The following is a 144,179-nucleotide window of genomic DNA, read 5'->3' on the forward strand; positions in this document are numbered from 1 at the left end:
GGAGTCCGAGAGCGCCTGTATACATAATCTGTTCAGCAGAGAGGTTTAATTTGTGTCATGAGTGACAGCATCTGTTATAATGAACTGCGCCAAGACACAGAGTCACACAGGAAAGAGGAGGCACAAACGGAACATCAGGTGATCGGCCATCTCTACATCTAAACATTACCTCATTTAGTAGTAACATTGTGTTGAAGCTCACTGTGACTTAAATAAAAACAAATAACCTAAGTTTTCTCATAGACATTAAGGGCCCTAGTTTAACGATCTAAGTGCACGGCGTGAAGCACATGGCACAGGTGCGTTTAGGATGTGTCCAAATCCACCTTTGCTAGTTTGGCGGTGGTGTGCCGGGCGCATGGTTCAAAAGGGTTGTACTTCATTGTGTCTTCATTAATTCATAGGTGTGTTTTGGGCGTAACATGCAATAAACCAATCAGTGTCATCTCCCATTCCCTTTAAAAGCCAGGCGTGTTTGTACCTTGGCACATTGCTATTATGATGGTGGATTTGCACCATAATATTTGTATTTGTAATCTTTGCATGTTTGTGTGCTGCTGCCCTTCCCTGTGTGTGTGTGTAACAAGCATAGTGTGTGCGCGCTGTGCATACGCCTAGGCACATTTGACTAGTTTGCTGTTAAAATAACAATGAAATGCTGCGTTATTGACTTTAGACCATGTTTTTGTTGGTCAATGGCGCGATCACTTCCCGCTGCCTCAAGATGGCAATACGCCAAGAATTCACCTGAACACACCTCCCTGTAAGACCAGCACGCCCATGGGGCGCAAAGATGGGCACAGGTGCATTTGCTATTTAAACGACGTGGGCGCTGGACAGGAAATTGACAACTGTGTCGGTCTTAAACTAGCAAAGACACTTGCGTCGGGCTTTACGCTGCGCTGCGCCGGGTGCAAGATAGGGCCCTAAGTGTTTTGTGTGGCTGAATTTAAAGTATCTGAATGGTTCAAATCCTAAAATTAATTGATGAGGAAACAATATTGCTTTGCACTTATAATTGTTTTTAAACATCATGAAGAGATGATTACAGTGCTCAGCACCATGTGTTGCATTTGTTCACAGTACAGCAAATTACATTTTAAAATCTTATTAAATCAACATGCAATAGGTAATTCCATGGCAATGTTTTTTTCACAAAAGGGATTCCTGTTTGTGGCACTTCATAAAACAAGTTGTGTTGTTTTCTGCATAGGTGTTGAGTGTGTTTTTATTACTTCTAATTGCTGGTGTTGGTGAAGAGGCGATATAGCCAGAATCTTCTATCCTGATATCGGTCATTTCATATCTCGATAATGATATATATCAAGATATAGCATGTTTTCAGGAAATTCAATAAATAAAGTCTATATAAAATAAGTCTATATAAATAATACTAATTTTGTATTCTCTGTGTGAATCAAATATTTTTCTTGTTTTATTAAGAACTTGCAAAATGAACATAATGAACAATGATCATCGCGTTAGAAATGATGTAGAAAAATATATAGGAGAAGACATTTTTATATCGTTTTGACGTATATCCTCATATTGCCAAGCCCTAGTAAAGGGGAGAGGTGAACATATTCAGATTGGTTAATTAAATGCAGCATTTCCACAATGTAAAAATACTCCATTACAAGTAAAGGTTCTGCATTCAGTATTGGCAGCTGAATGTACCTGGAGTATCAAAAGTTGCACAAGTAACCCTTTTGCAGAATGGCCCCTTATGGAGTGTTATATTATTTTACAGTAATAATACTGTTTACATACTATATAATACCGTACTCATTACAAGTTTTATTACTGATGCATTATTGTTTAAGGAGCATAACAACGTTATAGCTGGTTGAGCCAATTTGAACTACTTAATGTACTGTTATATATAAGCTATCATGATGTTTTCTATATAAAATCTTAAATATGCAGAGTATGTAGCTCTCAGATAAATGTAGAGGAGTAAAATGTAAAATATTTGCATCTGAAATGATGTGGCATACAAGTAGAACATGTTCTAAAAAGGAAATTCTTCAGTATAGTATAGTGCCTCAAAACTGTAATGAAGTAGAGGACTCGACTAAATGTACTTCCTCAAATGCTGAAGGGAGACGAGAGCGTTTGATCACTACAGGGATGCGCTGTCGTTTGGACAGAGGTCAGGGTTAGTGGAGGGAGATGTGGCTGTAAGGACACTGGATCCTGAGCCGATTAATTTTCTCACCCCCAGGGTATCAGTGGAAAGGCAGACAGGATCTTTTCTCAGTATGCTGTCAAGGTGAGGACACGGTAAACCATAGCCACCCAACTGCCGCCCCCAGCATTGCACCGCACAGCACATTAGGTAATGAAACTCTTGTGAAAAGCTAGGATGCAGGTTTGGAGCGAGGTAAAAAGTATATAATTGGTTTCGGTCTGTATGGAAATATTTTTTCTATCTGACATTCATCAGGTAATTTAAAAACCTAAATGATTCAGAAAGCGAAGACAATGTCTTACACTGACTCAATTTCAATAATAACCCATAACCATAACTACACACTCTCAAATAAAAGTTTGAGTGTGCTTATGTTGCTGTCACACACACCCTTGTGTCACTCGCCACCACAAATCAGCATCATTGGCGCATGAATGCTCAGATTTATCCTTTTTATTAAATTGTAGCCAGTCGGACAGTGAAAACTTCATTGATCTAAACAACTACAGCGGTTATTGTATAATGAGGCATAAACGCTTATACAACGGTGGCTAACAAGAGGTTACATTTATGCCTCAGTGAACGATACATTCTTTAAAATTCACATGCCAGCACTTGTCTGACAGTCACCATAATAGATGCAAAGACAGTGCTCAAAACTTTGTCACATGACAGTTTTCTATAAATTACTTTTTGCTAAGTTTATTGAAATTCATTATTTTCACAAGTGAGTTAAGAATTATTGCTCTGGTTCCAGCAGCTTACAGTGATTTGTAATATGCTGTATGTTGAAAGTGTCCTGATATACTATTTTAATGAACACCTGCAAGCCAATCAAAGACATTGCCTGTTATTCCGTGGTTATCCTATTATCTAAGTCAAAGCACAATGGAGGATACATCGCATGAGTGTAGGATAAGATATGAGTGATGTTATAAGGTGCAGTTGAGATGGCCATCAGATCAAACCGCCATCATTGTCCATTTCCTGAGCTCAAAGTAGCACCAGCCACCCTGAGTGAGTCGGAGAGAAAGAGAGATATTAAGTGCAGCTGTACGAGTCATTATGTAAAAGCATTAACGGTCTCTGTCCTCACATGCCATGGCTCCTGTAATAGTGTAGTCGGTGTTGTGGAATGTCTTACTATGGTGTTGTTTTCTTGAAAAAATCCATCTTCACAGTATCAAACCTGGCTGGTAATCAACTGTGGATCTGGCAAACAAACTTGACGAGGGTTTATTTTTCTATTTCCTAATGCTTCCTTAAGGTGTCAGGGGATAAGCAGTGGACAGAACATTCAGTGGTTTTGCATTGGCCCTAATGTCTAGCAGCCACATGCTGGCGATAGTGTCTGTGACAAGTCTATTTTGTTTATTTTTGTGCAACTCTAACTGATCTCAGCCCCACAAACTGCTTTATATACCCAATTAGTCCTGACTTTATGATCAGGCTGAGCAGTGAAGTTTATAAAACTACAATAGCAGACCATGAACCTGCATCACACTGATGCACAACAAAAGGTTTGTATGTGAACATAAACAATATGTGTACTTTATTATATATGTTTCTGCAAAATTGGAACTTGCTGTGGGCATCACTACTAGTAAGAAGCCACTCAGCATCATAGTCTATGTAAAACCACTTTATGTGGCATTGCAACAATGATATGAAAACAATCAGCTCTAAATGAAAGAACACAGACACTTTTATAAAACCCTCCTGGGCAGTTTTTAACTTTGAGTAAGATGTTATTTTCCACCGTCCAACCCCCCAACACACTCCAAAACATACTACACGCTAAACAACAGCCAGCTAGGCCAAAGAACAAGAAGTCCTTTTTACAACTATTTAAGCCAGTGTGTATACAGTAATATCACATTCCTAATCCCTGCTGACAAGAAATGAAGTTGCTAAATGAAATGAACAGGAATGGCTCCAAAGCCTGAAATAGCTGCATCAGACAGAAGTCTCAGAGAATAATGTAATTGGAGTGCTTAGTGACAAGCCGAGCAGGGAGGGAGGGAGGGGGAAAGATCAGAGCTCGTCTGAGCTTCCACACAATAAAAAGACACATTAGTGTGGGACAAAATGACTTGTTAAGATGAGAGGTAAAGAGGCAAAGCAAGGTTCGGTGACAGTGCGTAGCTGTGGTTTTAAAGAATCAAAATGACAGAGGGTAGTTTTTATTTATCAAATACTTCAATATAAATGTATTAACTATCATTAATAAGGTACAATAAATGAGCGTGAGCAAAGTCACATCCAATCTTTTATGCTAATCTATCACTTTCAAATACCTCCCCAAATTAATCTTTACCTAGATTAAGAAAATACACATGCTGATTTCATTAACTTTACATATTACTAACACAGCACATATTTCATATGCATTTCCCTTTGTGTGTCAAAACCCTTTAGATGCCATTTCTTGATTATAATGGAGAGAGATTGAGCTGTCAGCAGCAATGAGTCAACAGAACTCCTGTGCAGTGTCTGCCTTAGGCGAGCGTCATTGAAAAGATTAAAGGCCACAATCCTTATCACCAGAAAGATTGTGAAAAGTTTATTCTTAGAGCTCTTCTGATTAATGCAAATTACACCTTTCTGCATAACTGGCAGGAGCGGAGAGATCACACTATCTCCAACTCTCATTTTACATCACTTTCTCTTCTCAGCTGCGTTCATGACCTCAGTGTGAAACTCCTTTCTCCCATTTCCACATTAAGTCTGTATTTCAAACATCCCATATACATATGTTTTGGGGATTTTCTTTCAGTTAAACTATGGCTAAGGGTTGCATAATTTCATGCATCAATCAATAAATAAATTATTTATTTTTTGATTTTTTTTAGTTAATAATTTGAATTATTCTCCTGAAAAGACAGATTAGAAGGATTTTTTAAATGAGCCAATCGAGCACAGCTCCACATGTAGTGTTAGTTTAAAACTAATTTATTAGCATACAATAATTTACAATGTTCCCATTCAAGCAAGATCAAATTTGGATTTCAAGATTAAAGATTTAATTCCTACATTAACTCTTTAACTGCTTCTCATCTCCATTTTTCATTTTTACAACACACTGTTTCTCTGATGAGTCATGTTTACAATGGCTTTAGTATTGCCAAAGCCTTTGGTTGACCAGCAGCCGCTCTTGCTCTTCTTGTCTCTCTCTCTCTCTTTGCTTCATTTCTACCAGTTCTTATTGGTCTGAAAATAGTGAAAATACGTTATACCTGTAGCCATGGAAGCGGCATCAAATCCCACTTAGCCATCTCCCTGGGAGGCAAAACCTCTCTCATTTAGACACACACATGCAAAGGATATGTGAGCTGCCACCTGTGATTATGGTGCCGTTACATAACAAGGTTTACAGTCTGGATGTGTGAACCTTGTGATCTACTGTTCTACAGGCTTGCAGCGCCACGGTGTCAAAGCCTTACATTGTGCAGGAACGGGTACGGTACCTGTTGCCGACACAGACCGAGAGGCGTTTGAAAAGGACGCTTTGAGCTCCATTAGTTGATGTCCTCTGCCAAACACAATAGCCTGGTGATGATCACACACAGGCTATTGCAAATCACCCTCAGAAGTCTGAAATCAGAGGCTGCGAGGGAGAAAGAATAGGAGTGCAGAGAGAGAAAAAGGAAAAAAAGGAGAGAGGGTTCCTGCACTGATGAATCACTAGTGATAAAGCTGGGGCTGAGCCAGTATGGCTGTATTTAGAAACTTCTCACTCTTTTCTCCCCCCCCCCCCCTTTACTAATTGTCAACTCTTTTAGCATTTGACTGATGACTGGCTCTCTGAAAAGACATGAGAAAAGGGAAGCAGGCACTCAGCTCTTAGGATAATGTCACACTTTGAAGCTGTCAAGGGTAACGATAATATACTTCACAGTGGTGGCAATGGAGAAAAAGCTACAGCTTCCTCGCAACAAAAGCTGAAGGCAAAAACCAGAGACACTGAAGAATCTTTTAGAGATACAAGCATGGTGACACATCAAGACAATAATTCTCTGTAAACGCTGAAAACAACTCTTCCATGCGAGTTAACAGTGTTTTCGTAGAAGACTTTATATGTAGAACAGCGTTACAGAATATAATGAAATAAGAGAGCTGACTAAAAGAGTGATTGGCATACTTCAGTTTCAATTCCTCTGACACTGGAGTCCTGGTGTGGCGAGACTGCCAGATTGTCAAACACACATGCACACAAGCACAGACATACATCCTCAGGTGAAATGTTGTTGATTAGTCTTTGGTGACAAGTGTGAAAGGCATCAGTCTGCACTGAGATACAGCATCCAGCGGTATGGTATATTGATACACTCTGCCCTGCACAGCACACATAGAATCTTTCATTATGGCAGTCAACTGTTGCAAGTCAAAAAGATACATGAAGATTTGCCCCGGTCATGTCACGGCTGTGCAACAATCAATATTTTCACCTGATGCTGCAAAGGCTCTGTGAATTTGCTTTATTCTAAATGAATAACCTCACATTAACTAGCTCTTTTCTATGAAGGTAAATGATAGGATAACATGACTTATCTTACAGTAAAAGCAGAGCAGATGGACTAAAAAGGCAGCAAAGTCTGGGCTGTTAATTTTATGTGGGAAGTAATTGTGAAAGCCTTTCATCTGCATAATGTTGCTTCCATTTACTTCTTATTAACATCTGATCAAATACAATGGTGGATTGTCAGCTTGTGTTCTGAATGATACATCTGTGCATCAAGTTGCTGTCAACTGGTAGTGCCATGATGTGGGAGGGAGGAAGAGAGACAACAAGAGAGAGTGGAGGAGAAAAGAGAGAGGGAGGGAGGCTGCAAATGGCAGCTTCTGTGACACCACTGGAGGGAGGGAGAGACAGAGAGGAGAGAGGGCGGGAGAGAGAGAGAGGACGAAGAAATAGACAGAGGGAGAGAGAGTGTGAGAGTGAGAGAGAGAGAGAGAGAGAGAGCAGCAGTCCAACTAGATCAGATTGCAAAAGATTGATAGAGAGAGCTTTTCAGTTAATAAGGAGTGAGTGAATATTGTACAGTTTTATGGCAAATGTGAAGGAAAGACTTCATAAAGATGAAGGATGAGCAGAAGACCAGCTGAAGAAATTGCCGCAGAAAATGGAGATACAAAAACCTTAATTTTCACTGGGATAATCCTCTTTAAACGTTTCGTACCTGTTTTGCACGTCTGGCACTGACTGAGCAAAAGTGATTTGGCACAAGGTTCTGGTGTGATTCAGCCTGGTGCGTTTCATCTGCGCTCGCAACAGCACCTGAAAAAGAGAGAGACAAGAGTTCAAGCAAGGATGAAGAAATTCAAAGGGGGTCTGTGCCTTGTGCTGAAGATGGTGGAGTGGTTTTCTCCAGTATTAGAGTAACACACAAGAAAGGAGCAGCTGCGGTGGCAGATGCAAAGAATGCCTCAGTTTGGTTAATACTGACACTGGGAGAGAAGAAACCACCTTTTACTTCTGCAGCCTGGGGGAGGACAGGTAGAAATAAAGGTAAGAGAAGGACAGAAAACTTCACCTCAAACTTTCAGCCTGATTGTCACATCAATATTTGTTCAGATGTCACTGGTCTGTAGTGCTATAATGTATACTCTCAAGCATTCCCTTTGGAGCACATCCACAGTCATGTTGAAATTACACATCTAATACTATCGATTCATAAATCGTTTTTTTTCAGAACCAGTAAAACTGGAAGAAAATGTATGAAAAGTGCTTAAATTCCATGACAATTCATCTGATGTAAACAAAAGCAACACAAATTAAAGCTGAAAGTCATTGCTGTAGTCTTGTTGTTTCATTTCAATTCCACCGTGCTGTAGTACAGAGCTAAAACAGCAAATAATGTGTTACTGATCACATACTTACAAGTGCACAGTATATAGCTTTACTACAGCAGAAGCCGTTCTGTAGAATACAGATACACACATATTTTAAATGATGTTGATTTCCCCACCCTAAGACTCATGCAGGGTTAATCCCCTTTAGTCTTTATCTTAGATTTTCAAATGGCCAAGAAGGCCATGCTAGTTACATTTCAGTTGTTTCTTTGTTTGTTGGTTTTAACCCTTTATGAGCTGGGAGCCTCCCAGGGTTAGAACAAAGAAAAAGAAATGTAACTAGAAGGCAGACAAAAACAAACCTTAGAAAGTATTCAGTTAAAACAAAGATTAACTCCTGAAGTCAACAGTCAATGATGTTTGAGTCTGAAGTAACGTGGGATTTATCTATCTCTACATTGTCTCGATCCATATCAGAGCTTGTTCACTAAGACACATATAAATGCATTATATTGCGGGACAATAGAACTGCTGAAATTATCAAATAATCAACTGTTGAGTCAACAGAAAATTAATTGGTGAAAATTAACTAAAAATTCATTAAAAAGCCACAAAACATTCTGGAGAATTGCTGCTTTCCTATATGTTGCTTATCCTTGTAAACTGAATAATATCTGTAAAGACAACGAATCAGATAAATATAAGCAATTTTAAATCTGGTACACTGTAATGGGAATTTGTCATTACTTTTTAGATATGATAATCTAATTAATGACGGAAATGAAATTAATTTGGTTTAAAAGGCATTCAATAAACTATAATAATAGACTAATATAATTATTTTAGGCCTGGACGCAACCAGTAGAATCACAAATTCAGTCAATGTAAACAAACACTAATTTCTGCATTACATCTCCACAATTCAACTTCAACAAACATCTTAATAATAAATGCCCTGATACCTAACCACAGCATGTCAGATAGCATAATATTACTGGTGGACAGACATGAGCAGGTATTAATGGATAAATGTGTTGCTTCAGGTATTGTATTCTATCAGTGCATGAAGAAATCACTGATGTGAGGGTACAAAAGAGACAGAGAGTGAAGAGAACGAAGATTATGCAGCATAGCCTGACAGTTCAATGACCTCATCCTGCTTTTCATCTCAGCTTCGCTCAGATTGATTCACTTTTATTATCCAAAAAGGGATATTTAGCATGCAGTAGTACACACTGAAAGCCTCCACAAAAAAACTACAGTAATAGCAATCTTCTTGTATGACTTAATAACATATAACAGTACTGTATTAAAAGTAATGTATCTAAGCTCGTGAGCTCTAACCAACAGGTGTCACTTAAAATTGGAAATTATAGAGTTCAGTTTTAATATGGGTGATTCAGCCTTTGTGAATGGGTACAAGTAATTAAAAAACTGCACAAATAAAGATCAAAAAAGCCCAGTGAGAAGCTCACATGTGGGAATGATCAATCAATGGGAACCAGGTGTTTGAAAGGTGGAAAAGCTACAGGTGCAGCTAGCAAAAATCTACATATTTAGTTCTACTTGCATATAATATACCAGCTGTTATAACAATGTGAGAAGGTGATTCATTTTTTTTTATCAACATCTCTCTCTACAACCACCTGAGATTACATCTCAGCACAGGGGATGGCCTACATACTGGATCCTACAGCCTCCAGGGTTGGTTACTGTCTGGTTCTAACTAATAGGTCTCTTTACTAGTAGTTGAAACATGAACAGCCTTTGAAATGACTTCGAAAGTGTCAGTTATTGCATTATATTTCAAAATAAAACTGTGAGCTAGTTTGTATAACACACTGTCAATCAGACAGCATTGCTGCATGGTAAAGTGGTGTTACTTTCTATAGGAAAATACCTGAAGGTTACTTGAGACGAGATGAGTTCCGCGTGGTGAGCTATAGGAAAATACAATGACATCTGAGCCTCGGCTCTTCCTTCACAATGGCCTTGGGAGGTGGGCCGGGATCGTAGTGGTTGAGCTCAGTTTCCTGCATGCTTGTCTTGAGATGAAGTACCCTCTCCCACTACACCTCATTGTTCCCCCCAATCCCTTCTATTATTTTGCACATCCAATTATTCATTCTATTCATCTTGATCAGCAGTATCATCTCCCCTAGTCACTCCTCAAAAACACACACAGCAGACAAAGTCACAAAAGGTTATTCATGAAAATATTGGCTGTGGTGGAAATCATTTTCCTTGTCCAGCCTTATGAATCAAAGAGTCATGTATACTAAACTCAGTGTTTTAACGGCAAGACAAGATAATAATATAAATTCAACAATACACTACTAATGGCCTCTCTCTGAGCTCTCATTTCATGCAGCTTCTCGTATAAGATTTGATGATCCCAATATAAACAAAAAGGTCAGGACTGGAACCTGCTATAATTTCCACACTGATTGATATGTCTCTCAATACAGAAACTAACACTAGGCAGCAACTATATCTACACAGCTTTAACAGCAGCAGTAAGCTTATGTTTAGTTGTTGCTTAGTTGTTCCAGTGTTTGAAAAAAACTTAATTTGTGGGTAATAGCATAATAATTTGGTAGTAATTTAAGTGTGGGGCTACCCTTTACAGGTCCATTACAGGTTCACTTACATTGGTAAAACAGCACTAAAGCAGTTGTGTATATACCAAATTTGTTTTTTTATTTTTCATCTATACAACCAGGTTTTCAATTACATGTTAGTATGCTCTACATATAATTACTGTATTATGGCTAAATAACTACCAATTGCCCCTTTAACTTCTGATTAATTTGAAATAAGGCAATTAGGAATTATAGCTATTCAGCTGTCACTAGCAGTTGCTTAATCTAATGTCAAATCTTTTGGCACAGTGAAGACTAGTAAAGGCACCATGTACAATCAAACCTTACATGCACAACCTCTCTGAGGGACAAACTGATTTAAAGAGCTTCCAGTGTAGCAACAGCAAAGGCTTTCTGCATGAGTTGAGACTCTAAGGCACTTATCGAATGACTCCACGGACGCAGGGAGGGGTTTTACTTTCATTTGACCAATTCACTGGACACCTGACACTGTACAACTGCAGTATGATATGGAGACTGTGCACCGTGTAGGGCTGCTCAGGTCATGCGTGTAGTGTAGAGACCAAGATGTATAATGCGAAATGCTGAGATGACTTTCAGGCTTAAGATTCATCTCAACTATATAAGACAGTCAGTGTGGTTACTATGCCATTACAGCCAAGCCCACCTGCCACTACAGAGGTGAGCCACTGAGCAAATATAGCATACCTAATACTTAATTAAACTGTCAAGTGAAATACAATTAGAAAGGACGAGACAATCCAGTTTGGTTGACACATTTACAGATTTACATGTTTGAAATGAGTGGTAGGATTAACAGCTGTGCTTTTGGGAATGTAGTGTGATATTGTCAAAAAGCAAAACATATTAAAATAGAACACAACACTTAGCTACAGTATGTTTTTCTGATACAGGTATGTGTTTGACCTCTAAGGGAACATTTTAAGATTGTGCATGAGGTAATCTTGCTCCGATCTGGAGAACCCTTCACCTGAAAGAGTGTGAGAGAAAATGGAATTAGTGTGAGTGTGGGGCAGACGGCAGGTCATCCGGGATTTGGGAATGCACATGAGTGAACTGTCAAGTCTTCAGGGCCCAAATCAGGCCAGCATACACAAAACGGATGTGGCCAGGCGATAAAAGCTGTCTGCACCCAGAGGGGCCTCAGTCCAGCCCCAATGGGCATAACTCCTTGAGCCTGAGGCTCAACATCCAGCACAGTGGCCAGGTTATCTGCTGCCTGACCGTGACAATCATTTCACAGCCGTACTGACATATTGCAGATTCATTATATTCAAAACTAACACATATATTAGCAAGTGTATGATTGTATGTGTGAGTCTTGTAATATTATTGTAAGCTGAAGTTCCAGAACGTAATGACAATAAATATGTAACACAGGGCATTGCACAGGGGATACACGTACTACCTACTTGTATGGAGCACCATGGTAAGGTGCTATAAATTTACTGCATCCTCAAAACATGATTAATAATCCTGAAAATTGTACAGAATGGGGTCATCCCTGTTTCGCTCTCCATCCCTGTACGCAGCATCTGGAATTGGATGTCCATGGAATCAGTGGCACACATAGATATCCCCAAGGAGTATGTTTAAATACACACACACACAACCCCCTATCCCCTAGCAAAGGTATTGTAGTGAAAGGACAATGGCAAACTTAGACCACAAAAGAAATAGAAGAGCGCAGATTGTTGCATGTGTGATGACTGCATGGCATGCTGCTGATAAACTATAAATACAACTAAGACGTGATAAAACCTAACGTGATAGCCTTCCTATTGCTGGTAGGCCTAAAAAATTACAGCCCTCCTCATTTTATAAAACACCTAACCAGATATGAGTAGTGACTCACATGATTGTCAATTTTTGCATTATAGAATAATAAACATCTGGTAGGTGATGACTTAGTTTGTCTCCACTGCCAACCTTCTTCATAATTTGAAAGGGAAAAGCACAGGAAATGTCATGTGACAGAAGTGGATTGGCTGGGAGGCCAGCTCTTCACTTACCGAGCTGACATCAAAAGACATGAGGACCCTTCAGTGAGGGCCAATTGGATACTGAGTCGTGATGTTTAAAGAGAGCAAGATGGCGAGGAGAAAGAGTGTGAATAACTGACGTAACCGGTACTATGATACTAACACTATAAACCTTGTACTGGAAAGTAGGACAGGGGGAAAAGTGTTCTTACAAATCATAACAATGTTGAACATACTGTAAAACTTTACTGTTAACACAATTATTATAATCCCTATAGTTTCCTATTACATTCATTATCAAAGTTTGCGAGAGGACACACTTATTAGAAGCTGGTCTTCTGTTGTCTCCTGACTGTTACTGCATTAATTAATGGGAAACCTTATACTAAACAAGCAACCACATTACATGGTCAAATAGTCAGTCATACAAAATCAAGTTAATCCAATGCAGGTTTATCTAGAATATCAAACAAAAAAGCATATTTTTATTAAAATAGAACATATAGAAAACTTTAAGTGATGATGGTGACTTTGTCAATTGGGCTCTAACAGACAGAAACCTCATTCAGTACAATTATCTATTAATATCAGTGGTCGTCTTTTTGGGCCAGTAGCAAAACTATTTGAATATTATGTATGTTTTATACTGTTTTGTCATTCAGTCTCCTAAAGCTTTCATGGTTGTTCTTTGGTGATGTTACATACACAGGTATGGTGTGATTTGACCATTATGTCACAGAAAGACACTCACATTGTTCTCCTCTCCTGACATTCCATACAGGGATTGGATTAAAGCGCAAGGCTCCCACCCATCTCTCTGTCTATGACGCCCTAAAATGCAGCTTAGCCAGTGATCAAGCTGTGAGGGCCTCAATCACTCCAGGCCTGCCTTTCTGCTCTGACTCTGCACCTGGAAGCGCCGCCAGGAGCATGAGTGTGGGGAGGCTTAACCGCTACAGCATTGTGTCATCTGAGGAAGAGGGCCTTCGCCTCACTACCATGCATGGCATGAACGGCTTTGGCAATGGCAAGATCCACACACGCCGCAAGTGCCGCAACCGCTTCGTCAAAAAGAATGGCCAGTGCAATGTGCAGTTTGCCAATATGGAAGATAAGTCGCAGCGCTACTTGGCTGACATCTTCACCACATGTGTCGATATTCGCTGGCGATGGATGCTGGTAGTCTTTACTCTTGTGTTTGTTGTCTCCTGGCTGGCCTTTGGCTTAGCCTTTTGGGTCATTGCTTTGCTACATGGAGATCTGGATAATCCCGCCGGAGATGATAACTTCACTCCATGTGTCCTACAGGTTAATGGATTTGTGGCTGCCTTTCTATTCTCCATTGAAACACAATCTACCATAGGTTATGGCTATCGCTGTGTGACTGAAGAGTGCCCAGTGGCTGTCTTCATGGTGGTCTTCCAGTCCATAGTGGGCTGCATCATTGACTGCTTTATGATTGGCGCCATCATGGCAAAGATGGCGAGGCCGAAGAAGCGAGCACAAACACTGTTGTTTAGCCACAATGCTGTCATTGCCATGCGGGATGGAAAGCTGTGCCTCATGTGGAGGGTTGGGAACCTTCGCAAGAGCCACATTGTAGAGGCCCATGTCAGGGCACAGCTCATCAAACCTCGGATCACTGATGAGGGGGAATATATTCCTCTAGACCAGATAGACATTAATGTGGGCTTTGATAAAGGCCTGGACAGGATTTTCTTGGTTTCACCCATCACTATTTTCCATGAGATAGATGAGGAGAGCCCCCTATTTGGGATCAGCAAACAGGACTTGGAGACAGCAGACTTTGAGATTGTTGTCATCTTGGAGGGGATGGTTGAAGCCACCGCTATGACCACACAGGCTCGCAGCTCCTACTTGGCCTCGGAGGTCCTTTGGGGTCACCGTTTCGAACCAGTCTTGTTTGAAGAGAAGAATGTGTACAAGGTGGATTACTCTCACTTTCACAAAACCTACGAGGTGCCGTCCACCCCCCGCTGCAGTGCCAAGGACATGGTGGAGAACAAATTTTTAGTCCCCAGCTCTAACTCCTTCTGCTATGAAAATGAGCTGGCCTTCCTGAGCCGCGATGATGAGGAGGAGGATGTAGGTGGTGGGAACAGGGCACTGGCCAACCTCAGTCCAGACCGAAACAGCCGACATGAGTTTGAACGCTTACAGACCACCAGGGTGCTGGATCAAAGGTCATATCGTAGAGAGTCGGAAATATGACCTCTACCCATTGACCCTGGGTCAACTTTCAATAACTTTATCCAAGGGTAAAAATGCAGAACAATGCAAAGTGCCATAGGAAAAGCTGACTACTGTGAAAGATTGGAAAATAAATAAGACAACAGTAAAAGGGACTTAACTGGAAGAAATGGGGAAAACAAGAGTAGGCCTACACAGCTTAGAAAATGGTGGTAAGGAATGTCTACAATCAAGGAAAAGGCTAGGGAAAGACCTTCTTCCTTAATTGAAACTTGAATCTGAATGGTCATTTTGAGTTGAGTGTTCAATGATGCATCAAAAACTATTATGACAGAACCTTATAATCAAGTCTTAGGTGTAAATACATTACTTAGTTAAGTTATGTTTCGTGTGTTGTATCAGTTTCCAAAAACACTTCAAAAAAATAGAAGTTGCTATTTAAACTTGCTACAAGGCTACTCTTAAGCTCTCCTTGCATTGTTGTAATTTGCTGGACCTGCGTTCAGTGACACATTGAAAATCCGTGCACTGCAGCGTTCAGATGCAACGAGCCGTGAAAAAACATCTGACCGTGAGCCACTGAGAACAACACAATTCAACACCTTCATTCTAGTATTGGTGTGATCCCAAAATTTACCAATGTAGGGAGAGTAGGCAAAATTGATTGCACTATAAAGAACATAAAGGAATATGTTGAACAGAAATTAAATTGTTTAGAGGAACAGTCTATTTATAATCTCTTAATTCCTCATATTTTAACCTTATCTTAAAAACAAACATATTACAAGCCACCAACATCATGATTTGGCTGCACTGGCCTACACATATCGTGTGTCATGTACACACATTGATGCGTAGTCAGGTAAACAAAACACAAGCACAAATGGTAGGCAACTGTCTTAAATTAACATTTTGTATTTCCATAAAACATCTTTTGTTGCAGGATACAGGCTGCAATATCCAAGTAAGTATTGCTAAAAATGAATAACTTAATAGCAGCAATTTGTAACTCCACAAAGGAATGCATCTTAAAATGTACCTTTACTTTCACAACTTGAAAAATTATCTAATAAACTAAGTTAAACTAAAACTTGTATGTTTACTTATAATAATAAATACATTTATAATAATAAATTTATATTTATAAATAAGTTATAAATTGACCACACTAATGTTTGTGTCCTTAAAAATTAATCTATGCATATTGTTAACAGTATCAGGGGCCAGAAATCCTATTCAGTTCTGTGTGAGATTAAATTGTTATGACATTGCTTTAATCAATACCTAATGCTTAACATGAAATAATAAAAGAAAATGCATAAACTTAAATAGTAGCTGTTATGTTTATCAAAGAAATTGATAGTCAACATTTCACATATCGCTAAAACCTTTAAAATGTACACAGGAAGAATGCAAGAATGAGAATTATTTCTAACCACCCAACATGCATCCATTCAAAATGCTAAATGAGCATGCATTATAAGGGCAAATGGGTCTAGAACACTTTGCATTATGCTAGTAGGGTTAGAATACTCCAAGGGCCCTATTTTAACAATCTGAAACGCAAGTATGAAACGCAAAACGCAAGTAGCTTTGTGGGCGGATCTCGGGCGCTGTTGCTATTATAACGGCGGGATAAATGAGTCTTGCGCCCGACGCAAATCTAAAATGGTCTGAAGTAGCTAGGTGTGGTTTGGGCGTAACGTGAAAATAACCAATCAGAGCGTCATCTCACATTCCCTTTAAGAGCAGGCGTGCTTGTTTCATGGCAGATTGCTATTATGACGGCGGATTTGCCTGGCGCACGCCAGCGGGAGCTGTCCGGGATGTGGCAAAGTAATAAATGCCTGTCTTGGCTGGGTGGCGATGTTGCTGCGGCCTCTCGGGCGCATCTCCTCAAGTGGATAGGATTGCTGCAGCCATGGCACCTGTTGTGCCCCTTCCTCATCCCGCCACTCCATCTCCGTCCACCCGCTCCACTAGGAGCGCATCGCGCATTACTCCCGGACCAGATCCTGCCGGAGTGTCCAATCCCACCGTAGTTCAACATCACGTCTCCTTAATTCCTCTAATATTTCCTCATTTATGTCATCAACACATCCATGATTCATGGAAATGTTGTGTAAAACACAAGTCACAAAGAATGCTGCGACTTATTGAGGACCGTACTGTAAAGTGCCTCCTGATTCAAACACCTGAAGAGCATTTTCAGTAATATTTTTCTTTGTAATTATGTATGGTTTGCAAAAATGGGAACTACTGTGTCCGTTTAGATGGCCAAGCATGCGCCCCTAAAATAGCATCTGAATAACGCGCTACTGACTTTAGACTAGCGCCACTAACTTTAGACCAGGTTTTTCCTGGTCAGTGGCGGAATTGTTTTCTGAAACCGCAAAATAGCACCAGGTAACATTTGCGCCGGAACACGTCTCCTGGGAGCACAAATACATTCCCTAATTTACCGACGTGCGTCTGTGGAGGGAAAGGTCCGCTGTGCGTCGGGTGCAAAATAGGAGTGATACACGCGTCGGTGTACAAAGGCAATTGTGCTGAGTGCAAGATAGGACCCCAAATGTGTTAGTCAACTTTAGCTGGCCCTACATTTCTATCCATTTTACATCCAAAGTGAGTAGATTTAACTGCTCTTTACATTGTTAATACGTTGTCAATCTCTGTTTCAAATTTTACCCAGGTAATAGACTAATGACAACATATTATTTAATTATTATATGACAAATGTATCCTAAGTGAATGTGTGCAAGACTAAATTTGGCTACAAACCTGTTATCCCTTCATTGCTGTCCAAACAGATAGACATAAGACAAAATAAGGAAGAAAATAGCTTCCTCCTTCACTCCTTATATTGATTCCTCTGGCATTTACAAATATCACATACTGTAGACAGCTAAATGCATTTTAGCAATATGCTAATACGATGAGACACTGGACCAAGGTCTGAATGGAAGCAATAAAAACTGAAGCACACCTTTCTGAATTCATTTTAGTAAGCATCATTTTAATGATTCGCTTGTAATTTACTGAACATGCATATTTATATTATTGATTCAAAGATAACAAGTGAAAGAAATAGTGTGAGGAGAATGACCCTGCATTATTTAGTTTGTATTGTACTTGTATGAATATGAGTTCTCAGATTTGATACCAAAGTAATGAGTGCAGCTCAGACTTAAGTTATGAAGTGATTGTTTCCAAGGTAATGTTCCAAAAACCGTGTAGACTGATCTTAAAAAATGGATGATCATATTCCAAAAAGGTGTTTGAGTCTCCAGTTTGCAAATGTTATTGATAAAAGCAAATACCTGTTCAATAACAAGTTCAAACCAAATCAACTAAACATGTAAGTTGTAGTTATAGATTCAATCATTTACCATTACTATATAGTACTTTAAGAGACACAATTATAATGCATGAATACCTGTTTTTCTTTGGCATGGATAATAGCATTTAAAAATGATCCCTTATTCTAGATGCCTAGTCAGAATTTATCATTTAAAGTACCTCAACATGTTTATGTTGTGTCACAAAAAAAACAGTTTATCTATTACCTCACTAAATCATAGATGTCATGTCCCTGTGGAACAATTTTAGTTGACTTTTAAACATAGAAGCTTACATATGTATTAAGAAGGAAACAGGATATGGTGAAAAACTCCAACATGAAAACGCAGAGGAGAACCATGAAGTGGTCGTTATGTTGGTCACAGTGACTAATATTTTACTAATAGTCATTAACTCAGTATTCGTGGTTATAGGTTGCTTTTTTTGGAAAATTGTGGGATGTAGTAAAATATAAAGAGCATTTTTTTTGGGCTAATAAGTGAAGTGTACCCAACCCTTAACATTTATTATGCTCATTGCCTTCTGGGAAGGTTCTATCCACTGATGTGTGAAGCCTCTGCACCTTCTCAGTGGTCAAAATAAAAAAAAAGGTGAAGCATTTCTACTGAATAATTATTTCGGAGATTGTTTTAGCTTTGATGTTGACCTGAGCCCTTAAAAAAAGTAACACACACTTATTTTAGCTCTATATAAAAGTTTATAGTGTAAAAAGCATAGAAACATAAAAAGTATAATAGGGAGCAGCCAGGCTGAACAAACCTGCTTATTTTTATACAAAGTTCTTTTTGATAGAATACAGCAATCAATATTTATCTGTTTTTATCAGAATACTACAATGAAATCACTATTGAGAGGCAAAGATATGCCTCTTGTCTCACTTTTCAATGATTTAATTTCTGTTGTTTCATTTCAGCACAGATCATGATTAAACAGGTATTTCTCTTAAAGGGATGATTGGAAAAACCTTTGACCTCTGTAGAAGTCTTCCTATGTCCAGCACAATGTCTACTGGGCTTTTGATTTAAATTCAGTCATTTAAATTATTCAATTAAAAACTAACTGTGAAAAAAGTTGTTTTCATCTCTTTTATTGAAAGTGGTCCACCAGTTACAGGCTTTATTGAAATGTAAAATTTATTTTATTGAAAAACCCTGGGCATCCTCAAGCTTGAGTAATGAATGGATGAAGTGGTAGTAATACATCACCATGAGGGGTGGTTTAAGCTGAGAGATCAAGAATGAAGTTGCCACAGTCAGATAACTTCCTGGTCTTGGGCCACTTATTCAAGAAGGCTCTTCAATTATTCACTGCGACACACAAACAACCAGCGGCCAGAGGCCTTTTGGCCCCGCTGAACTGGGCAAGAGGCCTGCAGCTGACTATGTCAGATCAATGGTGTAACAACACATGATAGATCATTATTCCTCTACTACCTCAGAACTAAGCAAAGCTTAATGTTTTTAAGCATTACATTTCACCGTGGGCCTGTTTCACTAATGTCATAGTAGGAAAAACGCAGGTGTAAAGAATAAAATGAATGATAGCTGAACTCCACTAAGCTGCTTTCAGGGTCCTGGTATTGTGCATTCTGGCGCTCATTGTCACAGCATACTTTATTACTGAGCCATCGTTAATGTTATTAGTAACATCTGTGTATTTCCTACTATGACAAGTAAAAATGTATTCTTTGAAAAAGGCCTATTGCACAGTAACTGCACATTTAGGTTTTCTTGTAAGTTAAAATTCTTACACTATTCAGCAGAGCCTAACCAATACTGGATATTTAGAAGTAAAGAAATCAGATTTACAAAATCTGACTGATATATCAGCCAATTTCTAACATAAACACTTTATTATGATACAAGTTACTTATATATAGTTATTAAAGAATTGTGACCAAGAAATGTACTAAGTGGGAATTCTTTTTACATTTGAAAATCAACTTGTCAATTCTCTCTGGTCGACAAACTACATAATGGTGACACTGTTTCCAAATTACCACAAGCATATCTGTACTGTAATTTTCTTGTTACTCATAGGCTATTAAGGATCAACGAAAGTACATTTCCAGGATAATTACCTGACATCCCGCATGTGGCTCACTAGGGGATGTCCCTCACTTTCCACTCTGTGTGTGTTGCTGTTCTCAAACTCTGTTCCCTTCGAGAAACAACAAACTTGGAGCTAGCAAGCAACGCGCTGAAAACGGCAAGTTTCAAAGAACATTTGGATCGTGCAACAAGGCAGGTTGCACGATCTGCTTGGTTCTTTCGGGGAATGATTGTAAAGATTTACAAAGAATATGTTTACGCCATTTACTCTCTAATTGGGACGTTTATGGGACAGATTGGAGAGGATTGGTATGGACAAAGTAAACACAGCGATACACTGGTAAGAGCAAATTACATTTAACCATGTATCCAACTAATTTAAATAGCTCACCTTACTGTATTGTGTGAACAGTTAACTTCATTTACTATTGTATGTGCTGTTTTCTTTTGCTGGGTGCAAATGTTGCACCAAAACAAGTTCCTTCCCAAGACCATTTTGCAGAGCCACGGTCGCTGCGTCTGGAGCTAAGCGCAGCCCAAGACAGTTGTGATTGGTTTAAAGAAATGCAAACAACCCAGAGCATCTTTTCTCCTATCCCAGAATGTATGTGTGGTGTAGTCAGACCTTACTCTGCAACGCTGTGAAGCAAGGTTATAATCGTTAATGAAAACGAATGAAATAACGAAAACTAGGTGGGGAAAAAACATTGTTGTAAACTGAAATAAAAATAAAAACGAGGCATTACAAAAAAACGATAACTAACTAAACTGTAATGTCTGTTTGCAAAACTAAACAAAATAAAATAATCAAATAAATGTCCTTAGTTTTCGTCTTTGTCAATGTCTTTCATAGACCTGTTTTATTTATGCCGTAGACATAGTTTCCGACTGGGAACCCAGAAATTTGAACAAATTGAACACAACATAGTTCACTATGCCCCTCGCCTGGCATCATGGCAGTAGGCTACCGAAAGTCGGAAGAAAGCGGCAGAGACCTATTTGATTATGACTGTCAGACAAAAGCAAGTGCCTTGCAGTTGAAGGTGGTAAAATATGTGGACAATTTATTAAAGGGAAAAATCCCACGAATTTGAAAGTACATTTGAGAAATGTGCACAAGGAGGCTAACCTAGTAAGTAAGTAAGTAAGTAAAATTTATTTGTATTGCACCTTTCACAGATAAAAATCACAAAGTGCTTCACAATGAAATGCAATTCAACACAAGAAGTCACAATACGAGCACATTGAAATACAAATAGAAAATATAACAAACAACCATAAAAAACCCATCGACTACGTAAAAGCCTGCTTGAACAGCAGAGTCTTCAGCTGCTTTTTAAAAGATTCGACAGAATCCACACAACGTAGCGAGAGAGGCAAGTCATTCCACAGCCTAGGAGCCACTGCTTGGAATGACCGATCCCCTCTAGTTTTAAAATTAGTGCGGGGAACCACTAATAGCATCTGACCTAATGATCTCAGACTACGGGTGGGGGTATGTAGCTGTATCAAATCAGAGATGTAGAAAGGAACTTGACCGTGCAAGGCTCTGAAAGTAATGACAAGAATTTTAAATTGAATTCTATACTGGACTGGTAACCAGTGAAGTGCTGCTAAAACAGGCGTGATGTGTGCTCTTTTGTTAATGTGCATTAAAAGCCTTGCAGCAGAGTTCTGAACAGTCTGGAGACGATAAAGCTGATTCTTACTCAGAGTAAAAAGACTGTTACAGTAATCTAAGCGTGAAGAAATGAAAGCATGAATGATCATCTCTAATTCATCCTTAGTGACAAGTGGTCTTAACTTAGAGATATTTCTCAGGTGGAAGAAACAGTTCCTAACTAATAATTTAGAGTGGTGATCCAACGACATAGCTGAGTCAAAAACCACACCTAAGCTCCTGAGACTCGGCTGGACAGACAAGCCTAAGTCCTTAGCTTACCTTAACAAAGTAAAAGGGGAAAGCAAAGCCCCCTTTACCCGAAACAGAAGCTACCCCCGGTACAGGGCATGGATTTATGGGTACAGGGCCAGGCAGCATGACGGAGACAACAGCAGGACAGAGAACACTACAGGAGGGCTTTCACCGGCGACCCGATAGCTGCTGGTTAGTAAATACACAGGAACACCAAAAGGGGGAGGAAGTGTGGGACTGTGTGAGTCGATTGACTTCAAAAAGTTCGCCACTTTACTCGACCAAAACACCTGTTCATGTAGGTCTTCTTTAGTTGTCGACTGTTTACATATTTGTGCTCATCATATGTACATTGTATGTACTGGTGTTATTGTTGAATACATTGTGAATACATATTTCTAAAATTGTATGTTTTTGTTGAGTTATTATTACACAATACTTTTTCTGACCTTTTTGAATCTTGCCCCTGACAAATAACCCATATTACAAAAAAAGACAAAAACTAACACTAAAAATAATAAAAACTAAGCATTTTCAAAAAATAAAAATTAAACTAAACTAGCAAACCCGCTTTAAAAACTAATTAAAACTAAACTGGGCTACTGTATAATATTGGCCCAACTAAAACAAATCTCTACAGTGCAGTAATTTGTTTTAAGTATAATATAATATGGGATTAAAACAATGTTCTGAACATTGCTTTGCTAATATACAGTAAACTGTACAGTACTTGGTTAACAACACTCTCATTATAATGAAAAAAATGGAAGAATTTCATTGATAATTTTGTGATGATGACACATTAATTGCAACATGGAATGCAATAACAACAAACAATTAATTAAAGTAAAAGTTTGACATGAAACACATACATGACCTACATGATACAGTATATCTATGATCAAATGTATGGTATTTCTGTAACAGGGCCCCTTAAAGTGAAGAGTTGAAAGAGTTACGCAAGTACCTAAGCTTGCTAGTACAATGTCGTTATCAGTAGCACAGAACAAGTTTTTGACTGGTGTTGAATAATCCTAAACTCTTTGCATGAGATCTGTTGCCATCAGTTCTTTCTAAATAAATCTGGTTGGGGTGATTAAATCACCCACAGTGAGCAACAGATGTGGGATTAACATGCTGGCCACTGGTCGCACTGAGCTCGGGCATTGGGTCTCAGAACTAACTGACACTGGGATCACAGAGGCTATGGTGGAAGCATTTGCCAAGTTTGATTATGTAACATGGCCTGGGAAGTATATGTTCAGCTTTGTGTGGCTTGGTGTCACACGCATAAAGTAGAAGTGAAGCTTTCAGGATTAGTGGTGGACAGTGTTAATGAGCGCCTAATGCATGAAAGCATTACTATAGATTTTTCATCAGTGCCGCACAGGTTGTGGAACTCAGAATTTGAATATACTCTGAATGTTGATAGCTTGGATGTCAAACTGGCATTCTGTCATAGAATTAGACCCCAAGAGGTCCTGGATAATTAAGTGCATGTCAGGAAAAACTGCCCCGTAATAGCATGGTGGCTTTGTAATCCCAAGGACATGGCATTCAACTGGGATGGGTAGACTATAACTTCAGTTATTTAAATCATTCTCTGCAGTAGCGGTGGACAGATCAATCCAAATATCGATAATATCGATACCAACGTTGGTATTGATATTGATCAATACCAGTGTAATGAGATTGATTTTAGTTTCAGTTTCTCTCCAGTAATCACTGCTGCGGTTTCATCAAAAAGGCAAACTGGCTGTCTGTGTTTTATGGTTCTGCGGAGGCTCCACGCAGAGCTTTCGCCGTAGCCTACGTAACTGGCCGGATGTTTATACTTGTGCGCTGGTGTGTGCGTCGAGCCGGCATGTGTGTGTGTGTGTGTGTGGTGTGTGTGTGTGTGTGTGTGTGTGTGTGTGTGTGGGGAGTGGTTGTTAGAGCCAGGGAGAAGTGAGAGAGTGACGACGATTAGCTTCGGAGCGAGTACCGACTGTAGAGTCATAGTGAGAGAAACAAAGTGTCTCCCCTGTGTTTTCTGACCACGGTGGGAAATCTTTAGCAGGGAAAGTGAACCCTCTCCTTGATTTCATGTTATTTATGGAGAAGGAGAACCAGGAAATGAGTCGGGGGAAATGCAACGCTACCCAGCCACGGCCCGAGCAACGTGTGCCGCTGCGACGTGTAGTTACATTTTTCGAGAGGTGCACGTCAGGCTACGGCGTAGGGTCCGGCGTAGCGCAGAGGGGTCTGTGGGGGTACGCCGCGGATTTGACGCAGAAGCATAAAACAGCCTTAAGTGGGCAGGCACACTTTGCTCCTCCTCCCCCCTCTTGTGATATGATGTTGTATCGTCATGTGACTCGGCGCCAGGCAAACAAGCAAGCAAGCAAGCAGCCAGGCCTGGCGGTGGCCAGCAGCATCACACACACAAGCAGCACAGAGACGGAGCAGAAGAATGGCAGAGAGGAAGAGGAGCGCCGTGTGGCTATATTTTCAGGCCAAAACTGAATGAAAATTCTTTCCTGGGCTTTAAGTAATTAAAGGGGTGGTTCAGAATTTTGGACATAGGACCTCATTTCCAAGTTAGCCAGTGTGTTATTTATCAGTGGAGACCGTCTTCAACACGTTTCATCCAGTCCTTCTAGTTGCAGAGTTCGCTGGTGCTAGGCTAGTGCAAGTCAACAGTATCTGCTAGCCTGCCACTAAAAACAGTCTTACCCACTCCACAGTACACCCGAGGCAAATAAATTATAACGCCAGACTATCAATGTAAATGTTGGTTGATAGAATAATGTTAGAAATAAAACTACCCTTGCATCACATTGCAATAGTTATACTTTGTTCCTTGTAGTTGGTAGCATAGGCTACAGCAGCGGCGGAGTGATATTACTTAGGCTACGGAGAAAGCCGGTTTCCATGACAATTACACACGTTTATTTACCTGCCGCTGCAATTTGCATGTAAACTGTCCGAGCTTACATGACTTTTCTGTCAGCAATTACCTAAAGTTAGCGGTTAGCCCAGCCAGGTATCTACCAAGAGTGTAGCTATACCGGTAGCTAACGTTGTCACTCTCCACAATGCATTGAACTGTAACGTTATCTCCACTAACGTTGTCAGTCTCAATCTAACAGTAGCAGCTAGGCTAACGTTATGAAAGGGGCTAGCTTTATTAGCTAGAGTAGCCTACCAAAAGTTATTACCTGTTCATCCGTAGCTGTTGGTGCATCTGGAAAGACAGATGGAACTGCATTCGTTGTCAGTGACTTGTGGTCCTTTAGATTGCAGGGTTTTTCAAGAAACTAGTCCCTCAAAATGTAATGACATTATTCTATCAACAGACATTTACATCGATAGTCTGGCATTATAATTTATTTGCCTCTGGTGTACTGTGGAGTGGGTAAGTTTTTAGTGGCAGGCTAGCAGATACTGTTGACTTGCGCTAGCCTAGCACCAGCGAACTCTGCAACTAGAAGGACTGGATGAAACATGTTGAAAACGGTCTCCACTGATAAATAACACACTGGCTAACTTGGAAATGAGGTCCTATGTCCAAACCACCCCTTTAATAATCCAAAGGTAAAATCACAAAAACACTTAAGGTCATAAAAATTAATTCAGATTTAGCAATTTGATGATGCATCCACCTTAATTATTAAAACGCATTGGTATCGTATCTGTATCGGCGATACTGGCCCTGTATTTACTTGGTTTCGATACCAAATATTGCAGTATTGCACACCACTACTCAGCAGGTAGAATCCCATGGTATTCTTGTATTTTTGTGCATCCGTGTATCCATGTCCACTGTACGTCACAATTCAACTTTACCAACTTGGGTCAGGGCTCTAAGATGCAAAGCTACTATAGGTTCTTTTTATAGCTAGATTGTGCCAACAAGATAAGCAAATTACCCTTTTTACCCCTTTACTATTTTATGTCTCTTTCTACCTCCCTAGAAAATGCTACAGTACAATTCTATAATGGTTTGTTAGCAGTTGTCTGTATCCCAGAGATATGAGTGCCACTGGTGCACCAGCGTCTCCCGTCACACTCACGGCTCCAGCTAATAAAACATGAATTACCATATGGAGGTTGTTGCCACGTAACCTGCTAGCTGGAGAGAAAAAACATGAAGCTAAGGAACCAACCAGACACAACCTTGATAGATAGATAGATAGATAGATAGATAGATAGATAGATAGATAGATAGATAGATAGATAGATAGATGGATAGATGGATAGATAGAAGGTTGAAATTATTTTTTTCCTACGTCATCATGAGATTTGATTTTATCTAAATTACGCAACAGCAAGTTGACACCCAGGATCCCTTGGGATTGTCCCTTCTGTGACACCCAGGGAACAGCTGACTTAGCCAGCTGGGGCCTGGACTCACAATTTGCTCACATGATATAAAACAAAAAGCTTTACACCTACAGAAGACTTCTGGAGTCAGTTAAAGGATGTGAAAGGATGCAAGGAAGTGGCTTCAACAGGCTCTCTGCCAGCCAGCCAGTCCATATAGACTAGTTATAATTAATGCTGAAACAAACTCCCTGTAGCCTGGACTCTTGATGACAGTAAAATGAGAAGAAATCGGGTTGAAGGGGCTATATAAATCTCTTCAGTGTCAAGCCGCATGTGGCTCTGTGGCCAACACTTTCACTGCTGAATGTACTCCCTGTTAGCTCCTGTGATAGTATCACTAAATTAAAGGTATACTGGAGGTCTGAGGTCTATAGGTGTGTTTTGACCACGGGAACTTTCCCCCAGAACTAGGAACGTTCTGCGGCCCCAAGGTCTAAATTAAGTTCTGGGGGCTTTATTTCTACGCCCAAGAAGTCCCTTATCGGAGGGTAGTACTTTGTGAAAGTACAGGAACCTTCGGGGTGGGGTTTGTCGGGATGACAGTCGCTGATTGGTCAAACACACACTGCACGGCTGCTTCAACTCTCTGATCACTTCATTCATAACAAGGAAGTACTCTCTTATCGATTTATGACCATTTTATGACTAGGGGAGAACATTACTCTTTGTTTGATAACATTTAAAGTAAATTAAGGCTTTGCTGTCAGCTTCCCGACTTATTTTAAAAAAGAGAGAGAAAAAGAGAGAGAGATCCAGCGAGCCAGTGCCCACACTTAACTGATGAAGATTATTATCTACTACAAAGGTATTCATATACATGAATATATAAACTCATCCCATTGTGTTCCAACTGGGCAATATAGTCCAAACCTAAATCCAATTAAATTGCAATCAAATATAATCTCATTCTATCTTACACACTGTAAGTTCAAAGTGAAATATCTTTTATAGGTCACTAGATGTAAATAAAGTACAGTAATTGGAAGAATAACTCCATTGTTATATGTACTAGAGGTGGTCTGATACCAATACCAGTATCGGTATCGCCTCCGATACTCCCTAAAGAAAATCTGCGTTAAAGTTTTTCCGTTATAACTGACTGTCAAACTGGATAATAAAAGAAAGTTCTGTAGCATTCATTGTTTGTATTTGTTCATGTTTCACAAAGAGTTTAACCTGAGCCAGACCGACAACAAAGATAGAAATCATATCACATCCATACAGGGAAAGTAGTATACAGCGGTTAAAACATAATAAAATATATGACACACTGGTATCGGATCAGTACTCGGTATCGGCCGATACGCAAGTTCAGGTATCGGGAAGAAAAAAATGGTATCGGACCATCTCTAATATGTACTGTTTATGTGTGTTACTATATCAGGTTTTAAAAGAAAGTCAAAAGTGGTGCTAATATTTTATGTATGATGGTATTACTGGAATCCAAAATTAACTTATGACGTGAGTAATATATAGTACTAATAGGAGATCAATTATTGGTACATACATGTATAAATTAAGTTATTCTATAAAGAGGTATGTGTTTTCTAAACACTTCACAAGTGTCTCAAGTGTGACGGGAATGTATCCAATGACATGTTTTGTAGTCTGCTGCCCAAATGGAAGAGACACAACAGCCCTGTCCCACTACCCACGCTTGTCTTCTTGTGCTATAAGCCAAGAGCCCACTGGTGTTATCCATTAACTGTCAGCAGTGCCCAAGTACCCATCAAAAGACTGAAAATGTACACCGGATTTTTAAAGACACAGAGGGGTACCCTTGGTTGATTACATCATCCTATCACTCAGTTAAGTAAATACACTGGGCTTTTTAAAAGAACACATTTCGACATGTCACCATAGGAAAATCACAGGTGTAAATAATGACAGTTCTAAAACCACATCAGACGGGCTGACAACGCAATTTAGAGAGAAGCTCTACTGAGCTAATGTTTGCCAAATTACTAGTTAAGTACCCAGCTAAGCCATCCAGAAAAATACTCGATAAAAACTGTTAAAGGCCCAACACAGCACATCCACACAGGTGTTTTCACGCTAATTAGACCTCTGTATACTATCAAAGAAAAGTGAGAAAAGCATGGCTGAACACGCTCAAACACCTGAGGAGATATCTAATTAGGCAAAGAAAATTAAAAAACACCTGTGTGGGTGAAGACGTGTTTTATATGTCCAACGTGTGATGTACGTCCAACGTGTGACGTATGACAAAGTTGTCCCTTCAAAAGGCTGCTATTTGTAGCTCTGAGAAAAAGGTCATGGGCAGAATTAAACATTGTGACACATATGCGCCTTATCTTCTTTCAGTTACAGTAGGTGCCTCTAGTCTATCCTGATTCATGAAGCAACATGAATGGACAACCTGAGGGGACATAAGGGGGCCACTCTCATTTCCTGGCTCTCAACCCTTGGTAATTACCTAGGTGTGCCCAAAGGGCCACAATGTGTTTTAGATGAGAAGAAGAATGAGCAACATAGTGAATTTATGTACTGTGGAAAGAGTATATTAGGTCTACTGTAACAACATACTGATTGGTAACATACAGTTCTACAACAGCTCAGAGGCAATAAGTCATGAAATATTAGTTATATTTACATTTATTATATCATTAAGATTATCCTCTTCTGCCTGTGTGTGCAAACCCTAAAGGTGGATGTTTAATGGGTTCGCTACCAATTTCCCCTGATGGATTCAATAAATAGTTTACACAAAAACACAATAAATAAAATCCACATAGTTTCAGTGTATTGTACTGTTGATCAGCCCAGTACAATGGAGCTCAGAGGCATTTTGTGGTGCACAAAGCACCTATATAATAACATTTGAGAAACTGATAAACATCTCATTGAAAAGAATACTCGTAAAAATCAACGGAGCATGTTGTAAACAGTGGATCTTCCTTCTGTAAAAATAAGTCCTAAATGAAAGTATTCACCGTTAGGTGATTTTGGGGGGCATAAACTACATGCCAGTGAGCTCCATTGTATTGGGATAAGCTACAGTATTACATTCCTACCACAGGCAATTAAACTTTTTAACACTTCATCACTGAGTGTGAGATAAGACTCATATACATCACAACTGCACTGAATGCACCTTGCACAACCTTGCACAATAGGTTTATCTACATCCTATCATTACTAGTGAAACAGTTGTACATTTTTGATCCCCAACTTGCACATTAAGTTTATCTATCTATTTAAACAGTTGTACATTTTATTTCCAAATTGTATATATTGTAAATATTGCTCGTGTAGTAATCAATTATTATTTCATGTATATTGTTTCCTATTATTTAATGTATACTAATGGATATTTTGCTGCTGCAACAACGTTATTTCCCATTTTTGGGGATCTATAAAAATCTATCTATCTATCTATCTATCTATCTACAGCTAATAGCTTCAAACTTAAGCAAACCACACAGTAACTGAGAAGAAAAGTAAGAGTCAGCTAAACTGAGTAGCCCATGTCCCAACAGTGAAGTCATGAGAACAGACACAGTGCTGTGACTACTGTCTCTCAGGTCTCCCCAGGGGTAGACTCAAATCTGCCAGCACCCTTCTCTAATGCAGCTCTCAGTGGAAGGCAACAGGGATAAGATACTTCTCTGCAAGTACCCCTCCACACACACATACACCTCGCCCCTCCATCCTTAGCCTACCTAGACTATGCTAGGACGCATGGATCATCTCTTACTGGCTGGCATCACTCTCCGTCCCAGGACACAGACCTCGCTTTAGCCAGGACAACGTCTCCAGTGTCAGGCAGAATGAGGGTCTTTGTTGCCGCAGACTCAATACAGGACCTTCACTCGCAGAAGTGGTTTGGGGTGGTTTGATATGGAGAACAATATCCCTTTTAACATAATGAAGAACTGACTGCAAAAGTGGAAAGGGGACAATTAGAAAAACTCTGCAGACCATTCTTGAGTAGATTATTTTATATTAAAAACACTTTCCGTACTATTTTCAGCTAAATGTGGTTTGTGGGGGGCTTCAGTTGTGAATAACTAGATTAGTTTTAACAGTAACACTATTTTAACCTCTCAATAAGGGTACCAATCCCAAACTTTGAATTGGACTTATACATTCAATTCCATTTCTAACATGCTGTCTGTCTAGGATCTCTTGAATGTTTCAAAGACAAATATGTTTTTGCTTTTCTATTCACCTCTAAGGTGTGACACAATAGATTCAAAACCCTGTTGAAAAGCAGTGAACTGACACACAAAAAACATGAAACTGCAGTGAATCACACAACTGAATGGGGTGGTTACATAAGACAACAAAGAATTTCTGCTATGGAGTAGCTAGATAAGTGGTCAAATGAAGGAGTTATTTAAATATTTAAATACCTCACGTAAATAACCCTACCTAACAGTAAGACTCAATATAACAAGTTTTGTCTGAAGTCAGCTAACTTTAAGTTAGCTAAATTGGCATACTATGTTTGTTTGTTTTTTTAGCTAAATTAACTAAGTAACGTAGCTAGCTAGCTAGCTAATTAGCTAAGGCTAACGGTAGTTAGCTAGCTAAATGTCAGTTGAGCTAGCTACACAAGTGCCAGGCTTGATAATACGTAGCTAAGTATTTCTTCAGTTGGTTAGTTTTACCTTTCTCCCTGACTTTGTGCCGAGCTTTGACTTTTTACTTTGTAGAGTGCGACATCTTGTGATAATGTTAGGTCATTACTCTGCCGTTGAACGTTCAGCACTGTCTAACCAATCCGCGGAAAGAATAGTGAGACGTCAAGAGACAAGCCAATGAACGTTTAGCTACGTCTTTTACAACAAAAATGGCGTTCTTTGTGTTGTGAACTGTGAAGCAAAGGAGCTCCAAACAAATATATTTTATGTTTTGAAAAACTGAAAAAGTCAGGTAAGCATGTAATTTAGTGATAACATAGTGCGACTGGGTTGTGTCTTATTTGCCGTGGAATACGTGTGTTTTTGCACCCAGCAAGACAACTTTATCTTAATTTATGATTTAATAAATTACATCAGCAGCTAACGGCTAACGTCAACCAGCCAAATGAATGAAAAACGTAGCTAGTAAACTAGCTAAAGTAAGCTAGTGCGTATCGCATATAGGTGTTTACTGCGAAATAGCTTTAACATGAATGGCTGTCTCTTCGAAATGTTGAATCATTTTACGAGTGCGTGGTCGTTTTTTTACCAGGATGAAGGTGGTCAATCTGAAGCAAGCCATTCTACAGGCATGGAAGGAACGATGGAGTGACTACCAGTGGGCCATTAACATCAAGAAAAACTTTCCAAAGGGAGCAACATGGGACTACCTTAACCTTGCAGGTCAATGAAGTTCCCAAGACATCATGCTAATAATTACTCTTTACACCAGTTATCTTTTTGTCAATTCTAATTGTGGCTTTAAATGCTGTTTGTGTATTTCAGAGGCCCTGATGGAGCAGGCGATGATTGGTCCCTCTCCTAACCCTCTTATTTTGTCTTACCTAAAATATGCTATAAGTTCCCAGGTGAGACAAAAAGCAGTGTTATTGAAAAATATGGTAACTGGGCAGTGAGTAAAACCGTAATGAATGTCACTTTCTCTCTCCTTAGATGGTGTCTTATTCCAGTGTGCTTACAGCCCTCAGCAAGGTCATTTATACTTTTATATTTTTTACACAAAATTATGGTATCATGCAGTTTACTGTAATATATGAGAGGTTTTCATGAATATGTCTCTTTTCTGATAGTTTGATGACTTTTCTCGGGAGCTGTGTGTCACATCACTGTTGGAGATAATGGACATGTTTTGCCATCGTCTCAGGTATGTGAAATTATCCATGACAGTGTTGTCCTTCTCCATCAGTAACTTTATATTACATTTTCCATCCTTAGTGTTACCTGTGTAACACGTCTTAACACATAACTGCATCAATGTTAATGCTAGATTCTTATGCCTTGTATGAATTTAGAATTTCTTATGAAATCATAATAGATTTAGTAAGCAGATATGTACATTTATGTCTCAGAATATCATCTGCAGTGAATTGGGGTAGTATTGGTGTTCACTAATTGCATAGTAACTATTAACAAACGTGTTTAATGGGATATGTAGATAACGTTTAATGAAGCTGAGAATTTGTCAAAATAAAAAGGTTATTGCTTATTTAAATCTTGCTTAGACTATTGCCAACTTCACTCAGATAACCTGTAACTCATCCAGAATGCTGCTACTAAGGCGATAAAATCATTGTATAATACCAAGATCAGCCTTGTCTCACAAGTTAACATTTAGTTATCAAATCTTACTTGTTTCCTTTTAATAACAGCATCAGCTACAGCTGCATACCACTAACTCTTAAGTAAATGAGCAGCCCATATTCCTTGGACATGCAATAGTTTGATGTATTTATAATGTTTTATTCTTTACTGCTTGCCTGCACATTTGCTTAGTTAAAAACTGTTAGTTTAGTTTTGGAAATTACATAAGTTTCTTCTAATTTAAACGATCTCTGCCTCACTGCCTCTTATCTCTAACTCTGAAGCTGTCACGGGAAAGCAGAGGAATGCATTGGGCTGTGTCGGGCTCTGCTGGGAGTGGTAGTGTGGCTGCTGCAGGGCTGTGCCTGGTACTGTGAGAAGCTGAGAGAACTGGGTCCATCAGCCAGCACAGAGGCCAGTCTGAGAGCCTGCCAGGAGAGGCTTTACAATCTGATGAATAGCACCAAGAACAGAGCCCTGGTCCACATCGCTCGGCTGGAGGAACAAGGTGTTAAGATTGTGTGTGTGTAGTTGTGTTTACATAGGATTGTGCAAAATGCTTTTGGGCACAAATATATATTAATATTTCAATATGATTATGGTTCTCCCCTGTCAAAGCTACATGAAAACAATTTGCAAACTTGAAGGTACATTTGATGGAGTTTCCCTGGGTGATAGATCTCTCTGAGTTTAAGAGACAGTTTTAGTTACCAGTGATTGTCTGGGAAACATTAAGATTAAACATTACCATTTATATTAGATGTCTGCAAATCTTATTATGCATAATTGTTGTGCCAGACATCTTACTGTGTTTCTGCTGCTACTCCTCCAAAGGTTCCTGGAGCAGCGTGGAGCAATCAGTGTTGAGAGTGACGGATGGCCTCGGCTGTGTCCCTAACCAGACATTGAGAACTAAATTGGAGGAGAGCTTGTCACTAGTAAAAGGGTGAAGATTCCCACCTTATTCCTGCATATTGAATACACAGATCAATTTAACTTTGGCATGACGCTGCTTAGCCTAGACGTGGCAATATATTACTGTAAAGAACATCACAATCAATCTTTGTCATGCTAACTCTTCACTCTTTCCTCAGTATTCCCCTGATGCTGTCTGAGCAGAGTGACCCTAGGTTCCATGCCTCCTTCCCATCAGTGCACGCCTTCGTCATGCTGGAAGGGACTATGAATCTGACAGGCGAGACCCAGCCACTGGTGGAGCAGCTGATGATGATCAAGAGAATGCAGGTGATTATTTAGTGGCGTAGAAATGTTAAATCTGCATTAAACTGCCAGGGAAAGTAAAGTGCTTGTCTTTTGGTAGCTGGAGAGGTGCCAGTTCACCTCCTGGACACTGCTGGGGTGCCTTTGAGCAAGGCACTCAAGCCCCCAAAGGCACGGGGCGCTTGTTTATTGGCAGCCCTCTCGCTCTGACATCATTCCAATAATGCATGTGTATAGTAGGGGTGGGAATCACCAGAGGTCTCACGATACGATATCATCACGATACTTATGTCACGATACGATATTATTGCGATTTTAAAAATATTGCAATATTCTGCGATATATTGCAATGTACTACCTTATTTCCAACTTCAAATGTTTCCCAATTTCAAATGATGTCCTCAAAGGACAATTTTATCAATTTATCTGTTTTATCTAAAAATATATATTTCTCTGTCTGTTGATCTCACTTCCATTTTATTGCTGCAAAATGGGATTGTCAAGCAGACAGGCTGACTAACACATATATCATAAAAGATCGATACTTGACATCTGTGTATCGATATAGTATTGCCACGAAAAATATCGCGATACTATGCTGTATCGATTTTTTCCCCCACCCCTAGTGTATAGGTCCTGTTTGTGCATGTGTGTGTATTTCGGGTCTGTGTGTAATGTGTTAAATTCCTCTTGGGAATCAATAAAGCCTTCTTAAATATCTTGACATTAATATAGCATGATGGCAGTAAATTGTATACTGTAAGGTACTTTTTTTTTTTTTTTTTTATCAGTGGCCAATGTTGTATGTCATGCCGAGAATTAAAAAAAGGAATATAAGAAGTTAAAGATCAAACTAAATCTGAAGAGTCCAACATTCTCTGGAAGGCCATTTGTCTTTCATTATTGGACCATTTCTCATTTTGCCTCTGTCCTTGTAGTTATCAGTTTCTTCATGCAAGAATTAATGCACAAGCATATAAGATTGCTCTATTGTATGTATGTATTTTATTATTTTTGGCAGCAGTCTTTTCAAATTGTCTGTCCTCCACAGCGAATCCCTGCTCCTCTTTTTGTCCTGGAGATCTGGAAGGCCTGCTTCACCGGCCTTATTGAGTCACCAGAGGGCACAGAGGAGCTCAAATGGACTGCCTTCACATTCCTCAAGGTAAGATCTATTTCAAAGATGAGGACTGTTCCCTCTATCTACTTGTGATCTGCCTCTGTCTGCCTTTCTTTTTTTGCTTAGTCTGGAGTGTTTATTGTCCTTTTCACTTTAAAGGGGTGATAGAATGATTATATAGGGTATTTTACACTGTTCCTTAAGGTCTCCTAATGGGGTATGTAACATTGGTTGGGCTGAAAACTGCCCGAATGCCATTTTATTAGGCCCTTAACTACCCTGTGAATATGGCTCTATTTGGAACAAGAGCTTTTCTTCCAAATATGGTATGCTCATGAATATTCAGAATGAGCTACGTGCTGATTGGTTTGAACAAACTACATAGAAACACATGGGAGACTCGACAGCAGGTCTCACTGCAAAGTTATACATTGTTTGTCGGGCTATTACGTTATTAAAATTCACTTCTGAGACTTTTTTAGGCGAGAAATCAACTATATAAAGCTCAAATATGGGACGTTTTACGAAAAATTGATGGCTTATTGCAAATTTGGTAAGACTGTGTGTCGGAGTTCAGCTGCCGGTGCTGCCTGTGTTGCTGCCTCACTGCCTCACCTGCCTTCCTCCACAGACCCCGGCCTGCAGCTCCCCTCTTCCTGCTAGCTAGCTAAATGGCCCGTGTGTGAGAGTGATAGCGCGGTCAGCGAGCTTGTTACACCAGCAATCTCTTACAACAGTTCCAGTTAATCTAGGCTGGCTGTCAGCTGTCGGCATAACTAGAGTAGCTATATTTACAGTTTGAATTTTTTCACGCCACTTATACAACATATCTCTAAAGGTCTTAAAGCTAACAACGGTGTCCGATTTCAAGTTAATGAATTTTTGTGAAGATTAGGGGTTTCGTTATCTATGACTGTCCCTTCATGCTAGCTATGTGTAGCTACAAATAATGGATAGTTAGCTTCATTTTTGGCATAAAGTATATTTACAGTTTGAATTTCGTCACGCCACTTATACAACATCTGCCCTAAATGTCTTATAAAGCTAACAACGGTGTCCGATTTCAAGTTAATGAATTTTTGTGAACAGTGGGGGTTTCGTTAGCTATCACTGTCCCTTCAATCCTAGCTATGTGTAGCTAGCTAGCTACAAATCACGGATAGTTAGCTTCATTTTCCGCAAAATTTGTGTATATTTACAGTTTGAATTTTGTCACACCACTTATACATCTCCCTAAATGTCTTTATAAAGCTAACAACGGTGTCCGATTTCAAGTTAATGAATTTTTGTGAACAGTGGGGATTTCGTTAGCTATGACTGTCCCTTCAATCCTAGCTATGTGTAGCTAGCTAGCTACAAATCACGGATAGTTAGCTTCATTTTCCGCAAAATTTGTGTATATTTACAGTTTGAATTTCGTCACGCCACTTATACAACATCTCCCTAAAGGTCTTATAAAGCTAACAACGGTGTCCGATTTCAAGTTAATGAATATTTGTGAATTTCAGAGGAATTCTAAGAGGAGCTAGCTCTCATTGATAGAGCTACATCCAGCCGCAGGCTCTATCAATGAGACTCAGGGACAAGCGGCGTTTATTTCCCCAATCGTTTGTTTAAATAACTCAACACATTATAATTACACACATTAAAAGATTAACTGGAACCTGTGGTAACAGATTGCTGGCGTAACAAGCTCGCTGACCGTGCTTTCACTCACACACAGCGGGCATTTAGCTAGCAGGAAGAGGGGAGCTGCAGGTCCTGGAGCTCTGTCAGAGCACCGGCGTTTAGTAGTCCATTATCCAAAAACCAGTGACTTTGCGCGGGTATGGAGTGCTGTGGGCTGCCAGTCGTGACGGAGCTCCAAGTACCTCATAGCAGGCCAGGGTGTGTGAAGGAAGGCAGGTCTGGCGGCGAGGCAACAACACAGGCAGCACCGGCGCTGAATTCCGACACACAGTCGGACAAAATTTGCAATAGTTGATTTCTCGCATAAAAAAGTTTCAGAAGTGAATTTTGTAATGGAATAGCAGAGATCTGCGCCACCTAGATTCGGAAGACTACCTGATCTCAGGTCAGTTGTGTAGCCTATTTAAATGTTGGGGCGTGACCGTTCTCTTAATACACCCATGGGCTGACAAAGGTTCCGGTTTTTGGGAGGTTGACGTCAACTTCCAGCTTTGTTGGGATTCGCCCGTTTTCAGCGGCAGTTTCAAAATATGAGATTTTCATAGTAAAGGGGTGTCAATGGGACTTTGAGCTTCTATGTATGTCCTATTTACCCCCCCGAACTGTTGTTATTCAACTATGACAAGGTAAAATCGGTTTTGCATTCTATCACCCCTTTAAATTGATATCGAAAGTGTGGCCAATTTGAGCGAAATTTGAACTTCATTAGTTTGTTTATTTCCATATTTGTATTTTCAGTATTATTTCCACCTTATAGTCTTAAGTGGACTGCCTAGATTGACTTTAGGTTTTTGTTGCATGCAGTAATCAATTTAGTGAAGGGTGAAATAAAGTCAACGGATCTACATCTGGCACCAGTGACAGAATGACAGAAACATTGTTACTGTGCGCATGCAACTTGACCACACTTAAAGAAATTAATTTCCTGTTTCTTTATACTAGATTCCACAAGTTCTGCTCCGCCTAAAGAAGTATCCTCAGGGTGACAAAGGACAGGTACAACAATTGACTCACTGATGTCTTTCCAACAAATGAACACTTGACACAATCATGAGCTTTTAGTATTGCCAAGCAGTCACAGGCTTAAAAAAAAGCAATAACTGTGTGGTGTGAAATGTAATGTGATGAAACCTTCACTATCACTTTTAATAACACGGCAAATTGTATTTTCCAGGACTTCATGGAGGATGTGAATATTGCATTTCAGTACTTACTTAAACTCACACCCTTGCTGGACAAAGCTGATCAGAGATGCAAGTAAGTGCTCCAAAATATTGCCACGAACATCTTCACTGCCTGTAATGTCATAGTAAAGGCTCTGACACACCAACCTGACGACCGACCTTTGGCAGAAAAGGCAGTCGTAGTGACTGCCTCCCCGAGTTGGTCAAAAAAAGTGCCTCGGAACACACCGAAGCGAAGCCGACTTGAGCATACATTCTGCGCGTGGACGAGACGTAATACGTCTCCATAACAGCAGGTGGCGCTAATCTGTATTGTCGCCCAAAAAATTTAAACCGGCAACTGATTGGACGAACGCGTCACGTGGGTCTGGCTTCTCCGAAATTTCAAAGCCAGTCCATCGTGGCGGCTTGTTCGGAATACGATCTCATATTTTACGAAAATAGTTCACCAAAACGTGTTTCTGAAAACATTTTAAGCGAGAAATAGGCCATGCAGTTGCTGAATCTGTCTTCATTTCAGATCGACAAATCCGATTTTGAGAGACTCTAGTCACGCTCATCCCGCTCGTCATTTCCGGGTTAGCACTCCACCAATCAGACTGCCCGCCTTCCGATTCAACATGTCAAATCAGCCCAAATGAAGGCCAACGGCTCCTCCGACTGACGACGGCACGGAACACACCGAACAGACTCGAGTCACTGACCTTGCCAGACTGTCCAACGGCCGATAATCGGGTTGGTGTGTCAGGGCCTTAAGACGTTCTAGATAAGAAAAGCCAGTTAAATGCCTGGTAAGCCGACAACATGACACATTTTTCTTGTGCTTCTTTACATAGTTGTGACTGCCTCAGCATGCTCCTGCAGGAGTGTAACAAGCTTGGTCTGCTGTCAGATTCAAATACAGCCTGCCTCACTTCAAAACGGTACGGGTTCCCATGTCACAATGAACACACGCGACGGCTCTTTTCTTCATTGTCTGAACTCTTTTAGTTAACGTGATCGTGGAGGAAGTATTGTTCACCATATTCACACAATACACCGTATCCCCCAACCCTTCCACCCCGCCTCTGTCTCTCGTCTACCCCTACCTTCCCGTCCCTCTCCCCTTGCACGTTTGATTCAGGACCGAGGACAGGGAGTTCGCCCCAAGGTTAAAGACAGCAGAAAATGCTAACATCCAGCCTAACCCTGGTCTCATCCTGCGAGCTGAGCCCACTGTCACCAATATTCTTAAGGTAGAGCACCATTACCCGTTCTAAACTGTACAGGGCATTCTCAGTTTATTCTATGAACTGTATAATATCAAGGACATGTATGAAAGTGTCTGATCTCAGTGTAAACGACAAGAAGATAATCAAAGTTACATGCCTAGAAAAAAACTAAATGTCATGTGTCAATAAATACAAGTGGAAGAACTATAATGAACACACCTTTAGTAAAAAAGAACAAATTTCTCCTTGCGGCAATAATAAAGTATACATTATTATTATAAATTATTATTATTATTATCACTCTTCCTTTCTCGTTCATTAGACAGTAGATGCAGATCACTCCAAGTCGCCTGAGGGCCTTTTGGGGGTCCTGGGACACATGTTGTCTGGAAAGAGCCTAGATCTGCTCTTGGCAGCGGCAGCAGCCACTGGGAAACTCAAATCCTTTGCCCGGAAGTTCATTAAGTGAGTAAATGCAAAATAGATTTGCAAGGGAAGACAAATAGTCCCCGAAATCATGACTCCTATATTGACTTACGTACCAGTGAAATGGTGAAAACTCCAGTTGGCCTAAGAAGTGGATTTTTAACAAGATGTTTCATAGCTTGTAATGTGTTTCCTCTTTGTTCTAGGCTTAATGAGTTTCCCAAGCACATCAGCGGCGAAGGATGTGAGTTCAAATGCAAGAGTGACATGTTCCAATGTGGGGATTGCTCTCCTCATTGACATATTTTGTATTAAATGAGATCCTAACGTTGAGGATTTTCCCTGCTCTCCTTCAGCCAAGTCTGCGTCAGTACGGGCCCTGCTCTTCGACATCTCCTTCCTAATGCTCTGCCATGTGGTGCAGACATATGGTTCTGAGGTTAGTTTGTGTCAATTCAAGCTTGTCAGAAAAGAGTATATTGATGTTAATGGGTACAGTAGTATTCAATGTGAATTTCAGAGCAAATCAGCCTGCTCTTTCAGTGTAAGGCCACACAATGTGCAGACAGGGCTTTGTAGAAGTGACCTAAGGTATTCTGCAGCATCTCTGCTCGCTGAACAGAATATTGATTAGATCTATTTCATGTGTCCATTTTAATTGATTAAACCTAAAGCGATTCATAGAGCACACGGCTGCCCTGTGTCTCTCCTTTCCAGGTGATCCTGTCAGACCCCAGCCCTTCAGGGGAGACACCCTTCTTTGAAACATGGCTGCAGACATGTATGCCTGAAGAGGGCAAGACTCTAAACCCAGACCACCCCTGCTTCAGACCAGAGCCTGGCAAAGTGGAGAGCCTGGTCACCCTGCTGAACAACTCCTCAGAGATGAAACTAGTGTAAGTTGCAGACTAATCTTAATTTAAAGAACAGTTTTTTTGTGCATGCTTAATCCTTTTTACTCTCAATCACTTATCCTACTTTACCCCAATGATGACAATTTCTTTGGAATACCTGTTTGATAGGTTTTTTTTTTAAAGAGTGTTTACCTCCCTTACAAACCATTGGTATCCATTCATTTCAGCTCTGTAGCAATTTGCACATTCTTCAAACGGTACACTTTTTTTAAAGATTATTTTTTGGGCTTTTCCGCCTTTTAATTTTTAACAGGACAGCTAGGTGAGACAGGGGAGAGAGAGGGGGAAGACTTGCAGGACCTCTGCGTTGTGGCATGAAGCTCTCAGTATATGTGCACCTGCTCTATCACTGAACCAAGCCGTCCACCAAACAGTACACTTTAAGCACCGTTATTTAGCATTTGTATTTATAGAATATAAACATTTAATTAATGGTTTAGAACTCAATATAATGTACAGTGGTTGCCAGCAGACATTAGTGTATATACTGTAAATGTATTTGTCGAATATAATTCCTCCCTAAAACTTCATTACCATGCAATAATAGTGATTGTGATAGGAATAAAAGGGCACATGACTTTTACAGTAGTGACTCCATTTCATTTGGGTTTTTTATTTTTAGACTTCTGCTTTTGATACTTTTTGATCTTTGTTTTGAACATTTGGTGGGCACTGCTTCACACTGGTGTCTTATAAACTAGGACTTTAAAAGTTTCCACATCAGATTCTAGACGAAGCATCGAGTGCGGTAACGACCTGCGGAGTACGTTAGCGTTTCATTTTATTATTTTCATTTTCATTTCAGTTATGTAATGAATTCTCTAAATATGGAACTTTGTCTGACGGTTATCTGTTGTTGTGACAGTCAGGTGAAATGGCATGAAATCTGCCTCAGCACGCCGGCAGCCATCTTGGAAGTTTTGAATGCGTGGGAGAACGGTGTTCTCTCTGTGGAGGCAGTACAGGTCTGTTCAACTTTAATGCTCCTTCCTGTGACTGGAAAATATTTTGGGAGATTTCCTGAAAGCTCACATGATGCTTAGGCAGTACGAGTAACATCCCTAGCCACTGCATAGCTACGAACTTTTGCAGTTTGACTCATTTCTCAAGTAAGCATGAAATATTCTCTGGAAATTGGCAAATAACCATGTGTAAGAACTTGCAACAGCAGTGACGCTCTGAAGGCTGATATTTGAAGCGGACTTCTCATTTTTTTCGCCAATCCATTCAAGTTTTCGTATCACTAAATGTGGAAGGATGCCGTTTTAGTCAGAATCCGCTCTCTCTTTTAACCACATCCTTTCTTCCTTTTTTTTTTTTCTTTGTCATTTCTCTCTGAGTGTAGAAGATCACTGACAACATCAAGGGGAAGGTGTGCAGTATGGCAATCTGTGCGGTGGCCTGGCTGGTGGCCCACGTCAGGATGCTGGGGAGGGATGAGAGGGAGAAGCCGCAGACTATGATTCGGCAGCTCGTGACCCCCTTTTATGGGGAGAACACTCTGCAGTTTTACAATGAACGGTACAAACAACTGAAACACACACTTATACTTACTTATACTACTTTAGCCCATGATCAGATGCGTTCTCCTTCACAGACCATTAATACGTGAATTAACAATGATGTCCTCTCTCACCAGGGTGATTATTATGAGCTCCATCATGGAGCACATGTGTGCCGACGTCTTCCAACAAACGGCTGCGACCCTGCGCCCCCCAGTGGAGGGCCAGGAGCCGATCCCCTACCGCAACCTGCTGCCGGCCAAAGACCCCATCCATGTGGCCCTCAGCAAGCAGTTCCAGACGGTGCTGCGCAAAGGCTGGGTGGACAGCCGGGCCCTGCATCTGTTTGAGAGCCTTCTCAACATGGGCGGGGTCTTCTGGTTCACAAACAATTTGGTCAAGGTAGGGGACCAAGAAAAGGGTGCAGATAGCTTGAGGATCAACAACAGCCACACTAGCTGTGTTTAAAGGCTGCAACTAACCAGTCATTATCATTTTGTCTGCTGTTTATTTTCTTGATTAATCGCGGGGGGGAAAAAATGGCCATCACTATTTAATACAGCCTCAGGTGATCTTCTGTAATTGTCTTGCTTTGTCTGACCAACAGTTTAAAACCCAGATGTATTCAGTTTGCTATGATATAAGACAAGGAAATACTACCTAACTGATTAACCAATTATCAAAATCAAGTCGTTGAATAATTTTCTATTTATCAATTAATTGACTATCTAAAATTAATTAAGATCAAACCAAGGATCCACAAAAAAAAAAACGTTGCTCAATCACACCGCTAGTGGTCCTAAACTCCACACAGTACCTTTTTAAGATGATGAAAACATAATCTTATGGTATCAAAGGCGCACACAAAGAGACCTTAACTAGAGCGTGACCGTCAAATTACTCATGTGTCTAATCGGAGCACTGCGTCTTATTTCAGGAGCTGCTGAAGGAGACTCGACAGGAGTGGGCCGACCGGGTGGTGGAGTTACTCTACAGCATCTTCTGCCTGGACACTCAGCAGATCACCCTCACCCTGCTGGGTACCATACTGCCCGACCTGCTCACAGACTCAGCCCACTGGCACAGCCTGGCGGACCCCCCTGGAAAGGCATTGGCCAAGTGAGTGAAGCTTAATACTTGTGATGTGACGATGGCGTTGCTATTTTGGGATCTGGTGTTAACTTTACTCTCACGATGGCTCCTCAGGTTGTCTGTGTGGTGCGCACTCAGCTCTTACTCGTCTCACCACAAAGGCTCGTTCTCTGCTCGTCAGCGCAAAAGGCAACGAGAAGATATTGAGGTAACAGTCACTCAAGCAAAAAAAAAATTTTACTAATGGAAATACTATTTTCAGTGTGAGAAAATGACACAAAGTGTGTGAATACTCAGATTTAATTCCTTTTTAATTGCATATATAATTGCTCTCTAACCCAACGTATTCTAACATGTTCCTTATTGGCTGCAGGACTACAACAGCCTCTTTCCCTTGGATGACACTCAACCCTCTAAACTCATGCGTCTGCTCAGCTCCAATGAGGATGAGCCTGCTGCCCTTTCCAGTCCAGGTCAGTCTATTAATGTGAAGCCTGTGGCTGTGTCAGTCTGCCAAAGCATTAAGAGTTGTTGTAGCAACAAACGTAATAACTTAGATTAATATAGTGCATTTCATAAAACCCAAGGACGCTGTACACAGGTACAGGGGGACAAGGGAACAGAAAATAGTAGGCCAACACAACACTAACAAAACGTCTGCGCTAAATGAAAGGGGGACGTAATTAAATGACGGCTACTGATGTACAACCACTTTGCGCATTATAAAGTTATTTTATGAAGGAAATAGTCATATTACATACCTAAAGGCCAATTTGGGGTCGGTTTTGAATCATTTACAATCCCATAATTGTCTCCATCTGTTGAAAGCCCGACCCGATGTGTTTGATGGGGGGGGGGTTTTTTTTTTTTTTTTTTTTTTTTTTTCCTTTTTTTTTCTGTGATGGCCCTGCCCCAGTATCAGCCATAACTACAGTAGATAGCTTCTAAAATAAAATTTAAATACAATTAGGCCTATATAAAGAAAACTCCTGCTACCTTTTACCTGGCTGGATAGGCTAAAACAGGCTTTTCCGGTGTTCAGCCGGAATCTGTGACCCGTCAGAATGTGTGACTGTAGAGCCGGTCTACCTGCCGAAAGTCATTTTGTGACGTGGCGGGAAAAATCTGACCCGGGCAAAGGCATTAATAAAAACTATATAAAACTAGCGTTCTTTTCACTGTAAGTCTCGTTTGCTGTTACAGGTCATTCATGATCATCAGTTGGAACATTACACAGTTTCAGAAACGTGTAAAAGTTACATATAGTCCCTTTACCAACAGGAGGAAGATTGATTTTGAGAACCATAGAGGCATTGTGGTTCCAAACTACTCTCATCATTCTGCTATCAACCTGACTAATGTAATGAGCATTCAGTTTTGGGAATTTTACCCAAAGTCAAATGAGTTCCACCCATTCCATTGTAAAAAAACAAAAAACTAAAAAAAAAACATGTCTTTAGTCAAGACGGCCTTTTTGTTAACCACCAACAAAATACTTCACGGTTAACTTTAACTTCCCTGTTGACATTCTTTTGTTTTGTGTATGTGTATTTTAACTTTTTTTTTTTTTACTCAAATAACAAAAAATTAAATGAAAACGACACTTGTCAGTTCTTCCGCTGTTTTCTAACGTCACATGTTCTCTCATAGGAGACCGATCAATGAGCAGTTCCCTCTCTGCCTCCCAGCTCCACACTGTCAACATGAGGGACCCTCTCAACCGAGTCCTGGGTGAGTCTGTGCTACATGTCCACATACAGTCCTTTTTTGCCTGCCCCTTGCACAGAGAAATGAACCAACCGTCTGATATAATAACAGCTCATCACTATAGGGAAATGCCATGAACACAGACATGCGATTACTTCAACCATGACAATTCATACCACCTGTTCTCTACTCCTCAGCCAACCTTTTCCTCCTCATTTCCTCCATCCTGGGCTCTAAGATGGCGGGCCCTCACACCCAGTTTGTACAGAGTTTTATGGAGGAGTGTGTTGAGTGCCTGGAGCAGGGAAGTCGAGGAAGCATCCTGCAGTTCATGCCCTTTACAATGGTGAGTTATGAGCTGGGAGGAGAAACTGGGAGCGAGAAGGATAAAGATAAGGAGGGAGATGAGTGGCTGTTACGTCAGACATTGGGAAAGGGTTTGGAATTTCTTCATAAACTTTGTTTGTTCTGCTTGGTTGCAAAGACATTTTTGAGGATTGAGTGCTTTGGTAAAGAGAAAATCTCAGCGTGCGAGAGAATCCAAGGGTCGGTCACGCTCAGAATTTGATCCATGTGTGAATTTGCACCAAGTTAAGAAAACCTGGTGAGAGGGAGAGCCTGGTGTTTTGAGTGGTTAAAAGTCACTTTGGTGGAGCTGTTGTGTATGAGCCTAATGGTTTTGTGGGAGCCTGTAACCATGAGACTATTCACAGATCAAGAGTTAAAACCTGCCTTGAGCAACATGATGCATGTTTCTTAAAAAAAAAAGAATGCTTATTTGTCTTTTTTTGTGCATCTAGGTTTCTGAGCTGGTGAAGCTGCCTGCTCTGGCCAAACCTAGAGTTGTCCTGGCCATCACTGACCTGACTCTGCCACTGGGGAGAAGAGTAGCTGCCAAGGCCATCTCTGCCTTGTAAACCCCCTCCCAGTGGGTGAAGTACAAAAAAAGAAAGGATAAAAAAAAAAGTTAATATTTTATTTTCTGTTACGAGTAGCTCTGAACCTGGGTGAATCATCCATTTAAAGGGATTCTTTGTTGGAAAATACAATGTTTATAACCATGTCTCTGTAAACATTGTTTTGCTATTGTTTTTTTATGATAGTTTTCCCACTAAAATGTGTAAATAAGTTTTTAAATAAAAAGAAAACATAATGACAATCCTCTGGTTCTACTCACCAGTGTTTACTTAACTCAAAGTGAGTTTCCATTATCATATTTTTAAGATCATATTATGGTTACATGATGTAACCATAATATGATGTGATGTAACTTACATCACATTTGGAAGTTACAGCCGCTGTGATTGCAAACCCTGGTGATGATGATCACATGCCAGCGAGGCCATCACATGACACTACATGAGGTGGTGGTTGTGCCACCCACTTAAGTGACATAAGCTCGTGGTCATCATCCACTTCTTGCAACACTTCCTCAAGGAAATCTGTCTGGCAGCGTAGTGGAAATAATGACACAGAAGCTTCTACTTCACTTTTAGTTGCACTTCTTTATTACAGTATTAGCTCAACTGAAAATTAAGATGAATTTCAGTGAGAGCATGCTTCAGCATGACCCACTGCTAGTGCTTGATGTGTCATTATGCATGGTCATTGACAAAAAGGAACTATTCCCTTTTCCGGAAAATGCAAACAGTGTTTTCAGAATCATACAAAAATAATTAGTTTCATTTTAACATTTAACAGGATGTATAAATAGTTCTTAACGTGCCCCCAACCCCCTAAAATGAGTGTTAACAGTTGATAAAGTTTATAGATGTCTCTGACAGCAAGGAGATATTGAAAAGTATGGCTTTGCTATACATTATTGTTTTACTATAAAATTATAGCTCTAGCTTTTGAACTATTTTATATTTACTATTGATATATGTACAGTATATATTATATATATTTAATTTTCATTTATTGTTATAAATAAATACACTAAATAAATATTACATAAATAAATAAAAAAATAGAAATTGATAAAAAAAAATTATAAATATTAATGTAACATAAATACATAAATACTATGGTAAAAAAAAATGGCAGAATAAGGCATGTTTTGGACATGAACCAAAGTCAGTGGTCAGCTCTCTGTGTCCTCATTGCTGTGGTCCAGACTCCTGAGGAAGCGGGCCGTGTCCTGCCCGAAGGACTGGAGCTGCACCAGGGTCAGGTGTGCTGCCACCTGAACCTCGTATTCCCCTGGCAGACGCAAGGCTACGGGGGTTGGTGAGGGCTGCACTACTGCCTCTGCTTGGATCATTTTAAGCATCTGCAAGACACACAAAACAACATCATGACAGTGCCTAAAAGGAAAGGATCGTTTACCAAGAATCACAGTGATTTAGAAGTAGTATTCTACCTTATTGATCTGAATGACGAGGTCTCTGATGTCTGCCTGTAGCACAGTCACCTTGTCTTTGTTTTCTAGCCGAGGAGAGACGGAGCTCAGTAAGGCCCTGTGCAGCTGAAGACCCTCGGACATTCGTGTCAAACTGGTCTCCTAATTGAAAAGAATAACCGCAAACTGGTCACATTATCTGTTCTGTAACACTCATTTCATTTCACAGAATAATTCCCCTGGTAGATGCTTACCAAAGTGAGATTTTCTGACACAACTGTGACTACAGGAGCAGAGGGGATGCCAATGGTGGATGCCATCATCACAAGCTTTGCGTTTTCGGAGGAATTAAGTTGTAGAGTCTGTGGTGGAGAGATAACATGGATGTTATGGATAGATTGTAGCTCGGTACGCAACAGGACGCACACATTGCCTTGATATGTGTTGGAAGGCCTATGTACTTCATGAAAAATAAAAACAGTGGTTCTCAGATCCTTTACTTTAGTAAAAGAAGTAATACCACAACAATGTAAAGATACCCCATTACAAGTAAAAGTTGTGCATTAAAACTACTTTTACTACGAGTATCAAAAGTTGAGTTAATTTTTTTCTCTTATTTACTTTTGGGTAGTTTAATCTGGATGATGCATCATATAATTATATAATAACAATATAGACATAAGATCATTATGGCCTTTGTCTGATCTGTAAAGTAACTAGTATATATGTTAAATGGATATAATGTAGTACAAGTTTCTAGGTTGCATAAAATAGAAATACTCAAGTACCTCAAAATTACACCCAAGTACTTAGTGCAAAAGAGTAAAAACTAAATGTGGGCATCACTGTGAAGGTTTTAGCAGGATTCAGGCAATAGATCCTGACAATTTAGAGATTGATGCTGGTCCCTTTTAGCAGCAGTTCGATAATAACTCATCACATACTGGCACAAATGTATACTAGTTACAACTTCTGAGAAATATAAAGCACAGTGCTGCATAGACATTAACTTATTCAACAGCCTGTCAGACTAGTAACATGTGCCCAGTTCTACCATGCCGTGGGCTCATAGACAGACCTGCACTGATTGATTATCACCAACACACAGCAGCCTATAGAGCTCTGCCTAAAACATATTCAAATCAAAGCGAAACTGTGCGAAAAACCAGCACGTATCTACTGTATCCCACCTCTGTGTGAATGCAGGATTTGTGTGTGTCGGGAATGGAGAGCAGGATCTTTTGTAACAAGGTGCGGCTCCTCTGCACGATCTCTTGAAACTGCGCACCCTCAACAAGTATGTTCCCCTCCGGCAGAGGTGCGCTGCGGGCAAACGTGGCCATGTAGCAGGGAATGAAGAAAACTGCAGGGAAAGAAAAATCAATACGTCACCGTCGAGAAATCAAAACAATCTCCTTTATACATCCAGCACAACGTGTGTGTGTGTGTGTGTGTGGCAGAGGAGGATAAAGGGCAGAACAAAGCCTGGCTCTCTCTCCTCAGCAGCTCCTCTGCCTGCAACACTGGGCATGCCCTGACCCCCCCACCCCCCCAGGCTAAAATAGCTGCATGAGTTGAGAATAGTACACTGTAATGTGAAATCTAAGCCAAAAGTGCCTACAACAGTTAAACATAGGGACTGTTTGAGCAGATGTAACATTAAAATAAAGAAACTATTTACTCATTAAAACAGGTCCAGATGCTTTAAAATGAACTGTGTAATAATACCAGTAAACAGATAATCCAAACACACTAGTGTCTTACTTCCTTCAGAGTCTCTGCTGTGTTTGGAGAGGGTCCGCAGAGGAAGAGAAAGCAACATTTTACAGGCATTGCCTCACCACTACTCACCAATCAGAATGTTCATGGCCTGTGTTGAGGAACGTCTTTACGTATTGACCCTAAGTGAACACTATCCATGATTGATAGTACAAATAGTCTTATATAGAGCCGGCCCATAGTGGGGTTTCCCGTCATTTGGTCATTTCAAGGAATCTCACTATGGGAGGTTTTTATCAAAGCCTTGTCTTTTTTTTCTATGTAAAAGGCCAATTTACTTGGATTCAAATGATGGTAATTGATAATTGATAAAATCCCATTTGTTGACCTTTCAATTCAATTCAATTTTATTTATAGTATCAAATCATAACAAGAGTTATCTCAGCACACTTTACAGATAGAGTAAAGGTCTAGACCACACTCTATAATTTACAAAGACCCAACAACTCCAGTAATTCCCCCAGGAGCAAGCATTTAGTGCGACAGTGGCGAGGAAAAACCTTTAGGGAGAAACCTCGGGTGGTGAGGAAAACTTCCTTTTAGGGAGAAACCTCAGACAGACCCAGGCTCAAGGTAGGCGGTGTCTGACGGTGCCGGTTGGGGGTGTGATGAACAATGGCAATAATAGTCACAATAAATATAATGGAACTATGACCAGAAATAATAGTTGTAGTAGTTCCTGGCAGGGCGTTACAGGGCGTAGCAGGGCACAGCAGAGCACTGCAGGGCATAGCAGGACATAGCAGGGCACTGCAGGGTGTTACAGGACGTAGCAGGGCACTGCAGAGCGTAGCGTTTGTTTTTTATGACTGGTTGACTGCAAAATTGAATATTTGATCTGTTTCTGTTCTGTTTAATTAATTTATGAATCAAAAAGTATCGTAAACTTTATTTTTTATAGCAATTTACAAACACAATCCACCACAAATGTATGGTCAGTATGGTCAGGTTGATGTTAAAACAATTTCCCCCTGGGATTATTAAAGTATTTCTGATTCTGATTCTGATTCTGAAATGTAACCTTTATTTAGCAGAGGAAGACCCACTGAGTTACATATCATACATACAATCATTGTATAATCACAAAGAAATACAAATAAAACAACTTAACATAAAAACTGATATGTTATTTATTTTATCTAAAAATAGTAAGTCAAAGATGAACTATTAAAATGAATTTCAAAAATATGTTAAACAGGTTAAAACAAAGATATACCAGAAGGATAATATAACAAAATAAATAAATAAAAGGGTAAAAGTAGTTTTTTAGTTCTATTATGCAATTACATTTTCAGCGTAAACCTCCAAAATAACACAATTTAAGAGTTTCATTTTGGGAACTGGCATTCCTTCATTACTGATTTTTTTTTTTTTTTGTCTATTGATGTCACAGCTTGTAGTTTGAGTCCAAAAAAAATATCTCAGGGTCATTCATAAAGAGAGAGGAAACTGGCATTTCCTCTGACAGCAGTTAAGAGGGAAATGGAAACTGAAAGTGTTTAAATACTAAAATCATAGTTGTTTCTGAAATCTAGGTTTTTTTGGGGAGGAATCTTTTCTTTCCATTATGATGTCTGTGGTCAATGTGCGTGTTTTGGGCAATCGTGATTCTTTGGCAAATGACTTGTAGCGTTTGACTCGCTATAAATAGACTGGGAAATTTAACAACCTAGATGTACGCTCTACACACCGCTGTATTTCCCTGGTTGTCATGACACAACAGCCAACCTCAAACAAAACTTCAAAAAAAGAGCATTATGACATTCTGATTTTCAAGATTTGACAGATACAACTGTGCCATCTGGTGGAATTATGTTTATTGTTGAGCTTTCAGTTTATTAGTTCCACATTATGAGAAACACTCTTATTTGCTTTCTTGCTGAGAGGTAGATGAAAAGAATCGATTCCGGTGTCATGTCTGTATCTTAGCATTAAGACTGAAAGTGACAGAGGGAAACAGATAGCCTGGCACTTTCCAAAGGTTAAAAAGTCACTAATTAGCATGTTTTACTTTGCTTGTTTAATCCATACAAAAACAGACAGGTTTCCAGGCAAAAGGTTCGAGGTGATGCTCGAATTACAAACATTTAGACAGTGCCATCCTAGCTGTTTCCACCTGTTTCCAGTCTTAATGCTAAGCTAAGCTAACCTGCTGCAGCTAAGGATTTACCGCACATGCATGAGAGTGGTATCGATCTTCTTATCTCTCTGCAAGAAAGTGAATAAGTGTATTTTACAAATTGTCGAACCGCCTATTATTTAACCACCTCAAGTTATCCATTAAATCCTCATTTCCAAATTGTAAAATCCCGACATCATACTATTGTGGTGAGAGATATGTAATTACCTCGTGGGTCAATTCTGTGCCTCTATTGTAACAGATTGGTTTGCTTATTGCTCTGACACGAGGCCCCTTGATCAGTCAGTGTAGCTATGTTACATCTGGCCATGCTTGAACGGCTGTAGTATAAGTGAAGCTGTCAAATCTGATCCCTGAAATCCACACTGGTCTGATCTCCAATCAATCCTGCACATGAAAGGAGGGCATTATTCACTCCTGAGGCCTCGCTCTATGGCCCCGTCAATGACCCAGTTGGAAACACTATTTGGTTGTAGCGGTGGAACAATGGGCTAGCTCGCCTTTAGCTTGCTGGACAGGGAAAAGCTGCATAACCAAGTATGTCCGACCTGTCAATGACCCAGTTGGAAACACTGTTTGGTTGTAGCGGTGGAACAATGGGCTAGCTCGCCTTTAACTTGCTGGACAGGGAAAAGCTGCATAAACGAGTATGTCCGACCTTTGTAACCATTGAAGCCATGCACTCTGATGCTTCATTTAATCCATAACACAGTGTCACCTTTTTATGTCAACATTACAACAAGTTTATTTCCATTAGATTTAGTATGCCGTGTTTGTACTAATAGGAATTTAAACTAAGGTTATGAAGCGATGAACAATGCTCGGCTCTTTAACAGGCATTTAGAAGATGGACCCACAGGTCAATCTAAAGGGACTGAAGAGGTTAGAGGTGTTAGGCAAGGAGATTATCCACAATAAAAAAAAGAAAGGGGTTTTGCATTCAGCCCTCACTTCCTAAATCACTCATTTTTGTGATATACAGATTCTTTTTTTTCGTGTTAGATTACCCAGGAAGCCATTAAAGGACATGGGTTTAGAGAGCCCAAAGATGTCTGTAAAATTACTCAGTGTTGAAAAAAAGGGTTTAGGGTTAATCCTGGGCCCTGGGACTTTTCACAAAAGATGTTGATATTAAATGTTTTCTGCATAAAAAAAATGCTTTTTGTTCATCTGCAGTGGTCTCTTAGCAGATAAGTAAATGTCTTCTAACATTTTTACAGTACTAAAAGCATTTGGCCTGAAGGAACTGGCACTAATTCAAGTTAACATTAGTACTAGTGTTCATGCAGAACATCAATCCTGTGAGCAGAAACATTTGCACTCTGGTGCTGAAATACCATATGTCTTTCCCACTCGACAACACTGACTGCTAAAGGCCATTTTACAGTTGCTGCAGCCGAGCTGGCGTGTGCCAATGTGACGTTAAAACGACACAGATCTCGCTGGCGCACCAGGATTTAAAGTGCGCGAGCAGAGGGCGCTCACCACTCTATTTTTTCCAGCAACGCGCGACAAAGCGGAAACAGGAAGGCCGAGTGCAAGGAGGAGTTCGAGTGCAAGCTTTCCGAGCAAGTGGGCCTCTAAAGGCATCTCTACGATCCTTCCATGAAGGAGCACAGAGATGCCCAGAGGTGCCAGAATTCATGGCGAGAAATCACGCACCACTCTATTTTTTTCAGCGGCGCACGACAAAGCGGAAACAGGAAGCATGCACGAGTTTGAGTGCAAGGGGTTTTTCCCCACTCAAGTGTTAATGTTGTTTTTCCCATTAGTGCAAAATCAGGAAAGTTTGAAATAACATCAGAGCATCAGCTCCAAAGACAACTCTACATGGTACGACTGATACCACTGATCTACTCGGACGTCCAGGTTAGATCTCTTTTGAAACCAGCTTTTTGTGACCGATTGTGTCCTCTGATTTCACATGGAGTAACAGTAATGCTGAGCTGTTCAGTCTCTCGTAAAATGATGCAACCGAGAAATTGCAAAATGGTTTTTACCTCAACTGTAGACCCGATTGGAAGGATATGTGTTGACCAAAGTCTCTGTTCTTCCACAGAGGAAAGAGGAAAGAAGACAGAAATGGACGTTGCTCAGGAAATGATTTCACAACAAACACGATGATGACGTGATTTGTAATTCCACAACAATTCTCACACAGATACAAGACACCTTCATCAGCTGAATTTGACATATTAGTGACATGTCTCAGGTGTAATCTTACGATAGCGATATAAACAGGTTAAAACCTTTAATGAGAAATCAGTCGAGCATTCTTTATGTTTGCTTTTACAGATTTCACAAAAGATAATCAATGCCTAAGGGTATATCCACACCGAGAATCTGGACCTACATTAAATTCAATGTCATACTAGCTAGTAGGTCACATGTCTGAATCTAGAATAAGATTTATTGTCCACATAGCAATTTTTAGCATACAAATCCACATACTGTGCAATAGCCATCTTGTATATAATGTTCATTAAACCAGTCAATACTCACATTTCAGCCATTTCACCTTGCGTGCTTTAGTTAAGCATAGTATTACAGTAATCACTCATCAATATGTCTATGTTGCAATTGTAACATCCATTTACTGTCTAATAGCTGTATGAGTAACCACTTGTACATTACTGTATGGCATTTCAACATTACATTTTGAGATGTTGTGGTATGATACGTACTTTAATACCCATAAATGGGGATTAATAATGAAATCCTGCACTTCTACTCTTTCTTTACCCACTGAAAATGCTGTTATGTGGATTAGTATGCTCAATTTGTAGACAGGCCAAATGTCAATTCTAGTATAATACCTTTAATATTTCAGTTGATATACTGTACGTGGTACATATTCTTAAACACATTTGAGTTTGAGGAACTAACTTACAGCACACCTGGGGCAGGTAGTATTTCAGTTGGTTTCTGGGACTGGGTTGGGGGCCTAAATAGGGTCCCACATCTTATTTTGTCCCTGGACCCCACTACTGGCTTAATCCGGCCCCGTTGGAACAGATGCCCTTATTATGAAGCACTGCTGTTTGCTGCTACGACTGTGTGTTTTTGGTTCTCGATGCTTTGACTAATAAATGTTAATCATAATGTGAAAACAGACATAAAGGCATTTATTTACCTCGTACACCTATTCCACAACAGGGGGCGCTGAGTTGCACAAAATGAAGTTAGGACCATTAGACAGCGTTTTCTCCTTCAGCTCTAATATGTGCGTTTCCTCCTCGAATCCACCCCCCAGGAGGACACCAAAAAAAGGACACCATCGCAGATTATTGACAGTGATGTTTTGTCACTTCACTGACCTCATTGGGAAATCCATGAAATCACGGAGTCCCCAGGAACAGCATTTTCACCTGCAACCCAACACCAAACAGGGCCGCGCTCTGTGGGATTGGATGCGTCACCTTATCCCCCACTTTGTGTCCCATTACCCAGCAGTTGTAATGCTCACACCAGTGTAACGTGTCTAAGGTAACAGGCAGGGCAAGCTGAGCTGGCCTGAAATTTAAATTAACCTCAGTGACATTTATGTGTGCTGGAGAACAGGAGTGTTACATTACAGGTACCCTCAGTCCCGCCATGCACACACACCTGTCGTACATACAGGTGAACAAAAGAATGTGCACACTCACGTATACAGCTGAACGAAATACAGAGTCGGACATGTCTGTTACTAGTTTTATGTTAAGCTCCTCTTGTGAGCTTCCCTTAACAGTGGCTGGTTTCAAAGCAAAGCCACCGTGAGAGTCTGTTATAAGAGGGAAGTGCGAAGGAGGGAGCTGTGTGTCTGTGTGTGTGGCAGGAAATGTCAGAGAGAGAGGCTTACCATCTATTTTTCAGTACTGTTGAACCTCCTGCTCGTCACGGGAGGCAGTACCTGGGCTTCCTTAAGATTAACTCTGTCAAGATCAATATCATTGTTTTCTGTAAAACAAACTCAGCCTGTTAATAGAAACTATGAAGCATGGACGCTGTTAAAGACGTAGGGATGACACATACAAAAAAGTAACACAAAAAGAACATGTATAGCAAACACAAAAGAAAAACAGAGGAAATAAATCAATAAGTGGTTTACTGAAAGATAAAGGTTTCCTTTCTTACACTTTTATTTTCTGGTAAAAAATTGTTCAACATTTTGAGAGTTTTTGATGCCACTCTAATGTCTGTACGCTAAATAAGAAGCTACAGCTAGCAGCTGGTTAGCTTAGCTTAGCTTAGTGTAAAGACTGGAAACAGCTAGGTAGGTATCAAAATCTGCCTTTCAGCGTCTTAAGCTCACTTATTAACATGTCTTTATGCTAAGCTAAGCTTACCAACCGGCAGGCTGTAGCTACATGTTTATTTACCGAACATACCTGAGAGTTGTGATCATTTTATCTTAACTCTCTGCAAGACAGCTAATATTTTCCAAGATGCCAAACTATTCCTTTAAAGACTTTGAGGATGACTTTGGCTGCCACTGTGAACACTCAACCCTCACCAAGCAGCCCCAGGGCATTTGGAAAGTGCTTTACCCAAGCAAGGGTAACAGAGAAGGGGGGCAGCTGATCCCCTGTGGCATTCTCACAGAATTTCTCCTCAAGAACTGGGTCACACAAGATGATGGGTGCATTCCCTGACTTTTTTTTTATGACCATCATAAATCCTTTATTGCTCTTGCTCTGCTCTAGAGGCATGTGCGTCTGACACAGGGAAATCCTTGTTGACAAACCATTTCCCACATCTCTAACATCAAATTTCATTATTCAGAACTGCGCTGGGTTATTCTTACCTTGTTCTATGGAACAGACAAGAGCATTTCTCGGAGCGCAGCCCGATGTGGATTAAATTACGCCTCCGCTTAAATACATTTCCCTTTTTGTGGTCTCAGTTTTGTATTGACAGTTTCATCAGATGAGACACAAATGCATATTTCTCTTTGCCACAGTCTTGTGAAATAGGAGATTCACATCCCTGGCAGCTCTTTTAAATGGACCAGCAGGCCATGGCCCCCATAAATGTTATTTGGAAAACCCATGGGAGTGACCGCATCAGACAATATGGCTCCCAGAGGCACCCTGGGTGCTTATTAAATGCATGAGAGAGAATGAAAAACAGCACAGGACTAGAGGCTCTGTCTGTAACCAGGTATGACCACGGAGGATTCCTCTGTGTTCCCTTAATTACTCTGGGTGTAGGGGTGAAAGTGTTTGCTGAAAGGGCTTTTCCTACTCAGAATATGAAAAACGTGTCTATGTTTCGATGATAAGTCTCTCTCCCTCTCTCTTTCTATTTCATGACAGCTGAACTGCAGTAACCCAATTCTCTGCTTCTCACATCAACCTTTTCTGACAATCACATGATATTTTGCATATTACAGGGCTAGGCTTGTGACTAAAGATTAGCATATTATGCTGAGGAGTAATTCCTGAGCTGAAGGGTGTTTCCGGTATAAGCTAACAGGACTCAAATCTTCTGGGTGACAAGTGATTGGTTTGTTCCCTCCTACCAGACATCCTACGTCCCTGCATCTGATAAATGGAGTGGAACTTTCAATTGGCTGACATGGTCTCTTTATGTGTAGCGTAGAGCACTGCTGTGTGTGTATAGCTCATTTAGGGATCCCATTGTTATGGTAGTCAGCTAGCAGGGGTTTGGCAGCTCTTATCAGTATGGAGCTCTGGTAAAGTCGCTACTATCAAAAAAATTCACAGAATAACTGATGAGTCCTTCATCACACAGCGATCTGATTCATCAGCATAACGAGCTGAATATGCTAAAGAGTGATTTGGATTCTATATACTCTGTGGTTTTTTCCTTCATTGTTTTTTAGTGAGACAGTTGACTAAGTTTAGTAAGAAAAACCCCCAAAACAACAATTTAATTGGAAAACATCATTTACTTAATACTGGTGACTACTGTAAGGGCTTTAATGGAAAAACAGTTGTACATGGAGTTCCTCATTCTAGTGTCGCCTTTTCCAATTGTTCATATTGCTGGTCTGTAATTGTCTGTTTGTGAGCGAGGTGCATCTAGGGGCATGCACCACTGGATAAATCCCATTTGTATCCCATATTTGGAGTTCGCCAAAAACATGCCACTGCTTTTACTCCCTCAGCGCACAGACTAGACCATCAACTCATCCAAAAAAGCCTCCTAATGGGTCGCTGAAAGATGAATTATTCATCTGGGCTAGGTTGCATCGGCCTGGTTTTCTTGTGCTGATGCACATGTCTTGTTGCTCACCTTGGCTCCGTGACAACAGCTGAGCAAAACCATCTGAGACTGATGCTGACCGTGTGGTTGGTGCTTGTAGCTCCATCCTATTTGGTGTGGGCTACCACTTCAGGTCCCACATTTAGCTCCCTCAGCCCTATACCACAGTACTAATGGTGGAGGACTCCTCTGACCTGCCCTGTTTGCCGGGCAACGACTTAAGATACTCCAGGTGCCTGCGGGCGTCCTCCTGATTAGCCCTGACATAGTAGACCAGGTAGGAGATGACCATGGTGAACCAGCCGAACATGACGACCAGCATGGCCACATCTGTAGTCCTCTTCATCACCACACATAGGTCTATGTCTGGAGCCAACAGGAAGGCAAGTCCTTGAACTCCTATTTCCTTTGGATCTGAAGTCTGGCACACGATGCCCGTCAGTGACGCAGGCTCCAGGTCCACACGGGGCATGGCCATCTGCAAGTTGCAGTCACAATGCCAGGGATTGTTTGTTAGGTTGGCGCGAGACCGCAGGCCCTCGAAGGCCTCAGGGGTAAAGTTGACTAACTTGTTAGAAGAAAGGTCTAGGAACTGTAGTGTGGAGCCCAGGCCTCTGAATGCACCTGGTTCTAACTGGCTTAGTTCATTGTGGGATAGATCCAGTTCAACCAGGTAGGGCAAACCTGTAAAAGCATTTGTTGGGACTGTAGTGAAGAGGTTGAAGTCCAGGTAGATGCGTTGTGTGTCATTGGGGATATCCTGGGGGATCTCTGTGAGCTGCAGGTTGCTGCAGCGCACTGTCTTGCCGCCGCTATCGCTCTCAGAGCAGTAGCAGCTCTTGGAGCAACTGGTGGCAGCATGGTGGAAGCAGAAGGTCATTAGCACCAGGCTGTGCAGCAGCAAACACATGACCACTGAGTGGCGCAGTAACCAGTCTGCAAGTAGGGACATCGTTGGATATGGGCATGCTCCAGGAAGGACCACCTGGGCGCAGGAGGTGAAGTCCACATCAACCTCCCCAGTAGCTGTTGAGCCTATGACATCAAAAAAGCAACAGAAAGTCACATTAGCAGTGGTGGGAGGCTACCCTTTGAAAAAAGACAAATGCAGATGTACTGTGAAATTTTTTCTCACGCAAAACACGGTTGATTAACAATGTTCTTCATAGTCCACAGTGTTATCTAACGTAGAAATCGGGGGGTGCAATGAGGAGGAGGCAACGGGGGTACTGCATGTCAGCATGTTGTGGGCCAGAAACAACATGCATTTCTGTTTTATTTCTAGGAAAGTCTGAGGATCAAACATTCCCTTCATACCAACTAAATAAACAAGCTACGAAAATCCTTTGGTGTCACTGTGCCTCCTTTATAATTGACATCCCCGCTATGCAGGGCTATTTCAGTACACAGAGAGTGGCATTAACATAGTGATGTGACACCATGAGGAACAAAATGTTCCAAAGAAAACATAAAACTAGATTTTTCATGCTCATGAGTTATACTTATATATACTGTATATCATGTTTCCAGTTATTTATAAAACTATTGCTGCAATTCTGATGCAACAATTGTATTAAAAATGTCCAAGCTTGGTGTCTAGTCCATAAGGTTATTCATTTAGTCAGAAGTGCAAGTAACACAGAGGTAAACGCTTGTCTGTGTCCTGTAAATTACACTTTATATTTTGTATGAAAGCCTTTGAAAATTGCAAGTGTACCCACCCTAACACACTTCATTAATAGCTGATCAGGGCTACCTCCTATCCTGTTACTAATCCTCTTAAGGAAAAACTCCTTAAGTCAGTGTAGCATCAGTGTTGGCCACCCAATCCTTTTGTTGGGGGTAGATGCTAATGTTATAACCAGCACCTAGGCCAACAAAACAGACAATGTGATGGCCTGTCTTCTTTGAGACAAAACAAATCAACCACAGAGTTCAACCAGACTTCTTAATTTCTTCAAAATGGCTAGAGACTGGGCAAGATCCACTTACCAAGATTAAAAAATGAAATCGATCTCTAAGTACCTCGAAGTATCAGATGGCGTTTGGGGCGTAGAGGACCGAGTATAGTGGCAGTGTCTGTGTTTGTGTGTGTTAAAGGGGACAGATGACTTGTCTACGAGGCACAGCTAATAGCACTCATTGTGGTACACCGGTTTTAGAAATGCCTGCCAGACAATCCCAATAATGAGGGAGAGATGGAAGCTGATGCACCAGAGCAAGCACTCTGCTATTAAGAAGCTCTGACTGCTGTAGTTTGCCTCCCTTTAGACATAAGATGTTTATCCATACATCTTTATTAAGGCAAAGCAACTTCCAAAGGATTTCCCTCTGTACTTCGTGTAAGCAGGATGCATGAGAAAGTAACATAGTATGACAGGTGGAGTTTAACACCCAAAGAAAATGAAAGTCTTGCCGAAACTTAATGGGTAACGTGAGGATCCTCCTGTAAAGGCTGTACTTTTCTCGTCACAGAGCATGCCAGCCTGGTATTTAGCTGAGAGATAATGGGGGAGCAGGAGCAGAAGGCTGGTGACGGAGGAGGAGAAAGCATGTGGGCATGCCAGCACAGGGTGAAAGAGAGAATGATATCAAGAGGATTTTAGGGGGTAACGTTACAATAACACAGAGAACAGTGCATGACACTAATGAGATATCGAGGAAAGTGGCAAATGTTAGTCAGTCACAGGGACAGCTGATGAAGACAGCTGGAGGGCAGAGGAAGGATATGAACAGAAAAAAAACAGTGTAAACCATAATGAGTGACAGGTTGGGGCACCAGAGATGTTCCAACCAAAATATGCTTATCCAAGACATATCTAGCATAAAGTCATGAGCATGAGTCCTTTTACTAATGGCCTTTATAACAAATATAACCCATCTTACAGCCATATATACAGTAAATGCAATAAATCAGTTTGCCTCTAAATCTGGTGAGGTCTTCATCAATGTTCCTAAAGTCATTGCTGTGATAAATAACCCTCCTGCTTTTAATTTAAACAATAAATACGGTGCTCTGGCTGCCAAAGGTCAGTCTTTCACTTCATAAATCCACTGCTGCCACTGCTGCACTGATAAATCTCTGGCACCAATTATATGAGGAGCAAACATGAGGGGCATTAAGATGCAACACGAAGATATGATGATAAAAGTGTTTTTCATGTATAAATCTGACCTCATATGGCAGCACAGCTGTAAGTATCGCAAATAAGCTGCTGGTTTCTAATTATCAATGGGGGATGACAGAAAAGGAAACAGGAAAATAAAGCATTCTTGACAGAGGCTATTTATCTTGAAATTCAGGCTTTTAATGCAACTGTAATCATATTTAAATGCTTTTAGCTCTTTCCACTCCAAATCCCTCACACAATGATTACTAGAGATGCTCGTTTTGTTCCTTGGAGCACAACAATGCATTTGGTAGATTTCCACTGTACCTGAAGAACCCATTCAGTCAAATCGCCGGTTTACTCACCATTATATGTTCATACACAAAGGCATTTTAGGCAGGCTCCCATGTTACATATCTTCATTTCTTTCTTTTACACATAGTACTTATGGTTTACGGTCCCAGAACACTATTTCATTGAATGTACCTCAAGCCCGGACAGAGTTGTTTAAAAAGGCTTTCATGTTTGCTGCACCTTCTACTTGGAATGACCTAACAGAAAACACTCAAACTACAGTGTCTAATTTCCTTAAATGATTTTAAAGGTTATGTTAAAACCATAGAACATGAGTCCATCCACACATGCAAATGTTTGAACTAATGGCACTTTTATTTAATTGAAATGCACTTGAGTTGCCTTTGCCTCTTTTGTGTTTGTTTTGTGATTGTAAATTGTTTTTATATGTAACTAACTTATCTCTAACTGCTATCTTGGCCAGGTCTCTCTTGAAAACGAGATTTCATATCTCAATGAGACTAGCCTGGTTAAATAAAGGTTAAATAAAAAAAATAAAAATTCCCCCGTAGAACAATCTTTTGAAGTTAACTAGAGAGCAATAAGCATACGCACACTGTTACAGGAGGGCAGTTATGTGTAATGGCATGTAATGTACAGCATGTTAGAGATTAATAAGGGATTGATCTCATAGCCATTGTAATCAGTTTAAATAGCTTTTCAGGATCAATATCCTCAACATAACTATATAACTACACTGATGTAATTACTTTACTTTATATTAATCTCAACACAAGCTGAGGACATTTAATGCGCAAAATGAAAGCGCAACAGTGGGTTAAGTATCAGTTCCTGCTCAAATTTAAAGGCTATAAGCAACAAGCATCTGTTGGAAAATGAACTCAAAGCACATGAGATAAGGCGATGCCGCTTGGGAACTGAGACCCGTGTTAAGTTTGTCTTTCATCCTGTTTTAGTCAGCACCATGCAGTGGCTGTTTCCAGGGCACATTTAGAAACCTCGCATTAAAACTCGAAAACAGCTGTTATTTCATGGATTGAGAAATGTGTAGACGCATGCAACATCACAAATAAAACATATGCGTTTGGATCAGTAACACGGTCGGACACTCACGTTTTTGCCGCTTTCCCTCTCCTTTTCATGGTGCGTTTCTCAGCAATTGCCCAGCAATGAAATGGTCCAGCAGATCAGAGCGCCGCGCGAAAGGCGGTTCGGTCAATATCTTGGTTCGCTTCCATCAGGTCCTCTTGCAGCTCGTTAAACTTGTGCTGAGAGCCGCTCTGGCAAACACCACCCGCCACTGGAAATGCTTCGACAGTGCAGTCTTTTAGTTTCCACGCAACCAGAACACTAGTCACAATTGCTGGAGCCAGCGCGAATGGACAAGGATGCAGCGCGTGGGCAAGGCATGTCATTGATGGCGGTATCGCACTCACTCTGATCCTGGATGTGGCAAAAAATAGTCCCATTGATGTAAAGTTTAAAATGGCAGACACATGGCGCGCAATGCATTTACGCACAGATGGAAAAGGTTAATGACTGGATAGATTTGGTCGCATCTGGAAGGATTGTTGGAAATGCATGTATATAACATGTAATGAAGGGACTGATTGCATCCATATGCATCTGTTGATTGTAGTGAGTGGATCTGATGTGCATGCATCAAGTGCCAGTAAAATAGGGGGTACCCCTCCCTCACACACACACACACACACACACACACACACACACACACACACACACACACACACACACACACACACACACACACACACACACACACACACACACACAGTGATCTTATACGCAGTGCTCATACATAGACCGGTTAGGTTGACAGCCGATACTAATCATGTTTGATCTGAACTTGTCGTTTCAAACATGCATGCCAGGGCGGTGGGTCTTCGGCCGTCTCCGTCTCCGGGCACTTTTCCTGCCTGCTGCCAGCCGATAAGGAAGCCCAATCAAATCCACTATAAAAACAGACGTGTATGGGCACTGGCCTGAGAGAGTCTGCCAAGCACATCATAAGGTATTAATGGAATTAAAATCAATAAAGTGGGATACTCCACCCAAACTCCCTCCCTGGTGCTATGGAATGACAAACAGTGTATGATTAACTGCAGCTATAGGGTCTTTCTTTCTTTCTTTCTTTCTTTCTTTCTTTCTTTCTTTCTTTCTTTCTTTCTTTCTTTCTTTCTTTCTTTATCCTGTCTGTCCAGTTATTGAAATATTACCATTCTCTTTCTCTCTCTTTAATGCTCTTTAAAAGTAAGTACGTTTTACATACCCACTAGTGGCTTTATCCAGCCTTGACTGCATGAATGGTAAATAATCTGTTTTCAGTGCTTTTTTATTTGTATCATAGACTGTTCATTACCAGTCAGAGTTAAAAATTGCTGTTCTGTAATATGTTTCTTCATGTCCCTGTCCTCATCCCTGTCTCATTTGGACTATATATATATATATATATATATATATATATATATATATATATATATATATAAACCAAAGATTGTACCATTATTTTAGGGATTTCATGGATGCCCTGCTGGTGCAAGTTCTTCTAGACATCATAAAGTATTTTTGTTTGTCACTTTGATAACATCACTTGTCATTCTGTTATCTTCTCAGTTTGTGCTACTCAGGCAACATCTCTTGTTTCCCTGTAAACTATCAGCGATGAGCATCCAGACTAACCTGCAGGAGATAGATGCACAATGCAAAAGGCATTCTATTGGGTTATTGGGCTGCTAAGTTTTATGGTTGCATTTGTTTAGCCCTCCAAATAATTGCTTTGCTTATTAAGTTTAGGTTGAACTGTTTACACATCTGCTGAGGCTTGTATTTATTTGGCCTCATTGGATTCCAGCAGAGAAATATAACCACGATAATACATTTGTGCATCTCAGTTCCCCATGAGAAACACATATAAGTTTTTATAATGTTCATTGTTGCTGCTCTAGTCACTCATTTTACAGCCAGGAGGTTAAGAGGACGCTCTTGTCAATTAGAAGGCGATCAGATATAGGTGGAGGAAAAGCATATGACAGTGAAACACCAGAAAATAGGATTACTTTCCACAGAGGAGAGTGCACTGTCTTTCCCAGCTTTATCAGATTACTTCAAATGCTCTGCTGTGGTTGGCAGATAGACAGGCGCTGTATGCATTATCAACCAAGCATTAGTCCTGAAAGACTACACTTCCAAATGGATCAAAGTTCCTTTTTTTCCCCCCTCCTTACTTTTTACTCTCCAGCCTGTCAAGCAACTCAAAGCAGGCCTAGGTGTCCTCTCTGACCTGTGCAGGTGGTATAACTGCAAGCTGCAAGTGCTGAGGGGGAATTTGGCTGAGAAAATATTAGCACCAAAGCTTCTACAATGCCATCTCAACAGGGTGGGAATGTTTCGCCAGTCTGTGTGCTCTGAGCTGCAGCGGAACAACAGGAGTCATATTAATGAGATCTCTCCCTTTCATTCTCATTTTCTATCCCACTTTGTCTCGCCTGCTCACACAAACACGCATACGTATACTGAAGCACACAGAAACACACTCTGTCTCTGGCTCCCAGCTACAGTAGCTCCTCGTCCCTGAGCAAGATCAAAGTCCTGCCATGTCTTTATGAATACATTACTCTGTTTTTTTTTATTTCCTTACCTGTCTTGAACCTTTTAATCAAACACTGTGGGAGAGGTGTATTAAAGGATTTCACCGCTACTGCCTGTAACCGAGGGGTTCGCCTCACCTCATCTTTCCTGTGAAGGTCCTGGTCTTTGAAGTCTGGTATCATTGACATTACGGAAACAATGGACTTGTGATATGAAAGTGTTGTGGATATTCATTGATCCTTGTTGAATTCCCCACTGACAGAGCTATGGTCGGCTGAGTCTTCTCTTGTGGTTGGAAGCTGAGCTTCCAACCACAAGAGTCTTCAGTGAAAGCAAATGTATTTGCAAAAAGAATAATGCTAGACTACATTTTAAATATGTTTTAGGTCAGTGGTACCCAACCTTGGGCTTGGGACCACCACAAGGGGTTGTGAGATTAACCCAAGGGGTCACAAAACGATTACTAAAAAACAAAAATCTCTTTTTTTAAGTTATTTTTTAAGTTTTTTTTTTTTTTTTTACTTTTTTCTCTATTTCTGTACACGTTTTTTTTTTCTCTTCAAGGATCTAACAATATTACTTTCCTACAGCCATGCTAGCGTCTCTGTTAGTGTTTACTTAGGCACAGTGCTGCTTCGAGCTAAATGTTAGCGTCAGCATGCTAACATGCATCTTAGAGGCCATCCACACGGAAACGCTTTTTGGTCATTTCGTCCTAACGAAGTCTGTAAACGCACTGCCTGAAGAAAGAAAATTCAAAAACGCCGCCCTCGCGGCTTCGTTTGGACGGCGAAGCTGCATGCTTGCGTATCGATGATGTTATCGCCACACCCCTTGACCTCTAGCCTTCGACCTCTTACCCCGCAACGACGTCTCATAACAACAACAACACCTACATAAACATGCATCCGTCCTAATGCCCACAACCACACTGAACGGTAGCATCGAAGGTAGCATATAGCTAGCTAGCTTAAGTTGTGTTTGGTTTCTTCTTCTACTGTCTGTTTGTATACAGCGCGCAAGCATGCTCCGCCTCTTCTTCGCCGCCTCTTCTTCTCCGTTTTTGGTGAATTTCTGTAGCAGAAAAAAAAGATTGTTTTGGTACGTGTGAAAGTGGCCTTAGTTTAGCAAGTTAGCATGCTACCATTTGTAAATAAATAAGAAACACAAAGTACAGCTAAGGCTGATGGGAATTTTATTAGTTTTGCAGCAATTTGTCATGAACCAAAGACATTCACCCGACATTCATAGCTAGATAAAAAGTTAAGGGATCACCAAAGTTATTAATTAATCCTGTTGGGACCATCAATGTCTGTACAATTGTTTTGTATGGACTTGAGTCAGTACTATTTGCTCAGAGCTGAACAAGGAAGCTAATGGTGTATTGAGGTCCTCTATGTTTCACTCTGCCAGCTGATGATGCTGGTTAATCCAATCTGCTTCCTTCGTTGTATCCATATTTGGTGTGACCCTGCTGAGGAGAAACAGTTTAAAGAAAAAAGAAGGTGAAAATACAGTACTTTCTGTGCATACTGTGAATATACTGTAGGGTGCTCCATTTGTGCAGATGTATAGCTGTTGTGTTTGCAAAACACCGGTAACATTTCTCACAAGTGTACAATCAACAAAGTGGCGTCAGTGATTGTTATGTATGGCATCTTAAATGTTAAGTTGTTGTAGTTGCCTGCACTTGCCTGCCAACACAGGATAGAGGTGGTTAAAGCTGTTTTCCACTGCCCTTTTAAAGTAATTAATAATTCTTAGCCCTTCATTGTGTCCAACATATTCACAATGACAGCCAGGGAGGGGTGTTCACCTTAAAGGTCATGTTATGCACCTCCAAGGACACTACTGGAAATGTGACCCAAAGTCTTCCAGTGCTGTAAATGTTAGAGTTTTTTTGTAGATGTTATTTGTTCCCTTAAGTCTGTGATATGTTAAAGGTTTAAATACTCATAAGTCACATCTTAAAGAATATTACCAGTACTTTTTATTTTTCATCTAGTTTGCTGTTATTCCTGTGAGCATATGCACAAACTCATTTTTATAACAGTTTGCTGCCAGTTGTTTCATCTGTCACACACATGTAAATTGTCTGAGCCAAATACTCCCAGTAAACAGAAAGCTGTAATTTCAATTTTCCATTTTCCATCATTATTTCATTGTAGTTAAATGTTTTCATATCAGCATGCACATTACGCTGTACATGCTCCACTTCCTGTTGATCATCTAACACCCACAGGGAGAAATGCGACTAGTCTTTGCCAGGAAATATAAACTCAGATGATGACGAAATTAATTCACTTACGCAAACTCATGATGGAGTGACCTCCGGGGGGGAAAGCACACATCTCCATCTACAACACAATAAAGGCTCAAATTAAAATATTTAACCAATGAATTGTTGGAAGAGGTATTATTTGACTCATGTATGCACTTTGGCCTAACAATATTTTCTAAAGATATTGTTTTATGTTTTGGGAAATATGCTTACTGCCTTGCTGAGAGTTAGATGAGAAGATCGATAGCATCTCATAGTGGTATCAATCTTCTCATGTAACTTATATGAATAAGTGTATTTCCTAAAATGTCAAACTATTCCTTTAAGATCAAGTAGTGGCGATTCAGTCTAAAAGTAGCAATCAATATCTCAAATAGCTCTTTTTTTTGCTGCCCCACATTTCAACATAAGACCTGTATTTTCAAATCCACTTTTGAGAGCTCTGAGGGTCCACTTATACATCTTATCTTTGGTGGTCTTTGGGGGCTGAGGAGCCAACATGAATAAAAAAGATGCATGTTGAAAGCATCCTTATCACTGTAGACTGCCAACTGATAACTTTTTCACAACCCTACTTCCTTCTGGCTCTCACATACCTGTCAAGTGCTCAGCTGGAATCAGCAGTTGTTTACCTGTCACCCTAATATCTGTAAAGCAGCTCTATTCTTGTATGACACGGGGCATCAAGCAGCACCAAGCAGCCCCTTTAGACAGCTATCAACAGATCTGACACATCAAGTTTATTTCTTCCTCAACAGTCAAGCTGTATCAGGCCTCAGAAAACACAGGGCCATCAATAAATAAACAGGAAAGCAGGTGGTACTGAGAGCGCGGGTGTCCATCTACTTTGCTAACGTCTCTCAGCAACTTCAGATGGGCGACTATTTTTGGATGCCAAGTACTTAGCATTCCCTGTTTCAGACTGCCCACTAGTACTAGATAAGATAAAGTCTGTGTGTGAGTGTGCTACAAGGTTAGAATAGTAATGGCATAGTTGCAAACAAAATATATATATATATATATATATATATATATATATATATATATATATGTATTATCTTAAATTACCTTACAATGATGCACTCTGAAGATAGATACATTAAAAACTACTTCTAGAAAAAACTTATCAAAAGCCAATAGAAGGCAAATATGCTTTTTTGCTCTCTTGCCGAGAGTTAAAAAAGCTTGCTACCACTCACATATGTTAAACCCGTTCAATATAAAGCTATAGGCAGGATACATTTAGCTTAGCATACAGACTGAAAGCAGGTGGAAACAGCTAGCCCAGTCTGTCCAATGGTACCAGCACCTCTAAAACTCACAAATTAACATTAACGTTATATCTCATTTGATTTGTTGCTATTGTTTTGTTCCTTTTAGATTATGCTTCTGATTACAGTTTTCATTAGGTGATGGAATGTTATTTGATGGTAACATCTATCTATAAATTGCAGGAACGTCTGTCTGTCAGTGTGTGTGTGTGTGTGTGTGTGTGTGTGTGTGTGTGTGTGTGTGTATGTTATGCGCATATCTCTCGAACTGTTAGTCCGATGGATTTCAAACTTGACAGTTGTCTTGCTACGGGCACGAGTAAGTGTAATGTGAAGTTTGACATTGCTTAAGATGAAAATTAAATATATATATATATATATAATAAATATTAAATATATATATATATATATATATATAATAAATATTAAATATATATCGGTAAAAGAAGCACACATTGGCACACACACACACACACACACACACACACACACACACAAACAGTCCGGTTCTGGTGATGATTAACGCAGATATGTGCTGATTATAACGGGCCAGTTAGGTAGTGCACTGCCATGAGTCCATGACGCTAATGATTAATCCACATTTTCATTGTGATATTTTGTGATTACATTCTGAATCTGCAACGTTCTCTTTTAGGTAAATCAATATGTTAGTAGTAGGGTATACAGGGGAGTTGCATTTGAAGTGGTTTGGGGTCCTTCTGTAAGTAATTTGGGGGTAGGCTACAATTTGGTTTTTATGAATTCTAAAAGCAGCAAATACCACAGGCCAAGCAATCGTCCGTTCCAAACAGGCACATTTTCAACGGGCACTGCACTAGTCTTCCAAAAGACTCAACACTGCTCTTGTTCCAAAAGAACATTTTGACCCTAAATCGTCTCTTTTTGAGGTACAGAAGAATACAAAACCATTCTATTTTGAAGGTCCCATGTGTTGCACATTTGGGAAAAAAGAATGAGGGCTGCTGGCACTTTCTTTATTTTTTTAAAGGAGATCAATCATTCTTTCCGGTTGAACATACCGAGTGCAAGATCAACTTGCAACGTGTGTTTGCACCTCCATTCATGTGTGCAGCTGTGGGTGTATTTGTGTACATACACTCCACTACATCCGCTGGACTACAGCTCTTCAGCCCTATTATTATCATCATGCCAAGGTCAGATGAGTGGGCAACTTAGCAGAGGAAGACAGATAAGTATGATCGAACTGTTAGGTAAATCAGGGTACTGCATTTCCGTTCACTGATAGCAACATCCAGACCAGAAATATATAAAATCCTGTCTTTTCTCTGTAATGCTTTCTTAAATCTTGCACTTCTGTATCACTTTACATCAGCTAACACAACGGAAAGCTCTGCATGATGATACTAGCTGTGAACACATCAGTTGAGGGCTATCGTGAAACTGCAACAGCACACTTCTGGGGAGATAAGCTTGTTAAATTACTAAATAGCTCTTAGGCAGCTATCATGTACAGTGTGTGTCTCTTTATTTCTGACTTAACTGGTATGAATATACGTTTGTACGTACATCTTGAACTTTCTGATGAAACAAAAGGGATGCATTTTGGGGACTACTATTTTCTTGTTATTGTACGTGTATAAAAGATTTACACCTGCAGGACTAAACGGCACTCTTGTTTGTGTGTGAGAAGCAGCTGTCACCTGCTGTACTTTGGCCGTACCTCTGGTGCTGATGAAAACTAGACTTTTCAGAGAGGTGTTAAATTATGTGATGCAGGTATATAGCTTCAAGACGAGATGTGAATACGATGGGATGTGCATAGATGTTGAATATTGCAGCTTCTCTTAGCTCCGTGAATCCTGATTGCCATTATGGAGCTGTGAAAATCACAGTTTCTCTGATCTCTATAAATCCTCCAGGGTTATACAGCAAGCATTTTAGGCTTCAAAGAATTTAGTAAAGGTTTAAAGGTGCCATACTGTAGCTTGTGTGATATGCCATCAATAAAGACAGGCCGTTGAGAACCAATTAATTTAGACATTTTTATTATGGGACAGAATACAATTGACCTGATTATTAGAAGCACATTTAAGTCAATAGTTTGATGAGGAGTGACCTGAATATGTTTCACCAAGAATATGGTCAAAAGCTTGAGTATCTCTTTAATGAAAGTATGTATTAGATAATATACTCAATTGAAACCTCTGACAAAAAATATCTATTTTTCCACTGAATTTAGATTTTTAGGATATGTGGCTACACACTGTGTATGTACAGTGCAGTGCAAGCAAATCAAACAATGTGCAAAAAGCTATAATGCTGACTTTCAGGTTCAATGGTGTTGCCATCAATATCCAGTGAACTGTGTGAAAAATGCAGTCCTTTTACACCCCAAGGGTAAATGGGCTATGACTCTGACACTACTCACCCAATAATCATCTCCAAACACCTTTAAAGCTCGAAGTCAGCACTCTAATCTCATGATCTTTACTTCCAGTGTGCTGCAGTATGGCCAAAACAATAGAAAAAAACTGCTCATATACTAAATGACCACTCTAAAAATGAAATAGGTGCTATAAGCTGTGCATGTAAATAGACATGTGTGTGTAGGCTGTAGAGTTTCTACGTGTTTCAGAATCTCTGAAGAAGGAGAGGCTGGGGTCCAAATGAAGGGTTAACACAAAGATTTATTAATAAAAATGATAAGTCAAAATACAGAGAATTACGCTGCAGCGGGCCTTGAAAATAGTTGCTTATACCCTAAAGTTCCCACATCTATTTTGCCCCAAATCACGGTTGCCCCCCTGCTTTATTCCTCCAATCCCAGGGGCGGTTACTTTTCTCCTTCGTGAGTAAGAGCCTTCCTCATAGGCTCTTTGTTGGCATGGTGACAGGTTGGACGCGTTTTGTTGGTTTCTTCACTGTCCAATTAGGAAGGGCATGCTCTAAACTCTGCCCCCTAGGGGTCATTTGCACCCACAGATCAATAGGTTCTATCATGCAGATGTCGAGTCTTTACAAGTTTACAAGAATTAACATTCTATAGTCCTAACCCAGACTAAAGTACCAGGGGGTTGGAGACTGATAGAAGCAGAAGATTATTTCCTGCTGTGTGGCAGAAGGTTTCTCTTTATATGATAATAGTTGGTTTTAATCTAATCAATTTAACCAAAGACAGGAAGAGAGGGTGAGAGAAAGGGTCTGTCTTTACCTATTGTTTACAGAGACAAAAGGTGGTGATTGTGATAACCAGATCAGTCTGGACCTATTCTTTACAGTCATATACATTCATTCCTATTTTCATAACCCGGTTGCAGCATACAATTTATTACTTAAAACATAAAACATACATGGTTATTAAAATCAGCACTGTTACAACTTTATTTTACTCAACAAGGCCCAACAATGTACATCTTGATTATTTTTTGTTGTTTCCTATTGGTAGACCAGAAATATTGTTTTCAGCTCACATTTGTCAGTGTTGGTTTATTTTTTGTAGTTTAATCATTGGATGTAGGCTATAGTGGGTGGTAAGCCCAAATATGTGGGACCTCTATGAATAATGACACATAGCTCAATCAATCAATCATTCAATTATGCTTAATCATTAATCACAGGTTCACAAAATGTAATGTTTATTTCCACATTGGCCAGTTATTGCCAAAGCCGAATTAAATGGACAGATTGTTGTATGATGAACAATATAACAATGATAACTGATAGGTTGGATATTTCAGCCTACATGTTTCAAATGTATTTTATATCTTGTATGTAGTTTACCACACAAGAAGGTTAGTCTGGGGACAACCTTCACACACAAGAATGTGTAGAATCTATTATGAGTTTGGGTACAACTTTCACACAGAGGAATCCGAGCCAGGAATGTGGGAATCTATTAGGAGCATCGGCCATAAAAGGTGTAGTTTAAGAGTAAACTTGTGGGCTGAAATAGATGTCTCATGCTGTGTAAGCACAAAAAGAGTTTAAAAGGTATTCACTATGATGTACATGTGGTTCATCCTTGGGCAGACGTGTCTGTATGCTCATGGTTGTCCCAGTGTCATGAAAGTTTGTTCACTGTTTAAATAAAGCTGCACTTGATTTGTACTCTTCGGACTGGTCGTCATCTCTGAGGTCTCCCTACATCATTTCTGAGTCATCACCCGATATCAATAACAATACTCAGTTTTCACCTCTTTTCCCGGTTAAAGATAACAATGTGTCCGTGTTATAGCTACACACAGAGCCATAGAGATATGGCTACACATATTCCATAATGTATTTTCAAGCACGATTCTATTCTTTTTTTTTTCTATCTTGGGAAGCTTATTGGTCATGAGACACAACGTGGGCGGACTCATGCCTCTTTAGCTGTCGGTGATTGGTTATTTATTTGAAAAAAGGGGGGTTGCGTTTCTCATTGGAGGGAAACGTCAGAAGGCCATTCGTTTGATTGGTCAATGTAGCTGGCGGGATATATCATCCATGGTTCGAATTTTCAAACTGTGTTTGATTCATTCAGCGACGATACGTTTTTAGTGCAGCTAGACAGAAGTTAGTTTTAGGACTTAGGTGGGAGTTGATTAGTTAACGTTAGTTATAAACGGAGTCAAAAGTTATTGCGAGACCAAGGGTTTACCAGTAAATATAAGAAAAATGGCTCAACCACTGAAGGTAACTTTATTAACTTCGATATTTAGCTACTGCTAACGTTAGCTAACTTAACGTTACTATAAAACTAGCTAGCTATCAGGTAGCTTGTCAACGTTAACGTAGCTAACTGTTAGCTGCAGTGAAACTTCTTAGCAACGGTTAAAGTTAGCTAGGTAACATTGTTTAGTACACTTTAACCTAGTTGTCATTTACACACTGGTCTAGAAAAGAACAATGTTTGATGTACCCCAATACCTCCCCTCCCAGACACATGGCACGACATAAAATGTGATGTAACGTTAGCCTAAGTTAGGCCAATACATTTTTAGAAGCCACGATGTGGTCCATAACAGCAACGTTAACCATCTGGCTACCGTTAACGTTAATTAGCTAACGTGAATGTTGACGATAACGTTACGTTGCGTCTCTTCCTATGCCATTTAAGCAATAACGTTAACGTTACTTGTCTCACAGTATGCCTTGCACACGCAATACTAATGTTATTCATTTAGGATTCATGTTAATTTGAATTTAATAGTTAGCTAAGCTTATGTTGTAGTCAACGCTAATCTGTCCGAAAGACAAGGGGGAACTGCACTCAAATGTCATTTTTAATTATAATTATCGAAAAATAAAAAAAGCAGTACTGTTTACATTTCAAAACTGGTGGTATTGTGACCTCACTTTGGAGAGGCATTTTTGAAAAAAGAAAAATGGCTGCAACCAGTAAACTCCGGTTCAAACATCCGCTCGTTTAAAGTGTCCTTAAGCAACACATTGTAATCAGATCCCAACAACTTCAATGAGATTTAATTTGTAAACAGCACTGATTTTACTTTATTTTTTTTCCAGTAGACATGCGTTTTTGTGTTAACCAAATTGTCTGAGGTTTTGTCTACATTAAAAGTCAAGATTCAAGTAATTACAACAACGTAGAGCTGTTTGAGCAGGTTTCATTGCGATGTTATTGGTCATTGTATGGAGGTTACTTGTAACACAAATAGAACCCCTGCTCCATTATGCAAGATAAAATGAAAATAAATAAAAAGATAAATTCATCTTTATTATAAAAGATAACCATGTGTCATTCGCTTCAGACCTTCTTTGAAAACAAGCCGGTGGAAAAGACGAAGAAAGATCCGAAGCGGCTGTCAGTGGAGAGGATCTATCAGAAGAAGACTCAGTTAGAGCACATTTTGCTCCGACCTGACTCCTACATTGGCTCTGTAGAGCCTGCCACCCAAGTAAGAGGTTACACAGAAATGACTGTCTTTGAAATTGATAGCTTCTCTAATACACCTTTTATTGATTTAAGACGGGGGTCTTAAACATTTGTCAAGCCAAGGACCCCTTAACCCTTGTGTGGTGTTAATTTTTTTTGTTACACAGCCAATGTTCCCGGGTCTGGTGGACCCACCACATTATTAGGCTTTTAAATTGATACAGCCATAACAATTTATGTAAAAATACTTAACAGACTTTAGCTCAATTACCAATGAGACATACATACATACATACATACATAGTTTATGGTTCATGTTTGCCTTTTACCCCTGTGAGATCAAATGTATGATCTTTTTTTGTGAGAAAACAAGGAAATTCTATTTAAAAAAAAAAAAAATAGAAACCAGATTTTTGATCATTATTGTTTATTTCTTAGGACTTAATCAGAACAGGTGAAAGTGCTTGAAATGTAACAATTTTACAGACAGACACTCATCTAAGACCATCAGACCATCTCTTCACCTCAGCCTACCCATAGTCCACCTGCCCCCCTCCCTTTTTCATCTGTATCTTGTTTTGTTTGCTCGTTTTGTTTTGTTATGTTTTTATAATCTACCCTGCCCTGTAAAGCGACTTTGAGTCCATGAAAAGCGCTATATAAATTCAATTTATTATTATATTATTATTAGACACACGCACACACACACACACACAAAGCAGGCCCAGTTAGGAGGAGGACACCGTTAAGTTTCATAGCACCTACAATTATTACACTCAGGTCCAGTAGACCCGAACACCTCATATGTAATAGTTATGTGTAGGGGGGGTGTACCGTGTGCAGTCTTTGAAAATAAGTTATTTTTTATGTTTTTCACAAAAAATGAGCCAAGGCCAATAAGTTTGAGTTAGAAGAAATAATAAATAGCATACTTTTCTTTTAGCAAACATTGAAAACGGGTCCCACAGACCCGAACACCATACAAGGGTTAAGAGAGACGAAGCAGGGACCCCCTACTACATATATTGTATAAAATTAAGTTGCATATTAAACTGGGTGTACAATAAGATGTAGGTGACCTGAAGCCTTTATATATAATCTTTTTTTGCATAGAATACCAAGCTTTTAAAACAATAATTGTTGGCATGATTTTATAAATCATCTTTTAATGTTTAACATACATGTAGCACAATAATCTTAGGATTAACTATCTGTAGATGACTATTTTAGTGACTATCTTGCCTGTGAGCCTATTATCAGTGGTGATTTATATTTGCTAATAATATGTTAGAATTATGTTAAAACATCTTAATTTATGGAAAATCCTTTTTGACAATAATTTGGAGGCCCCCCTGCAGTGATTCTGAGGACCCCCTCTGATTTAAGACATTGGGTAAATCTCCCTGGAGCTGATTTGAGGGTGGACTATTTTAGATATTTCCTGAAGAATTTTGCTCTCACTGCAAATTTATGCGTGATCTTTGTAGTCACCAGTTGACTTCTTTCCTTAGCAAATGTGGGTGTATGATGAGGATGTTGGACTGAACTGCCGTGATGTGACGTTTGTGCCTGGGCTTTACAAGATTTTTGATGAGATCCTTGGTGAGTAAATAGCTCTCATAATTCTAGATGGTGTACATTCTAAATGGACAAAATGTTGTGCTGGCTTACTATACTGAAGCAATTATTATTATTATTATTATTTTATTTTATTTTATTTATTTTTTTATTCTTTCTACAGTAAATGCAGCTGACAATAAGCAGAGGGATAACGGCATGTCCTGCATCAAGATCAACATTGATGTGTGAGTAATATATATTAGTGTTTATAATAAAATATTGTATAATCCTGCCTCAGTGTCCATTTGCTTGTAAGCTGTAGAATAGCCCCAGCTCATATCCAGCTTAACTGCTTTCTTTGGTAGCACAGAAGCACATTAGGAAATGTGTCTTTTTTTATTTTTAGTGAAAACAACACCATCAGTGTGTGGAATAATGGGAAGGGTATTCCTGTGGTGGAGCACAAGGTGGAGAAGGTCTATGTGCCCGCTCTCATCTTCGGACAGCTCCTCACCTCCAGTAACTATGACGATGATGAGAAGAAAGTCACTGGTAAGACTGAATGTGGAATTTTATAGTGTATTTATATGTAAATGCTATGTTTTAACAACCTGGGTTTTATTTATTTTTTAGTTTAGGCCATCTTGGCTTTTGGTTATGATAACATTTTTCTTACCAATGAAATTGCAGAGATTTTAGCATGTGAAGACAATGTTAGACGCAACTTTACAATAGTCTAACAGGGTTAGCCTTGTGTGCAGTTAAACGATCAGCCATGATCACAGATTTGAACAAAACCCATGGTTAAATGTGATATTTAAACTATTTGGAAGCAAATATGTTATCAGAACAGTGGATTGGCAAACTATGAGCATATGACCCAGGTAGTCGTAATCTTTAAAGCTGTTTTTGGTGTTTAATCAGTAGAATGTTAATTTTCTAGTATCCTAACCCACATCTTCATACCAAAACTTGTTCTTTAGGTGGACGCAATGGATATGGGGCTAAGCTTTGCAACATCTTTAGCAAAAAGTTCACTGTAGAGACTGCCTGTAAAGAGTCAAAGAAGATCTTTAAGCAGGTAGGAAAGAGGCTGAGGAACATTTGCTCTTTTGTAATCATTGTAACTTGTAAGGGGAAAATGTAATTTCACAATATGTCCATGTTTTTTACAGACTTGGTACGACAACATGGGCAGGGCAGGGGATTATAATCTCAAACCCTTTGACGGAGAGGAATACACTTGCATCACCTTCAGGCCAGATCTTGCCAAGTTTAAAATGAGCATCTTGGACAAAGACACAGTGGCTCTGATGACCAGGAGGGCCTACGACATTGCCGGATCCTCCAAGGGTGTCCGTGTGTTCTTCAATGGCAAGAAGCTGCCAGTAAGTTACCATGCTGTTTCACTTTTCTGTCTCCCACTTTTCCGCCTGTTGCTTTGTGTCAACCACCTACATATCAGCTATCTTTTACTGAATTAGAAATGGCTTTTATTTGTCCTTTTTCAAATATCAATAATTAGATTGAAAATTAACTTTGTAAACATTGTCATTTGTCACAAACTTAATTCTAAATTTTGAAGCAGATTTTTAAGTTTCCGGCTTATCTCCAGCTGAGAAAACGTTTTGAAAATGTAACCATTTCTTTTCTTGGAATTTAGACTTCTACATATTAAGGCATTTCTCATCTTAAACTTGTACTAGCTTTGATGCATGAGTTAGGGTTTTTAATGGTACATACGGGAATAACCATACCACTCATTTTCAACCATTTGAATTGCCTATTGAGTTTTAACTGTTTATGATTTTACTGATCATTGCATAAGCCTGTAGGGGTAAATCTTGTGATCAAGACTAAGGCCACTCTTGTACTCCAGCTTACAGGTTTCCGTAGCTACGTGGACATGTATTTGAAGGACAAGGTGGACGAGCTTGGTGGTGCCCTCAGCGTGGTCCACGAGGTCGTCAACCAGCGCTGGGAGGTCTGCCTCACCATGAGTGAGAAAGGTTTCCAGCAAGTCAGCTTTGTCAACAGTATTGCCACGACCAAGGTAACGTCACAGTGTATTAGATTACTTTTGTAGTGCATTTTATTGTATATGTAACAGTGTGGTTGGGTTATGACCTCAATGCCACACCAGTAATTACATGTCTTAAGTAGTCTGTTGGAATACTGAGTGCCAATTTTATCTTAATTCGTCAGCCCTGTTACATCAGAGTGCAGCTATTGAGCATTTTAAGGCTGACTGAACTAGTAGACCAGGTTTTTTGGCAGCTGAGTATATGTTTGGCTGCTCTCCCAGCCACTTTGTGTCACTATGATGAAGACTTATGTCCTTTTTATTCTGTAAATGGGATCTTGTTTGTCCTCTGGACCTCAGGGAGGGAGGCATGTCGACTACGTGGCTGACCAGGTGGTTGCCAAGCTCATTGAAGTGGTGAAGAAGAAGAATAAAGCTGGGGTTGCCGTCAAGCCTTTCCAGGTGCAGTCATCGTACTGTGAACTCAGATCCAAGTATAATATTCTAAATATTCCTTGGTAGCAGAATGCGTAACTGAGTATGCTCCACTCCTGCTCCATCCAGGTCAAGAACCACCTGTGGCTGTTTGTCAATTGTCTGGTTGAGAACCCCACCTTTGACTCTCAGACCAAAGAGAACATGACACTGCAGCAGAAGAGCTTTGGGTCCACTTGTCCTCTCAGCGCCAAGTTCATTAAAGAGGTGCCAATGAAGAACCACTGGCATTGCATGATCACCCAGAGAAGTGTAATCATTCCGACCTCACAAATTTGTCTTTATTTTCTGTTCTCCATAGGCCACATCCTGTGGGATTGTGGAAAGTATCATGAACTGGGTGAAGTTCAAGGCTCAAACCCAGCTCAACAAGAAATGCTCAAGTGTTAAACACACAAAAATCAAAGGGGTGCCTAAACTGGACGATGCCAACGATGCAGGTATTGTATACCATGCCATTTTTCTCTTTTGTACAATATATCCCCATGAGTAAGCAAATGAGCTGCAATCATCCTGCAGTAACCTTGTTCTCTGGCAGGTGGGAAGAACTCCAGTGGCTGCACACTGATCCTTACTGAGGGAGACTCGGCCAAGACGCTTGCTGTGTCTGGGCTGGGAGTGGTCGGCAGGGACCGCTATGGCGTATTCCCTCTCAGAGGAAAAATGCTCAACGTCCGGGAGGCCTCACTCAAACAGGTTAGACCAACAGCACTTTCCCTCAGTCATTATATGGCAGCTGCATGGTTTTGCAGATGTATATGTCATATAGATAGATCAGTGTTATCTTTACCTTGGATGGACACCGATACATTAACAATATATCATATTAATAGTGTCTTAAGGGCTTTTCACACAGGGGGGGGAGGGGATTGTTGTGCTTTGTAATTAATTTTCAATGAGAAGCGAGCGGGCAGGTAGGGAGACGCAGGCAGTTTGACAGGCGACGTGACAAGCAGGCGCTATCCCGTGAAACTATCTCGTTCGTGCTCGTCACGCATACACGTCCGCCCGCCACAAGAGTTGAATTGTGTTGAACTTTTCCCTACGCGAGCGACGCACCGCGCAAAGCAATGAACAAGTGACAGATTCTTGCTGTTTGTGAGTTCACTCAAATATAAAACTGTTTTATAAACAGTTATCAGGACATAGACATCGGGGCTTTTGCTTGTCAGAGCATTGGCACAAGACTGAATTTATCGTCCGCAATTATGACCATGCTAATTTAGCTAACTTAAGCTATCAACAATAACAGTCCGTGGTAAGGAAAGACTAGTGTTGCTACTGTTTGTTATAAATCAATCTGTAATTGGGCATATATGATACCACAGTCAACTAAACTCATTCCGTTGTATGGCAGTGATACAGTGGTGCACAGAATCCCCATGGTTACCACACATTCCTGGTGTTTAATTGTGGAGCGTTGTCCTTCATGTAAGAAGCGTAGTAGACCCAGCAGATCTACGCGACTACGCAGGCGAAGTGTCACTCCCTGTGTGAGAAGCCCTTTTAGAATGCAGAACAATAGCTTCATAACAATGGGTTCAATCAGAGAACCATATTGGGCATCATCTGTTTGTGATGTGTTGTAGCAAACAGCTGAGAGTAAAAAATGTTCAATCTTCCTCAACAGATCATGGAGAACGCTGAAATCAACAGCATCATTAAGATCGTTGGCCTTCAGTACAAGAAGAACTACAGCGACCCAGAATCCCTCAAGACTCTGCGTTACGGCAAGATCATGATCATGACCGATCAGGTGTGCCAGGGGTTTTCATTTGATCTGCATTATCATCTCAGACATCTATTCTATTTGTTTAAGTGGTATTAATCTTTAGCTTTACCGATTACATTTGACTAGACTACTGTATTCCTGTGATTGTGACAGGATCAAGATGGCTCCCACATTAAGGGCCTTCTAATCAACTTCATCCACCATAACTGGCCATCATTGCTGCGCCACAACTTCCTGGAAGAGTTCATCACCCCCATCATCAAGGTACATAATCTCCCTAAAAGTCTCACACTGAAACCACTGGATGTTTGGGCTGTTGTTGTCAAGTTATTTTATTTGATTATTTAAGGAAACTAGTAAAATTGTGGATATAGCATGTTATCTGAAACAAAGGTGATGTCTAGCCCTGATAGAGGTCCAAACTTTGAGTAGTCTCCCTGAATTTGCAACCACACTGCCATCTGGTGTGAAAACCACAGAACACTTGCTTTTACAATTCTACCATTAATAAAACATCAGACTTTTCATGAATCCTTTTTTTGATGGTGGTCATATCCTATCTTTATTTTACCATTTTGTTGCCAACCATGTAAGCCCGTTAAATCACTAGGTGAGAAGATGAGAAGTGATTGCAGATTGCTGTTATTTCCCTCTCTTTAGGCATCTCACAAGAAAACAGCGCTGTCTTTCTACAGTATCCCTGAATTCAACGAATGGAAGGACAGCCAGTCCAACATCAAATCTTGGAAAATAAAATACTACAAAGGTTTGTTACAAAACCCGTGTATGGTAGTAAAGAACATACAAGTAAGCAACCCTTCATACCTGGCCAATGTCATGGATAGTCTTGTGCCACTATAATGGCTCTCTCTAAAATGTTGTGACCTTTGTCCATCCAGGTTTGGGAACCAGCACATCGCAGGAAGCCAAGGAGTACTTCTCTGATATGCAGAGACACCGTATCCCATTCAAGTACTCTGGACCTGAAGACGATGAAGCTATCACCCTTGTAAGATGTTACCGTCTGCTTGGCTCATTTAACAGCCGATTTTAAATGTATAGTATGCACTGGGGGGGGGGGGATCACGTGAAATGTAATTGTGAGACCCCGTAGTGCATTTGTAAACCCATCGCAGCATGCACTATAAGTTATCTCAAACTTCCTGGCTAGGATATAATTAGCAGTCAAAGTGTTAATGTCCGATTCTTTTCTTTTTATGCCCAGGCCTTTAGCAAGAAGAAGGTGGAAGAGCGGAAAGAGTGGCTGACCAACTTCATGGTCAACAGGCGCCAGCGCAGGGCTCACAACCTGCCTGAGGTAACCAAGAGTCCCAACAGTTGGTGAACTTCACGTGCTTTATTATTGTTTTATGTTTAGTTTTACTTTATCTTTTGCCGTCTCTTCACAGGATTACCTGTACGGTCAGGCCACCAAGTCCCTCTCGTATAACGACTTTGTCAACAAGGAGCTGGTACTTTTCTCCAACTCTGACAATGAGAGATCAATCCCCTGCCTAGTGGATGGTGCGAGAAATGATTATGATCACCAAGAGCACATTTGTAACTCCTTAAACACTTATGTTACTTGTTATGAGAGTGATTTGGTGTGTGTCTGCATTTGTGTGTATGTCAGGTCTGAAACCAGGCCAGAGGAAAGTGCTGTTCTGTTGCTTCAAGAGGAACGACAAGCGAGAGGTGAAGGTGGCCCAGTTGGCTGGCTCGGTGGCTGAGATGTCAGCCTACCACCACGGAGAGGTGGGGTGACATTACACTTTGAGTGGATTTTCGGCGTTGGTTTACAATGTTGATGATTTTTTTTTTACTTTCTGAGAAGCCTTCGGTGTCTTAAGTAGCCTGTTGCTTTGATATCTGGCTACTGCCAATTGTAGCTTTCATATGTTTGCCTTCAACTTTTACATTGATTTGAAATTGATACTGTCATCTTGTCTTCTGCAACACCTGACCAGATTAATAAAGTTTTGAGTTAATTGAATGTTATTAGTTTGAAGTACAATAAGCGAACAAAACAACCTCTCATAGCAAATTAATATTATACCTCTATTTAGCATTTGTGATAATATTAAGATTAAATCTCTTGAACTGTCCATTTTTTCAGGTCTCTTTGATGATGACCATTGTTGGTTTGGCCCAGAACTTTGTGGGAAGCAACAACTTGAACCTGTTGCAGCCACTGGGTCAGTTTGGAACCAGGTTGAATGGTGGCAAGGACTCTGCCAGCCCTCGATACATCTTCACCATGCTCAGGTCGGCAGCCTCCTTACAAACTACGATTATTCTGAAGCTACAGGCCTCCTGCACACATTTGAGAATGTGAAAGTTAATTTCATGGTTTAACCCAACTTTCTGTCCTTCCAGCTCTCTGGCCCGCCTCGTTTTCCCAGCTGTGGATGCCAACCTGCTAAAGTACAACTATGATGACAACCAGCGTGTTGAGCCGGAGTGGTACATGCCCATCCTCCCCACTGTGTTGGTGAATGGCTCCGAAGGTATTGGCACAGGCTGGTCCAGCAAGATCCCCAACTTCGACTTAAGAGAGATCATCAGCAACATCCACCGTATGCTCAATGGCGATGAGCCTCTGCCCATGGTGAGGACAGGAAATGGCTGATGCTTTCTGAGAATGATTTCTTGTGTCTTCTGCTGTACAAATCAGATAATGAGAGTGCCTTTTTTAATTTTTTTTCTCTCTCAAAGCTTCCAAGCTACAAAGGCTTCAAAGGCACAATTGAGAAGGTGATGGACAACCAGTACGTCAACAGTGGAGAGGTGGCCATCATTGATTCCACCACCATTGAGATCTCTGAATTGCCTGTCAAAACCTGGACACAGGTTAGTCACTAAAGCTTTGTCCCTCCTATTAGGGATGTGTTCAGGATGTTCCATCATGTACGTTGATGTCGTTTTCAGCATGGACCCAAATTAAATTACTTTTTTAAAAGTACTTTTGCGACCATTTTAATGACCTCTACATGTTATTTCACGTTCTTCTCTGTGGTCTAGGCCTACAAGGAGAACGTGCTGGAGCCAATGATGAATGGCACCGAGAAGGTTCCTCCTCTGATCACAGACTACAAGGAATACCACACGGACACCACCGTGCGCTTTGTGGTCAAGATGACACCAGAGAAGCTGAGTGAGGCGGAGGCGGCTGGCCTCCACAAAGTCTTCAAACTTCAGAACAGCCTCACCTGCAATTCTATGGTAACTGCTGCCATGCATATGCACCTATCTTATGTTTTGGCGACTCAGGGTGGATCAAGTCTTCTTGTACTTTTTTAATTATTTATTAATTTAATTTTAAATGTGAAATCTCAAGCATTAACGAAAAGTTTTAACCTGTTCCAAACTGTCTTATTTTCCCTTTTTTCTTAGGTTCTGTTTGACCATGTGGGCAGCCTGAAGAAGTATGACTCCGTGCAGGATATTCTCAAGGACTTCTTTGAGTTGAGGATGAAGTACTATGTGCTGAGAAAGGATTGGTTGGTTGGCATGCTGGGAGCAGAGGGTGCTAAACTCACCAACCAGGCCCGCTTCATCCTGGAGAAAATCCAGGGCACCTTGGTCATTGGTTAGTAGCTTGTTACATTTTTTTTTTAAAGCATAAACTGCTGCGTTTTAATTTCTTGTTTGAAACAAACAAAGATACATGGTTTGTATATTTACATTACTGTCCAATAATGGTGAATAATTATATAGTGCAAGATTCAGCCATAAAATGAAATGTTAAGGAAAAGCTATTTAAATTTTCCATTAGGAACAGCTTCTGACATTGTTGTATTTATGGCAGTTGCAATTTATCATTTTAGCCATAATTGTGCAGACCTAGAATGTGTTTCAATTTCCCCTGATCTAAAGTATTGATACGGTTCTTCTACTTGTAGAGAACAAGCCAAAGAAGGAACTGATTCGCATGCTGCAGGAGATGGGCTACGACTCTGACCCAGTCAAGGCTTGGAAAGAGGCTCAGGAGAAGGTGGGACACTGAGTCGCATGGCTTTCGGCTACGTTAATCAGGAGTGCTAGATAATCGGCCTCCACCTGAGCAAATAACATTGTTTGTGTTCATGCTCTTTAGAATGAGGAGGAGATTACAGAGGAAGAGGAGGAGGGAACGGAGAAGGAGGATACCAGCGGGCCTGACTACAACTACCTGCTGAGCATGCCCATGTGGTTCTTGACCAAAGAGAAGAAAGATGAGCTGTGCAAACAGAGGGATGCTAAGGTGTGATGTTGTCAGCTATGCTGCAATCGTATTGATGGTTCAAATTAAAACTTCACATTGGTTTAGGGCTATTATCTGACTCCCAAGTGCTGTCTTTATAGTTGACAGAGCTGAACACCCTGAAGAAGAAAGCTCCAGCAGACCTGTGGAAGGAAGACCTCGCTGCTTTCTGCGAGGAACTGGAGGTATTGGCTCTTTATCGGTCTACACATTCTATACTTTGAGTGTGGATTTCTATACATCCAAGCACGCCTCCTCAAGTCACATATGGTCAATTACAGTATGTCCACCACAGTTTAAGATAGATCGTCAATATAATTTGCTAATTGACAGTCATATTGCCAATCCTGTATGAGCATGTTGAGCACTGATCCAAACCTCTGGTTCTATTCGGTTTTCACTGCCGAACTTTCCCCTCCTGAATAATCTACTGATCTTGTTTCCTCTTGTGCTCAGATTATTGAGGCAAAAGAAAAGCAGGATGATGCCATGCCTGTTGCTAAAAAGGGGGCTGGCAAAGGCAAAACGATGAAGGTGAAGCAGGAGACTCTGCCCACGCCGCAGGGACGCCGCGTTGTCCCACGCATTACCAGTGCCATGAAAGCTGAGGCAAACAAGAAGGCTGATCTTAAGAAAGGAGAAGGCAAGAGGGGCAGAAAACCTAAGGTATGTCTTTTAAAAAAAAAAACAGTTTTCTTAGTCTGCCTTTTAAGTTATTTGTAGTTTATTGGGTTTGTAGTCAGTTATCCCAACTGTGAGAATATCTGTGTCTTGGAACATTTGTTTGGTACAGCACAGACTCCAAATGAAAGTAACCTTTAGTTTGACCTCATTTCTGTAATTGTAGAGTAATGATGTAGTGATAAAGATGGAGTTTGGAGAAGATGCAGAGAACACAGAGCCGAGTGAGGAGGTTGGCTTGGTTGCACGACTGGGCAAGAAAACTAAAACCCAGGCAAAGGAAAAAGGTGAGACTGTCTGAAAATGTTACACTGACCAATCTTGAGTTGATTTTGAGTACAGTCTGAGGTTCAGAGGTGTTTCACTGGGATTTGACCAAACTTACGATTATATAAGTCTGTTAAAAATTTTTTTCTAAAAATAGCATATTGCATGCAATTGTCTTTTTATTTAACTATTCAAGCAACAATACTGTAGTATAAGAGAATCCCATCAAAGCTTAGAATATTTCGCTGTTGATTATTACCGAAGCTCCGGACCCAAACCAAATGGTATTGGTAAACCCTAGAAAATGCATAATTTGCACTTCCACAACCTCGGTGCATAATAAAAGCAAACATTTAGATTTTTGATGCCAAGCTGTCCACCTGCTAGATGAATTACTATGCATTTCAGAGATGAAATGGAAGGCTACATACCTTATGTTTATTATATCTACTACCTTAAATTTCTGATTTTTACCACAGCAATTACTCCACATCCCCACTATTATTCCAAATTGACTCAGGGGACATGCCATACTGCTTGACAGACTTCTGCTGGATGTTTGTAGAATGGTAACAGACTGGATATGTGTGAATTAGGCATAGCCCACGGTGGATAGTTTAGGGGGCTGGAATATCAGAGCATTCACAACATAAATGACCAAAAACCTTGACCATTATAAGTAATTGGCGACAGTAAATTACAACGTGTATTTTACTTTTTTTTTGTAAATGTATTGACTGTAATGAAGCTGCATTGCATTTATATTAAAGATAACTAAGAAACACACTTCTCTGCAGCAGCATCAAAGACCGGCAGGCAGAGCACTCTTCAGTTCAAGCCTGTTGCCAAGAAGCCCAAGAAGAATCCGTGGTCGGATGAGGAGTCTGGTGAAGAGACTGGCGATCTGTCCGACGATAAAATGGAGACAGAGGAAGTGGTTGTCCCCAGGAAGCTGGCCGAACGCAAAACTAAAGGTAAATCTACTGCATGACCCTGACCGCTATTATTGCTTATAGATAGACAGGTGTAACTATTATGTTTCCCATCTATTGTCCTCCTATGAAAAGCCTCTGTTTGCTTAAATACATACCGAATACTTGGCGCCTCACTATTCTATCCTGCATTACCCAGACAGTGAGACGAGATCTAATCACTCTACAAATGTTTGGGTTTTTATGTCAAAACACCGATAACGATGCATTTCCTGAAGCTAATTAGCTCTCCTATCTCAATTCCCCGCTAAACTGATCTTTGCAACAGCTGTGTGGTTATTCATCTATTATAGGAGGACTTAACTACTACTAAGCCTGAGTCACACGGCCGCTTTGCTAACTCAAACCGTTCTGTTACTTATTTCTCAAGCGGCGGTGAAGTACAGTATGTCCGACAGTGACAGTGAGAATGAGTTTGATGACTGGGGGAAGAAGGAAGCTCCAAAACGGAAAGCGGTTATCAGTGGTGGTGATGATGATGATGATGATGCCACCTTTGCCCCAGAGCCTGCGGATGACAGCGACATGGACTCTCCAGCCCCACCTCCCAAAGCTCCAGTACCCACGTGAGCACGAAACGACAAACAACTTGTTGTATAAAGCTTTTTCACATCAAAAGTTGTTTACCTGAAATCAAATTTTGCCATTCCTATGCAGGAAGAAAATGGCAAAGAGCACATCGACAGTCAAGCAAGCTAACACCAAGTCGAGCTGTAAGTATCTTCATGGGACCATCCGTGTGATGAGCTTCAGAAATGTTGGGCCAAGGGTCTGAGGTTTAGTTAATTGCTCTTTGTGGTACTTTGCAGCTCAGTCGGATGATCAAGAGCCTGCACCCAAGGCTCCGGTTCAGCGTAAAACCAAGGAGGCTGCACCCAAGAAAGCTGCTGCTGCTAAGAAACCAGCTGCATCCAAGAAGAAGGCTGCAGGTATTTAGACGAGCCTGAAAGGGCCAGCTCAGTGGTTGAAACAGGTTAAAGTTCGGAAGTTATAATATTGCGGTCATTGATTTCTCATCAAACGGTACCAATAACAAGTTAAGTTGTAAGTCTAGTTGTTCTGGTTAGTGGTAAGCACATGGAGATTGGATACTTAAAGCCCATGATAAAAAAAGAGAGAAATTAAATGCATCCTTCCGTCATCGGTTAGTTGTTTTTCCTGTTAACTTCTCGTAGATGTGAAGCAGCCCTCCATCCTGGATGCTCTTTCTAAATCCAAACCTGCGTCCAACGCGGCTGCCAAGAAGGCCCCTTCATTTGACTCCAGTGACTCGGAGGGAGAAGCCAGAGCTCCAGTTACAAAGACGAAGCCCGTTCTCAAACGGAAACCGCTCTCCAGTGACGACTCGGACAGCAGCTCAGACAACCTCATGTCACGGCTCAAGTCCAAAACAACTGCCAACAAGGTCAGTTTCTACACGGAACTCCGTTTTGAGGGGTTAAAAGAGCCCTCCATATTTATTTATTTAGGTATTTTAAGTCACTTTGAACAATATTCATAGCTGAATGTTTTCTGTTATTGCAGAAAACCAAGAAGTGGGAAGAGGACGACAGTTTCCAGGTTTCGGACCAGGAGGCAGCGGTTCCCACAGCCGTGGCGGCGCGGGACAAACCCTCACGTGCCCGGAAACCTGTAACCTACAACCTGGACTCCGACTCAGATGAAGGCTTTTAAATTGTACTCTGTCAGTTTTAGATTTTGTATTAAAGACCGGTTCTTACTCATTTATACATATAGTTCGTACCTTGTGATTTAATTTGGCTTCGTTTTTATCGAAAGATGATTGCATTTACTGCTCGTGACTTAAATAGACGTGCAACCTCTGCAAACATCTTTGATACATGGTAGTAAAAACAAGTTTCTCATCAAAGAGAAGTTAAAAAAAAAAAAGAATGTAAATGTATGCCTAATGCATAGACTGCAATATACCTGTGTGCAGGTTTAGTTTTAGTCTTACTTACTTGAAATGTCTTTTGTAATCCTTGAAATGTCTTTTGTAATCCAGTTGTTTGTCTTGTCTTGTAAATATTTCAGTGGCTGTTCATTTTTATATTTAGAAAAATAAAGTTAACTTGTTTGTATTGATTGTGCTTGGATTTGTTACTTGCTTTAAGGCTAATGTTGAGTGAAATCTGTCATCAGTCTGTAAGTCAGGTTGTCAGTATTGAAATGAGGAGCGTGAGATATACTGTGATGTCATTTAGAACAGGTCATTGGGAGTTTTGAAAGGGTAAGTAATATTTTATTTCTACATTAAAAGGGTATAGATAAATAAGCGTTTGAAGACATTGATAAACCAGTCCAAAGTCACATCATCACCAGGAAGCAGTCATAACAACTTTATTGCTTACATAAAAACTAATCTTGAACTTCAAAGATAAAAAAAAATTGTCAGGTGAACTGAATGAAGCCTACTGCATTTACGATTGGTTACAGGTTGCGTGTTCTGTCTATTTCGTCTGGTGGTATGGGGTTCTTCCTGCCATTTAGGAAGCTCTTTGAAAAGCTCAAGAGTTTTCCTTTCTTGTGTAAACATCACTTCTACTTGGAAGCCTTGATGGATGCAGATTAGGATGTAGCAGGAATTTCCTAAACTGTTGCCGCCCTCTCAATTATAAGCCCCGGCAAACCTCAATCCCATGCCACTTGGAGAGAGTGAGAGGAATAGAAACGGGTATGCACATGAGCTTAACACTTTGGACGCAATTCTGTTCATATTTGATTTATCAGAGTGGGAGAACACAAACAAGAAGAGCCGAAACGGGACTTTTTAAGGATTATCAAAGAGGGTAGGTTTGGCACATCTCTGCATTAGGGAAATTAAAATGGGCTGAACCTGTTGTCATCTTTCTGCCAATGGCTTGTTCTTAAATGCTGTATCTGAGGAACGTTTCAGACCTGCAAGTGGCTCCACCAGTCACTGTACTTCCACAATTGGCAGCTTGTAGCTGATCCAGGCTCTATTCATAACCGTTGTGCTCTCAAAGTGAAGTTAAAATGTGTGGCGAGTAACCAACATTAATGGCAATTTGTTGTGGGGTTCAACTGTTTTCTCTTTAAGATCATGTGTTAGATGAAACCTGAAGAAGAAGAGAGATAAGGGGGGGGGGTTCAATATAGGCCAGTGTTGAGTGATGTGCTTGTATTGCTGTTACTGCAGGTGGTATAATCACATTTTATTTTTGGTTTCAGGTCTTTGGAATGCCAACCCTATCACCGCTGTAGGCGCATAAACCCTGGACCAACCTTTGACCTAAGACTGGTCTCACAATGAGTCATGAATTTGAGATAAGATCCATTTTACTTTCTTTTTTTAACCAGAGACATTTGCTCTGAGACAGACAGGCGGATATATCTCCAGACTTCCAGGAGGCCATACCCAACGCAGCGCTGCAATCATGGGTGAATGGGGCTTCCTCAGCGGACTCTTTGATAGCCTCCAGGCCCACTCGCCGATGCTTGGTCGTTTCTGGCTCTTACTCATGCTTGTCTTTCGGATACTGATCCTAGGAACTGTAGCCAGTGACCTGTTTGATGATGAGCAAGAGGAGTTTGCCTGCAATACCCTCCAGCCGGGCTGCAAACAGGTGTGCTACGACGTGGCCTTCCCCATCTCCCAGTACAGATTCTGGGTGTTTCACATCGTCCTCATCGCTACACCTTCTCTGGTTTTCCTCATGTATGTCATGCATCATCACAAGAAGAGGGCCAGCCGCTCCAATTCCAGCCAATTTAGCCGCCAGGACTACAGAGAAGAGATCCATTTAAGGAGGCTTTACCTTGTAAATGTGGCCTTCCGCATATTGGCAGAAATTGGGTTTCTAGTGGGCCAGTGGCTGCTCTACGGCTTCAAGGTGGAGTCCCAGTATCCCTGTAACCGCTTTCCTTGCCCCTACACAGTGGACTGCTTCACCTCCCGCCCTGCAGAGAAAACAGTCTTCCTCTGCTTCTACTTCGTCGTAGGGTTGATATCGGCGATTTCCAGCTGTGCAGAGCTTTTCTACAGCTCCGTGAAGTGGTTCTGCCCAAGCAAGCAGCCCTCCACCCCGGAGCCTTCCTGCGTCTGCCAGAACCTCCACAACATGGAGCAACAGGAGCCGGAGACAGTGGGGAAACCTCGAGGGAAGACGGTTTCAGAGAGCGTGCCCAGTAGCGCGAGGCTGAAAGGAGGATCACTGAGGAGCAGCGCCAGTAGGAAGGTCTCCAGCATCGGCCACAAGCACAGGGGAGGCAAATATGTAAGCACAAGGACATTCATGGTGTGAGACGGCCTTGATTCAAACACGCTGCAATCACTTATTTTTGATCTAAATGTTATAACGATAATTCCTGCATACAATAATGCTTAAAAAGTATTCACAGTTCACAGTTAATGAGGAAAGGAGTTTTCATGATGGTACTGTCATAAGGAAATGCCTTGGAGACAGTCATCGGATCAGGAAACGAGCAACGACAAGACTGATGGCCCTGATAAGGCGGACGCATTGTTGACTTGTTTGCTCTCATGAATCATTACAGACCATAAACAGTTCAGGAGGAAAAACGACTCTGGATTACACTTGATGCACTTGTTTACCACTGATTGGTCCTTTTGTTTAAAAGAGAACTGATTGCACATCGCTTTGGCACACCCTTCTTAACGGGACAAATAGTTTATGTTATTCTAGTGGTTTTGGACAGCCAAGTCAAAATCTATAAATGAAGACAAAAGAGAGACATTTCTGAACTTGTTTTTAGCGTATGTTTGCTTTCTTTCTTATTGAGAGTTAGAGAAGCTCAAGACCAGTCGTTGTTCGTACGGTTAGTGTAAGCTATTGCCAGCAGCCAGTTAGCCTAGCTTAGCACAGAAACTGGAAAAAGGGAGAACAGCTAGCCTGGCTTTGTCCAACCTACATCTAAAAACAATGTCATGGCTTCATGAATATTTCTTGGGCGCGAGCAGAAACTTTCTGGACTACCTGTTTCCAGTCTTTGTGCTGAGCTAAGCTAAACGGTTGCTAACAGCGGCTTCAGACTTAATGTACACAGACAGACATGCGAGCAGTATCAATCTTGTCATCTAACTCTAAGCAAGAAAGCAAATAAGCGTATATCCCAAAATGTCGAACTATGTCTTTAAGTATGGTCCGCTGCATTGACCGTTATGACAGAGAAGTAAGTTAGATTGAGGCGTTAATATCAGTGAATATGTTGCTACATGTATCTTTGACATGATCACGGCCATGTGGACTTGGCTTGGGAACTGGAGGGTCGCCGGTTCGAGTCTGGTATGACTGGTAGCGAAAGAGGTGCCAGTTCGCCTTGAGCAAGGCACTGAACCCCCAAACGGCTCCACGGGCGCCGTAACCTATTATGGCTGGCCACGCGCCATGACTCCTCTGAGAAATACATGTGAGAGGTATCCAGGAGGGATTTGGGAAGAAATACATTTCAACTGCCTTTTGTGAGATCAATGATGTTTCATCCTGATGTTGCACTTTTTACCAAATATTATAAATGTTAACCCATTTCATTATGTTTGGCGACTGACATGTAATTTTCTATTGGCACTTCAGTAACAGATTGTTATGCTTACCGTATTTTTGAAATAGGCCAGTTGAGTGCAAAGCATGTCACATAGTAGGAGATGACTCGTGTCCAACGCTGTTTCCGTTTGTTTGAGACAGTTTTAATCTGTCAAACTGAATTTTAGAAACAAGCTGAGTGCAGGCTATTGAACACGAAGCTACATATTGCTATGTTCATCCTGCATGTAGCAAATTCCATATTTTGTAATCCCATTTTTAATTAAACATTTTTAATCACAACGCCACTTTACTACGCTTCACCTGCAGAACATGAATATTAAAGTTCCCCTCTACTCAAAAATGTGTTTTGCTTATTGTTCGCTTCACTTGGCCGTTTGTGCAGAGTTTGACACTAAAAGGCTGATTTCACGTTCATCTGCCAAAGGGGACAAATTCTCTGCGACCACCTTAAATCTCAGTTTAAGACGTGCATGTACGAGCAGGATTTGTGACATCAAAACACGTTTGGAAGCCAGTTGTTATCTTGCGATAAGATGTGCTTTTAAGAATTAAAGTTTTTGTATTTTAAAATATCTTAAAACACGTCTGGAAGAGATATTTGCAACCTGATAGTCCCTTTGTCTCTGTCCCTGTTAAAAGTTAATTACCTAAACCAAAACATTGGGAGGACTTCATGTTTATGTTAAGATACTTAAATGTTTCCGCTAGGGGTGTGCAAAAAAATCAATTCACATTCGCAAATGTTTTTTTATTTATATATATATATATATAAGCTTATATTTATAGGCATTTTCACCCTTTATTTGGATAGGACAGTAGAAGACATGCAGCAAAGGGCCCCAGGTCGGAGTCAAACCAGGGGCCGCTGTGTCGAGGAATAAACCTCTATATATGGGCGCCCGCTCTACCAACTGAGCTATCCGGGCGCCCCTGAGTCTTTTGTTTTTTAATCGAGAATCGTTTTGGAATAAAAACATCGATTTTGAATCGAATCTTGAGCCTAAAAATCAATATCGAATCGAATCGTGACATTTTCTGAATCGTGCACCCCTAGTTTCCGCTGCTGAGGAAACCATTATAATGCCTGCATCAAAACACGAAAACGCAATATAAAATCATGTGAAAATCCTGATAAAACACTAATAGTTAATTTACTGAGTATGTTCTGTAAGAATATTTGGTGAAAATGCGTTGATAACATCAGCATCAAACACTCAAGAATCGAGAAAAGCCAAGACTATTCCCTGCCTCCTTCTTTTAAGTGCATTTGGTCAACAGTAGGTGGCAGCAGTGGAACAGAAAACCAGGCCTACTTGAATTATAAAAGTTCACATCAGCAAGATGACTTCATTTGCAGCCACATTATTACACTGATGGCATCCACACGTCCCAGTTTCTTGAGACCTCTGTATGGCACTGCCATTGTTTGTTCATGTAGCCCATATCATCACGCCAACTGAATAAACTAGCTCTTTGTTTTTAATGGTTACTGCTGTATTTGCAGCGAGAGCCCTCTCACATGAAGCAAATGTGATTGTTGTTTGAAGACTTAAGCAATCACAGATCCAAGTGGCTCATCTAAACACAAAGTAATCTACATACTCTCCAAAGAAGCTTATTTTTGACTCAAACATTCCTCCCAGAGATGCATGCACGCACACACACACACACACACACACCTCCTACTGTTCCCTGGACACACCATATATGCAGATTGCAAAGCAGTACAGGCTCTTTGATGTGCATAGAACAGAATTCTAGATGGGTTTTATATAACCACTCGAGAGGGAAGAAAGGAAGGAAGAGGATTACAGTGGAAACTTTCCCTGTTTCCTTTTGTCTGCATGCATCTATCTTTTCATGTCTGCCTTGTCAAAATGGAAGTCTGCCTGTTTCTGTTTTTCCATACCTTCCTCCTGAGGATCTCTTTTTCTCTCTTTCTGTGCATTTCCATATACTTCACTCTGTCTTTTCTGCTGGAGTCTGTCTCAAAGACAATGTAGGTCATCTGTTTTCAGTGACTCCCTTCACAACAACACAGAGGAGGAGATGGAAGTGATAACATCTTTCTCTGCGTCTACCCTCCACCCCATTTCCTCCTCCTCCTCCTCCTCCTCCTCTCTTTCCATTCTCCCTCCACCGTGAATGAGACACTTAAGGGGCTCCCTGTGCTCCACCTGTGCCCCCAGTCAGCTCCATGGAGGCTCTCTCAGTACACACCTCCCTGACTGACAGCTCCACGTGGTCTCTGAGCATCTCACATTCTGCTAAGTCATGTCGATCATACTTGACAAGAAGCTTTCTTTTTCAAGGGGAAATTCAAGAGGCATCGCTCCTATAGTTTGCTATCTTTGCTCCAAACATCAGCAGCTTACTCTGTTGCATTTCTCTGTGATTTGGTTTATTTACGGCACAGTGCCCAGTTCTAAGCAAATCAAGCCGCTTGTTTACTGGCCTGAGTTTCACCAATTACCCAATAATGTTGATTCCAGTCCCTGTAAGAACAAACACTACTGATGCAAACACTTCAGTCTTTACATTTTTTATTTTAATACTCTGCAAATAGTTCCCCAGAAATGACTAACTTGTGACTAATAATTTGAAGAAATAAAGTCACACTTTCCTGCGACAGTACACATGGTTAGTATCCACTCATTTATATGAGTTTAAAAAAACAAACAGGAAATGAATAGTTATAGTAATATATAATAATAATAGTGGTTGTGGATTTCCAGATGATATTTGGAATTAATTGAAAGTGTACCAATTGAACACTGTTTTCATTTTCCATACATTAAGTACCACATTACATAGTCTTTTACAGAATATTTTCATGACATGTAAAAAAAAGTGTTATCCCTCTAAATATGCTGAATATTAACATTGGTCCGTGCTGTGTTGCATTCTGCTTCACTTTCTAAGCATGAGTACCTGCTGGCTATCAGATGTCAACAACTACTCTCTCGTACCTACGAACCCCTGCCCTGATGTCTTGATATGTTGGTGTTGGTGTATTTACACAGAGTCAGGGTCGGATTAGCCCACTAGGGGGCCCATGGGCAAAATTGAGCTGTGGGCCCCTGTCGATCTCCCAGTTTCTCCCAATCTTATTGCATGTATCTTTTTTTACCTTTAGGCAGCCATAAGGTGCACAGAGCAGACGACAGATGGCAGCTTCATTATATTTTGCCCAAAAGGCCTAAAAAAACAACCAGTGATTTTATTCTGAAGTACAATCCAGCGGCAAACAGCAGACAGACACAGTTGCAACTAGCTTGTGAACATAATGGAGAATTTAGCAGCTAAAGAGCTGCACATTTTAAAAAAGAGCACACACCAAAAAGAGAGTGAATATCAGACTTACATCCTCCAGGTGGACAGAAACATGACCCCACATAAATGATGATGATTGTTTGTTTCTATGTATTTCCCAAATGTTGAACTATTCATTTAAGCTCCAAATGCAAAGAAATCACACCACAAACACTTTGATGTCACCAAAACGCAAATAGTTTCATCTTTGGCACTAAAGCCATGTAGAGTACTGTAAATGCTCCGTGAATGTGATAGTGTACAACAAAACTTGTATCAATGTCTTGTATGCAAACAGAAGTGTACTACTGTGTTGGACATATCCCGGCCTGGTTATGTTACCATGACCTTAACGTCCTTCTGTATTGCTGACGGTGCCCTGTGCGTGTGTGTGCGTGTGTGTGTGTGTGTGTGTGTGCGCGTGTGCGTGTGTGTGTGTGTGTGTGTACATGCTGACCTCTGGCCTGCCACACAGCCAGTGGCCAAAGACAGCTTCTGTCTCTCTCCTCGCTCGAAGCCGTTAAAGCGTGCCTCCAAGTTTATGGCGTCAGAGAAGAGCTCGGGTCACCGCACATCACACCTCGCCGCTCTATCTCGTCCTCCTCATTATCCATCCATCTGTCTCCTCCCCATCTCTCTTTCCCCAGCCACGGGGGGCACAGTGTGAATGCAGCATTTACAGTGAAAAATTTCTGCTGTCTCTATTCCTTCCTCTCATCTTTCCCTCCATCTGCTTTCTTCACTTCTTCCTGTTCTCCCTGCCTAAAGGGGGGGGCGCAATGTAAATGGTGGACCCTCATCCAAACTCACTTTATCTCCCATCCCTTTCCCTTCTTCTGTCATTTTCTCCAGGAAAATGATGTGTATAAGCCCCTGGGCTCAGGCCACTTAACCATGTTGCACATAGTGACTCGAGAGCTGACTGCTCTGCCCCCGCTGACCCAATAGCTGTGTTTGATGACGATGATGCTTCTTGGCTGCTGTCTTCCCCCAGCGCGGCAATGTGTTTGACGGCGGTAAAGTAAATTGTTATGGTTCATTTGTAGCTTTGTGCAGTCTGGACATCTGGGTTTGAAGAGCTTCTTTCCAAAACAAGATATTGCCTGTTTTACTGAAGCACAGAGCCAAAAACATCAGGTTGCAATATTTTCCCAACATGAATACACAGTGTTTTTTGGGACGGACAGACTTCATGTGGTTCTGATTTATCCTTTTCCAATCTTTTTTTTTCTCTCCATTTAGTGTGTGCACAGTTTTGTGAGAATAGAAAAGGCAAATCAATATTCCTCTGTGATGACTGTACCCACCAATGGCTGATGACATGCATAGAGTGCTGTTATGATGCATAAAGGATGGATGGATGGATGGATGGATGGATGGATGGATGGAAGTAAAGTTAGGAGAATGAGCACTCCCGTGCATGGTTTTCTGTCAAACCTCTATCAGTGCTTACTTCTTTGGATGTCCTTGTGGTCCTCGTGGGAGATTGCAGTGTGTGTGTGTGTGTGTGTGTGTGTGTGTGTGTGTGTGTGTGTGTGTGTGTGTCTGTGTGTGTGTTTGTGCACTCAAGGGTAGGTACTGTGTGTCCTTGTGAATTTAAACCTCTGTGTTTGTGTGTGTGTGTGTGTGTGTGTGTGTGTTTGTGTGTGTGTGTGTGTGTGTGTGTGTGTGTGTGTGTGTGTGTGTGTGTGTGTGTGTGTGTGTGTGTGTGTGTGTGTGTGTGTGGTTCGCCCAGTGTGTGCAGAACTGTCCAGAGTGGTGTGCTCAGCAGTCGTGCTCGGCTGCACACTAACACGATGTGACAGGGTAGAAATGCCAGTACCAACCGCGCTCTCGCCCACCCACTGTCACACACACCAACTCCACCCGCCACAGCTACCATCACTCCCCTCCCCCATCCCCCACTCACTCCGCCACGCCGCGCCCACACCCCATTGGCTGTCTACTTCCGTCACTCCACGTCTTCTGCTCGGAGACAGAACCATAAGCCTCCATGTTCTCCCTCCCCTCTTCATTTCACCCCAAAAAATCCTTCCCCCTTTTTGCCTGCTTACTAGCAGCATTACTAACATGCATCATTGAGTGACATGGGATAAAATGGGACATATTATGCAATATCCCATTACGTAACGCCACATTTTCATATGTCCATCCGCCCAGCCTCGCAAGGCAGGTTCTTCCCTCTCTTCTTTGCTTCCTCTCTCCTTCTTTCAATATCTTCCTACTGGTTGGGTGGCTTCCTAAACCGTAAACCAAGGTGACAGGCACAGTAGGGGACGAGTCATTTGACATTTGCGGTTGTCACAGTTTGAACCCTGACCTCTGTTCCTTCACAGCTGGCGAGTTCAAGCTGATATGACAAGGAGAAATTGAAATACCACACTATCTTTTCATCTTAACATCCTGATGGCAAAGAACAAGAAGACACCTTTCTTTAACCTTCAGCTACAGTGCACGGGGGAAGTTGACCTATCACGCAACACCTTGCTTCACATATTCATACCATTGCACGTTTTCACGCCTGGACGCTGCTGGATAAAAGCCTGATCTGGCTACTAAGCAGCTCCACTAAGCATTTGAGATTTTAGTGCCTTGCTCAAGGACATCTCTGCTTTACTTGTTGATCGCAGGAGAAGAGGGCTGCTGCATACTTTTTTAATACTGATGAACAAGCAACATAAGGCATAAACCTGAAAAGACAGAAGACATTACAAGATCCCTCCCTATTCACTCCCTAGGTTACAAGATGAGGGTTACTGTACACTGCAGTCATTATTTAGAAGCTGGACAGTTGGGAAACAAGGAATATTCTCATTTATAAGATTAGATATACTCGTATAGTTCACACAGTGGAGATGAACTTCTTTGGGTACAAAATCCTAGGAGAAGTTTGTTCTGTGAATACATTTATACATTGATGAACTGGTATTTCAGGAGGAAAGTTTAATACTAATCCAAATCACTGGTGGAATAAGTATTTAGTGGCAAAACTCTAATGTAGAAACACTCTATTACAAGTAAAAGGACTCATGATTCGGTAAAATAGCTCCTCTGACTGTTATGCTTTTTACAACGTATGTTATTGGACTATTATTACTGATGCATTAATGTGTAAGTATAATTTTTCTGTTGTAGTTGGTCAAGGTGGAGACAATGTGAAATGTATACTGTTGGATAGTTTAACTCATAACTCATATATTGTCTATGTACAAATTTTATTTGTAAAGTGTCTAGTAACTAATGCTGCATGTGAAATGAAGATAGTGGAGTAGAAAGTACAATTTTTCCCTCTGAACTGTAACAGAGTAGAAGTATAAAGTAGCATAAAATGGTACAGTACCATCAGCACAGAGGTAGCCCCCTCCTCCCAAAGAACAGGCAGTTTTTGTGTTAATTTTGGGCTCAACAAGTGCTTGACCGTACTGGTTTAAAGTAACTATGTACATTTACTCCAAGTAAGTACAACATCATTGTATTTCCATTGTATGCTACTTGGTACTACTAAATTTCAGAGGGAAATATGTGCTTTTTACTCCACTACATCAATTTGACAGCAATAATTCAGACAAAAAATGACATTAATGATAAGCAAATTAAATACATATTCACAACCTTTTTGACTTGTGACAACTGACAAAAAACAGTGTCTACATGAGGGCCGTTGTTATGTTTCAGACATCTATAAGTTGTTTGTTAGTTCCACCGATTAGTGATTTGATCCTTGCTGCTAATACTTACTGTATGTACCCTTACTTGAGGATTTTGAATGCAGGACTTTTACTTTTAATGGGGTATGTTTCCACCACTGTTAATGGTAAAGATGGGAGGCTGAGAAAAGCAAAGAAAAGGTACGACGTTACTCCCTTTCCTCACCATTTTGACCTTTTATACAGAAGAATCTATATTAGGACCGAACACCCTGTCTAAATTTTCTTTCTGCATCATTCTCCCGCTCACCTCACCTCCGCTTTGTGGGCTTACATGCACTTTCTCCCTCCCTTCCTTCTCCTCCATCTCTCCTCTCTCCATCCTGTGTTTTTCTCCATCCTCAGGGAGATGGCTGCATGCAGAAGCATTGTGGATCACTGAGCTTCAAGACACCATCTCTAAAAATTGCTCCATTTTCCCGCAGAGCGTTTTTCTAAGAGGGTCTGGCAGCCTGATATGATGCTATAATTCCTGTCTTAGAGTTTGTTCTGTGAGCTGATGGATCAGGTTTTGATGCATTATTGAAGTAAAATGGTTTCTTTGTGTTAGATTATTAAGTCATATTTGGTTTTAAAGTAATTTAAAGTTGGCAGTTTGAGGACTTAAAATCATGTAATGTGAATTTGTCCTAACATCAATCGTTTTTAATATTTAAAGTCTGAGCATTGATGGATGCAAAGCTCCTCTCCATCAGATTTCATCTACAATAGTGTAAGTTTCACAGCAATGCAGCCCCAGAGGCATCCATATTGGATCTTCTCCAGTCCAGTGGAGGCATGGGGGGGAGGCCTGGTGGAGGCTATATTTTGGATCCCTTCCATCCTGGTGGGCATGAAGCAGGCCTCAGGCTCCTGGGACTTCCCTTTACACCAAACCCCTATGCCCTACATTAACCAATTAGAGAAGAGAATTGCTTAACTGGACAAGTAAAAGACTGCACACAGGCTGTGGGGAACCGTAATAAATCAGGAATAACTGGAGTCACAAAGAAGCACCATGGGAAGGTATAGATGACGGAGAGATGGGGCAGAGAGAAAGTGTGTGTGGAAACTGTGAAGTGCGAATATATAACACAGAAAATATCATAACATAGTCCCCTCCTGCTCCATTGCATCTAATTTATCTGCCGTGCATTCCACACTCAGATGTGTGCTGCCGAATACCCAGGCCTGTGATAGATGTTTATGAGCTAATGTCAATTTTCTTCTGTGGATTTACTGTCAGTGGATGATGAATGCACTCAATATCACTGGTTATTCATCTCATATATTCTCTGCAACGGCCCCCTTTGCAGAACAATGAATCATATTCCCCAATAGGTGTCGTCATTGCCCAGCTTGTTTTCAGGTTACCGTGGAGATCAGGCTGGCAGGGAGTGAGAGCTTCCCTTTCAAAACTACTGGGGCACGATGTGGCGTAACCCTGCATTGTTGCCATAGCTCTGTCGGAGAAAGTGTGACAAAGGCAAGGAATTATTTGTGCGCGTGTGTTTGTATAAATTGTAGTGTGCTTCATGTGCCAAATTTACAAATAAAAAAATGTATTGTATGCGGAAACTGAAGCTGCGGTTCAGAGAGTGCACAACCACACTGCAGATGAAATCAGGTGACAGGTGAAGGACAATGTGTGTACACAGAGTCACCTTTCCCTCGTGGTTGACCTTTATGTGTGTGCGTGTGTGTGTGTGTGTGTGTTTGTGTGTTTGTGTGTGTGTGTGTGTGTGTGTGTGTGTGTGTGTGTGTGTGTGTGTGTGTACACCTGTCCTTGTCCTGGCTATGCTCTTGTAAGCAACCCACATCAATTCATAAGGCCTCTGCCCTTTTCCTAGGGCTGCCTGGGAAATGTGATGTGACATGTGGGACGAGAAAGACGGGAGCAAAGGGGAAGGGGGAGGAGGAAGAGGGATAAGTGAGGTTGTTGTACGTTGATTCTAGAGGACACTTTAAGTCTGAGAGATGCACAGTCAGGCTGTCAAACAGACATAGACAGACTGCACTTTGGCTTTAGTTTAGAAAGACAGTGTAAAGGTAGGTATACATACAGAGAGATAATCATTTACATTAACAGCACACCACAGCACTTAAATCCATATACAGAACAGACTGACAGCACAAAGACAACGAAGCATTAATACTTGTTCAATAACATATTTAATGTTGCAACAAAATGTACATCACTGATAAAATAATAAAACAATTATGATACCACTATATGGCATTAGCATTTAGCTCAAAGCACTGCTGTGACTAAATACAGCCTCACACTGCTGTGAGCATGGCTGTAGATTCTTGTTTTGAGTCACATTAACAACTGACCACAGTAGGTTGAGTTTTTTTAGCTTTTCAAAATCTTTGCATGCACAGTATCACCTGAGCAGAGGCAGCAGGTATACTGTACTGTTTTGTACCAGAAGCCTTTTAGAAATGTGTTGAAATAAAAAGGGAACCAATCTATCTAAACATGTTTTTCATTGGAAATAAATAGAAGAAAAAAAAAAGCAACAGAAATTGAAATCCCTCAGAACATTCAGCTACTGCAACTTGTGGTGAGCAGCAGACACTCGTGCCCATAATGGGCAGCAGATGAGAAAGAGGGTGAGAGCGGGAATGACAGCCAGAGAGAAAATGAGAGAAGGTGAAATCTATTAGTGTAAAAGGCCTCCCATAAAGCTGGAGACCTCTGGGGCACACACTCCAAGTGCTTAGCGCAAAAACAAGAGAGAAAGGGAGACTGGGTAAGAGACATACCTACAAGACCAGACAAGAGACTAAAGTTAAACAAAGTAAAATAAGCTAAAACGTGTGCATCTATGGATTTGTGTTTGCATGTTCTCCCCCCTCCTCTTTTGAGTGCTACCAGGATGAGTGTGTTCCATATGTACGTCAGCTTCGATCACTCAGTGAAACGAAGGGGGATAGAGGAAGAGGAAGGGGAGCGTGTGGAGACTCCCATTCATGTCTACATCTGTCTATGGGTGACTGAGCATCTCAGACCTGAGGTGAGAAAAACAGAGTTACACTGTTTTTGGGAGGAGGTGATAGATGAGAGTTGAGAAAGGTGTTCTTTGGGGATGAAGGGATTGGATGGAAATTATATTCATTTAGTGGTTTCAGCTTCTCGGGAGAATTATCGGTTTACTGCTAACATCTCTCCCTCCCTCCCTCCCTTACTATCTTTCTTTCTTTTTCTTTCTTTCCTCTATATTTTCTGCCTCTCTTTCCCTCTTAGCTGTCAGTCTACGTCCTTCTCCCTCTACGCATGCCCCACCCATGTGTACTTTGACACCCAACTCCTGCTCTGCGAGGCAGACGGCCAGCCCCAGCCTTCAGTGTCCTAGACCTAAGCCATGTGACGCTGACCTGCTATGTTTTACAAGGCTGCAACGCAGCTAAGGGGCCTCTGAGGAAAAGGGCTGCGTTCACCAGCAGCAGGAAACAAAGCACTGCTTGGAGGGGAGAGAAGTGTGTGTGTGTGTGTGTGTGTATTTGTGTGAGGGAGGATTGTGTGGGTGGCAGGGGTCAGGAAGCAGTATTTCAAGAGATGGAACGCCACTATAAAAAGTTTGACATAAAGAAGCAGAGAGTTTTCAAGCAAGGCTGCGTTTAAACCTGCTGCGTTGTTGTCTGCCTGAAACGTAAAGTCTTTGATCAAAGCAAGTTGGATTTTTTCCACCTGGCTGACGTTAGATTTTTCAGCTTTTATTGACATGCTTAGATGAGCTCTGGCCTTAATCTCCTCTCTCCTCCTCTCTCTTTCTATCTCTCTCTCTTTCTATCTCTCTCTCTCATCTCCCTTCCTCTCTCCCCCGGCATTAAATCTCACGCATCTGAGCCTCATCTCCCTCTCTCCCCGCCTCTCCAACTCCAGTTTATTCCCAAACGAGTTGGCCTTCACTATCGCACAGTCTCCCTCGCTCGCTCTGCGGCCGTGATCTATGGCTGTAGACGCAGACGTATCTCGTTGCCCTCCCAGCCTCCCACGCACAAGTACACACATGCACCGACATGCACGCAAAAGAGACTTCATACAGCAAAGTAAGTACATGAAGGATGACCACAGATACTTACAGGCAAGTGTGGACACACACAAATACATGCACACATACACACACACACACACAAACACACATCTGTGTCATTCCTGGGAGAATTTAGCCCATTAAATGAGAGCAGCCCGGTCCAGTCTCTCAGATCGCTGCCGTTCCCCCCTCTTTGTTCCCCAAATCAGGAACAGCTGTGCTCCTCCACAGTTGTAAGTCACTCACTCGGTGGAAATTTAAAAGCCATTAACTGAGCCCCTCATTGCTACCCCACCCCGTTTGTGTGTAGGAGAGTTTGTGTGTCTCTGCATCTGTATCGCACTCTTGTGTGTACATGTTGAAAGCCCAAATACATCCTGGCCCCTGCGCAGTACATTTGAGACAGCGTCTCTTAAAGCGGCCTCTCTTGTTGAATCACTGTTTTCAAGTAAAACATTTCGAGCAAAAGCGCGGACTCATCTGTGTTCGGTGCACTGCATGGTTGTGCCGCGATCTGCCTCCCACACCTTGAAGACTTCGCTGTGTTCCAGCCGCGAGTAGCTGAGGGGAGGTCACATGAGGTCATGTTGTCTTTGAGCGTGGAACAACAAAAACAAGGCCCCGCTGAAATAGCTCGCTGCTTGTCCACTTTCTTGGCTTAGCCAGCGAATTACTGTGCCAGGAAAAAAAACAAGCCCCGAGCCTTTCATAAGGCGAGCCCTTCAAGCTCACTATATAGACGCAGGCACAGCTGCATGCACGAACACACACAGCAAGCAGATGTTCATGGAGACGGAGACAGAAAGATAGATAGATAGATAGATAGACAGATAGATAGATAGGCAAGGAGAGGAGGTGATATAGGAAAAGGGAGCGGGACCATGACATGAAGAGTGGACACTTGGATGCCAAAAGTCAAATCTATGCTTCTTTCCCCTGTTTTTCTTTTGTCTCCTCCTCCACCTTCCCTCCCTCCTCTATCTCCTGTGGAGATCTCTCATTTCCTGCAGGCCCAATGTTGATTTCATACTGAAGCTCAGGGCTTAGAGTGAGAGTCTGTGAGATGGGTAAGGGGGGACATGGGGAGGTGAAGTGTGGGGGTATTTGAGTTCAGGCCAAAAACAACCCTCACCTCCACTTCTCTTAATTACTCTGTGCTGATTTTAAAAATGTGAGCGTGCTCAAGATGTTTTTTTTTACCCACCCTACAATCACACACACCCCAACAGCTGGGAGAGGCCACAGTACAACTACCGTCTTATATCAGTCAAATACATGCTCCTATGGGGCAGCTAGTATCTTGCTCAAAAGCACATCAATAATAGTTTAGGGGGAGGAGAGCGCAGTTCCTTCACTCTCCCTGTGGAGATTTTTCCAGGAGGGAGGCTTGTCCTCATCAGAGGTGTATAAAGTAGTAGAGACCCATACTTGAGTAAAAGTACAAGTGCTCTTTAAGCACCCCACTTAAGTGGAAGTACTAAAGTATTCAACATTTTTTGTACTTAAGTATTGCAAGTAGTTTATTTTAAAATGTACTACTCAAGTACTAAAAGTAAAAGTACAAGTATTGTGTTGTGTAGTTATTAAAGAAAGCAGTCAAAAGTTTGAATATCATATTGTTGAGTTGAACTTTTTACTTGGTATTAAGGCAGTCACAAGCTGTACATAAAATGTGTGATGTAGTGGAAAGTTAGCAAGCTGGCAAAATACAGAGAAACTAGCAGCTTCACATCACAGGGTCAAACGGTTAACATTCAGTACACACTGCAGACTGAAACAACTCAGGAATAGCCTCATCTGCTGCAACAATAGCTAAATAGAAAGAGTACAAACTTACATCGTCTCTGACTTCTGAACAGGCGATCGCTGTAATGAAAAGAAACTATTTCTTACGTAGCTTACATAACTAATGTAGCCGTAACTACACACACTGTAACCTACACGGTCTAGGTAGCGTGAGGAATTTACAACAGTAACAAGTAACGATGCAGCACATAAAAAATTTATCTGAGTAAAAGTATTAAACTCATCGAAAATATGTACTCAAGTAAAAGTGGAAGTAGGAGAAAAAAAAATACTCCAGTAGAGTACAGATACAGCCTTTTAGTACTTAAGTACAGTAGTATAGTGAAGTAGTTCTACTTTGTTACTATACAGCTCTGGTCCTCATGTTGAAAGTATGGCAATGGCCGCTATTAGCTTATTCATTCCTTCATTTTTTGTGAAGTCAAATGAGTTTTGGAGCTACAATGAAAAAGATTAGCCAGCTACACGTAGCATTGTAGCATTTCATGGCTTGTAGCAAGAATACCAGCTTCTGCTCCATCATGGTTGATGGCAAAGTGCAGAAGTGTTTCATTTAGTAATGTGTTAAACCCTTCATCCTAGAGCTGCATTAGGTAGGAAGCAAAAACAACGCCAACATTTTAAGTAGAGTGAGACGTCTTCCTGCAGCGCTCCCCCTCCCCTCTGTCTGCATGTGCAGGACGGCCAATAGGAATGCTCTCTCTCACTGAAATGACCTGTGATAGGCCAAAGTCTACCGCCCCAGCTGAATTTCCTAAAGCCTGAAAATAGAGCCAAGAGGATGTGCAGAAGTCTAGTTTTCTCTCGGACCACTTGAATAACAATATGCCTAAAGGTTATTAGGGAATTTTTGCCCAACGACGCCAAAAATGTAATGCCTGCCACAGCTTTAAAGTCAAACTTAAATTAAAATGCATTTTTGCTACTTAAAATAGTTTACAAAGTTTGAAAATAGTGGGAATAAGTGCTAATATTTAGGTAATTACCCTCCATGTTCCGAGTGGAAGCTAGTTAACGCTATGCTTGCTATAGCTTCTACTTTCCAAATGAAATGCAAACTTAACAGCAAGATGGGTCCTCTGAAATGTCTGTAAAGTTTGAAAAGTAACGTCTAGGGGGAATCAGTGCTAACGTTAGCCGAGCGAAATACAAAGTTATCAGCATGATGGGTCCTCCTTAATGTTGAATTTTGTAAAGGGAACGATGTCTGTTAATTGATAGCGGTACATAAACAACACTATGTGTTCAGTTCAACTTCAATAACGAAATTATGACAAATAGAATACAAGAAGTTCCATTCACTAAATTAATGTGAAAAATATGATTCAGTTTGAATCCAAAAGTCCTCAAATAGAACACTAACTGCCAGTCATCGTAACCTTATAAAAAACCAAGACCTTTGTGGGCACAGATGACACATAAACTAAAGTAGGAAATAGTCTAGGTGAGGTTTCAGAGTGACAGTTTCTATACGGTGTCACTTTGACCTTTTCTCATTGAGGCAGAGCAATTTGTCAGCATACGAAACCAGAATGAGTCACTTCGGTTTTAGTAAGTTCTATAATCCTCACTTGATTTCTACTTGTCAGCATGTGTTTATTGTGTTTATCTCGCAAGCTGTAACCAAGTAGAGGGAAAGGGCTGAAAACGGAAGTTGTGTCTTGCTGGCACAGACTAATACGAATAATACGCACAGTTAGACTCACGTGCATGGCAGATTGTAACACTGTGGCACATGGCCAATTTCTGCTCCTCACTTCCTTTCTCTTATTGTAAGCATAGATGAGGCCTTCTAGACATGAACAGCTGCAGCCCTTAGCTTTCACTTCCCCTTCTATTAAACCACACATGTATCTGTTACCACAACAAGTTCCCCAAATGTGGCCTCTGATGCCTTCTGTACCCCCCCCCCATGCCAGCACATGCACACATGTGCCTGCAGGCCTGCTCACACATATATATATATATATATAGAAAAAACTGCCGGCTTGCCATACTTGAGTCCATTGTTGTAAACTATATTTCCAGACTTGTGAGAACACAAGCAGCGGTGAGAGCGGTTTTGAAAAAAAGATAAAAAAAATGTAAATGTGCAAATGTGTTTTTGAGCTTTGAAGGGCGGTGTCAGGAACTATAACTTCCTGTGTGCAATGTCAGATTTGTCACCTTTGTATGCAGAGATACACTCATGAGCTAACCTCAACATACATACCTAATTTGGCATACTCTTGGTACCACCCAAAACACACACACACACACACACACACACGCACACACATGCACGCACACGCACACATACAGCGAGCCTAACAGAGCGACATTGCGTGACTGAGGCTTCACACCTCTCTTTCTCTCTTTCACTCAACGAAAGCATGACAAAATCCCTCACCCACAATAATGTGAGAAAAGATGTGTGTATGTGCGAGTGACAGTGTGTGTGTGTGTGTGTGTGTGTGTGTGTGTGTGTGTGTGTGTGTGCATGCCTTCAGTATTTGTGTGGGGCACAGACTGACTATGCCCTTGTTTGGCCTCTGTCTTTGTAATTCACTCACGTTACTGTATATACACACACACATGCAGAAATAGACCAAACCCTCTCACACACTGGCTCCAGGTTTGTAAGCATATAGCTAGTCAATCAAACTTCGATCAACACCTCACATGCTCGTGAGGTTTCTTTATCTGTGACTTCACAGCTGTGTTTACATGCAGTCCAGATATGCTCCTACACATTCACACTGTAGCCTCAAAATTCTCTCTTAGTCATTTGTGAATGAACCCGTTGACACAATAGCTGAGCCTTCTCATTGTCTCTCCTTGTTTTCTCCTGGGATTTTGGTTAATGGGAAGGTGTGGGCTGATCTCAGATCTTATGATCTCATTCCCTTTACCGAGACTCCTGTCATGGAGACGGTTTATTGATGGAAATAAAAAACAACATCCATTGTGAAGGATGGTGTTCTCTTAAGCCTGTGCGTGAAGCTGGCTGCCAACATGCTCCCATCCTCTTGATCCATTGCAGCAATGTCCCACTGGCTAAAAAGCTCAGTCTTGTGATGGGGAGGCAGTGGCCAGGTGGCTAATTGAGCTGTTCCCAGGGCAGCCTGTGACAGCGTGCCACCGTGTGCCAAGGTGTTGGGGTTTCCCAGGGCTCAGTAATAGATCATTTTAGTCGCCGTAAAGTGTGTCCAATTGCCTTGCCCCCCTGGCACAGAGCGGGCACACAGTACAGGATGCACAGGACAGAGCGGTCACACTTATCCCAGTGGAAAGATGTTAGGTCGAGCGAGCCTCTTGATAATCGTTTGTATTTGTGATTGCTGTTCGGTTGAATATAACAGCATAGAGAAAAAAAATATGCTTTTTTTGGACTACTTGCCAGTTTAAACCTACATTGTGTAATTTTTTGAGTTGATTCTTAGCAAAAACCCCTTTGTTCTTTCACAAATATGTGCTCATTCATGTGTAATTACTTCCACCAACTAATCAAAGTATTCTCGTAAGTGTAGAATCTACCATTTAGAATAATTCTGAATACATATGGAGGAGTCGCTCGAATGACAGCTGGCGTGTTGCGCCTCCATCTTTGAAATACATTAGCCAAAGAGGGACATACCTCCGCCTTTCGCCCTTTTACACTCAGTGGCACCCCACACCGTGACGAATGCCAGGGGGAGATTACTCGCCAGGGAAGCAAAAAAGAGAATTAAAACGACAACGCGACAGGCAAAGCAACAAGACCAAAGTTAATATTGAAGTGGCTAGAACAGCTGCGTGTAAATACTGGAGATACTAAGAACTAATTTCGGGCTCGGCCACCGTAGGACTTCAAACACAATCGGAATGAGAGGGGCTAGAAAGTAATATTCAGTTGGTTGTCATATACAATCTCACGACTAGATGGGAGAAATTCCTACACAAAGTAGCTTTAAGTCCAAAGGCTTCACTGTAACTCATGAAAGCATACAAATAACACATTGTTGGTAGCGATACTGTGTTCCAGTGCAACACTTTCTCAATCAGTTGTACGCTGCACCATTGTTTGTGCTCGCTACAGGGTAAGTAAAGGTATGCTTTCTTTTGATGGTATGTATAAAGGTTGCTTGCTTGCTAAACTTGCATAGATCAAGGAGATGAAGGTCTGCTGCACATCCTGCAGAGACGAAAGTGTCTGCCAGAACACAAGCTTTGTCTTGAGTTTGCTGAATATTCACATACAGTATATATATACATATATATATATACATCCAATAGTCACACTTTTATTGGATGGATTGCCATAAGATTTATATGACTATATGACTTTGATGATCTGACATTTCCTCTAGCGCCACAATCAGGGAGCCATTTATAATTTTGAGGGAACTGTCTCGACAACTTTTGGAAGGATTGCCATCAAATTTGGTACGGATATCCATGTTCCCATCAGAATTAAAATCACTCATTGCCATCATCACGGTCAAAATTTGCCAACTAACAAATGTTAGCATGCTGGCTGACAGCATGTAAATAAGAACACATCGATTGTGTGATTGGATGTACTGAAACACATAATGAGTAATCGAAGAGGAAGTAGTAAGTGACGGGAAATTGACTTGTTACACAGAAATCCACCATGTCTTTGAGGGCCGATCTATGCATCAAAAATAATTTTAAAGTGTGTCTTTGAAAATGTCCTTTTGTTGTGGATGGAAGCCCCACTCGGAGAGAAAAAAAATGCCATTTTATTTATTTTCATGGATTTGTGGAGACTAAGTCTTAATGCTACTCGTACTCGTCACTAGAAGCTGCATCTACATGCATGACAAATGCTAGTACAAGTACAAACTGACATTGGAAACATTCATATATCAAAACAGTAATTTCCTGTGTATTTTCTGTGTGTGTATGATTTTGTTTTTTATCTTATTTTGTGGAGTGATGGGGGAGAGGGTAGGGAGATTCACCGGCTGTGAGGGATCAGTTTCAGGACTGTAAACATGACGGGGACACCCGCTATTCTCCAACCAAAAAGTGCCTCTTTTGAAATGGTTGAGCTTATGCCACCCTCCCCACCCCCCACAAAACACCCCAGCCCCTCCAACCACCCCACCCTCCACCCCCCCTTTCCTCTTCGTGTTTCCTGTTGAGCTGGCTAGACTCCTTTGACAGATTTACAACTCCGGGGTCAAAGTTTTCCGACGGCAGCAGATAAATCTTACGCACCAACCCCACCCACCCCCCCACCACACCCCCACCCCCGCCCCCGCCCCATTCCATGCTTTTCCTTCACCTGATAAAAAGACACACACTCTGAACAGCCGCCCTGCGCTGCCCCCACCGCCAACACACCAGCCCCCACCTCCCCTCACCCTCACATCCTTTCATGTGTAATGTGCCTCTTTTAAAAGAAAAAAAAAAGAAAGTCTCTCTGCGCACCTATGTGTGTGTGTGTGTGTGTGTGTGTGTGTGTGTGTGTGTGTGTGTGCGTGCGTGTGTGTGTGTGCGTAAACATGTGTATGAGGACTCCTGCAAATGCCCATGTGTGTGTGTATGGGAGCGTGTACACAGAAGCTTAAGTGCCTTGCAGTTTTTTTAAGAAAAAGAATGCATGACATGCAGGCTCTTTATGTTCCATCTAATCTTTATTTTTATTTTTATTTTTTATTTTTTTTGAGGGGGGGGGGGGTGGGGTCTGGTGATCTCCTCCCTACTGCTTCTTCTTTTCCCTCCATCTGATTTTTATGTTTCGGTCCCAGTGTGATACTCACTCTGCTTAGGTCTCCTCTCCTCCCCCAGTCAGATAAGAGGAGCAAGAGTAGGCTTCATTCCACCAGCATGCGATCATTTGTACTCCCGCCCCCCTCTTTCTCTTTCTCTTTCTCTCTCTCTCTCTCTCTCTCTCTCTCTCTAACTCTATCCCTCTCTCATCCCACCCACTGTAACATTCATTTCTCTTTATTCGCCTGTCTTTTATCGCCATGTCTGTGACAAACATCTTCAGCTCGACCTGGGCAGACTTATGGAGAAAGTATTGAAGTATTGAAGGAGTCTCAAAACACACACAGGCCTTGGGGCCATGTCTCTGCAGCTCCCTTTTTTTCCCCCACTCTGTTTGCTCTCGCTATCTGCTCTGATCTCTGTTCCAGGGTGGGAGGCAAGATGAGCAGTATTCACAAGCTCCAGCCAAAGTACATACAACTTTTTTTTCCCCATCCAGTTATTCTAATAAAATCTTCAAATTACTTTTACTAGTGTTTGTCATTTGGCATGTTAGGATGTCTAACTGCTCCTCTCTCTTTCAACCCCTCTTCTGAGAAGGCCATTACTTTCTGATGAATGAAGGAACAGAGGAAAAGCGAGGTAAACTTGAATCTCCCTCAAAAATTTCTTTTCAAAAATGTAATGAAATTAGATGAACGATGATGAATGCAGAGGCGTATGAGGATAAATGACCTTGCTTATGTAATGGGAATTAAAATAATTTTGAAGGTAAGCATGCTCTTTCCAGAGTGAAGGGCCTCATGTATCCAGCTCAATGACATTACGATATTTGTATTATTATTAGTAATAATAATGAAGTGGACTGCATTTGTACAAAATAACAAGCTGAATGCAGCATTTTTTCAACCAAAGGGAATCAGCATTGATTTCTCTCGGATTTTACTTTACAGTAATACAATATTCTTTACAGCCTGCAACAACAAACATTCCCCAATATACACACACATTCTTCGCATGGTGTTGGATCAATGGACATGATTGATTTGATGGCGGGCTGGCAGCCAGTCCTGATCAATGTTAGCTTGGCTGATGGCCGCAGACCGTACATCACTGTCATTCACAATGTGTGTTGAAATTAGTGTGAGTCTTCTATCACTTCCATCACGTTTGACAGATAGGAGTTTGTTTCTTATTGCATCATATTCTGCAAATGTATTTTAGTTGGGATGCAAGTTTAGCCTGAAGCAGAACAGATTGAAATTCATATTGTTTCAGTAAGTTTGAAACAAATTTTTGATGTTTTTTATTAGCAGACACGACAGACAGGAACAAAAAAATGTGTGTGTGTGTGTGTGTGTGTGTGTGTGTGTGTGTGTGTGTGTATCACTATATCTGAATCACAATCTCCTGTATGGTTGAGAAACACCCTCTAATCTTTGGTGTTATGAAACTCTTTCCTTTCTGTGAAGTCATCAATTTGGAGACACAAGGTTTTCACCAGATATCAGATGTGTGTGATAACAACATAAACTGTAGCAACAACCCTTCTTCTAAAAAAAAAAAGACCTTCCCATACAACTAATCTGCATTCTCAATTACATTTTGTATTTCTCCCGGATTACACGTCCACATACCAGTGACAGCCTCAGTATTAAACATGTGGTTAACGTTGTGAATTCAAACTACTTGGTTAGGTTTAGAAAAAGATCATGGTTTGGGTTCAAATAAGTAATTTACGTACATAAACCAAGTACTTTACCGACGTAAGTTAAAATAAGTTAACTTTTGGTTTCCCCACCGAGCTACTCAGACTTTGAACGTGGACTTTCATTAGAAACAAAGTCACAGAATCAAATGTAATTCCGGGACAAAATATGTTTCCCTAGAAACGTAATTAAGAATGCCCTTTAGCTGTATGGGAACGCAATTCTTAGAAGACAAATTACAGCTAAACCCTTGTGAGTCAACTCAGTCATAAGAAAGACTGATGATGTTGGAACAGATAATCTGAAGAGTGTAAACACACACTCTCATTGCTACCACACCCTGTCCACAGGTCATCCTGTTTCGCAAACTGCACTCACATGCAAGCGCGCGCACACACACACACACACACACACACACACACACACACACACACACACACACACACACACACACACACACACACACACGGCACACGCTATCAGATTTTCAGGGAAGCGCATCAAATATTACAAAACATCACATGCCTTCTGAAACACTCCACGAGCTGCAGCGTTTCACTTTGTCAAGCAGTGACCTTGAATATTTAAGAGGCCCCTTGGTGGAGGTTTCTCCCAGTGCTCTTCACACGTCAGTGCCGTGGGAATGAGTGATATGATGGCAAGAGAGGGAGAGAAGAGAGAGAGAGACTCGCCGAGTGACAACCAGAGGAAGGTTAAAACACAAAAAAGGAGAGGAAAGGGAGGTAAAGAGCGGTGGGGGGTGATGTGGGGTGGAGATGTACCATCTGACTCTCTCCAGGGAAATCTTATCACAGTGTCGTGGGGGGAGGTGGCTTTCCACCGGAGCGAAAGATTGAGATGAACACGTCGGATGGTAGGGAGGCTTTAGGGGATTACTAAATGAACAAACCTCCTTAACTAGCTCTCCTGTCCTCATCTGTCCCATCATCCTTTCTTGCCAACTAGACATGCTCTATATGTCTGGCTTAAGTCCCCATGTAACCTCTCTGCAGTTTTTATGGTCAGCTTGTCTTTTCACAAGACCTGTTATTGGATTACAGTTTGCCTCAAAGACTCTCTTTCTTTCTCTCATGTTCTGCCCTTCCTCTCTCCATTACCGCCTGCCCTGCTCATTTCTCTTTCCCTCTAAACCACTCTTCCACACTTCCTTTCTCTACCTTTTGTTTTAAGTGACTTTGTAACTGTTCTTGTCCTGCATTGATGAGGTAAGGATGGACGGAGAAGCAAAAAAGAAAGAGAGAAAGAGAGCTATGTAATCGTCTGGTCTGTTTTGGGCGGATTATTTTTTTTTTTTGGCTCTGCACACCTTGTGTCACTCCACTGGTCCTGTGTTGGCCATAATATCAAGCGACAGGCTGGGTTTCCACTTCAACAAGCCTGTGTCCTTAAAACAGGGGACAAGAGAGGATGTGAGAGGCTGACAGAGAGGGAGGGATATAAAGGGATGGGAAAGGAGGGGGATATCAAAAAATAATAAGATGAGTCGATGGAGAGGTTGTAGGTCAGGGGATGACGGAATGGAGGATAAAATATCAAACAACTAATGATACCCAGCCTCTAAAACTGCAGCCTTCATCGGCTCACCTCCTTCCTCCAGCAGCACAGAGGTCAGCGCTTCTATGAGAGATCTAGTGACCTTTGAGAGCGACTTTGAGGTTAACTTTGCACGATTTGTTTGGCTGCTCCGCTGTGGTGGTGGCAAGAGAGTCAGAATAGAAAGAGAGGGAGAGAGACAGAGAGCATGGACTGTATTCCTGAATCTAGGCCAGTCACTGTCTAGAAATGTGGACTCATGTTCCCGTTTCCAACCATTCCCCGGAGGAGCTTGCCTGCCTGCCGCCTGACTGCCTGCCCGGCCAGTTCAATGTCCGCTTTGCTGCCTTCACTGTCCTCGTCTGTTTCCTGCTCTTCTCTTGTATGGTATGATTGTGGTGCTGATGCGATCATTCGACAAAATATTTATCAATAAGAAATTTGATCATCGATTAATCATTTAAAGGATATCGCTGGTGTTAGCTGGTGATAAGTTGTCAAAAAAACAGCAACGTCGTTGCACTGGGTGACATGTCCCTCCATTAGCATGAAGGAAGGACTGTGGTTTAGTCTGACTCAGTCCCACCTACACTGTCCTGCTGCCATAAACACTAACGCACAAGATGTGTATTAAAGGTCCCATGGCATGAAAATTTCACTTTATGAGGTGTTTTAACATTAATATGAGTTCCCCCAGCCTGCCTATGGTCCCCCAGTGGCTAGAAATGGTGATAAGTGTAAACCGAGCCCTGGGTATCCTGCTCTGCCTTTGAGAAAATGAAAAGCTCAGATGGGCCGATCTGGAATCTTCTCCTTATGAGGTCATAAGGAGCAAGGTTACCTCCCCTTTTTGAAAGAGACTTCAGATACAGTATTAGGGGACCACTGAGGTCTATATAAAAGGATCCAAAGAGCACCATGTCATGGGACCTTTAATCCAAAATAGTCCCGGACAAATGCACAATCTACTCCTGTTTGAGTAGCATTTTCTAAAAACTACAATGCTTAACTGTTTTGGAAATTACTGAGCATTTGAAAAAACATGTTTGTGACCTATAGTTAAAGAGAGACAGACCAACGTATTGTTGGTTTTGGTCTTTTCATGGATTTTATTTTCAATAAAACGCATACAGCATAATGGCAGGCTCATACTTAGTATTTTATCAAACAAGAATGCCAAATATTTGCAGGTTCTAGCTCCTAAAACATTTTTATCACTTTTTTTTATATTATTGTCAACTGAATATCTTTGGGGTTTTTGGACTGCCAATCAGACAAAACAAGCAATTTCAAGAAGTTAACTTGGGCTCTGGCAACTTGCGACAAATTAGTATTTTCTGAAGTTTTAGCGACTAGATCAAATGTAAAAAAAAAAAAAAGAAACATTACATTGTAGCCCTAACAATCTGTTTTGTTATGTTGCATTGATTGAATTGTATAGTTTAATTTGACAGATAATAAGTCAAGGACAAACTTTGCGTTGTGTTCAATTGAGGTGCATATTTCACTCTGTTGCATTCTGTTGTGTTCACTCTGTTGTTACATCTTTTTTTTTCTCTGTCCAGCTCTGGAGTCAGATACAACAACAGGCTTACAAAAACAGTACATACAGTTATTATCTGTGCTCAACTCCAGCTTCTGTGTCTTTACCTACCGGCTTCTATAGGGCATCAACCCCTGGCGCAGACACAATAACACAATATGATAACCTGTACAGTATAATATAAGGTAATCTAATGCACAGTATAATATAAGGTAATCTAATGCAAAGTCTTTCTCCTTGTCTGACAATAAAACATTTGTTTTGTAAGTAAGATGAGACAAAAGATATACACACAAAAAAAGATAAAAGATGGCAAACGCTCTATCGACTAGCAGATCAAAAGGTGGGGACCTTTGGGTGGTGTGGCCTCCTTCAGAACCCCAGCTGCTGCTACCAGGCCGCTCATCTGTTTGGGTAGAGTAAAGTTGGCTTGCAGAGGGGATCAGCACAAGTAGAAGGAGGTGCACAAACATAAAAGCCTTGTGTCGACATCTGCCAGGCAGCTACCTATGCCGTCACTCTGCCACGCCATTAGCATCATGTAGCGCCTGGCGCTAATCCAACCAGGACAGTGCGACCTTAATCTGTGCCCGTCACTGAGCTCCCAACACATCTGGCCATCTCCAGATGCAAAGGGGCCTGCCTGCCTGCCTGCCTGCCTCTGCTGCTTCTGTGTGCCTTGTGGTGGGTGGTGGGACTGTTTTTACAGCCTCCTCCTAACATCACTATAGGTTAACACTTATTAAACTGCACTTCCTAATCAGCTCTGGGATCATAAGTGGCGCACACTGGTTGTGGTTTAACATGGACACACGGTACTGCTCCACCCTGATACACTTTCTCCTCTTACTGGAGAAGTCTGGTTATAAAAAAAAAAAAAAACTTTGCTTTGCAGAGGCAAAGTTTGAAAGAGAACCTTTTCACAAGACCCTGTAAACAGCACCTTTGGTTTATTTTCCTACCAACGTAGAACAAATTTCCATCATTCAATTAACCACAGAGCTGGTAACCTCACTGGGTAGACCACTTTCAAGTACTTTTATCGTATCAATCAAACTATTAGGAAATTAACAGACTACACAGGGAGTCCTTTTTTAGAAGCTATTTTAGATTATTGCACAGCCACAGCCCACAGTGGTGTCCCGCCAGGTACTCCATATACAGTAGATATGTCCATGTGTCAACTGGTTCTGCAAAAGGAAAAATTGTGATCATGAGGTACCTACTTTGTATATTTATGTAGCATATGTGTGTGTGTGTGTTTTCTGTTTTTTTTTATCATTAAAAATGTCATTAAAAAACATCTATGTATTGGATACTGAAAAAGTGTAGTAGCTGTAGACAAGAAACAGGAAAGAGCAAAGTTGGTGTTATTGTGAATGAACTCAGGGGCATTAGTAGTAGTAGTAGTAGTAGTAATGAGCGTGACATAAAAAATGACTCCCAAAAAGGGCAGAATTTTAACATGCGCTGAAAAAATGAACGTGTTTTTTACTTGCTGTTATATTAAGCCAGGGAGTGGCTATGCAAGATTACCATCGTACTGCTGCCGATCTCTTAACTACCCTTCTGTTTTTTGTTACTTTTTCTTGCAGATAGATCAAGGGAAGGAGTTTTCCATCTCCGCCTCATTTGGATCAGATCAGCAGCAGGTTCCTCGTAGATCACGGGGAGACATTTGGGGATTATGGTCACTCCTCGCTGCCTGCCTTTGTCAGGCTCTGTGCAGCTACTTGTAGTCCTGGGAAAAGCAGCAAGAGTCACAGATGAGCAACATCTGATCCCGACTGATCATTTCCCATTTGCGTGCCTGCATGCGATGACTCATAGTGACAGTGAGTCAGGGTGCCTATATAGAGACCAAAACTAGTGGCTTAAGACTATATGTATTAATATAATGTCTAAATATCTAATAGCCGCTTTGTAGCTTCAACACTATATCTTCCATGATCAGTAATATAGCACCATCGAACTGCACGGTGTTTTCCATTGAGAAAAGAATTCTTTCTCGATGGAGGGCGTTAAAGGAGGTGATCTGATAAAAATCTATAACACTCCTTTGATGTCAAAAACACAAAGTTCTCATAATAGAAACAGAGTAATACTATTTTGCTCATCACTAAGAAAGTCCTGTTTATTTCATTTATTGTATTCATTTATCAAATTACTCTGGGTACTTTTTGTACTCGCCCCTAAAAGTAAACTGAACTCTATGTGTCATTTAAACTGTATGTGACTGCTCATGCAGAGAGTCATCAAGGGCACAGTGTAATGGCGACTTACACAGGAAACCCAAAAGAGATAGAGCAGCAGAATTTGGGTGGTGATAAAAGCCTAAACCTCAAACTTCCGTTGCCAAGCTCATGTTGTTTTTCTCTTTCACAAAGACAGACATGTTTGATGCCCAGATGGTGGCTCTTGCTTTTTAAACTGGAAACCCTTCTGTGAGCCAGTGTTTAAGAAAAAAATAAAAAGTAAAAATCCCCTTAATTTACTCTCCAGCAGAGTTTACTTTATACTTGCCCCCCCTCTGAGAATAACCTCTCCTGCTCAGCCATGCATTATGCCCCAAAATTCTCATCACTCCCAGGTTTTCCTCCGTTGTTTCCCCTGTTTTTGTCACAGCATGACATGGTAATCAATAAGCAATTAAAAAAAAAGGCAACATGGTACAGGGCAATGCTTACTTAGTTCCACTGTAGCCTTTACAGGGATATGGTGCAGGGATGAGACCACTGGTGTGTGTTTGGGGCTATACAGTCACATTGTCTGACACACAGCAACCATGAAAAATAAAAACACAGCTCAGAGATTACCTACACATAAACACATTTTATCAAATCTAACTGCACTGCTTTTAGCTTTTGTATCCGCTGTTGCAGATATGGGAGTGTTTGTTTTTTATTAAACATTACTGTGGTGTTTGCCATTTTCCTAACATTTGAAGAAGTTGACTATGCAGGTTCCACGAATAACATTTAAAGCTCCAGCTTACAATCAGTCTTAAAGGAAGGGAAGACAAGTCGGCTCAAGGTCAGACGATACTCGGCAGTAATCTTAACCAGGAAGAGATGTTGAAACCACCCATCCTGTGCAAAGGAATAGCTGCTGCTGGTTTACGAGGAATTCACACGCAGCGGCTGAGCCAGTCGCACTGATATTCCACTGTCACTCTGCAAGGCCTTTTACATCATCTAACAGAGTTGCATTACAAGACTGTGACCACTCATCCTCAATTACAGCTATGCTTACTGTTACTGTAACATACACACAGACCTCATGAGCATATCAAGTATGTCACTTGACGGTTTAGACTGTGCTGTCTGTGGGGTGGTGGGAGTAAGATGTGTTTATGGAGTGGGCTCTTACTCTCTATGCACCTTGTATGTTTCTGTGTGCATGTGTGCGTGCATGCGTGCGTGCATGCGTGCAAGTGTGTGTGTGTGTGTGTGTGTGTGTGTGTGTGTGTGTGTGTGTGTGTGTGCGTGTGCGTATGTGTGTGTGTGTGGGCTGTTTTATCACAATGCTGACACCTCATTCTATTGTCTTTTTGACCCTGATAGACAGGCAGCCGGGGCAGATGTCTCCCATCAGCCGTGTCCAGTGCGCTCCCCCAACACCTCTGATATGACAGACCTGCCTTCCTGGATGGCTGTTGGGAGAGCTATTTGTGTGTGTGTGTGTGTGTGTGTGTGTGTGTGTGTGTGTGTGTGTGTGTGTGTGTTCTGCTTCCCTGCGTTAAAGTGAGTAAGTCACTGTGTCCATGTGTGTGGTACAAGCCAGAAAAAGTTTAAGCATGGTATGTTTTGCATTAATGCAAGGGATGAAAAAGAGAAAGAAAAAAAATCAGCTCTGTTGAAGTCCAGAAACTTCCAAATCTCCCCCTTACGTCCTCCTCTCCTCCTTTCTCTTAACACTCTGCTTTTTACAGGCTGCCATTTCCACTAAATTAGTGCCCAGGGTTTTAATTGCAGTTTATGAAGCTCATTTATTGGCGCGAGAGTCTGTGTTTGTGTGATCTGGCATTCAGCGAGGCAGGCCTGTCCTCTCCAAGCCTCCCTGCGGTTTATGCATTTCTTTTTTTTTTCCTTTGTTGTTTTTTTCTCTTTCCCCCTTCTTTTCTTTTTAACACCAGAATGTTGCTGGGCTTAACCGTACATGCTGCTGTTTTTATAGAGAATTAGCACTTCGCTACCCAGCGCTGGCTGTGGGGCTCCACACTTGAAGTGTTGCCTTTAAATCAGCCCTCCCCTTTAAAGCCGCCCAGGCACGTGCCAAGAACCACACATTTAGCATACAGAAGCCAGCATTTCTTATGACTTTAATCAAAGCCTTAAGAACATCAAGTAACATAACAATATCATGGAATGATACACAATAAATGTAGTATATGTTTTATGGTTGTTATACATGCAGTAGGTTAAAGAGCCAACATTGTTACCATGACCCATGACTATCTCCCTTTCTGTAAATTTCTCTTTCTCTTTCACTTCCCCTCTCTTTCTCTCTTCCTCCACATCATCCCCTCCGTGGCATTCCAGTGACACCCTGGAGGCTAATTAAGCCTTAATTACATTTGTTGGAATTGATTTGTGATTTAGTCTTTCCTCTGTTGTTCCAGCTCATTGGCCCCCATAGAAATGTCATTAATGCGCCATTATTTTCACGGGCGGTCTAATTAAAGGGACATACTCTCTAGGTTTCCTCTGATGAGATGCTGGGAAGGGGCACATGTTGGCAAAAGGCACCCCGATGATCTAAACTGGAAGACATGGTGGGAGGGAGGGGGGTGTAACATAACCTTATGTATGGTATAAGGCGCTGTGCAGTACGGAGGCTGTCAGGTGGTTAGTTTGGGAAGTGTGTCTGATTCATGGTGCGTGACGTGACATCAGCACAAGACGTGTTTGTTTGGCTTAGATGCCTGAGTTGGATGATTTGATTTGCTCTGCTAGCCTTAAAGGAATAGTTCAATATTTTAGGAAACATGCTAACTGTCTCCAAAGTTCAGAAATCGGTCTACCAGCACCTGTAAAGCTCAGTAATTAGCATGTTGTATTTCGTATGTTAAAATCTCACACAAATAGCAATGTTAAAAACTTAAAGTTACATGCTGAAACTATTTCTTGGCGACCAGCAGCTGGGTACAATGACTTCAAGAAGTATCTTCTGGTTGCCTGGTAACTTCACAGTGACAAGAAGTGTATAAATGTGTTTATTTGTGAGATTTGGAAGCGCTGATAGCCGTATTTTTTAACTTTGAAGTTATCCAGGCTAGCTGTTTCCCCTTGCTTCCAGTCTTTGTGCTAAGCTAAGCTATCAACTCCCAGCTCTATAGCTTCATACTTAACACACAGACATGACTTTTTCTTAAAATGAACTCCTGACTTTAAAGTCATATTGATTGTGTTCTTAGTTTTTCATATCCAGCAATTGTTGAATGCTTAACGTGCATATTTCATCTCCTCTACGCGATAACAAGAACAGCAGATATCTGATGGGAAGAGGTGGAAATGAAAGGTACACAAATATGACCCTATCGTACATTTAGCCTCATCTCCTCTGGATGTTATCCCAGGCCTAAAAACGTGTTCTGTCTTATTGGCTGACCTGAGTAACAGAGCATCGGGCCACTTGCAACAACAGCACAGCTAAGGAAGCAAAAGCACGCTTGATTCCCTTTCAAAAATAAAAAGCAGAATTAGGAGTTGGCAGTTGTTTGTGCTTCTTTTAAAACGCCGGTCTTTCCTTAGGGAGGCTTGTGGGAGGGAGACAAAAAAAGGGAGAGGGGGGTTTGCGGTGCATTCACATGTGGAAGCTCAAAGCAGTAACAATCTTTCTCAGCCTGCTCTGGCCTCATATGGCCTATGGTATCCTGCTTAGTGCCTCATAGCACAAGACTATTCATTCTATCTTTCTTTCTCTGTCACTGCTCCTCTACCTTTTTTGCTTGCTCACCAAGTCGCTGCCAGAGGGACTGCCTGCCACTCTCCTCTGCCCTCAATTTTACTGCAATTCTATCAGTTGTCTGCTTTGTCTGTTATGATTGTGTACAATGGTACTCAGTCCAACATGCTGGCTGGCAGGCTGACGGGCGTGTTGGACAACTGCTTCACAGTTGGCTACGCTGGTGAGAGAGGGGGAAGTATAGAGGGAAGGAGAGAGAGAGAGAGAAAGAAGGAAAGAGAAAAAAGGCAGAGGCAGGGAACGGTGGAGCTGAAGATAGAGAGGGAGAACAGGGAATGGGGTCACTTGAGTTTGTTGCTCATAGGATATCAAGCGGCTCACTCTCTCCACCCCGTTTAGTAGTTTGGCTCTTCTGTTACCTCCCTCCCTATCTCATCAAAACCGCCATCTTTGGGAGTGTAACAACAACAATGTCCTTCATAAAACGATCCAGCAACCCCCGTTTTGAGTCCTGGCTTAATCGTACCATGTAAACCACGATGATGACGTTCAAGTGAAGCATTAAGTAAGCTTAAGTCTTGGTTTTCTTTTATATGGCATTTGCTAAACTCAGCAGGCTACATTAAATGCCTGGAGAGGCGATGCTTTTGAGCTGATACATGATGAATGTTATGCTTTGTTACAGGTTGATTTGCAGGGGCAAAAAAGCCAAGAAAAGTCCGTCGAGCAATGCAGAGAGATGGTAACCATGTCGAGAGTATGAATTGTCCCCAATAACCGTGTTTTCCTTAACTTTTCCAGGTCCCTGCGATTGCTGAGTCATCTGGAAAAAGCAGCGCTCTCGCATTCTTTATTCTTGGGTAATGCAGCATAAAAGGACTTCCATTTTTAGCTTTACGGCAAATTACATTAAGCCACAGTTCAGTAAGCCCTAATGCTTTGAAAGTAACAAAAATCGACAGAGAGGGATAAAAGTTTTTTGATAGTGCTTAGACTTTCTCCCGGCAAGGCCTCTTTTATACCACCTCCCTGCCGCTGAGCGGGAAAAGAATGGGTTAAACCTGTCTGCGGCCCACATCTGGGAATCATTTGAAACATTCCACAAGGCTTACCACGTGTTTTCAGATGGACTAAATCCTGCGAAAGGCTCGGCTGTCAGAGGTTTGAAAAATCATCTTTTTTTTCTCACCAGGAGGGGAAAAATTGAGAAAGAGAAAATTAAACTGTATAATGGGTTTTCTCTCTTGCAGGTGAGATTAGGTAGGGACGTGGGTGGGTTTGCAGGGCTGTCCCTGTGTGTGGCAGTGCCGTGCCGGTGGTGGTAGTGTGTGTGTGGAAATATCTGTCCTCTTGCATGTTGGTGGCATGTTATTTGAATGTGTTCTGAGTGAAAGCTGTTTCTTAACAGCCATTTGCAGTTCAAAGGAGGCTTTGGGGCTTGGCTAACTGTTTCCGTGCGGCTGATACAATCTCATCTGCACTCGTTTTCTTCCCCTCACTCATTTTTTCTTTATTCTTTACAACCTAGCGCCATGATGTGAACCAATGAGAAAGCTATGTCGCTTTTCAGCACGCCTGTCCAGACACACTTACAAACACAGGTGGCACATTCAGCTACTGGCAGGGTAGCTTCTTTTAAACTTTTAAGTGGTGTGATATCATCATGTTATTGTGATATATTCAGAAAGGCTCTTTTATTAAGCCTGATCGTCTAAACTTCAGCATTGCCATGAAGTGCTTTCTATGGTGGCTGCTTGACAGTTTCACCATTACACTCTACTGTGGATGACAAGCTAATAAAGGGGAGTTGCAGAGTGATGAATGGCTGGCTGCTGGGATTTCCAAATAAATATGTGGTTTTAGGAGGGCAGCAGCAAGGCTGGACCAATTAAAAGCCAAAGGACTGTGGGTGGTGATTGACCAGCAAGCCTTGGCACCTTCATGGTTCTCTCTCTTACACCAGGGCTCACATCTTCAGGTATACCCAAGAAAGGCTGGTAGACTGCTGGCCTTTCTGACGTTATGTTGTCCCGGTGCGTTAGATGCCTCACTGTAATTGCCCACTGACATTTGGGGAACTGGAAATGTTTCTGTTTGTGTGGGTGACACCCTACCCAGAGGAAAGGCCCCCTGGCTGTCTCTACCATCCTATCTTTTTCTCTCTGAACCAGACCATGACATGTGGTACTTGGCCTCTGCTGGGGGTGAAAGCATTGATCAGGCTGGCTAATGTTACCACACTTTGGAAATAGTGGACCCTCACAGTGGACGGTCAATAGGTAGGCACCCAACGTTTAGAGGCGGAAACTTAGCACCTGTTAAGGGGCTCACCAGGTGCCTTGTAAAATGAAACATGAGAGAGACGCTCCACTACAGTCCTTTAACAATGACCATCTACAGGGACTATTTTATGTTATGGTTTTGATAGTTGGGAATCACAGGATTTAGGCAGCTCTGTGTCTTTGTGATTTGTCGCCCCTACAGTTTCAGAGTGTAATTAACTTAAACGGACATCTGTACATGTGCATTTGTTATGATTACACTACTTATGATCAAAAACTGTCTCTAAGGTCTCCTAGCCTCTGGCATGATGTTCGTAGCGGCTGCTGAACCCGCTCCCATCACCCGCTCGCCCGGCTTCGATTCTGGCACGACGCCGCTCCCTGTCAGCATTCTTCCCTGCCGCACCTGTCCTGAAAACTTCCTCCTCCCAGCGGCCCAAAGCTCCTGTGCTAGCGGTATAAACACCAACACTCCCCCCAGTACTTTGAGCTCCTAGTCCTGGCAGCACGGCTAACTGAGCTGACTAGCTTACAACAGAGCAGTTAGTGTTTAGCATAACTTTAGCAACAAGTCAAGCTTTCTGTCCATCAGGAAACTCCATAAATCACTGAGAGTTGAGGCAGAGCAGCCGGAGAATTTTAGAGGGAAATCAGAAAACATTTTCTCCATAAAATATAATCCAGTTTTACTAAAATCAGTGGTAGTGCCTTAAAGCGTTGCGCACTTCTCTGGAAATGTTTTCCCTGCTCCCCAGAGGAGGGATGATTCACATTGAATTATATAGCTAGAGTACCAGAGTTGGTTACTCGCAAAAACAAACTGAGACACAGCCAGTAAAGTGATCCCAACTGGTCCTGGCTAACGCCGCCATGCTAACCCAGCTAACGTTACTGGAGGACCAGGCAAGCTGTTTACAACGTGTAACGTTAGCCTGTTCAGCGGCCGTAGCCAACAACGGTGAGTTTTTTTAAGCCAAGAGAGGGGGGCTGTAAATTGGGAAGAGAGACCCGTGAGTTTGCAGTGTGTTTAGCGATTGTTGCCATAATTCTAAACCAATAAAGTGTGTTCAGTCGGGTGGAGAAGACGGCAAGGTATTGTTATTTTTAGCGGTTCCTACTGTAATTCTAAGCCTAGGAAATGTGTCAGTGCAGTAACTATTTTAAACACTAGCTGTCAGTATTACATATTGCACCTTTAAGTAATGTAGTAGTTGCCAATCTTTTGTTCTGGTGACCTCAAAGGAATAAGAACATTTTGTGAAATGGCTTTCTCGCTGTCTTGCTGAGAGTTAGGTGTCTGATTGGTAAATATGAAGCTTCCGCTCAGCAAGAACACTTTTCCCAAAATGTCAAACAATTCCTTTAAAACAAAGCAATGTCTAATTGTTAACCATCATGATTTTATTTCCCTTACTCTATTTGGATAATTTTTAGGACTAAATTTGTAAAATTATCTAACTATCCATGACAAAAAAAAGCTAACATTAGAGGACAGTCTGTAAAAATAAGCAGGGTTTTATGTAGTCTGTATAGTTTTGTTTGTTTTCCTATCCTGTTAATCAACTTGGGACCCCCTTATACATCGTCTGACCCCTTGGGGGATTCTGACCCTTAGCTTGGGAACCACTGAGGTAATGGATCTCCTATTTTGAAAAGAACATCACTACTACCACTGAAAATGTTTCCACTAACCAAAAACATAGGCAGACATTCTGTATGCACACTGTACGTAATCCTCCATGTCAATGTCAGGCTTTTCTCCTTGAAAGTCTTGAAAATTGAGAAGGCAGCATTAGAAATCTTGGATCTTTGAAGCATGTCCAAATTCAGATTTTCTGTCTTTCTGTACAGTAGCACAGACACATAACTAATGCCTTCCAAACCACTGTGTTAAGCTTGTCATTCTGAAGGTTTGCTTGAATACAGGGAGGCTATGTAAAGCATGAAATGGAACATGTATCACATGGCTTTTCACTATGCTTGACATGTCAGTATGGCTGTACAGTACATGCTGAAATGCAGTCTATATGTGTATCTAAGAGCAGCGGGGAGCTGTACTAGGGCCGGTAAGCCATTAAGATTCAACTCCAGTTACTTCCAGTGTAAACCTGGCTACAAGTGGAGGATGCAGCTGGGCTAAGGACACCCCAGAGGCCTTACTATCCAACCTAGAGATATGTAGAGGAAACACAACGCTACACAATACAAATCCCCACGCTGCAGTTATAGTGAACGAGGGCAAGCCCATCCAGTCTACATGAACACATGCTATACTCACACATGCTGGGCCTCAGTTCCACCAGTCAGATGGCAGTGAAATAAGACAGTTCCATCTCTTCAACTATTCTGTTATGACAGCAGCTACTTTCACCAGTACTTTTAGCATTTGATGACTCCTTCAGTTCATGGTTACTTGCATGCCTGTGTGTCCCATGTCACAACCAACCCTCCCCCCCAGCACTGCATTCCTCACTTGTTTGGTGATGTGTGACAACTGACACAGCTTAGTGCCATTCACAGCTTTTGTATAAGAAAGCCTTAAAGGCAACAGGGGAAACAAGGATGATGCTGTCGTGCGCACCCTCTCTATAGCAGTGTCAGTGCTCCCAGGAAAAGATGAAAATCAACTGAGAAGGTAAACATGGAGGCAGAGTATGTCACTAACTGTCTTGTGGCCTTTTGTCCAATCATATAGGACAAGGGGTTTCACATCTACCACCTGTCACAAAACTTTGCTTTCTGGGGCGGAAAGCTATTGAGTGTAGCAGTCACATCTGACAGACAGGAGAGAACCTGTGCTTTACCATGGCACACAACTCCTTTGCACGCAAACAGATGCACGCACTTCTTTGCACCTACTACTGTATCCACACCTGTGTACACACACACATACATTACACACGCTTTAGTATACATGGGAACATTAAAGCTGCATAACAGTTATTTTAACTGTTGCTCAAACTATTGTTTATATTTTTGATTGACCAATTATTTGCAAAGTGAAAAATAAAGGACAAATCACACATTACCGGAGCTTCAGTTGATGTCTAAAACAATCAACTGCTGTTGACCATTTTTGTTTTTTTGTGCTTAAAAAATATAGAGGGTTTTTAATTTACAATATAATAAAAGTGAGAATATATATATATATATTTTTGAAGCTGTAAATGATTAAGTAATTGCCACCAATTATTTTACAGTTGATCAACAAGTAAATGAAAGGTCCATATGTATGCATGCAAATATATGGACTCTTATGACTAGTTTTGTCTTAAACAATTGCTTACATATTAAAGAAACAATTTCATGGTTTGTGAGCTTTTTTGGATCATTATATTTAATTTCTCCAATGAGCCATGTACAGTAAATTGTATCAGCTGTTAAAACAGCCAGCCAAGCTGAGAGCTAATTTGAGATAAAATTTGCAGGCACAATTAAAAACATGCACAAAGAGTTATGATATCATCACAAAAAAGAGGAATAACATAAATATACAACAGTAGATCACATAACATATTGCAATTAAATAAAATGTAAATTATAGAAACATTTTAAAGTCAGATGAAGGGTTTAATATATAAATAAAATTCAGTAGTCAGTAGTTAGTTACAAATGTATAATTTGGCAAAAGAGCTGCAGCTCTTTATGTGATCTGGCAGAGAGTTCCCCTGAAGGCTGGATTTCACAGAAGGAGCTGACTTCCCAAATGCAGTATGAAAAAAGGGTACAGTACAATCTGTGATGGAAGATATTTTAGAGACTTTAAGGGTGTTTGCAACAGGACAGGAAGGCATAGTCACGCAGTAGAGAAAAGGCCAGATTGTTTAAAATGTTATAAATGCATATTTGAATAAAATCAGAAGAAAGTCTCCATTCTCTGGTGTCCCATAACAATGATATGCCATTATATATATAAATCACATTTTATAAGTTGAAATTAGCTTTTAAAGCATGACAAAATAGGGAAATGTACTATAAAGAAATAAATCATACATGATTGATGAAAGATATAGTTTGGGAGTGAAGCCCATGTATTCCTACAGTCTGAAATGTGTAGCATATACGTTCTTATGTAAGATATTCATCTGAGTGGTCGTATAATGAAGGCATTATATTCCGAATGCAACATTTTTTATTTTCCTTGCAAAAGTAAAATACTTATTCATCCATGTTTTGCCAAAATTCCACGTTTTGAGGCTTGTGTAAAATGTGTATTTTAGTATCTTTGGCTTGCACTCTCTGTTGCAAGCCTGTGTTTGGTTGCATTGCTTTCAAAAATATCTAAAATTGCATAATCACACATTCACTGGAGACACCACTGACTTTAACCTTACATTAAAGGTTAAGTATAAAGTTAGTTCTTTTGCAACTCAAGAAACTTTGGCTTTGGTCTTTGGCTGCCAGACTGCTAATAGAAAAAAAGGAGTTTTATGCATTTACAGAATCATAAAAGAGCTATAAAAGGATGAAACACACAACAATACGAATGCTGTAATTTTGTTGTTGCTTCACATCATTTCAGCAGAGCACTGAACACATCTGGAGGGAGCAGGACATCCACTTTTTGAGGACTGGCCCCCAGAAAAGGAAAGGGGCGGGGTCAGAGCTGGTGTTGGATTTCGCAGCCAGAGAACGTGACTGTAATGGTTGCCTTCGCGAAAGCTGTGCCAAACTTGCCTGCTCTCTGAAAGCGGCTCGCCGTCTCTTAACGTACATTACGGTTTGCCGGTGGGGGCTAAGTCACCCGGAGCTCGTGAGAGCCACCGTTTGCAGATTTAAGAGTCGGCAGAAAACTTTGAAAAGAGTACCACCGCGGAGAAATACAGCTGCGCGGCTGAACTTCCACCAGCAGCCCGAGGGTACCGGGAGGAGGAGTCAACAGGTCCCAGGTATTACCATCCACTTGCCATTGACAGCTTGTCATCATCATTTGACAGCATGCAGGTCTCAGCCTCCATAGGAGCTTAACCCGGTACCGTATTAAACGGTACCTGGAGGATTTTGAATGCGCCATGCATGGCCACGGTGATAATGTGCACGAGTGTGGCAGGTTTTTATCGCCGTTCATTGCCAGAAACGGGCTGATTAATTGGAGTGCAAAACTCCTGTCAAGTCGGTAATTCATGGCTACCAAAAGAAAAGAAAATATAGTTATTTGTGTTTGTCCGAGCGACATTATGTTTTTAGTGGACACGACGTCTGTTAGGGCGGCTAGCATGCAAAGCTAACGCTCCTCAATGTAACGTTAGCTTGTAAAGACATTGGAACACATTTCAGCGCTGACAGTTTCCGCGAGTCAATTAACAAGAGGCAACCTGCCAACTATCTAGCTTGGCATTTAAAAAAAAGTGCCGACATGTGGAGTTAAAAACATGCAATGTTGTGTGTCTGAGCGTCTGTACCCACTTGTTTGTTTTTGCAACGTCAAACAACGGAATGTGGAGAAATATGTATTTCTTCTTTCGCTAATTTTGATCAGTATTGCTTCATTGCGGGTACTCGAGGCTTGAGGTGAACTTTGCTTGAGTGCATATAGTATACTTTGCTGTTGATATCGATCACATCAGGAGCCCACTTCCTCTCCTCAGTGTGCTGTAATGGGTAAACAGGCATAGCAGAGGGGCAACCACAGCCTGCATTCTTTTGATGTGCTCTATTCCTGAGCTGCAAACTTGATGACCCAAAACACACACGCATTCTTCTGAAAACGGTGCCTTAAAGTACCACTGCAAACTGACGGATATCTCCCTTAATTTGTCAACACCCCTGATTACACCTTGCAAGATAATGTGGCAATTTGAGGTGTTATAATATGTGAGTTACATACCCTGCAGCATCAGAAAGTCATCAGTGTTATCTTGTAAAATGTTGTCTTGTTAAACCACAGATTACAGTGCGCATTAACCTCCTTTTACAGCTGTAACAAGTACTTTCCAGATGTTTCCTTTTATTTGAGTAACCTGTTTAGTCTGTGCACTTTGGCACAGCGTGATTCGTTGAATGATATTTTGTGACGCTAGATTTATGCTTCCGCATTACTGGCTGCAGCAGGCATCTCAGCCCAGACCGATTTTTTTGTTGTGGGGTGGGGCTGGAGGAAGCAGAAGAAGATGCCCTTTTCTGTGACAACCTGTGACATTCAGAGCAAGATGCATTGATTAGAGGAAGTCACTCAGTGGAAAATTTGGTGCGTCTGAGGGTTTTCCCACCCTGTCACCTCCTCTCTTCGTGTGATTCACAGTTAAATGTTGTGCCACCGCTGTAATTGGGAAGGCTTGGGCTAAACCCACGATTGTTTACCTGACCTCTAAACTGTCACATATTATCATGATTTTGATAATAAGCTTTAGACTTTGTTATAACTTTTTTTTTTTATCTGCTGTCTAGTCGTCTTGAGATACCTGATCCCATGTCATGCTCATCTCATATATTAATATCTAACATAGTGAGAACATTTTGGAGAGATATCCTCAAATCATTCTTGACAGCAGCTCTAGTCACATGTTTTTTCTCATGCTGCCTCCTAGAGCAGAAATGATTTCATTGTTTCTCGCAACAATATATTCCAAACTAGAGAACCCAGAAATTAACCGTGCGTCTTTTTAAAATGTTAAACTTCCCAGTGTTGTACTTATTTGTTATGCAGTAGTGTTCTGTTACGCAGCACGAGGTGGTTGTTTTTTGTGATACTAACACTCTCTGACAAGCATCAACGGGAAGTTGGTTCTCTCCTCGTGTGAACAGTGCCAGTTAAAGGCCTTGCACGCCTCGGCTTCACATGGCACTAAATGTGTCATCGTCGTGGTGGCAGCGGCATACACTTTGCCCCACTCCCTTGCAGTGTCCCTTTCCTTCCTCTGCAGATTGTAAAGTCAAGTGTGAATGACACTGGAAAGAAACTTTTTTTCCCTCTTTGTTCTTTAAACACACAGTAGTAGTGAGTCAGCGGCTCCTAGCTCTTTCAGTTTTGTTTGTCATGTTTGATTGATTTGCTTATTACCTGTGGAAGAGATGACTTCACTGCATGAAAAGTGAGTTATTAAAGGTTGGTTGGATTGTTCACATTTGGATACATTTGTGTGCAGAATATTGGGCAGTTCAATCTGCCAGCTGATTCTGCTCAGCTGTTTTTTTTATGTATTCAATAGATTTCTCTAAATTATCTTTTTTTTAACATTTTTGTGGAGCAATTGTATAAAACTATTATCAACTTTGTTGAATTTACACATTTTGAGTGACCTATTTTTTAATATTGCATGGCACGGTAGGTGTGTTTTTCCTTCCTCGTATTACTATCAGGTGTTATAAATGGTGTCATCCACACAGCTGAGTAGGTCACCACATTGTCGATTCTTGAGAATCGTTTTGATCTCAGTCACAAGATAGCATCCTTCACAAATAACACATAAACCACCAAAATCGGGGGGGGAGGATGCAGAATGCAGATCTAGCCAGCTTTTCCTATTAGAACAGAAGAGGAAATATTATAATTCTGTTTTAAGAACTTTTATGTATAGATTCATGTGCAGACTGACAGGGTCAACGAATATGATCACTGTGTCCATAGTTGACGTTTCTAAGAGTGACACAAGGTATACATCTTGCTTTTGGAAACAATGGACTCGAAGCCTGTATATGTTATAAAAAAAAATGATGCCTCATCGGCACCATTCTTAAATGTTTTGTATTGTTTTTATATTTATACATATATTTGTATTGTGTTGTTTCTATGGACCTCTGTGTCTTGAATAAAGTTGATTGATTGATTATAGAGATATACGCTTGGCTACATTTGGCATTGGACCTAGCTTTCCCTGAAAAAAGCCCTCAGTGTGTCAGGTGGTTTGGTTTGCTTCTGTCTGTAGCGGTCTAAACACAGCCTGGCCACAGCAGCCTGCTCCCTTGTTGTTGACGAGCCAGGCTGACTCATGAGCCTGTGTAGCACAAACTCATCAGGCACTGACAGATGAGACACGCTCCCCACAATGGCAGGGCAACCTGGAGATGTCACCCAGTGCTTGCCAAACGGTAAACACCTCTACCCAGTCCCACCCACACACTGGTGGTAGCTCTGTTTCTGGAGTTGGAAGTAGTTAAAGTGAAAAAAACCACACTGCCGAATTAAAGTTTCACTTACTGTAAATAGGAAAAAACAGGGTTAGGGTTAGCTTTTCAGACATTGTTTTGATGTGTACATGTGTTGGTTTACCAATTTGCTGATATTGCCTTTCGTTAAAAGTTCCATTTGTCAGAAGTCTTTGGCCTAATAGAGAAACACTTCTACAAATGGAGTCCAGTGGAATCAAGCAGTGTAGCTTTACCCTAATAAAACCAGCCTTGACCTAAATGAAACAGGCCCACACTCTGTTAGAATAAGTAGAAATAAATTGGGATATTACAGTGGTTTGGCAGTGGTGCCCAATGACGTAGTCATTGCCTTTAGGGACTTGGGCGAGTGTGGGAAAAGCAGGAGAGAAGAAGGGTGGGAGCAGATACCAGGAGAGTGTAGCCGAAGCCGAGTGGGATTTCTTTGGAGGGGGAGTTCTGGAGCCGCTGTGATGTTGGGATGTGGGAGCTCCACTCACATCGTCCGGCGGCAGTTACACAGGCCTGCTTTTGCATACTGATTCTCTTTCCGCTGCTTTCCACATGGACTGCTCGGCCCTGCCAGCCTCGCAATGGTTAACCAGCCCCCTCTTTTACACGGCCTCTTTTTATTCCTCTTTTTATGGCTTTGATGGTATTAAATAATCTTTACGTGTCAGAGTGCACAGCTCCCAGCGTTCATGTCGGGAGAGCGAGAGAGCAATTAGGTCAGAGTGGTAGAATAACTCGGTTTCATCCCAGCCTTAAAGCGGCAGGGTACCTCACTTCAACTTGCTCTTTATATTCACCCCAAACCTTCAGAGTGAGCTTTTCAAAGAGGTCCGAGGCCAGTGGGGTTATCAAAGCACTCAGAGAGAGAACTTTGTATCTCTCCGTTGTATAGTCTCATGATAACATGTCCCAGAGTGGATCATCAGTTGTGATATTTTAGGTTCCTCACTATGTTAATTTGCCTGAAGAATCAGGCCACGTTTGTCTCCTTTTTTTCCTAATGAGGCTGAGCTAAAGACCCATATAACCTATTATCCTGGTTATTGATTTTGAATGCGTTTCAAGCTACCGCTTGTTTTGGTAGACCTTGAAATCATTGACATAATTATTTGCAGAGCTGTACTGCTTGTTTTTAGACTAACAGATCCTCAGCACACACACAAAACAAAAATATATTAAAAGCCTTGTGTTTCTGTTTGACATGATCTCACATGATCTGCGTTGTAAAGTTTCCCATAGCCTGTTGTCCCATGTTTGAGATTGCATTTCTACCATTTGGCAGGGGAACGTTCTGGCCCATGTCTCACTGTTTCATTGCCCTCGTCACAGGGTTTCATACTATTTTCCACACTCATTTTGTACCTTGGCGTTTTTGCTAAAGTGTCTCTGCCCAGTCGGACAGTCCCCCGGCATGACGGCTGACATTTCGAGTGAAAGAGTCCTATTGTTGGTTCTTAATCCCCCTCCACCCTCCTCTCCATAAAACAATGGTATCAATTGCTTCCTCTGAGTACATCCACAGCTCTGAGTGAGAGACAGACTGGCCGGGCCTGTTAGCTGGCCTGCCAGCCGTCCTACCAGGCAGCCAGGCCGACCTCTTCATTCCCAGTGATATCTCTGTGCTCGAGCCCACGGATTCCTGTTCAGGCATCTGCGCTAATATTATCTCTGTAGCATGAGAACCAGTCCTTGATCGTGGCTGCATTTGCAACCTCGTCAATGCACAAATAATGGCTTGCGTATATATTTATTTCCCTGTGGAGACAGTGGAGTAGACCGGTGGCTTCGACACCCCCCATCCCCCACCTTCTTAATGAATGGTCTCCATTCTATTTTCCTTCATTTTCCCCAGGACACTGCCATTAACTTTGACAGATGATATGTTCTTTCACTGAAACAGTGATCCTGAGCGCACTGTCACTGGAAATTGGATTCGCACACCCGCCCCTTTGCTCCTTGCCTTTTCTCAAACTCTCCTTTTCTCTCCGTCCTCCTTTTTTCCTGTTGCTCTCTCTCAGTCGGCACTGAGGGACATGCTGTTAATATTCCTTTTAGAGCTGCACTGTACAGCTCAGCTGCCAAGTTAACCCTCTGCTGCCATGAGTGAGACAGCTAGCCAGATAGCTGGTGTCACTTACACAGATGTCTGACCAGCCAATCTGTCCTTAAGCACTCCTCGATAATACCAGTACTGCTCTGTGCCAAGTGTGTGTGTGTTTAGTTATGACATTAAAGTGATTTTTGGTTAGTTGTCCAGAGGAACAAAACCTTTCATTTTCATATTTACTTGGTATAATTTTAGTCTTACTCTTTTTGTAGGTAATTTGAAATGTAGACAATATGTATATCAAAAAGATTGCTCACGTGCCAGATAGAGTATATTAAAGTAGACAAAACGATTGGACTCGTCACACCGGATGGCTCCAGATTATTGCTGTGAAACGCACGATTACTTTCATTATCTTCCAAAACCATGATAAAAACAGAGACGAGCTGAACATATTCACATTGGAGAAGCTGAAACCTGAGAATCATTGGAGTTTTAGCTAGAAAACTAGACTTTAAACAAACAAATCTACTCCAGGTTACAACAGTAATCTGTTAACACTGTAGTGGTTACTTATAGGGAACATTACATGTGAGTCTCCTGCGCAGTGGCCATGTCCAGTTTCAAAGCACTACACACACACCAACACATCTTAACACTGATTTCAGTGGAACAAATCCCCTCTATTGTGCCTCCTGTGTGGGCGTATGTGGCAGTTGACAGTGTATTACCCAGCTGCTGTGGCTGCAGCTGCTTGCACATTACCTCTTGTTGCTAGGCCACCTTTATCAGTGTGAAGTGAACACCACGGTGGAGAGATAATGGTCCCGAACAAAGATGATACCACTCTTTTGCTGCTGCTAGCTCAAACAACTAGTAAGTGGCTCATCTCATAGCATCGTTGTCCTACTGCTCTGCTGCCAAGTCTATGTAGCTAGTGAGCCTCTGCCACTTATTCTGTCTCCATGGGCTGTCATCACAGTGCAGAAGAGCCATCGCACCAAATATCTGTCATGCTGAGATGTTGTGGCACAGAGCCTGTTGGATGACAGGATTGCTGTGTTTGCCGCTGGAGGAGTGGACGTCTAGCCAAAATTATCCCCCAAAACACTGCAGCAAAAGATGATTAGGGGCTAGTTACATTTACCTTTTGTGTTGGTTTATAAAGCAGTAATTCATCTTCTATGTTTTGTTCCTATAAAAGCTAAATAAACTGTTGTTGTTTTTTAGTAGTTTACGCATAAAGAAAATACATGAACAGTATGTGTATTTTTGGAGGAAAGTATCTCAGAAATGCACCCAGCAAACTAGGCCTCAGCGTGCAGAGGTTTGTCAGCGAGAAAGCATAACTCGTGGATGTAAATGATACTCATTCAGTCAGTGAGACACTATCAATAACAGCAGATCCTTTGATTGGTTTTGTACTTCATTTTGTGCCACCATAATTTCCATTTTTCTTGGCTTTTTGTGTCGCAGTAATAATTCTGTAATATGGCACACCAGGCAGCATATGGCTGCCATTTATGATCAACAGCCTCTGTAAAGAGGTGACTGTAATATGCAAATGTCTGCATGCTAATGGAATAGTAATGTAATGAAGTGCGTTGTATATGGCCAATAATGAGTCTCTGGTTATTGAGTGTTCATAGCCTTTGTTGTTTCACAAGCTGCAGCTTTTTTGTTTGTTCTTCATGTCACACATACACACCATCACACTCGAAACACATGCGCGCACACACACACACACGTGCCTACACAAACACACACTCCCACAGACTTCTATACATGAATATTGCCTTCTTATTGATTCATGGCATTGGATGAAAAGCAAATTGATAAATACCTGGAGTACTTGCCAATTGAAATTGTGAGAAGTAAATTGGGCAGAACTGAGACAGATGCGGCGCAGTAAATTAAACAAGCAATCTTCTCTGTTGGGTGACAGCACAATGGTGATTAGGGTTTCATGTGAGCTGCCCTACATTATTTATGGCTGTGCTTTGGGCTGCCTGCAGTTGAATAAACCCACAGTCCATTGACTGGGCACATTATAGGAGGCCGACTCGTAGTGAGAGGGGGAGTTAAAAATGGCTTTATTTCCTCTTGAGGAGGTCCATTTTCATCTAAATGAAGGTGGAAGCCCCAAGCGTGTTGTTTCCAGACCCTGCCTGTGTGAAATGTGTTGACTGTGTTCCAGGAGGCTTCTCTGCACCACTCTGCTTCGTGTTCCAGGGTGATTTCTGCAGAACCTCTCATTTGTACACATCAGCTATTTCTAGTTTTCTTAGTCACTTTCTACTTAACTTGGTGCCCATTGCCAATTCACAATCTGGCTGTGTTTTTGTCCACAGTTGTACTTAGGAATGTCTTTTCCTACATAATAAGATATGTTAAATCGCTTTGCATTAACAAAACACAGCCTGCATCACTGCTTTCCTTACAGTTTCCAATGGTAATGTGTTGCCTTTATTGTTTTTTATGGTATCCACAGAGAAAAAAGGGTGTATTTTTTTGTGGAAGGAAGATATAAACACGATCGAGACATTCTCTCCTTATCCACAGCATGAACAAGATACTGAAGTTCAAAAGCAGCACTTCAGAGGTTTTTTGAAAAAATGCTGCAAATGCTGGGCATTTAGGAAAATGTTCCAGTGTTTAAAAGGGTGCAATGGATTATGACAAACAAAGGATCAGAAAGAGATTGAGTTTTATATAATCCATTAAAAAAAATACCTTGATGACCTCAATCCCCATCCTGCAGATTAGCCTGGGACACACCTAATTTAAGATCGCTGCAGCTATGTTTATTTTATTTTATTGCAAAAATATAAAAAATTAATCAAAGACAAAATGAATGAGGCTACATCTGGCCATAATGTTGGAAAGCTTCTACATCAATACATTCAACTACATTCATAACTGTGAACACTATTAGTGTATAACTGATTTTGTTCTCAAACAAATAGCTATGCATATTAATACAAATGATTGTGCTAGTTGTTATTAGTTTCTTTGTAGATATAATGTAAAATCAAACATAGTTTGGGGGAACCCAAACACAATAGAATGTGGATGCAGCAACACAGATCCACACAGTTAAGAGTTTTATCGAATTGTAAAAGAACCCAAGGAAACAGATCTTAAGTGGTTTGGGCAGCTTCCTTGTGACACATTTCAAGTAGCTAACAAAAGACCCTGTAGCAAACAAACAGTGGCCTTCTACATCACCATTGGTGTATGTGAAGGGGTGAACGAGAGGCAAATTTACCATCGGATGAGCTGTTCTCGAGGACACTTCGAACGGACATGCCACCTGACAATGCTGCATGCAGCAATACTGGGACCCAAGCATTTTATAACTGCATTCTGTGTCACATGTTGTTTGGAAGAATTTAGAAGAAAAAAATACTGGGAACCAAGCATTCGTTCCGAACAGGAACACGCTTTTATAAAGATTGATAAAGAGGCTGCAGAAAATGAGATATTGTTCCTGGTGTCTGTTGAATACCGGCTGTTCCACTGTAAATGTGGAGTAGAGGTGTAAGAAGAGTCAGTCCATCAATATATACAGACCCTTTCTCTGCAGACCTTTTGACACATCATAGCAGGAAAAGCACAGGTGCAATTAATACCATTTAAATGGCTGCATCCTATTTAGTTTGGCCAGTTCTAGTTCCTGGTATTGTGCATCATGGCTCACTGGTATATGGCTTACAGAGACACTAAAATTGAACTGAGCCATGGCAAAAGTTATTAGTTAACACCTGGGCTTTTCCTGCTGTATCAATTAGAGATGTACCAGCGTTTTAGGCAGTATCGGTATCGGCTCCGATACTGCCTGAAACGCTGGTATCGGTATCGGGAAATACTGGAGTTTATGCACCGATCCGATACCACGTAATAAAGCCCTAAAGAAAATCTATGTTAAAGTAGTTTATTTGTGTTCTTTTTCCGTTATAACTGACTGTCAAACTGGATAATAAAAGAAAGTTCTGTAGCATTCATTGTTTGTGTTTGTTGATGTTTCACAAAGAGTTTAACCTGAGCCAGACCAACAACAAAGATTGAAATAATATCACATCCATACAGGGATAGTAGTATACATGTTGTCAAAACATAATAAAATATATGACACACTGGTATCGGATCGGTACTCGGTATCGGCCGATACACAAGGTCAGGTATCGGAATCGGTATCGGGAAGCAAAAAATGGTATCGGGCCATCTCTAGTATCAATTTAAAATGTTGGCTGGGAAAATATTCTATTCAGACCTTGATGCTGATTTCGATTGCTCTCCTTCTGTCTCTCTCACATTGTTCCTCTATCACTCCCAATACAGAGGTGTCTGGTGTGATCTAGCAGTGAACACGGACAGTGGTGGAAGTAGGAATGTGAAAAATGAGGAGAAAACAGTTTGCAGACCATTTGGAGCTCTGCCCATTGTTACACCTATGCACATGTGAAAGGGCTTTTCTCTTTCTCTTGCCTTTCGATTTAGCCCTGTCTCAACCCCCCGCCCTCCCTGAAGTGTGGAATTATTGTATTAGTGTTCAACCAGTTCTATTTCAGTCAACATTAACAAACAGCAGAATGACAGTGGCGCTGATAGAATGTCTATTTAATGTTTCCTTTGCTCAGCTTGTAGTGTTGTTGGAGGGCATCTGCTCGTTAGGTTACAAATTGAAAACAGGTGTGTTCATCATCTGAGCACTGAGTGAGCACTGTCTGTCCTTAAACAAAGGGTAACATTGTTTTAGATGTAGATCTATCAAAATAGGGGTATTCCCACGTGCTCATACCTGAATTTAAATATCAAATAACAATTATATACGTATTCTTTTTGTTTGTTATTGTATAGTCTTTGTACGTTTTTCTGTGTTTAACCCACACCTGTCCTCACTGGTCTGTAGTGGGAATGGAGCAGCATGCTGTGGGGCTGTTGGTTGAAACTGTTCATTTCAGTTCAGCTTTATATTGTTTTTGTTGATATTTCCCTGGATTATAATTAACCTCTACTCCATTATGTCATTCTTATTTTCTTCATGGATTCCTGCCCGCAGGTGTTGCATTGGACAACATACCTTATCATTTTTTTTTTTTTGTGGGATGATGCTGCAACAGCACCTCTTAAACTACGGAAAGAGGCCTGTTTGTCAGATTGTAAATTTCTGAAAATACAAAAATGTAGTGATGCATTTGGATCGTCTAAATGCTTGAGTGATTTTGAGAAAACGCTCGAGAGTCTTGGAAGCTTGGGTTTGCAACTGAAAACAGTTAATTTCTGTGCGTTGGAGGTGTGGGATGTGAAAATGGGATGCCATCTCTAATTTGTGTTTTGTTTGTGCATTTTACTTCTAGTAGAGTCATTGTGGATTTTCTGCCCATGCACAAGTTATGAAATGGCTAACAAGAAGGCTGTGTTTGTTTTATATGTGAAATTGACTGTCATCTCCACTTTGATGGATGTCTGTAGCGTGAGTGTGGCCTAATTGTCGTTCCGCACAACAGCGTGTTGTCATTCTCAGTTGGCCGCTGGCCCAGGATACCCACTCGAACTCTGGTCCACTTGTCCAGAGCACCAAAACAATGCAGAGCTGCCGTGCTTCTTCAACCACTGTTGGGCAGTCCCCTGGGGGTGGGCTGTTTTATGATATGTCTTTGCCAAATCTGATCCCGGCACTCAATGGCTTCTTTGTCATTTCCTCCATGTGAATGTCAGCGCGGCTGTGCTGTGGCTCCATGGATTCCCTGTGTTCAGATACCTTGCATGGCTTTCATCAGGACTTAGACAGCACTCTGTGCCTCCCCCTCGACCACAACCGCAGCCCCTTCATCCTCCAACCATTGTTTTCCTATCCAATGAAACTTATTTTTTAGCCTCTTTCATGAAGCATGAAATACAAGCTTTTATATTGGCATTGGCAGGTATTTAAACTTTTGATCGGATCCAGGCTGTGCTCATTAAATCGTCAAAATGATGTAACGTTTCACTGCCACTGCCGTGTGCCAGCAAGGCATGTTTTTCCACTTAGGGATTCCAATATTTGTCTTTGCCATAAACACAGGGCATCTGGTTGCCTGTAGTGCCGCCCAGCCTCCATTCGGACTTTGACATTGAAACGCGGGTGAATTCTTCAGAGAAAAGCTGCCTGGCTTCTCATTTAGCAGCTCGCGAAGGTATGATAAATGTTACTAATCACCTATTGACCCCGAGGGGTCAAGCCTTTGCCCTGTCGCCCATCACCCTCCTCCTTCCCGCTGTCCTCTCTTCGCCTCTGTACCCTGTGGATAGCCTTTATCTTGCTCAGGCAGTAGTTTTTCTCTCCGACATTGCTTGTCCACCAGCAGATACCAGGCGACACAACTATGCTTTACTTATTTGCAGTCAAGTGTGAGATTCTTTCCCCTTCCAGAGTTATCTTTCCTAAAGTATCTGTTATTTGGCCTTTTGGCCTCTGAGATACATTTATGTTATGTGAATTTGATTAGATACAGTGAGCCAGAACATATACAGTATGCTTTCCTCTCCATGTTGTCAGCTTTAGTTTTGACCTCTGCACTACTAATATCACAGCCGGTTTTTGGGACCTTATGGAAGAGATAAGTAAATAGAAGAAAGCGTGAGATTATCAGGAAAATAATCTAGAAATGAATTTAGTTGAAGTACCAAGGACAGGGCTATACATGTGTACACACACACACACACACACACACACACACACACACACACACACACACACACACACACACACACACACACACGTGAAGTGTCTATGCTGGATGGGGTTTCTGTTCATCTTTTTTTTCCACTGGCAGCGTAAAGAATCGCAGAGGAGCTTTTGTTCTTTTGAAAATCCACCTGATAATGTCAGTAGCTGGCTCCTTGCCTGAGCTGGTTGGATTTAAAAGGAAAAAGAGAAAAAACAAAAACAAAAACAAAAGCAACTCCCAGCCCAGTGTTGCACTCTTTACACACAACCAACACAGTGGCCCAGATTTTCTACAATCCCCCAGTGAAACAACTCCTGTGTTTGGAGCCTTTAGAAGTGTTTGTAGCCAATGTCATTTTCAATGGGGAACCCTCAGAGTTGAAGAGTGCAGCGCAGGTAGGAATAACAATGCTGGCAACACAATAATGGTACCAGCATGGCGCCAAGTTTTCTGGGTTCACAGATAGGCCTTTACTCCATCTGCTTCCCTCTTAAATGTTCCACATGAGACTGATTGAGCCATTTTGTATCGCTAAGCTGCGTGAAGAGTGCTACTTCTATAATGAAAGAATACTGCTAAATCAAGGCTTGACAAATCTACTTTCTCCATGTCCCCATATTGAGGGTTGGCGGATTAGGCTCTAATTTTAGTGCCACTTATCTCTTCAGCTGCTTTTAAGAATTAGTTCCAAATAACAAAAAAGTGTAAAAATTGTGAAGGCTTTTTGGGGGTTGGATGGGAGGTTGGTGGGAGCTGGGTATTGTCAAGGAAGCAAGGCTGTGAAAAAGAGATTGTCTAGTGGCAGCGAGGGCCTGTGAATAAGAGTTCAAATTTACATACAAATCTCCAGAAAAAACAGTATTGGCGGCGGTTGGGCAGAGGGCAGTTGTTTAACAAAAATCTTTGAGGAATTTTTCAATCGCCATCGCTTCCACCACAAGTCTCTCAAGTGGATTCATGAGCTCACAAAGCCTTTTCAAACAACCCAGACGATGAAAACTGTAACACCACTTTTTTTCACCTCTCTGTCTCTCTCTCTCTCTCTCTCTCTCGTTCAGTTTTCCAATAACTGGAAGTCAGCAGTAAGTTCATCTAGTCTAAACAAAATCACTGATCTGGACTCACTCTAATGTCACAAACACGCTGACAGGTTAGACCTTTGCGGCTCCCATGTATTTGGCTACTGTGACACGACTATCAATACCCCACTGGAGGCAGTTGCATTTAAAACAATGGAGGATACCGCGTTGGTGTGCATTCAGCACTTTTGAATAGCCGTCAGCTTATTGATTCTCCTTCAAGGTTGGCATCAATTGCTCTCTGCCTCGTCTTTTCTGTTTGTGACAGCAGAGGGCAAATGAGTGTTAAAAAACTCGCTGTTCAGTTGAGTTGGGAGGGGGAGACCCATAAAAACCACCGTGGCGGTTTCCACTCTGATTTGCTTCTCTTGGAGTGGAGCCCTTTTCGTTGCGGGCAGTGTTTGGGTGTGATTATGTAATCCATCAGGGTATTACCATAAAGGGGGGTGTGTGCCCAGGGGTTGGAAGGTAATAGTGGTGCTACTGATGATCATCGTCTAGCAACTGCCCAAGGGCAGGAATGTTTTGTGCGCCGACGTGTCCGACAGGTGGCTAGGAGACGCTAATTGATTAATGATCAGGGTGATATATGAGCCCCCGCGGCCAGCCTAAACATAAAGGCTCAGAGCACCGGTGTCACCCTAAATCATTTCCAACCAGGCCAGTAAACCCAAAACAGTTCCCTCATTAGCATATGAAAGACCAATTGGGAGGGGGACTGTCCCTTCCAAGCCCTTTGTAGGCCGCCTATTGTCAACATCCTGAGTCTGAATTAACAGGCTAGCATTTTATGCCCGATGAATAATGACAACAAAGATGGTTTTATAATAAGGGTCACTCAGCACTAATGAATGATTAACATCACCACAATCTAAGCCTTTGATATAATTTGGATTTCTGCCTCTGCGGGGCTTTGACAAAAGCAACACTCACCTAGATGGTTGTACGTAGAAGAACTACTGTCTCCTGCACCGTGTGAGATGTACATTTCTGTTATTCTACCACGGAGCATAAAATATTGTTAGGAATATCAAAGGTGAATGGATGTGTTTTCACCATGTGGTATAGTAACTATAATTCCTTACTCCTAGAGGTGAGATAATTTACATTCTTTTGTTACATGGGTGTTTTTGCTCTGTACATCATGGAGCTGACATATTTTCCATTCAAGCAGTGTCAGATTCTCCTTGAATGATTGAACATTAGAGGAATTCACCTGCCCCCAGATGATCATATTTTGCACTTGGTGTTCCATATAACACTGTCATTGTCAGTGGTCTCTCTCTCTCTCTCTCTCTCTCTCAGCCTCTTCCTCTCTGACTCTCTCTCTCTCTCCTCTCTCAGCCTCTTCCTCTCTGACTCTCTCTCTCTCTCTCCTCTCTTGGTCTCTTCCTCTCTGACTTTCACTCTCTCCGGTTTACCATTCCACAGGGGGCCTTGCGTGACCCTCTTTATTGTTTTGTTTGGATGACTCTGGAAGGACAATGGCAGTCTGGAGCCTTGGCCGGCACTCAGCATGTGTGAATCTGCATCTTTCCATTGGGAGTGCTGTCCTCCGATGTCAAGAGAGGTTATGTGATCTATGTGTGACTGAAGGGGGTTTCCACCACTGAGAGTCAGCCCTTAGGAGAGAGGTTTATATTGTTGTGTGTGTGTGTGTGTGTGTGTGTGTGTGTGTGTGTGTGTGTGTGTGTGTGTGTGTGTGTGTGTGTGTGTGTGTGTGTGTGTGTGAATTTTATAGAGCCATGCGAGTTAAACCAACACATAGTGTCTGTTTTAATGTGAGCTCATGACTCTCGCCGCAGGGCTGCCATTCCCAAGTATACTCGCACTTGGAGACTGCCGGTCGTACCCGCAATCAGTTTTTTTTACTGAGTAGCAGTGTAGGGTGCTGCTGTCACAACGACTAAATGTATGTCGCAGGGCCGATGAATGATTTTACTTGAGAGTTGGTCCGCCTCCCATTAAACCTTTTAACCATCAGCGCTTGAGCAAACCTAAATCCTAGTCCTAGGTGCCGATGCAAGGCCGTACATTGAGGATCGGGTGACCCTGCTGTATTATTTTTCAGGCTCTCTGCTTGGTGAGACTGTGGTTCCTTCAGCAATCAAGGCCTTCTAGGTGTGGAAAATTGGGTTCCATTTTGAATTGATTTCAGCCATCAGCAAGGATAAAGATGTGATTACCACAGGCTGCTCCTGTCCACTCTCATCAGCGTATAGGCTGTAGGCTTGCACATGCATGCCCACACACACACACTTTTACGTACACACACCATACGTGCATTTGCATAAACTGTCCTCATTTCATCCTACCTGACCTTTTATCTGCATTAGGCTGTTCTTGGTCTAGACCAGTTTAACCACATCATTCAGATCACAAAGAAGAAGTGAGGACGAGTAATAAGACAGGAAGTGAAATGAGGATCATCAAGGGCACAGGCCAGCTGATTGTCAGGTTGGAATAGATACCAGAGTGATCAGCACAGTCAGAAAGGTAAACATTAAAGGGTTGTCAGCTGGAGTAACAAGCGGCATCTCCGAGATCACAAAGTTGAAAGTTAATTGTTATTTTTTATTATTATCATAGTATTGATATGATACATATTTCGAATACCATTCAAAGGCTTAGCCATTGTTAACAAATGCAGGTGTGTTGCTTAATTGTATTTTATTATAACTGCAATACAATGGACCAAAAAATGTTAAAAATCAATAAATATTAGAGCCCATTGAATACATATTGAGTCATTGGTGTAGTTTTTTAACCCACACTAATTCATTTTAGGCACACTATACTTAACAGCCATTCATGCCAGTGTAAGCAGGAGCAAGGCAACACACAATGTTTAATTGTTGTCTTTTGACTTTATTAAACAGATTTTAATTGAAATCTATTGTACGTTTTGAGGCTGTTGGTTGTAATGTGGTGTTGTATTATACAGTGTATTCTATTTTAAGATGTATTACTGTATATTTTGTCCTCAGAGCTAACACATGGCATTATACTAAGTGTCCACACCCTGTTGGGAATGGGTTTTGTGGTATTAGACAGTACAAATATTACATGACGTTTGTAATGTATAGGCCTGTAATTAGGAAGCTGGAGTTGTGTGATGTGCAAGTCTTCAGTTGAGTCACTTTATTATCCCAAATGGGAAAGTTGATATGCAGTCAGGAGTGAAAGCTAAAAAAGAAACACATTCAAGCAACATACGAATAGAGGCAACAATACAAATACATGAGTACAAAAAAGGTTTCCTGTATGTAATACACACAACACAATGTATCACCACTGAAACAATCTCTAAAAACAAAAACCAAAAAGTACTACATTACATGTGCAAATTAAGCTGAGTTATTGCACATGGGACAAAGGAGTTTTTACTCTTATTGCTCTTGAATCAAGGTACTCTAAATCTGCGACCTGAGGGGAGTATTACGAACTCAGAGTGAAGTTTG

General features: G+C 41.3%; 6 protein-coding genes and 2 long non-coding RNA genes across 15 annotated transcripts in view; 5 read left to right on the forward strand and 3 right to left on the reverse strand.

Annotated features, from left to right (window-relative positions):
- Positions 1-7,120: 7,120 nt before the first annotated feature.
- kcnj12a (potassium inwardly rectifying channel subfamily J member 12a) lies at positions 7,121-15,891 on the forward strand. Its single transcript, XM_039788605.1, has 2 exons — positions 7,121-7,700; positions 13,372-15,891. Exon 2 carries the CDS (start codon positions 13,521-13,523, stop codon positions 14,820-14,822), a length of 1,302 nt encoding a protein of 433 aa, XP_039644539.1. The 5' UTR covers positions 7,121-7,700; positions 13,372-13,520; the 3' UTR covers positions 14,823-15,891.
- LOC120551299 lies at positions 7,371-31,220 on the reverse strand. The gene is made up of 3 exons (XR_005637856.1): positions 31,130-31,220; positions 30,179-30,395; positions 7,371-7,469 (listed from the first exon to the last, which is right to left on the reverse strand). It is a non-coding gene; the product is annotated as an uncharacterized LOC120551299 (long non-coding RNA).
- Positions 31,221-31,258: 38 nt separating this feature from the next.
- On the forward strand, positions 31,259-45,775 carry med24 (mediator complex subunit 24). 2 transcript variants are annotated; one of them, XM_039788602.1, is made up of 26 exons: positions 31,259-31,394; positions 31,695-31,825; positions 31,928-32,010; positions 32,096-32,134; positions 32,233-32,306; positions 33,028-33,251; positions 33,578-33,689; positions 33,838-33,988; positions 35,016-35,129; positions 37,716-37,769; positions 37,948-38,030; positions 38,794-38,880; positions 39,081-39,192; positions 39,491-39,633; positions 39,801-39,838; positions 39,951-40,033; positions 40,312-40,490; positions 41,374-41,473; positions 41,854-42,029; positions 42,148-42,412; positions 42,948-43,129; positions 43,217-43,310; positions 43,476-43,575; positions 44,753-44,833; positions 45,007-45,155; positions 45,610-45,775. In XM_039788602.1, exons 2-26 carry the CDS (start codon positions 31,696-31,698, stop codon positions 45,724-45,726), a joined length of 2,970 nt encoding a protein of 989 aa, XP_039644536.1. In that variant the 5' UTR covers positions 31,259-31,394; position 31,695; the 3' UTR covers positions 45,727-45,775. The 2 variants fall into 2 exon arrangements, with proteins under 2 accessions (XP_039644536.1, XP_039644537.1); XM_039788603.1 differs by having other exon boundaries at positions 39,093-39,192.
- Positions 45,776-46,827: 1,052 nt separating this feature from the next.
- On the reverse strand, positions 46,828-53,146 carry csf3a (colony stimulating factor 3 (granulocyte) a). Of its 4 annotated transcripts, none has more exons than XM_039787315.1 (5): positions 53,070-53,146; positions 48,341-48,513; positions 47,405-47,512; positions 47,172-47,312; positions 46,828-47,081 (listed from the first exon to the last, which is right to left on the reverse strand). In XM_039787315.1, the coding sequence occupies exons 2-5, from the start codon at positions 48,491-48,493 to the stop codon at positions 46,893-46,895; spliced, it is 591 nt and encodes a 196-aa protein (XP_039643249.1). In that variant the 5' UTR covers positions 48,494-48,513; positions 53,070-53,146; the 3' UTR covers positions 46,828-46,892. The 4 variants fall into 4 exon arrangements, with proteins under 4 accessions (XP_039643249.1, XP_039643247.1, XP_039643246.1 ...); XM_039787313.1 differs by lacking the exon at positions 53,070-53,146 and adding an exon at positions 49,002-49,056; XM_039787312.1 differs by lacking the exon at positions 53,070-53,146 and adding an exon at positions 48,915-48,991.
- A 3,796-nt stretch (positions 53,147-56,942) lies between these two features.
- lrrc3ca (leucine rich repeat containing 3Ca) lies at positions 56,943-65,293 on the reverse strand. Of its 3 annotated transcripts, XM_039787260.1 has the most exons (3): positions 64,451-65,293; positions 61,818-62,147; positions 56,943-58,314 (listed from the first exon to the last, which is right to left on the reverse strand). In XM_039787260.1, exon 3 carries the CDS (start codon positions 58,229-58,231, stop codon positions 57,437-57,439), a length of 795 nt encoding a protein of 264 aa, XP_039643194.1. In that variant the 5' UTR covers positions 58,232-58,314; positions 61,818-62,147; positions 64,451-65,293; the 3' UTR covers positions 56,943-57,436. The 3 variants fall into 3 exon arrangements, with proteins under 3 accessions (XP_039643194.1, XP_039643196.1, XP_039643195.1); XM_039787262.1 differs by lacking the exon at positions 61,818-62,147; XM_039787261.1 differs by lacking the exon at positions 64,451-65,293 and having other exon boundaries at positions 61,818-62,265.
- Positions 65,294-72,340: 7,047 nt separating this feature from the next.
- Positions 72,341-87,648, forward strand: top2a (DNA topoisomerase II alpha). Of its 2 annotated transcripts, none has more exons than XM_039789225.1 (35): positions 72,341-72,521; positions 73,598-73,744; positions 75,234-75,324; positions 75,464-75,527; positions 75,689-75,834; positions 76,266-76,363; positions 76,458-76,670; positions 77,162-77,335; positions 77,666-77,767; positions 77,870-78,007; positions 78,102-78,240; positions 78,339-78,496; positions 79,431-79,556; positions 79,686-79,796; positions 80,193-80,298; positions 80,432-80,541; positions 80,758-80,850; positions 80,942-81,056; positions 81,166-81,287; positions 81,649-81,797; positions 81,909-82,140; positions 82,248-82,382; positions 82,554-82,754; positions 82,926-83,121; positions 83,435-83,526; positions 83,629-83,775; positions 83,877-83,960; positions 84,232-84,441; positions 84,623-84,743; positions 85,524-85,697; positions 86,086-86,281; positions 86,373-86,428; positions 86,525-86,644; positions 86,891-87,120; positions 87,240-87,648. In XM_039789225.1, exons 1-35 carry the CDS (start codon positions 72,504-72,506, stop codon positions 87,387-87,389), a joined length of 4,764 nt encoding a protein of 1,587 aa, XP_039645159.1. In that variant the 5' UTR covers positions 72,341-72,503; the 3' UTR covers positions 87,390-87,648. The 2 variants fall into 2 exon arrangements, with proteins under 2 accessions (XP_039645159.1, XP_039645158.1); XM_039789224.1 differs by having other exon boundaries at positions 72,342-72,521; positions 85,521-85,697.
- A 684-nt stretch (positions 87,649-88,332) lies between these two features.
- Positions 88,333-91,583, forward strand: LOC120550671 (gap junction delta-3 protein-like). The gene is made up of 2 exons (XM_039787322.1): positions 88,333-88,504; positions 88,908-91,583. The coding sequence occupies exon 2, from the start codon at positions 89,114-89,116 to the stop codon at positions 89,978-89,980; it is 867 nt and encodes a 288-aa protein (XP_039643256.1). The 5' UTR covers positions 88,333-88,504; positions 88,908-89,113; the 3' UTR covers positions 89,981-91,583.
- A 35,615-nt stretch (positions 91,584-127,198) lies between these two features.
- The window catches only part of LOC120550692, a 66,624-nt gene continuing 49,643 nt past the window's right edge, over positions 127,199-144,179 (forward strand). Inside the window, exon 1 of the long non-coding RNA XR_005637765.1 lies at positions 127,199-127,671. This is a non-coding gene — a long non-coding RNA (uncharacterized LOC120550692). The remainder of the gene's footprint in view (positions 127,672-144,179) is intronic.

This window comes from Perca fluviatilis, chromosome 21 (genome assembly GCF_010015445.1).
Source record: "Perca fluviatilis chromosome 21, GENO_Pfluv_1.0, whole genome shotgun sequence".
Classification (NCBI taxonomy): Eukaryota; Metazoa; Chordata; class Actinopteri; order Perciformes; family Percidae; genus Perca; species Perca fluviatilis.

What these genes read in the sequence shown, in the direction of transcription:
- csf3a (XM_039787312.1), bottom strand. Translation starts at nt 48,972, where the DNA reads ATGTTGCTTTCTCTTCCTCTGCGGACCCTCTCCAAACACAGCAGAGAC. An exon ending in TGTCAGAAAATCTCACTTTG is followed by an intron (nt 47,313 to 47,404) that starts GTAAGCATCTAC and finishes CTTTTCAATTAG; the next exon opens with GAGACCAGTTTGACACGAAT. An exon ending in TCGTCATTCAGATCAATAAG is followed by an intron (nt 47,082 to 47,171) that starts GTAGAATACTAC and finishes TGTGTCTTGCAG; the next exon opens with ATGCTTAAAATGATCCAAGC.
- med24 (XM_039788602.1), top strand. Translation starts at nt 31,696, where the DNA reads ATGAAGGTGGTCAATCTGAAGCAAGCCATTCTACAGGCATGGAAGGAA. An exon ending in CGCTCGGCTGGAGGAACAAG is followed by an intron (nt 33,252 to 33,577) that starts GTGTTAAGATTG and finishes ACTCCTCCAAAG; the next exon opens with GTTCCTGGAGCAGCGTGGAG. An exon ending in CTGCCTTCACATTCCTCAAG is followed by an intron (nt 35,130 to 37,715) that starts GTAAGATCTATT and finishes TCTTTATACTAG; the next exon opens with ATTCCACAAGTTCTGCTCCG.
- lrrc3ca (XM_039787262.1), bottom strand. Translation starts at nt 58,231, where the DNA reads ATGTCCCTACTTGCAGACTGGTTACTGCGCCACTCAGTGGTCATGTGT.
- top2a (XM_039789224.1), top strand. An exon ending in AATCCCCTGCCTAGTGGATG is followed by an intron (nt 81,057 to 81,165) that starts GTGCGAGAAATG and finishes TGTGTATGTCAG; the next exon opens with GTCTGAAACCAGGCCAGAGG. An exon ending in CTTTCTGCGAGGAACTGGAG is followed by an intron (nt 83,961 to 84,231) that starts GTATTGGCTCTT and finishes TCTTGTGCTCAG; the next exon opens with ATTATTGAGGCAAAAGAAAA.
- LOC120550671 (XM_039787322.1), top strand. Translation starts at nt 89,114, where the DNA reads ATGGGTGAATGGGGCTTCCTCAGCGGACTCTTTGATAGCCTCCAGGCC.
- kcnj12a (XM_039788605.1), top strand. Translation starts at nt 13,521, where the DNA reads ATGAGTGTGGGGAGGCTTAACCGCTACAGCATTGTGTCATCTGAGGAA.